The sequence below is a fragment of the Rhinatrema bivittatum genome, chromosome 8 (genome assembly GCF_901001135.1).
Source record: "Rhinatrema bivittatum chromosome 8, aRhiBiv1.1, whole genome shotgun sequence".
In the NCBI taxonomy this organism is placed as follows: Eukaryota; Metazoa; Chordata; class Amphibia; order Gymnophiona; family Rhinatrematidae; genus Rhinatrema; species Rhinatrema bivittatum.
Window position 1 is genome coordinate 237,923,938 of NC_042622.1, and position 105,196 is coordinate 238,029,133.

A 105,196-nucleotide genomic window follows, 5' to 3' on the forward strand; every position below is an offset into this window, starting at 1 on the left:
GTACATGTGCTCATCTGTTTTAGAACATGTGGGCATATACGCATTAGAAAGAAGATGAATTGATCAGGCTCAAAAACCAAATAAGAATGTTGATATGCATTTACAAGGCGATTTCAGAATAAACAAAGCACCTACTTGAAGTAGTTTGGGTCTTGAAAGAAACTGCTTATGCCTTTAATGCATAGCTTTTGCAACATCAGGAAAAATCCTAACTTTTAAATTTAGGAAAAGCTCTTCATGACATTTAAAAAAAAAAAAAAAAAAAGACAATCCATTTCCTATCAGATTCCAAAGCTAGGGAAACAATCAGTTTCTCATTAGAAGACTAATAATGCAATCAAATTCATACTATCTTCTCATATACATGAGCAAATCCAGCTCTCTTCCTCAAACTTTAACACACATAGGCAAATAATAAGCTCTTATAACAGAGGCCTCAGGACTGAAAGTAGTACGGATCACGGAAGAGCACACAACCACTATTTCCTACCCTCACAGCTTCCAGCAACCGCACTCACTGAGTCATTTTTCCCTCTGAAAAAGGTTTGCCTATTACACTTGATTTATACCTAGCAGGTATTTCAAAGTCTCTATCGTATCCCTGTCTCATATCATTTGGCTTTTGTTGGAGACCCTTCATCATTTTGGCAGCCTCTCGCACCGAGGACGGGTCTCCCAGGGCTACTGCCCAGGGGGGAAGGGTTAGGTCGGCTGTCATAGTTGGGAACCACTACCATTCAGGCTGTAACTGCCACTGAGTGCCGATCATCCCAGTGCAGTCGTGCCACCGCGTGCCGATCATCCCAGTGCAGTCGTGCCACCGCGTTGTAACTGCCGCCGAGTGACGATCATCCCAGTGCAGTCGTGCCACCGCGTTGTAACTGCCGCCGAGTGACGATCATCCCAGTGCAGTCGTGCCACCGCGTTGTAACTGCCGCTGAGTGCCGATCATCCCAGTGCAGTCGCGCCACCGCGTTGTAACTGCCGCCGAGTGCCGATCATCCCAGTGCAGTCGTGCCACCGCGTTGTAACTGACACTCCGTGCAGTTTACGTCAGTGTTTCATTACCATCGTTTTTGCCATTAGGGATCCTCCGGACTTAGCCCATGCTTTGCTGAATTCACCTACCATTTTTGTCTCCACCATTTCCTCCAGGAGTCCATTCCGTACATCCACCACCCTTTCTATGAAGAAATATTTTCACATGGTGCTTCGGAGTCTGCCTCCGCAGAACCTCAAATTCTAAAGCATTTTTCCCTCTGAAAAAGGTTTGCCTATTACCTGATAGGTATAAATCAAGCGTATTCCAAAGTCATATCATTTGGCTTGCCTCTCTCTGGACTGGACAGATTTACATTTTTAAACCATTCTTTAAGAGTTAGAATACCATTAAAATAAAACATCTGTCTAAACATACTTCCAGTTCTTGAAGGGATAGGTATCCTTATACAAAAAGTAAGAGACCCAGCATCACTCTAGGAGGGCTTGGTTCTTCTGCATTGTGTACATGTACCAGAGATCTCGGTTCAAAACCGGAACTAAGGTCTACAATTGTTCTTTCCCCGGGCCTCTCCAATTAGCTCATCCTCCACCTGATTGCTCGAACTTTGTGAGCTACCCCCCAGCCTGGGCACCCTGGAGCAAAGCACCTAGCCCCAGTGCCGATTCTGAGAGTGCTATAGACTAGTACTATGAACCTGGCAGAGAGCATCACAATGCTGAAAAGATGTGGGAGGTAATTAGCCAAATTTCTATTACTTGCACGAAGCCAATGGTAGGGGGTGGCAAAGTCAGGTAAAGTACAGATCGTATTGCTTTTTCCAAAACCAAAAAGCTGTAACATTAGATGAAAATAACCAAGCAATTTTGAAGCTCTTAATTATATCAGTTTCTTGAGAAAGCCACAAAGTCGTTATCTAGAGAAGCCAGAGTTAGTAGCTCTCTTTTAAGTCCTAGCATGCTAACAAGGCAAAATGAAAGATGAGGGATGGCAGAGTGACAGGTCCTCTTCTTTAAAAATCTCAATCCCTGTCAGAATCTGGAAACACTTTGTGCTAAACAGAAGTTTCCCCATTTCTGCTTTAAAATTCAAAACGTTTAGTCAGGTTGATTTATTCAGGAGAACATCACTCTATCTTTACTCCAGGATAAGAGCTTCCTCTTCTTTAAAAACAAACACCAGGCTGGAAAATACAAAGCCACGTGGAAAACAGATACTGATCAACACAGATCGATCCTCTGCAGACAGGGCTGGTATTTTTGATAAACTGTAAGAACAATTACTGTACTGCCGCCTCTTTTTTTTTTAAGAGAATGTTTTTCCCAACAACCAAAACACAGTAGAAACTGTCAATCTCACATTCTGTCGCAGGCCCCTGTCCCCATCTAAAAAAGCCATGCTCGCTCTGGCAATCTAAACCTTTAAAATTGACACACCCCTGAACTTAAATGCCAAATTGGGCAGATACACACACACACATCCCATCCCCTTCAAGCTCTCATTAACACACACACACCTCAGTGAGGTTCCCATTCACATATACACCCATCAGGTTCCCATACCAGTGGTTCCCAAGTGGTGTGCCGTGGCTGATCTGCAAGTGTGCCACGAGAAGAACTGGGTTTGTAAAATTGAGCTGCTGGCAGTCTTTGTTGTTTCTTTACTTCCTGCCTGTAGCATGTCCTCCTGCCAGCAGAGGGGGTCAGAGATCAGTGCCTAGCTGCTCCTGCTGCTTTCCTCTCTGTTAGCTCTCACTTAAGAACATAAGAAAATGCCATACTGGGTCAGACCAAGGGTCCATCAAGCCCAGCATCCTGTTTCCAACAGTAGCCAATCCAGGCCATAAGAACCTGGCAAGTACCCAAAAACTAAGTCTATTCCATGTAACCATTGCTAATGGCAGTGGCTATTCTCTAAGTGAACTTAATAGCAGGTAATGGACTTCTCCTCCAAGAACTTATCCAATCCTTTTTTAAACACAGCTATACTAACTGCACTAACCACATCCTTTGGCAACAAATTCCAGAGTTTAATTGTGCGTTGAGTAAAAAAGAACTTTCTCTGATTAGTTTTAAATGTGCCCCATGCTAACTTCATGGAATACCCCTAGTCTATTATCTGAAAGAGTAAATAACCGATTCACATCTACCCGTTCTAGACCTCTCATGATTTTAAACACCTCTATCATATCCCCTCTATTCAAACACCTCTATCATATCCCGGCCGACATGGTGGCCTTGTGCTGTTATCATTGCAGAGGCAATCTCACGCGCACCCCCCCCTCCCCGCCACTCCTGCTCCCATTCACACATACAGACCCCTCTTCACCCCAGTCAGGCTCCCATTCACACATACAGACCCCTCTTCACCCCAGTCAGGCTCCCATTCACACATACACACCCCAGTCAGGCTCCCCATTCACACACATACCCCTCTTCACCCCAGTCAGGCTCCCCATTCACACACATACCCCTCTTCACCCCAGTCAGGCTCCCATTCACATACGTACACACACGCACTTCCACCCGTCAGGCTCCCATTCCCACACCCCCCAGTTAGGCTCTTATGTGCACACACACCTCACTCAGGTTCCCATTCATACACATACCATCGGTAGCAAATAGGGGAGCCAATTCTGCTGCTCCAGTTTGTGCGCTGGCCCCTCGCTACTCTTGGAAGGCTAGAACTTTCTGTATGCTGATCTTGTGATACCATACACCGGCACAGAGAAGGGGCTCCCTCTTCATTCTTCGATCGTCGGTAGGAGGGGGGTCCACCGGCAGCCTCACAGGCCTCTTCTTTCGACCTTCATCTTCCTCGTCACCCCTCCTTCCCGGGCGTGCTGCCCTGTGCAATAGTACAGCGTGCAAACCTGGTAGACTACAGGCGACATATTTGCTTACAGCACCTTCTCCCTTCCTTGACCAAAGAGCCGTATTCTTATGTACGGTATGGATACACGAAAGGACGCGCCCTATTGCCTATACCGCAACATCTAAGGAGAGGAAATAATGTGTGAGAAATTGCGTTTTATCAGCTGGAGCCGGAGCGCAAAAGCAAGCAGTGCTTGAAACGACTTGCTCCGCCAGCGGGAAGAGTTGCTCTAGGTAAGGAAGGCTCTATTAGAACCACTGAGCTTGCGCCTCGGGTGACAGTCGATGTTTCCGATGGAACGTGGACCCGTAGGACGGAAGTGATGCACAAAGTGGGCTAGCAGTGTTGCGATGAGACGTGTCTCTGCAGGGCGGAAGTGACGTGTGTGAGTGTGTTGTACCCTGTCGGCGGTGCCGCGCTGGCCGTTCCCCGGTTTTCCACATCCCGCTCGTGCTCTGCTCGGTGTGCACTCGGCCGGGTGGAGGCGGCGGGAGGATGGCGGTCGGGGGCCGGGCGGCCTTCCGTGACGGCGCCCGCATCGCGCTGCTTTGTTTCCTCTGGTATTCCATCAGCTCCGGGGGCAACGTGGTGAACAAAATCATCTTGAGCTCCTTTCCGTACCCGGTCACCGTCTCTCTCTTCCACATCCTAGCCATCTGCGGCCTGCTGCCGCCCCTCTTGAGGGCTTGGAGCATCCCCAGCACCGAGCTGCCTCCAGTTTACTATCGCTGGTACATCCTGCCGCTCGCGTTCGGCAAGTACTTCGCCTCCGTGTCGGCGCATTTCAGTATCTGGAAGGTACCCGTGTCCTATGCACATACAGGTAGGAGTCATCGGGGGGGAGGAGAGGCCCGGAAGGAGGGTGCGAATTGGTCGGATCTGCGGTGCCGGGGCTAACCTCCCTTTACCATCCTTTCCACTTATCTGCATCTTGTTTGCCGCCGCTTGCTCGGAAACTCTAGAGGGATTCTCAGATTCTAAAAAGGGAAAATGACCCCATACGCCTAGTGAATAATGGGGTCTCTAGGGTCCCCGACAGCATTTATTGCGCAAAACGTGGAGAAACGGTTTCTGATATCACCGAGTTAGTGGGATGGCAAACTGAGTGGGGGGCCTCTCTCTCGGATCTGGTAGAATTGAGTGGGGCTCTCTCTCTCTCTCTGACTCTGGTGGGTGGGGTGTGGGAATGGATTTCTCTCTGGCCCTTTAAAATATCTGTTTACAAATGCCAGAAGTCTGAATTGTAAGATTGGTGAGATAGAGCATGGTATTATGGGAAGCTAAATAGATATAATAGGCATCTCGGAGATGTGGCGGAATGAGGATATACAATGGGAAATGATACCAGGATATAAATTATTCGACGTGACAGGGCAAATCCAGTTGGTGGAAGAGTGATAATATATGTAATTTATGGCAGAGTCGAGCAGAATTAAAATCCAGTAGGAGACGCATTACCCTTTGGAATCTTTATATCTAGACATTCTATATGTTGACGTGTAAGAATACAGCAGTGGATGTATACTAATGATTTCCTGGCCAAGAAGAAAAAACAGATTGTGAAATGCTGGCAGAAATTAGGCACATGAAGGCACCACAATAATAATGGGATATTTCAATAATTCCAGTATTGATTGAATTGATGTCTCATCAGGACATGCTGGAGAGATTATGTTTCTTGATGCTATAAATGACTGTTTCATGGAGCATCTGATCCGAAAACTGGCAAGAGGAGCACTTTAGATTTAGTCTTCAGTGGAATGAATGGCCTAGTGCAAGCATTCCCGGACACTGATTAACCCTTGCAGCCTGTTGAACTACCTCCCATTGTAAAAATGTTAATTTAATGTAAATATCTTTATCTAATGTTATCCTCTCCCTTTCTTCTCTACTCCCAGTTCTAGTACCTTGTTATTTGTAACTGCTTCCTCCTCACTAATAGGTTACTCATTTGTTCTTTGTACACCCCTGTTCTATGTAAACCGGCATGATGTGATTGTATCATGAATGCCGGTATATAAAAATTTTAAATAAATAAAATAAATAAATAAATTATTGTAGGGATGCTTAGCAATAGTGATCATAATGCAATCAAATTTGACTGGAGAAAGGACACTGAGTAAAACTACAGCGGTAATATATAATTTAAAAACGGGAGACTTTGATAGAAGGTGGAAATTAGGAAAACTAAAAGGAGTGGATGCAAAGGTTAAAACGTTTGAATGAAGTGTGTACATTGTTTAAAGATAGCATCTTGGAAGACTAGATAAAATGTATTCTATTTATTTATTAAAAACATTTATATAGCGAAAAAAGCCCAAGCAGCTGCCTGGATAGTTTAATAGTGAGATGAAAGAGGCAGTAAATGCTAAAAACATCTTTCAAAAAATGAATAGCAGATCCAAATGAAGCAAATAGGCAGGAGCATAAGTACTGGCAAGTTAGATTTAAAGCTAGTAAGACAGGCCAGGAGAGAATATGTGAAGAAGCTTGTCATAGAGCCAAACATTAATAACAATGTTTTAAAGTACATTCGCAGTAAAAAGCCTGTGAGGGTGTTGACTGGACTGCTAGATCAGTGCTTCTCAATCTTTATTTTGTGGTACACTTTCAAGTTTCTTCTATCCTCGTGGCACACCAGATCAAATTTTGCACCATTCTTGCACCATTCTCACCCTCCCTCTTCCACTGGCGCTTTTTACCTGTGTGTGGCTTATTCTGCTGGCTTCGGCTGACATGAATGTGCGGAGTAAACAAAAATACTTAAAGTTTCACCAGTATATAATTAAACACAATAGAAAAAATGGCTGGTGTGGTGTAATGTATGTTATAAACCGCAGTCTATACTTTAATATGAATTTTTTTAGAATAATTTTTATTTTAAGAGGAAAAGACCTCAGCACTTGTGATTTTCTGAACGACTTAGAGTTTCCGCCAGTTGTTGCATTCACAGGTCAAAAACCTCTCATCAGCATTTTTCTTCTTTTTTTTTTTTTAATTCTTTATTTATTAAATTTTAATTACAATACAAGCAGAAACTTGCAATTGAAATTACAGATATATGTAAGAAAATAGTTTAGGAAATACTATAATATTGCAATTTTTCCCTATGACATATTCTGTGTTATTAGCAAGCAAAAAAGAGAAGTGTATCAAATTAAGAGCATTTTACATGAATTAACTCAAAGAAAATTTGTAGACTAATTCCCCTTTTCTTTTTATTTGCCATCCTTCTGAACCCCCAAAAGTGCTCTAAGGTGTTCCGGGTCAGTATATTGATATTTTTGCCCATTCAATTTTATGGCGCATTTACAAGGATAACGGAGTATGAATTGACCACCTTTTTCAAGAACATACTTTCTAAGAGCTAAGAAGCTCTTCCTCCTAAGTTGAGTGGCCTTTACAAGATCCGGATAAATCCAGACCTTGTAACCATAGAATGTTTTTGACATATTCCGAAAGAAATATTTCAATATATTATCTCTGTCTGATACAAATGCTAATGTAACCAATATATTCCCCCTTTTCTCTATCACCAACTCCTCCTGAGTTTTTTCTATAAGAGCGGTTAGATCTATTGATGACCCAGCATCTATTTTCTGGACTTCAACTTCCTTAGTTTGTTCTTTTGATTTTAAGGAGGTATTAATATAGAAAACCTTTACTATAGTTGGCATAATCTGATCCGGCATATTTAATATTTGAGTAATATAAGATCTAAATAATTCTAATGCATTCATTTTTCCAATAACAGGAAAATTAATTACTCGAAGATTTAATATGCGGGAGTCATTTTCTATATTCTCAATTTTTCTCTGTATCTCATTCTCACTTTTTATCTGCTGCACTTGTATTTTTTCAACCTTCAGTAAACGTTGTTCTGCATCCTTAATTTGTTTTTGTTGGGCCATCAATATATCTGAATTGCCTTTAACTACTTTGTTAGTTTCTTTTACTACCTCAGTTAGTTTCTTAATAGAGGAGTCCATTTTTATTAAAAAGTTCCATAAAGTTTTCAAGGTAATAATTGGTGGTCTCACAATTACTTCCTGAATGATCTTTTCCGTTTTTTGAATATTGTCCTGTACAGAAGAGGAAATATCGTTTCGTTCTCTCCTTTGCTCAGGAGTCTCAGATGGAGAAGCTTCATCATTAGATGTTATTTCCGATCCTTCAGTTACTATACTGATTCCCTCCCTCCTCTCTGAGTCACCCTGAGGGGTATCTGGTAAATTATGGGGTGGACCCCCTTCTTTACCAGGTGGTATTGGTGTGTCTGGCGCTCCTGGACTAAGCGAGAGATCCTCGGCCAATAGGCTTCGATTTTGCTCTAGATCGATTTCTATAGAGGCCCCCTCAACAGGAGTTATCTGGGGGGAATTTAGCCACTCTGCAACAGTCCTTTGCCCATGTTCCATATTTGGTGTACTAGAGGGAAGCTTTACCTTGGCCTTTCTCTTAGTATGTGGCATCTTTACTTCAATAGATGTTGGAAATGGAACTAAGAACTGAAATAGCAGAGAGGACCTTACAAATCTGTTTGCACTTCTCTAATTTTTCTTCTTTTATTGAAAATCAAATTTTCTTTGTTTTTTTAAATTTTGTTTAAAATAACTTTAATATGTTCTTAAGTATCAAGACTTACTCCTGGAGAACAAATGTTTTTTAGATTTCAATTTTCCTTTGAAAAATTTGTTGGTTCAATTTTGACCATTACTGGTCTTTGCTGTTTCAAATACACAGCCCGGTCATCGGTATTTCAATTCAAATGAGAAACTCAGTAGCGCTTAATAAAGCTGCTGGAAAGTTAACCGCATTTTTTAATCTCTTTGATGCTTAACAAAGTTACGGTGGGGACAATTCAGAACAAGGAATGGATAGCGCAAAACTTTTAACTGTTACTTATCTTATGGTATATATTGATCTTGTGCACCAGGAAGACGCCAAGAAACGCCGACGTATGTTTTACAGAATTGCTGCTTCAGAGAACTGTCGCGTCTTTAGACAGATTATCCTTGAAAACAGGAAACCTGATGTTTAATATCAGCAGATATATACTTCATTAATTTTCAAACAGTTTTTGTTACTTACGAGTTCTGTCCCAGTCAGACTAAAGTCATCGGGCTTCAAATAATGGCGGCTACGTGCATATTCACCAATTGTTTTTTATAGGTTATTCACAAGAGACGTAATGACATCATAGTATTGCCCAGGTGTATTGATTACCAAGGTGAATCGTACTGAATTAAAGACCCGACCAATCTATCTTGCTATTCAAACCTGCTGGTTCTTCGCTCTGCAGTTTAAAAATCCATTGTTGTTCGGCTCGATCTCCTCCTCTGATAAGCGGTTTAACCATGTCTATTACGAACCAATTGAGCTGTTCAAAAGTATGGTTATATTGGACACAGTGTGAGACAAGAGGATCATTTTCTCTATGATTTTTAACACAACTTCTATGCTCGCAGATCCGCTGCCTGAATGTTCTTGTTGTTTGACCCACATAAAATCGAGAGCAAGGACAAACAATGATATAAACAACAAGAGTAGTCTCACAAGTACTGAAGTTCTTGATTGTGTACTGTCGTTTTGTGATCATATTAGTAAATTCTTTTAATTGCAGAGTTTGAGGACAAATAGAATAGCGTCCGCATTTAAAGTGACCATAGCATTTCTGTTTATCTAATGAGATTTGATATCTCTCTTCTTCTGGTAAAAATGCTGGGCACAAAATTTCTTTTAAGATTTTGATTGCGTGAAAAGGCCATTCTGAAATCAAGATCTTGAAAACCTTCAATATTCTGAATAAGAGACCAATGTGAGTGGATACTTTTGATGATCTGTCTGCTTAATGGAGAATATTTTGTAACACATGTGGCCAAAGTGTTGTCGTGTTCACCATTCTTTTTCCTAGTATTTAGAAGATCTTCTCTGTCACTATATAATGCTCTTTTGTATCCTGTCTTGATACTTTTTGTAGGGTAACCCCTGGCTTTGAATTGCTGCATTAATTCTCACCCTCCCTCTTCCACTGGCGCTTTTTACCTGTGTGTGTCTCATTCTGCTGGCTTCAGTCTGACATATGAATGTGCGGAACCAGCCGGTCCTACGAGATTATAGGTCCCCACACATTCCAACATCAGAGTGAAGCTGGCAGAGGCGGCACACATGCATAAGAAGTGCTGCTCTCCTGCCAGTGGGAAGGAAAGAGGGAGGGTGAGGGTACAAGATTTATGGTGGGTAAATCTGGGATGCTTGTACTCTGTAGTGCTAATAGTGAGTGAGCAGTTCATGTTAGTGGGATGGGGTATGTCTGGTGGAAGATTGTAGTAATCAGCTCTCAAATATACCTAAAAGCACATTGTCTATCACAAAATATTTTTAGGCCCAATACAAAAGCCACCATGCTTGTTTACAAGAGAATTATGTATCAGAAAAAAATCAAAATTTAGCCAACAAAATCCAGCTATGTGGGAGAATGTCTCAGTTAGAGACTTTGAACTGTGTCCCAGGATAGTTTATTAATATTTTCTATCAGGCAATACGTTTCTAATCATTGAATTCCCTGGCTTGCTTTTCTGGCTCAGTGTCTTTCTTTTTCTCATTCAGTGGTCATCTCTCTGTTCATTTTCCTTCTCTCTCTCTGGTGTCTTCTTGCCTCCAGAGTGGATATTCTCATTCTTTCTCTTCCTTCAGTCATTCTGCTTTTCCTTATTCTTCCTCCTCTTTCTCCATCTCTCTCTCCTCCAATCTTCTCTCTGTCCCCGGCATCCTATGCCTCCTTCCCCAATCATTCACCTCTTCTCCCCTCGCCCCCTTTTTTCTTTCAACCCTCTTCTCTTCCCTTCCCCCAAATCATTCTCATGTGGCTGGAGCTCTGGATGATTTTGAATTTGAAGTCCTTGCAGCAAAAACATGCAAGCCCTGGGGCAGTGAGTGCCCAAGCAGAGTATAGCAGAGAACAGCCCTTACACCAGGTTTCAGATGGGCAGGGGCAGGAGCAGGGAACTGAGAATCTGCCATTCTTTTCTTCGGGGTATAGTCCCTGCTCCTGCCCCTCTTCTCCAGTTTTCCTTGGTGCTTTCTGGTTACCTTGGGGACAGGAGATTTGGGGCACTGTCCAATAGTCAGAGTATGAGGCCAAGGAGGAGGAGCATCTTGGGGCTGCCAACACCGTGGCATAGGAAGTCCTTTCCAAAGGAGACAGTGGGTAATGGTAAATGGAACGTACTCTGAAGAGGGAGCCTGTTAAGTGGAGTGCCTCAGGGATTGGAGTTGGGACCGGCTCTGTTCAATATCTTTGTGAACACACTGCGGAAGGGATAGAAGGTAAAGTTTGTCTGTTTGCAGATGATATAAAGATCTGCAACAGCTTTGGATGCACCTGAAGGACTAGAGAAAAGTGATTTAAGAGAGCCTGAAGACTGGTCGACGATTTGGCAGCTGGGATTCAGTGCTAGGAAGTGCAGAGCCATGCATCTGGGGTGTGGAAATCCAAAAAAGCTGTGTGTGATGGGTGGTGAGTCTAATGTGCACGGACTGGGAGAGGTGGAATTTTTTCAAGGATTGCACTTCTTCCTTTAGGCGCAGTCCCCGGCCCTGGCCAATCTTAACAACTCAGGATCGCAAGCGGTGAAATCCCACACACCTGGTGCTACAGGTAAGCGCCAGAGTACACCTGGTTCTGGCCTTCCCAATAGGGGCCCAGATGACACAGATGATGAGACTGATCCTTACTCCCTGGAGGTTGGAGAAATTCCTCCAGAATTGGAGCCATGTTGAGGTTCTTTAATAGAGATGAGTTACCGGCTCTGATTTCCAAGACATTGAAGATGCTGGGAGTACCTGGGGCTGACTCCATGTCTGAGCCAAAGAAGGATCCTATTTTGATCTCCTTGCGTAAAGCTTCCTGCTTCTTCCCTATTATGGGAGCCATTCAATAATTTAATAGATCTTGAATGGGGCGCCCCAGAAGCTAATTTTAAAGGGGGATGAATCTTGGATGGACTCTACCCCTTGGATCCAGCTGTGAGGGAGCTTTTTTGTTTTTTGAAGATGGATGCGCTTGTGGGTGCTGTTGCCAAGCAGACAAATTCCTGTAGAAGGGGGAGCGGCCTTAAAGGATGCTCAGGATAGGAGAATTGAGGCTATCCTTAAGCAGGCCTTTGAAGTAATGGCAATGAATTTGCAGATAACTTCCTATTGTTCCCTGGTGGCTCACTCTTGTTTACTACTCTCTTAGGAGGTCAGTTAATCTGGTGTGAATTCCAGGGCAATGATGGAACCAGCAGCTGCTTTTTTGGCAGATATGGCTGTGATTTGGTCTGCACTTCGGCCAGAGGGGTGGCGTCAACTATGGTTGAGAAATTGGTTGGCCAATTTCTCGAAGTCAAACCTTACGAAGTTGCCCTTTAAAGGCTCACTCTTATTTGGGAGTGAGCTGGAGAGAATGGCCAATGAGTGGGGTGAGTCCCCCAGTTCCTCATTTACCAGGAGGTAAGAAATAGGTGCCGCAGTCCTTCAACATCAGAGGTCGTAGTACAGAGTTAGATGTTTTCGATCCTACAGAGGAACGACTTATCAGAGTACTTGACCTTTGGGTAGATCTCAGTCCTTTCGTCCCAGGCCGTCCAGGCTTAGGTAGTGGACACTCTGAGCCTTACAGTGAAGGTGTGCCGACCCTCCTCCGGGATAAGGAAATAGGAGGTCGTCTATCTTTTTTTTTATCAGAGATGGATCGAGATCATAACAGACCAGTGGGTGCTGAAGGTGTTAAGAGATGGCTATGTGCTGGAGTTTCGCAGTGTTCCTCGGGACATGTTCATGGTGTCTCCCTGAAACCTTTCTCAGAAGTGACAGGCTGTAGAGGTTACGTTGTCAAGACTCCTTAGCCTGTGGGCTGTGGTTCCAGTGCCCCCGTCTCAAGTAAATATGGGCCAATATTCTGTTTATTTTGTGGTGCCCAAGAAGGAGGGCTTTTTTCGTCCCATCCTGGATCTCAAAGGAGTCAACCATCATTTGCATGTGACTTGTTTTTGCATGGAAACCTTGTGCTCCCTGACAATGGCAGTGCAGCTGGGGGAGTTCCTGATGTCTCTGAATCTCTCTGAGGCATGCCTGCATTTTCCCATCCGACTAGAGCATCAGCAATTTCTGCATTTCATAGTTATGGGACATCATTATCAGTTTCGAGTGCTACCTTTTGGTTTGGCCACTGTGCCCAGAACCTTTTCTGAGGTTGTGATGGTTGTGGCGGAGTTGAGAAATGATGGGATCCTAATACACCTATACTTGAACTACTGGCTGATTCAGGCCAAGGGTATGGAAGAGAGCCTCTGGCTCTCGCACAAGGTGATATCCTTGTTGCAGGAGCTACCTGGCCAAGAGCAATATTCAGCCATCGCAGTCACTGAAGTATCTCTGTGTTCGGTTTGACACGAAGCAGGGCAGGTTGTTCCTGCCAGAGAGCTGTGTCCAGAAGCTAAGGGCACAGGTGTGTCTATTGTCAAACACGATACACCCACCAGTGTGGTTCTATCTTCAGGTGCTCAGATTGATGGCAGTAACCCTGGAAGTGGTGCCGCGGGTGAGGGCACATAAGTGTTCATTGTGCGCTGCTGTCTCATTGGAGCCCACAGTCTCAAGACTACTCGATTCGGCTCCACCTGCCAAAGGAGGTCTGTGCTCAAGTACGGTGGTGGCTAAAAGTGGATCATCTCAGAAAGGGGGTTTACCTAAGATCAATGGACTAGCTAGTACTCACAACAGATGTGAGCCTCCAGGGTTGGGGAACTCACTGTCAGGAGCTGACAGCACAAGGATGCTAGAATGCAGAAGACTCTCTCTGATCATTAATTGACTGGAAGCCCGTGCAGTCTGGTTGGTATGCTTGCAGTTCAGTGACAGATTGCAGAGTTGAGCGGTCCGGATAATGTTGGACAATGCAATTACAGTGGCCTACATCAGTTGGCAGGGAGGCACCAAGAGCCATCATGTGTCACAGGAAATAGAGTAACTTATGGAATGGTCAGAAGTACATCTTCAGGAGATCTCAGCCTTGCACATTGCATGAAAAGACAATGTAAGAGCTCACTTTCTCAGCAGACTCTGAATCCAGGAGAATGGGATTGTCAGACTAGGCATTTCAGCTAATCGTGGCTCGTTGGGGGCCTTCCATTTCTGAACCTGCTGATGACAACTCGCAGTGCAAAGGTTCCTTGATCCTACAGTTGCAGGAGAGATCCAAAGTCATTGGGCATCGATGTTCTCATGTAGGCATGGCCGGAGGGCAAGCTGCTGTATGCTTCCCCTTTGTAGCCCATGTTGGGCAGAATGGTTTGGAGGGTCGAGAGTCACAGGGGGATGGTGCTTCTGGTGGCACCAGATTGGCCCAGGAGACCGTGGTATGCAGATCTACGAAGGCTTTTGATGGACTCTCCCCTCCAGTTTCCGGTGTACAGGAATCTGCAGGGGCCTGTTCTTCATGAAGATCCAAATCAATTTTGACTTTCAGAATGGCCCTTGAGAGGGCTCAGTTGATGAAGTGTGGATATTCTACTGCAGTGATTGCCACCTTGCTACAAGCGAGAAAGTTCTCCACTTCCTTAGCCTATGTGTGGGTTTGACGAGTGTTTGAGGCTTGGTGCTCAGATCGAGGGGTTCTTCCTTGTTCAGTTAAGATCCTACTCATTTTGGAATTTTTGCAGGATGGATTGAGTAAAGGGTTGGCTCTTAATTCCTTGAAGGTTCAGGTGGTGGCTCTTGCCTGTTTCCGAGGTCAGGTGAATGGTGGGCCCTTGTTGGCACATCCAGATATGGCGTGTTTCTTGAAAGGAGTGAAGCATCTTCAGCCTCTCTTGCAGTTATCGATGCCCATGTGGAAGCTTAATCTAGTTTTGGATTTTTTAGTGGGTCCTACCTTTTGACCGATGCATACTCTTTCCCTGAGGTTACTGACCTTGAAAATTGTGTTTCTTGTGGCAATCTGTTCTTCGTGTTGAGCATCCGAACTACAGGCCTTGCCTTTCTGGTAGCTGTTTCTACGAGTGGCTCCAGGGGCGTTACAACTGCGTACTGTTCCTTCCTTTTTGCCAAAAGTAGTCTTGGATTTTCACTTGTATTAGTCTATTTCCCTGCCGTTTTTGGACAGGGTGAAAGATATGGAGGAATATCACCTTTTACGGCCTTTGAATGGCAAAAGGCATATCTAGAGGTATTTAGAGGTTTCTGACCCTCTCAGAAAGATGGACCGGCTGTTTATTCTCCATAGTGGGAATAAACAAGGTGAGCTACAGTAGTTTGCTGGATTAAGGAGGTAGTCACGGCCACATATGTGGATGCTGATCAACCGTTGCCTAGTCAGGTTAGGGCTTATTCCACTATGGCTCAGGCAGCGTCATGGGCGGAGGTTAAAATTGTCTTCTGTTGACATTTGCGGAGCTGCGACGTGGTCTTCCTTACACACCTTTTCCAGGCATTATCGCCTGGATGTGCAAGCTCGGGAAGATGCAATCTTTGCACATTGCCTTTTTGACTGGACTGTGGGTAGCCTCCTGTCCTATTCGGTAGTAGCTTTGGTACATCCCACAGGTTTTGGAATCAGCTGTCTGTACGCTAAGAGAGGAGAAATTACTACTTACCTGATAATTTCCTTTTCCTGCTGCCGAATTTTGATCTGTGGTCCTCCTGCATGGCTGTGTATTTCAGGGAGTACTGGTAAGTGTCAATCCAGCCCCTAGATAAGTGTTATTACACTCCTTATTTGAGCTCAGTGTTTTCCTGTTTGCTGAGTGCTGGAATGGTTATTTGTTAATAATCAAGATTTGCTAGTTTGTCCACAGTTGACTTTTGCAGAGAATACTGGTGGGCTGATGTCACTGCAGGGTATATATACACTGTGATGTCACTGCTTTGCTCCGTCTCTATCTGTTGGTAGAGGTGCATAACCCACTGCTTTTGGTTTCATCTGTCTGTACTAAGGAAAAGGAAATTATCGGTAAAAAGTAATTTCTCCTTTGTCACACCAACAGGTACTTAATATTTTAGGGTTTGGGTGTTGGGGGTGCCTTGAGTGGCAGCCCTGGGTTGAGGAGGGGGTCTGGTTTGGCAACCTGCACACACTTTGTACTTTTGGCCTTTTTTTTTTTCTAATGTGAGAGCTTCGGGACCTGCTTTAGGGTCCCGATGCTTCCATGTTAAATTAATGTTTTCTCAGGAGGTGCAGTTAAATTAATGTGGCTGACAACTTTCTAAGTTGTCCATGTTAATTTATGTACTTCACATTGCCTATGCTTGAGCTGCTTTGCATGGATTTCAAAATGTATGCATGCAGCTCATTGTAATATAGCAAGGAATCTGGGCCGGGTGATGCATTATATTATGGATACCGTGTGAAATTGCTATATCGCATGATACACAGCATATATTGCGCATTATAGCCCTATTGGGGCTTGATGCATCATCCTATAAGTTTGTACCTGAGGCAATGGAGGCTGAAGGTCAAAAGGACCGGCAGTGGGATTTGATCCCACTGCTCTAAACACCAGACGACTCCTCCAGTTTGTCTGTGCCAGAGAGAAGTTTTTTCCACGTCTCATTGCTTACTGTTGCTTATCTCATATGGCTAGAGGGCTGAACTCTTTGTTAAATGCTTTCAAGTGTCCTGAGAAGAGACAAACAGGAGGGGGAACTTTGTTTTCTTGTCCCTGTACACCATAGCTGGCGCTAAGATTGTCTATTTGTCTTGCCAATTTCAGTATCTCTGGTAGTCTGAGCCATTTGATGGCTTGCAGAAGAAGTAGACTTTGGGGTAGATTTTAAAAGAAGCGCGATCAGCCTACTTTTGCTTGCGCATCAGACTCAAGCAAAAGTACGCTGGATTTTAGTAGATACGCGCGGAGCCGCGCGTATCCACTAAAATCCTGGATCGGCGCGCGCAAGGCTATCGATTTTGTATAGCCTGCGCGCGCCGAGCCGCGCTGCCTCCCCCCCGTTCCCTCCAAGGCCGCTCCGAAATCGGAGCGGCCTTGGAGGGAACTTTCCTTTGCCCTCCCCTCACCTTCCCCTCCCTTCCCCTACCTAACCCACCCGCCCGGCCCTGTCTAGACCCCCCCCTTACCTTTGTCGGGGGATTTACGCCTCCCGGAGGGAGACGTAAATCCCCGCGCGCCAGCGGGCCTGCTGCGCGCCGGGCCGCGACCTGGGGGCGGGTACGGAGGGCGCGGCCACGCCCCCGGGCCGTAGCCACGCCCCGGACCCGGCCCCAAAACGCTGCCGACACGCCCCCGGAACGCCGCGACGACCGGGCCCGCCCCCCGACACGCCCCCGACACGCCCCCCTCCGAGAACCCCGGGACTTACGCGAGTCCCGGGGCTCTGCGCGCGCCGGGAGGCCTATGTAAAATAGGCTTCCCGGCGCGCAGGGCCCTGCTCGACTAAATCCGCCCGGTTTTGGGCGGATTTAGGCGAGCAGGGCTCTGAAAATCTACCCCTTTCTGTCTTGTTTGGCAGATGCCAGCTACTGGTGTATCCCTTCCTGCTGCTGGGTACATAGGTGCCTCATGGCTCTATGCCATGCCTGATAAATCACCAGCATGTTCGTTTGTGATTTAAAGTTTCAGTCTGAGGTGATGGCAGTCTCTTGTGATTGCTATCGTTTTCTGAGTTGCTATTTTGTTTTCAGCGTGGTATGAGGTTAGTGCTTGATTTGCTGGTTTTTCTAGGAAGGCCACGTACATTCTTAACAGACCTGATATGCTAACTTCTACAGGTCTGTGCTGAGAACCGCTCCGCTTTGGGTGTCAGATTGCATGACCTATCTCGCACTGAGTTTTCAGGGTTTTGCCAGCTGGCTCTTATGGAGAGATCTAAAATCTGTGTGCCAATTACTTTTGTTGTAATCACATGTGGTCTATTAAATTATTTATATCAAAATTCAGGCAGAACTGGACCCTTATAGCATGTATTCAGCTAAGAATGCTCTCAAGCAGTGAAGCCCTAAATTATAAGTGCATTTTTTTTAAATTGAAAAGAAAGTTCTTAAAAAAAAAAAAAAAAAGCAGGATAGCAGTCCACACACATAGGTGACATCAAATGGAGCCCAGCACGGAAAACTTATGTCAGATTTTCTAGAACTTTGACTGACCCTCATTGAACATGCTTACGCATGCAATTTACCATGCATCCATGTGAAGTCCCCCTCAGTCTCTTCTTTTCCGTGGAGCCTCACATATCACATTCAGGTGAACCCTCAACATTTTTACAAAGATTTGCACAATTTTTAAAGTGCTTTTTCAGTGATTCCTTTCTCATGTTCCTCATGTGGTTGACGCAGGGTTCCCTTGGTTCTCCTGTTAGCATCCTAGATAAGTTTCTTGATGTTTTTGGGTAAGTTTATTTTAGTTGTTGATCCTCTGGGCGGTGGTGTATTTGGTGTTCACTGGCCATTGACGACAGCCACAATTGATTTCGATGTCCTGTCTCTTTTGTTTCACGACATGTCCACTCTGGTTTTAAGTGATGACCCAGGTGTACAAAGATCATGTCTATCATGGATCCCCATAATAGATGTGTCGTCTGCCTTGGGGCATCGCATGATATCCGGGGTTGCAGCAGGTATGCCAAGATGATCCAGAAGGGACGTAAGATCCGGTTCGACAAGATGGGAGCACCTTTTCGGGCTGGAGAAAAATAATCCATGGGCATCAAGGGATCTCTGACCTGCACCAATGGACACCAAGCCATAGACATTGGTGGGGGCCACTGGTTCCATCGAGGTTGTTGGCTGACAGGGATACTGGTGACCAGCCATCATCAGGCTCTTCCAGGTCAAGGATGTCTGGTTCATTGTCCTCGACCTTTGCACCGGGGAAGGACCAATTTGAGCATCGAGGGGAAGCCAAAGTAGCATTGGCATCAGTCCCTGTCAATGTACAGTGCCAGGCACAGGGATGCACCAGCTTCTGCTGTGATGACCCTGTGGCGAGGAGAGCCAGTCCTCGCATCGATGCCAGGGGAATGCCATGGTCTCCACCATTCCCTGTACCTACCATTAATCCTCCTCTGTACCTTCTCCTTGCGATGGAGAAGGTACAGAGAAGGGCTACCAGAATGATAAGGGGAATGGAACAACTCCCCTATGAGGAAAGACTAAAGAGGTTAGGTCTTTTCAGCTTGGAGAAGCGATGACTGAGGGGGGATATGATAGAGGTGTTTAAATTCATGAGAGGTCTAGAACGGGTAGATGTGAATCGGTTATTTACTCTTTCGGATGGTAGAAAGACTAGGGGGCACTCCATGGGGCACATTTAAAACTAATCGGAGAAAGTTCTTTTTTACGCAACGCACAATTAAACTCTGGAATTTGTTGCCAGAGGATGTGGTTAGTGCAGTTAGTATAGCTGTGTTTAAAAAAGGATTGGATAAGTTATTGGAGGAGAAGTCCATTACCTGCTATTAAGTTCACTTAGAGAATAGCCACTGCCATTAGCAATGGTAACATGGAATAGACTTAGTTTTTGGGTACTTGCCAGGTTCTTATGGCCTGGATTGGCCACTGTTGGAAACAGAATGCTGGGCTTGATGGACCCTTGGTCTGACCCAGTATGGCATTTTCTTATGTTCTGTATTCTGAATAAGATCTGGTTACACCTCCTGGGTCCCAGCCTATGCTGGCATCGACTATTTTCGAGGAGAAATTAGAGAGAGACATGCAGCTGCTCATGGAGAAGGTTGTAAAAAGGGGACTGGCTATGCTCCTGGATCTCAAAGACGCCTGTGCTCATGTCTGTATCTTCCTAGGCCACCGGAAGTATCTCAGATTTGTGGTGGGAAAGCAGCACTCTCCAGTTGTTGGGTTCGCAACAGCCCCATGTGTCTTCATGAAATGCTTAGCCGTTGTTTAGTGCTATAGCAATTTTAAGAAGTAGTAGTAGTGGTGGCGGTGGCGCATCTTCGCAGACTGGGGGTTCATGTTTTCCTGTATCTGGATGATTGGCTGGTCAGGAGCACCTCTTGGGTGGGGGTCGATGAGTCCATGCCCTCGACCATCCAGGTGCTGGAGCCAGTATGGTTTGTTGTCAACTACCCTGTCACATCTCAGTCCGTCACCATAATTGGACTTCACTGGAGCTGTACTAGACACGGCTCAGGCTTTCCTGCCCCAACAACCTGATGACCATTGTGGTGGGGATTCAACAGAGCCAGCAGGTATCAGTGTAGCATATGTTGAGGCTGTTGGGCCATATAGCCGCTACAGAATGTGTCACTCCCTTGGAATGTTTGCACATGTGAAAGGCCCAATGGACCTTGAGGTCGCAGTGGCAACAAGCCACTCAGGATCTCCAGGATCGCATCCAATGCACGTCATTCCTCTGAGACTCTTTATCCTGGTAGTTGGAAATTTCAAATCTGGAAAAGGGTTCTTCCAAAGTCCTCCCACCGAAATTGTCCTTATCACAGGTGCTCCACCCTGGCCTGGGGAGCTTATGTAGATGGACTCAGCACCCAGGAACATCTCTGTCAAATCAATTTTCTGGAGCTCTGGGTGATCAGGTATGGGCGGTGGGCTTTCAGGAATTGGCTGTTCAACAAAATTGTTCTGATACAGACTGACAACCAAGTTGTATCCCTTCACCTCGACTAGCAAGATTAGACATTACAAGGAAAAGGGCTTTTTTTCAGTAGCAGGTCCCTCCCTTTGAAACCAGATTCACTGCGATTACTATCTAACCCAATACACTTCAAGAAATACCTGTTTCAAATTGCTTTCAAAATTACACCAATCAAACACTAATTACTTCATATCAATAATTTCAATTCTGAAATTTCTCTTCCCATTAGTCTTTATATACATTTGGAAAATTACCCCTTTTCCTCAAATTCCCCTTTCCCATACATATGCAGTGGCTACAAGATGGCACTTGATTTTTGATATGTTTGATTTAATTAGATTTTGATAATGTATTAACCTTTATTTTACTATTATGAGATTTATGTAATTTTTTAGTTACCATATTTTTCACTCCATAAGACACACTTTTTTCCCCCCAAAAGTGTGGGAAAAATGTCTGTCTGTGCGTCTTATGGAGCAAATATAAAAAAAACCCAAAAAACTAACTACAACCCCCCCCCCCCCCCACCCTCATGACTCCACCAAGTCTTGCCAAAAGTCCCTGGTGATCCAGCGGGGGTCCGGGAGCGATCTCCTGCACTTGGGCCGACAGCTGCCAGTAATCAAAATGGCGCCGATAGCCCTTTGCCCTTACTATATCACTGGGGCTACTGGTGCCATTAGTCGGACCCTGTCACATGGTAGGAGCAATGGATGGCCGGCACCATCTTGGTGTGGGCTGAGCCAATGACACCTGTAGCCCCTGTGACATAGTAAGGGCAAAGGCTATTGGCGCCATTTTGAATACTGGCAGCCGACGGCCCAAGTGCAGGAGATCACTCCTGCACCCCCACTGGACCCCCAGGAACCTTTGGCAAGACTTGGGGGGTCAGGAGGGTGGGGGGTTGTAGTTAGTTAAATTTAAAAGGTTGGGATGGGGGGTTTTTTTGTTTGTTTGTTTTTTTTCCAATAAAGAGAACGATAAAAGTTTTCTGATCTGAGAAATGGACAGAAATGGACTTTCCAGACCCGAAAATGAAATGGGGGCAAAAAAAAGTTATGCCCTCCTCTAATTTGTTCCATAAGATGCACAGACGCCCGGGAACAGAGCCGGTTTAGCACACCATTTTTTTTTTTTTTTACATTTTCCTGCTCTGAATCCTAGGTGCGTCTTATGAAGCGAAAAATATGTTTTTATGATTTTATATTTATGTAAACCGTTTTGACTAAACTTTCTTTGTAGAAGCGGTATAGAAACACTTTTAAATAAATAAATAAATGTCAGCAAGCAGAGAGGTACAGGCTCGTACCTCCTGTGTCAGGAAGTGGTCCAGATCTGTTTGTGGGCTCTCTCTCATGGGATGGTGCTCAGGGCCATGTACCTGGTCAGAACAGGAATGTAATAGTGGATGGACTGAGTCTCGTCTTAGACCTCATGTATGGTCTCTGGACCAAGGGATTGCAAATCAGATCTTCTGCCTCTGGGGAATCCCAAGTGTAAATATCTTTACAGCGCCTTGGAACAGGAAGGCTCCTCAGTTCTGCTCCTTGTACAGGACATGTGGCAAACCAGCTTCAGATGTCTTCGCCCACCATTAAGGTGAGGGTTTCCTGTGTGTGTATCCTCCAGCTCCACTAGTAGTGAAGACTCTCTTGAAACTTCACGAGGACAAAAGATATATGATCCTCATAACTTCCCACTGGCCAAGACAGATCTGGTTTCCACTCCTCTGGGACATGTCCATCCGGAAACTGATCAAACTGGGGACTTCCCAAGATCTCATCACTCAATTGAGGTTTCTATTTGGAGAGGACAGAAGCTCATAGGCAGTCCAGCCAACTTTTTGTTTCTTTTGATAGGAATAAGTTGGGTATCGCTGTTGCCAAGCAGATACTTTTTTCTAATTGGCTAGCAGACTGCATTTCCTTCTGTTATGCCCAGGCAGGACTGCACTTTAAGGGATATATCGAGGCTCACTCTGTTCGAGCCATAGCAGTGTCTGTGGCCCTCTTGCGAGCAGTTCCCATGGAGGAGATCTGCAGAGCTGTGATGTGGAGTGCTCTCCACACATTCAAATCGCATTATTGTTTGGATAGGGATGGCCAATGTGACAGCAGATTTGGCCACTCTGTCCTTTGGAACTTGTTTGAGATGTAGAACCCAACTCTGTTCCTGCCTTGGCCCATTGTTTTTGTTCAAGTTGCCAACCCCACCACTCGTTAACAACAAAATGGGCTATTGTTGTGCCCATTGGCACTTGTTTGTGTTTTGTTGGTCCCCTTTTATGTTGGGGGGGGAGCCTGTAGCGATGGATTCACCCATGTCTGAGAGAGCAGCTTTGTTTACCTGTAACAGATGTTCTCGAGGACAGCAGGATGTCTGTCATCATGAAACCTGCCCACCACCTCAAAGAGTTGAGTTTCCAATGTGGATTTTTTCATTATTTTATTATTCTATGCTATAAGGCTGAGGGAACCCTGTGTGGGTGAGCATGCTCAATGTAGCTCAGTCAAAATTCTAGATACTTTGAAATAAGTTTTCTGTGCCAGGCTCCATCTGATGATGTCACTCATGTGAGGACGGGATAGCAGAATTGTTTAAAATTATGAGAGGTCCTAGAACGGGTAGATGTGAATCGGTTATTTACTCTTTTGGATAATAGAAAGACTAGGGGGCACTCCATGAAGTTAGCATGTGGCACATTTAAAACTAATCGGAGAAAGTTCTTTTTCACTCAATGCACAATTAAGCTCTGGAATTTGTTGCCAGAGGATGTGGTTAGTGCAGTTAGTATAACTGTGTTTAAAAAAGGATTGGATAAGTTCTTGGAGGAGAAGTCCATTACCTGCTATTAAGTTCACTTAGAGAATAGCCACTGCCATTAGCAATGGTAACATGGAATAGACTTAGTTTTTGGGTACTTGCCAGGTTCTTATGGCCTGGATTGGCCGCTGTTGGAAACAGGATGCTGGGCTTGATGGACCCTTGGTCTGACCCAGTATGGCATTTTCTTATGTTCTTATGTTGCTTTTGGAATTATTTAAATGGCTCCTGTAGGCTTCTAGGAGCAGTCATACTTGCCAGAGGATCGCTCTTGTGTGATCTCATTGGTTTATATTGGTTGTGCTTTCATAGATAGCATGACACACATGGCAGGAACCAATCTGATCTCGTTTCACGTAAGCTAATGTTGAATGCCGCCTCAGACACAACTCCCACGTATTTTGCAGGGAACCAACCTGACGACTTGTGAACCAAAATCCTTAATAAACACAGGGGTGAGTATTACCTGCTGGATGTGCTTCTGTTTATAATTGTAGTATACATTTGCAATGCTGCCTAAATGTCTTTATTTTCATTTTTGTGTGGTACAACTTTACTTGCTTTGGATACAGTGAATACAGTAAAAACTGCTTTACAAAGTATGCCTTTCCAAACTTGGCATTACTCTAGTAAGTCAACCAACAGAAGCTTTATATCCTCACCAGCCAATTCAATCGATACAAAAAAGGAGGATATGTCTAATCTTTTTTAATTCTTTTTATAAAATATTAATTAATTACCCTCATAGACCAATTAATAGGAACATACATCATCAGTAATAGTGCAAATAGGATTTAATCCATCGCCTCTCGCCACCCAATGGGCCGCAGGCAAATTCAGCGATTAGTCAAGCACTAGGTCTATAATCATTTGGTGCAGTTCCTTGTTTATTCAAAAAAATTTTTTTATTATTTTCTAATCAACTTTAAAAAAATCTTATTTTTGTTTTACCCCGAAACCCAAAATTATTTGAATGATTCCTAAGATCAACGCAATTGATTTACCACTATCCCTCTCACCATTCTATTTTAATTGTCCACCGTCATTGCTGTTCCATTTAACCATTGAAATCCTAAAATAAATTATACTTAGCCCCACTGTAAATGTTTATTTCACAACTGTCCCGACATGGGCCATGTTTCGACTGTTTCCAGTCTTCCTCAGGGGATGCCTTGTGTTTATAATTTCAACTCCAAAAACCGTTTTGCCTTTCCAGCGCTAGTTATTCAATTTGACCTAGGACATATAAAAAGTGTTGTTAAAAAGTTTTAAAAACATCCTTCACCACAAGCTCATGTCCACACACACTTCCCAAAAGGTCTCACATCTTTGAACCAATTTCTTTCCCACTTCACAATTTCCGTTTATAACCAGATCTTACAGGATTATTGTTGCTAGTTTCCTTCCATGCAGTAATGGCGCCTCGGTGTTCAATTTTGTATCTTCACTTCCTGCCCACGTATTTGTACCTCCCCTCCCGGAACTTAATGCTGTCAATCACCTTTAAAGAGCTTCTTCAATGAAACTTCTTTTAGAATACCGACCAGTCAATTTCTTTGTTCAACCCACTAGGGGTCACTGTTTTAAAGTAATGAATCCATTTCTGCTCCTTTTGTAAAAGAATTAAATCAAAATTCCCGCCCCTTTGTGGATATTTTGGACGTTCTATAACCGCAAATTTGAAATCAGAAAAATCATGTCCTTCTGACACAGTGTTGGACCAAAGGTGCTTCAATTTTTTGTCTTACTATAGAACTTCTATGTTCGATCATTCTTGTCCTCAGGCATCTTTTAGTTTTGCCGATATAAAGTAAAGGACACGAGCACCATATACCATAAACTACCCCCACTGTAGAGCAATCTGTACGTGTCTTGAATTTAAACAAACCACCTTTGAAAAAGGGTAATGTTTGACCACTATAAGATTGTTCGCAAACCGAGCACTTATTACACGGATAGTGTCCGGACTCTCTCAAGCCTTCATCTTTCTTAGTTCCAGTCACATCATCCGTGAAATTTGAATGTACAATAGTGTCCCGGATATTTTTGCCCCTTTTAAGGGCAAATCGAGGGCCATTCTTAAATATGGGATGTAAGTTCAGGACATGCCAATGACGCTTAATACTGCGTTGTATCTGGTAAACTTGAGGGGAATGCGGTAAGACACAGATCATCCGATCCATATTGTCTTGTCTTTGTGATGGCTTCAAAAGTAATTCACGATTAGCCCACCGGGCCCTTTTATAAGCCTTTTTCACCACATAAGGAGGGATACCCTCTTGAACAGAAACTCTGTGTCATTTCCTTTGCTCATATTTTATACTCTTCTACAGTAGAACAGACTCTTCTGATGGTGTATGTTCCTATAAATTGGTCTATGAGGGTAATTAATTAATATTTTATAAAAAGAATTAAAAAAGATTAGACATATCCTCCTTTTTTGTATCGATAATATTACTCTAGTAAGTACATAATAGCAGGTAAAGACCAAAATGGCTCATCTAACCTGACCAGTTGAGGTTTGTCCATTCTGAGTAAAAGCATATGTAAATTCCCAAATGCAACCCAATACCAACTCCTCCTTGCGCATGTCTTCTACCTGACCTCTTGTCCTCTTCCCATATCTGTTCCAAGCATGCCCAAAATCTGTTAGTGATGGCCTACCTCAGTACTTGGTTGGAAGCCTGATACACTCAAGCTACTTCTGTTGAGGGTTATAACTGCCGTTCTGTGCAGGTTACTCCAGTGCCCCTTTTAGAAGCACAATTCAGTGATACCAGTGCTGTTTGGGGCTGAACTGCTGTTCCATGCAGTTTACCTCAGTGCTTCACTGCCGTTCTCTTGCCAGTAGGCATCCTTTTTGTCCATCCCACACCTTGAATTCCATCACCGATTTTTGTCATCACCATCCTTTCTGTGCAAAAATTGTTTTCCTTATGTTGCGATCAAAAACCAATTCATAAGAACTGGCAGGGTGGATGCATCTTGCTCGGTGTCCTGTCTGATGGAGGGGTGAAAGAGGGGGCTAGGAGGAAGGGTATAAGTAATGGGGATTGCGTAGCACGATCCCCTCCAGTTTCTAAAGGTCATGTTTTAATGGGTGCACCGAATCTAGGGTGATGTCCCCCAATCTTTCTTCTCTAACTTTGTTCAGTCCCTTTATTTTGCCTTTACTATATCCTGTGGCATCTTGTTCAGTTGGATATCAAGTTACCATCGTAAGAAGCTTTTCTCAATAGTTTTGATACTTTATATCCACCAACGATTTCTCTTGTTTGAGCCTAGTATTCAATTTCTATTTTTCTTCAGGATATTGGGTTTTTTTATGTACCTGCAACCCAAAAAAATAGTAATTTCTTCTATTTATTTTAGTCTGTTGTTGTTTACTAAGGATGGCTGGAGAATTGGAAAGTCAGATTTCTTACATGTGGAGAGTCACCTCCCAAATACTGGAAGGAGGGAGGCGGGATAGAGAAGGAAGATGACCCAAACTTTCCCATCTAATCTTTATTTTTATTATTTAGCAAGACTCACAGAATAACAATTATAACATGATATTGTACAGAAAAGAGAGTAATAGGTTATATTGTCACAATACTCCGACATCAGATTACTTTTCCACAGAGACAAGCAACGTTTCAACCATTCATCAATGAAATAGGTCTTCGCCATTTCCACACAAACACTCCTCAGACCTGGGTAATTTTCACATTACCCCCTCAGATCAAGAACGAGACTTAGGTTTCCAGATAGATGAAAACCTTACAATGAAAAAGCACATAAATTAATTAAAGCTGGCTGTGCCAAGTTGCGCATATTACATCGGTTGAAACCACTACGAACATTCGAAGACTTCTGTACTGTTCTACAGACTCTTAATTTCCTCAAACGTAGACTACTGTATCTCCCTATTACTAGGCCTTCCTACAAGTCTACTAAAACCATTACAGTTATTACAAAATGTCTCAGCAAGACTTTTATTAGGAACAAGAATTTGGTCACATGACACCCTCACTGATACTGCACTGGCTGCCAGTACAATACCAAATCTATATTTAAAATCAGCCACACTGATAACCTTGGTCTGATAGGCGTGACAGTACAACCATACACACTGCAACGAACATTAAGATCTCAAAAACAAAGGACTATTGACTGTGCCCACAATACAGAGTACACACCTGACTCAAATAAGGGATCGTGTGTTTTCCATAGCAGGCCCAAAATTGTGGAATTCCCTACCTGAGACTACGATTGATACCAGAAAGAAAGAGATTCAAACGTGAGCTGAAAACTTGGCTATTCAAAAATGGATATAATCTTACCTTAAAAAAAATCATCAGAACGCAGAGACTAGAATAACAAGGACAAAGATAATAATAAGTAACGAGAGATTATAAGTATCCTAAGACAACTTACTGACGAGTATGTAAAAATAATTGAAATAGAATTTCTGTAACACTAGCCTGATGCTCTAGCCCTTAGTTAATTTGTATCAGAACATCAAACTAGACTTATATAATTCCCTGTTGTGTTGATCTATAATATGAATTTTACTTTTGTAAACCGTTGTGATCTGCATTTGAAACGGTATATAAAATGTCTAAATAAATAACTGATTTCCCTTTAATCATTATGTAATCTGCCCCATTGTAGAAATCTCTATATGTTATACCAATATTATAGCTTAGGTGAGGTGTTCTAAAAATATGCAATAGTTAAGTGCCCTGCATGAAACAGATGAGACATCATCAGTTGAGATTTTTGAACATGGTTTGCTCTTTCCTTCTATCTAGCAGGCAAACCTGAGGAGTCTGCTCTACTCTTGTATGTGTAACTGCTTCATTATCCCTACATATTTCTGTCCAAAATTTTTCAACTTCTCTACAGCTTCGCCAGCTATATAAGTACCATTGCCTCCTCATCGCATCCTGCACAGGAGGCTCGAGTTGCTGAATCTCGGGGGGAAAGAAAAAGGGGGAATATTGATAGCTGTGATGTAATAATCTGTACATAGGTTCTTGGTTTTCTTTATTTACGGATAACTTTGGTATTGAGCACTATATTTCCTACAAGGCTATTTCATCCAGATTCAGCTGGAGATCTTGATTCCAGCATTCTATTATAACAATTTTTATTTAATGTATGTACTTTATTTTTTAGATTTATTTTCTGTCTTTCAGGCTCTTCAGGTATTTTAATATTTCACTGTCCCTAGAGGGCTTACAATCTTTGTCCCTGAGACTTTGTGACTTGCCCGAGGTCACAAGGAGTGGGATTCAGATCCTGGCTTTACTGTTTTGCAGCCCACCCCTGTAACCATTAGGCTTCTTCTCTACTTGTAGAGAGTTCTTTATTCCCAGAATGTAAAATTCTGTATATTTTTGTGATTTATCTTATCCCACTGTCTGAGGCTACCAGGTCATCCCATCCTCTGTCAGTATAATTTCTTTACTGCTTTTACATATATTGAATTTACTGTGGGGACGCCCATTTGTATTTTTTCTAGTTTTTACATGAGATAGTGAATATTGATTCTCTTGTCCATCCATGCAAACAAGTGAGTCTTGCTGCTATATAATAATTGTATAAATTGGGAAGCTCAAGACCCTCTGCAGCCTTTTATCAAATGCAATGTTATGTGTTTAATACATAGTACCTTTTTATTCCAAGTGACAAAATCTGTCCCCTCAGTGCAGTGAACACATTTTGTAGGATGTTTAGGCAACACCATGATTTTAATCAGATTAATCTGGCTTGGCAACAAAGATGGGTTACTTTGCCTCTTTTCGAGATTACTTTTACTCCTTTTGTGAATATTGGAGGGTAATTAGCCTTATATAAATTCATAATATTAGCAGAGATATTAATCCCCAAATATTTAAAACCCAATAAGCTCCCTTCTTTAAAAAAAAAAAAGGAAACGGACATTCAGTGTATGAGACAGACGTTTCGTTCCCATGTCTTTGGTTCTTGGGAGGGAACAGTGGGTTTTCTATGTTTCGTTAGGTTTATCTCACCAGGCTTTGATTTCCTCCCACTTGGGTGCCTAGGTCGTCTACAGACTTTTGGCATAAGGTGCCTCTGTTTTTCCTGGTCCATGTTTTGGGCCCTAAGTTCTAGAGTAGAGCAGTAGCAGATGGGCAGGGATAATTTTGGTCAGTGAGTTGACAACTGAGGGTTGAGGGGTAGAGGCTTTGTAGCCATTCCTGGACTGTTCCATGGAAATGGGGCGTTATTTATTATGCTAGAAAACATTTGGGCATTTAATTTACAAACCAGTGTTTAAAAGATGACGATGATAGTAATCTTTCTTTTTCCCAAGTGCATGAAACCGTCCCCCTCTCCCCGCACCCAAGCCTCAGGGCTACAGTCTAGGCGAAGAGAATGGTAATGAAAGGAGGTATTGACAGAGAGCGTCAGTAGTCATAGAGCTGGGGGGAGGGGCGATAAAATAGATGGGGAAGTGGGTTTGGGATGCAATCTGAAGACTGAAGAACTGCCTTAGATAGAAGGACAGTAAGAGAAATGTCAGGAAGCAGAAGGTGCTGACAGGATAAAGGGGGGAAACTCAAGAATTGGCACAAAGGTTGGGGCCTATTTAATTACTTATAAAAATGTATAATTCGCCTATCAAACATGCTTAGGTGACGTACAACACAATAATCGTATAAAAATACAGCAATAAAGGAGGAAGATTCCTTACTATTGACGTCTGCAGTTACTTTTTATGGCGAGGTAAAAGAGTGAGGCTGAGAATGACAAAGGTGATGATCCCCAAAAGATGAAGGCGGCCTAGGATTCCCCAACTTAATGCTTTATAATGCATGTTTAGCAAGATACCTGGGAGGCTTTCTGTTCTCAGATCTTTGGTTTCCTAGGCAGTGGTATTCTACATGCCCGTAGGGCTGAGCTCCCGAGAGAGTGGCATGTTCTAGGGCCATTAGATATTCGTGGAAAGTTATTCAGGGAAAGGAGGCTTGCCTTGGGATGTATCATTTAATGTTACCTTAATTGGGGAACCCTGATTTCCACCTGGTAGAAGACTATGCTATCTATAAGAAATGACATCCAGCAGGACGCAGTGTATTTTATGATTTTATTAATCTTAAAGATAAAATGTATTTTTGCCTATTGTATTGCGAAACTGGGGCTAACTCCAGCACATTTTTTAGTTTGCTGCCACATATAAGGTTTTGTGCACGTTACATGTAACTTGGAATCCTTTCAGTATACAACTGGAGCTTTCCAAATGTTATTTACACATATTCTCTGTCAGTATTATATAAATATTTGCATTCACAACACCATAGGTAAATTTACAGTCCTTGTCCAGTGTATGGAGTCTGATATAGATCTGGAAATTTCTGAAGTTCTTATATGTGAAGTATGTTTAAAAGTACTGAAAATGTCTTATTGCTTGAAATGCAATTGAAACGGCTTCATAGAACAATTGTTTCTTCCTACAGAGCTTTGAAAGCTTGAGTGTTTGAAATGTGGTCCTGCAAATGCTGCTTTTTGCCGTGGGTTGCGGGAGTGCTTGCTGTTCAGTCTGTTTGGGGATAAAAATAATGCGTGAGGCAGCAGCGTCGTTGGATATCGGAATGGATATCTCTCCTGCGCTATGCTTGTTGGGGCTGGAGTCTGTGGACTTGGACAACCTTTCCCTTTTATTCCTGCTCAAGTGCCGTCTCATTGCTAAGAAACGTATTTTGTGTAACTGGCTGCACTTGGACCCTCCAGGTCTGTTGACATGGAAGTCTAGGATGGTTGCTCATCTATGTATCGAGTATAAATCTATCACATTAAAGCCCCCTTCCTTCATATCTGGAAGGTGTTTGTGACTTCACTACCTCCTGCAATACAAAAGAACTTTTTACCTTCTGATAAATGTGGATGATTGGCAAAGGTGGTGTAGGAAGTGGTCGATGCCAGGTCTTTAAATTTAGATTTAGACTAAGTGATGGACACAAGGGATGGGGCATTTTTTATAGGAGGGGGAGGGAGTTGTGGGCTTAGGTATGGTTACTTGAATCAGTTATTGTATAATGATGTAATTATCTTTTTATGTTTTGTTGTCAAAATGGTTACATAAGAGATTAGATATAAAAAAAAATACTGCAAGAAAAATAACACAAATGCTTCAAAGCAGGGCTATGGCATTTCAATGGGGACCTGTGCCAAGAGGGGAGAGAGTGCTGGTGCTGGAGTTTTGCCCCTCTCCCTCCCATTTACCACTGGAGTGTTGACGACATCTCAGAGCTCGTCCTGTGCACGGTGGTCGTGTGGAGATATATTTTATATTCTGGCAAGGAACATGCAAAAACCAACTATGAAACAAAACTTAGTTTACTAAATGTTGTGAATATATGGCTAATAGATCAGCAAAAGTATCTCAACATTAAATGCAGTATCACAGTAAGCTGTACATAAAGCAATACAGGTAAATATGCACCTCTGCTGGGAGTATCCGGCGCTCCTTCACTTTTCAGAGGCTGTGGGGGAGGTAGTGCAGCCCCTGAAGAAGCCTCCCCAATTGCCCCCCTAGCCGGGTAGACACTAGAACAGGCCAGACACGATGGTCCATTGGACCTGGGGGGTGCAGAGTAGCATACATCTTGCCTTGACCTCTTTCTCCTCATTCATTAGATGTAGAAAAAGGGGGGGGGGGAAAAGTTTTCCAAGAGCCCTACTGTATGGTTCTGGACGTGTACAAGGATAATTTTAGGCACGCTAGTTAGATCTCTGGAAGACTTTGTTAACGCGAATAGACAGCTATGGATCAGAACAGACTCCAATGATTGATAAGTATGAAATCACTATATTGCATATGATTTGAGTGCAGGGATGGTACAAAGGCATGAGACTATTACCATTTCTTCCCTCATTCCTGAGACTTCCTGGCACCAATGTGCTGATAAAGAGTAGGGATGGCCCCAAGGATCATTTGGTGGTCCTTGGGAACATCAAGGCCATGATGCTTGGTAATTCTTATCACTCTGGAAGATCAAATACTAAACACTAGTATCCATAACCAATGAACTAATAATAAGTTTAAACAATTGAGGTCTTTACCAAATGGGAGATCAAAGGACTGGAAGAGAAATGCCTTGCTGGGTAAAGTGCAAACTGAAGCACCTAACTTGCAGAGAGGGCTATATTAAGCATAGCATTTGCTTATTTTAGTTGGATGAGCTGAACAGACCAGAGGTGTCTTCTTCAGAGTCCCCGGATCCGAGCCCTCCAGATTTCCTATGAACACTGGGCATATATATATATATAATTATATATATATATATATAGCATATAAGGGAGGTGTTCAGGTCTTCTGTTCTTTATTCATGTTCTTATCTTTATTTCTCTGTCGGAAGAATCTGCCCCTCGTGGCATGGGCCCTCTGCTTGTTTCTAATATGGCTGCTCCTCGGGGAAGCTATCTCATAATAATCCACTCCAGCTTGGGGAGGAGATTGGTTTAGTTGTGATATCTAGTTCTCCCAGGGTGAGTGGTTACATCTTCTGCATCAGACGTTTTGAAGATAATATTAATGCAAGGGTTCCACTATCATCCGTTTTACTTCCACATGGCAAGACTGAGTTGGGTGAAGAACCCTGAGGTAACTCCTTGATATACAGAGGTTAATCAAGGAAGTAAGTTGCAAGAACATGAAGCGAGATTGAATTCTTTGATTACTATGGGTTCCCAGGTTTCTACATTGCAGGTTACTGCAGCAGCTCACATTAAAGTTTAGGGGGAAGAATCTTCAGTTATTGAATTTTCCTTCGTACGATTACTATCTGCATATGAATTATTTAAAAAATATTTAATTGATTTATGCTATTTCCTGATGGTAAAATTCCTGCTTTGTCAAAGATGTTTCTGTGCTTCATATAGGAAGACTGGTGCGCCTGAAAAAGGTGGGATGGACCCTTTCCTTAGGGAGAATCCCCCCCACTTTCTGAATTCCTGGAGGCTTCTATAGACGATGTTACCCGTGAGAGTTGCTTTCTCGGTTTCCCTTTGCTCTCCAGGAGAAGACTTGCAAGGAGGAGGATATTTGTTTCTGTGGGCATAAGGTCCAGGCTTTTCCTGATGTGTCTCAGGTCACTCTATGCTGCAAAACGTAGCTCCTGCAGCTGAAACACAAGGTTTTACCCTTAGGGGCTACCTTTCCCCTCAAATATCCATGCAAGGGCTTAGTTAATTATTAAAAGAATTTTGTGTTTCTGGACCCTCTTCATCTTGAGACCTTTTATTAGAGAGAAAGCTGTAGGATAACGAGTTTACAACTAGATAAATGTTTTGTGACATTTCCTTTCTTTTTGAATTTTTTCCTGTTTTTTGTGGGTCTTCCATAATGTAATGTGGACTAGTTCATGTTAGCGTAATAATGTGTAGTTACCCTTGAACTGGATATGTATTTTCTTTGATTCTCTCTTTCAGTTATTATAAATGTAAATGGATAAAATTTAATAGAAAAAATATTAACCAGAATAAAAATTAAGTAAAACAGAATAAAAGCGAGGATTGCAACTCTTCCCCCCCCCTCCCCCCCCCAACAACCTAGTTAATGTGATCCAAGGGGGAGGGAGAGTGAGTCCAATCGTGACATCCAGGGTGGGAAGGAGGGACAGTGCTATTTTTTGAGGTGGGGGTAGTACAATCCTGTGTTGCCCAGAGAAGAGTGGGGAGGGGAGGATAGTGCAATCCCGTGTCACCTGGGAGGGAGTAGGGGTAGTGTGATCCTGTTTTGCTCTACGCGGAGTGTGTGTCTGGGGGTTTGTGTGATCCTGTGTCACCGGGGAGAATGGGGGTAGTGTGAACCTGTGTTGCCCAGGGTTCTGAGGTGGAAGGGGTGGTGCGATCAGGGATTCTGGGAGTGGGGTAGTGCAACTTCAAGGTTCTGGGTGGAGGGGCTTGTGCAATCCTGTATCATGCAGGGGTGGGGAGTGAATTCCTGTATTTTCTTGGCATTGGGGGAGGATAGTGTGATCCTGTGTCGCCCGGGGTTTCAGGATTGGGGTAGGGATAGTGTGAGCTGCTGTTGTCCAGGGTTTCAAGGAAAAGATGTGTGATGTTGGTGGGTTCTAGTCTAGGTCATGAGCTGACAGTTCCCTGGCCTGTTGCCTGAGACTGAGAACCTGTACGATACAGGGGTTAGAACTCTTGCTGATTTTCTGCCAACCTGGGACCTTTTTGAACTGCCACCTAATTATTTTTTTCTCTCCACGGCAGCCAGAGTGGAGAATGGAGGCCGATGTTGGTTCCTATCTGGTACCTTTCTACGAAACTTTTTTTTTTTTTTTTGTAGAAAATCACAGTTAGTTACAGCTGACCTTATGGGGGATACAAAACTGGGCTAATTCCAGACTGGGAGAATTAAACATCTATTTATAGAAAAGAAATGAAGAGGGCTCAGGTGAATAGCTGGAATAAACCTTGAACATGGGCATCCTGTGTCTGTTCCTCTTATTGCTGGGAAGCCTCATGTTCCTGTATAGTTTTCTTCTCTTATGGGCTCCGGGGAAGCAACAACATAGTGGTAAATACACTTAGAGTCCTACAGATTGCATTACCTTAGTAATTCATTAAATAAAATGCTTAAAGATGGCAGTCACAATTCTTTCAGATAATGCCACAGCGCTGGCATACGTGAACAAGCAGGGGGGCACTCACAGCCTCATGATGGCAGAGGAAGCAGCCCCTCTTTTCCGATGAGCAGAGAGAAATCTCCTCCTGTCCGTGCCCTACATTGTGGGATGAGAAAATACCCAAGACGTTTCTCAACAGAAAAAGGTTAGATCCCTGGGGAGTGGGAAGCCATCAGGTAGCCTTTCAGCTGATAGTGGAACGATGTGGTCCCACGTTCATGGATCTATTGGCAACCTGAGTGAATGCCAAGGCCAGCAGTTATTTCCTCCAGTGGAGGGAAGCAGAATAGATGCCTTGATCAGGCATTGGCCGTAGGACAGTATCCTATATGTCTTCCCGTCCTAGCCCCTTATAGGAAAAATGCTAAGAGGATAGAGGGACACCCTTTAACAGTAATCCTGATAGCCCTGGGTTGGCTGAGAAGACCATGGAATGCGGCCTAATAAAGCTGCTGTCCAGGACCCCTCTGCATCTCCCCAAGGAGCACCGATTGTTGTGGCAGGGCTCAGTACTGATGGAAGATCTGGCTCCATTTTGCCTGGTTCTTGAAAGGGCGTTCCTGTGCAGGAAGGGATACTCCCCATTAGTTACTGCAGTCATGCTAAGAGCACATAAGAATTCTACTTCTTTGGCTTATATTTGAATTTGGCGCTGTTTGAGGGATTCTGCGTTGATTTCAGTCTCCCCCTGGAGGGCAAACATCTCATATATCTTGGATTTTCTTTAAAAGCCTAGCAGCTAATTCTCTGAAAGTGCAGGTGGCAGTTATATCCTGCTACAGTGACCCCAATTAAGGCGCTTCAGGTGGCTGCGCATCCAGATATAGTCCACTTTTTTATGAGGGGTAAAACATATTTGGCCTCCCTTTAGGCCAGTAGTCCCTCAGGGCAATCTCAATCTGGTTCTCAGAGCCCTAGTGGATCCTCCCTTTGACCCAGTGAGACAGGCCTTCCTAGATGATCTCTCCTTAAAGGTGGCCTTTCATATGACATTTTGGAGCTACAGGTCTTTTCATGTAGAGACTCCTATTTACTTTTTCCACCTGACTTGGTCACCTCTTGACTGGTCCCATCCTTTCTGCCCAAGGTTACGTCTCCTTTTCACTCGAATCAAGCTGTATCTCTCCCAGCCTTTAGAAGCAGCAAATATCGAAACAAGCTCCATCTCCTAGATGTTCGTCGCATGCTCCTAAGATATCTAAAATGACGACTTCCGGAAGATGGACAAGCTTTTGTGCTGTACGGTGTCACTTGGAAGGAAAAATAGCCTCCAAGGCCAAGTTGACCAGGTGGATTAAGGAAGCAATCATATCAGCCTTTCTGCTCAGGAGTAGTCAAGCACCTGGAATGTTCCATGCACATTCCATGAGGGGGCAAGCTTCGCCATGGGTCGTCCTTGCATCGTTTCACTAAATATTACAGGCCAGACCTACAAACCAAGGTAGATGTGGCCTTTGGATCGGGAGTCCTTAAGGCAGCCTTGGCTTCCTTCCATCCGGTCTAGTTGCAGCTTGGGTAACTTCTATTTGTAAGGATTGCTTTAGCAGGAAGATACAGCAGGTGAAATTTGGTCTTAGCTGTTAATGTCCTTTCCTTGAGTCCTTCTAGACCAGTCCAGCAGCCTCCCGAGAATACAGTGACTGCCTGTACATGTTTTGCTTTGTATGTATACTCTTTATTACTTCTTTATGAACTCACTATGCCTGTTCTGTGGTGAGTGATTCACATTCCCTCTGTTTTCTTTAAAAAAAAAAAAAAAAGAGAGAGAAAAGAATGAAATGTGTTGGATGTTTCCCCCCTTTCTCCTTAAGAGTTTGGGTTCATTTTGTCCCATTGCTCTGCCAGAAGGTTCCTGTTAACTGGCCTTCGGCCACACCTCCTTATAGACAGGGGTGAGCTCAGAGGAAAAAGTTGTCTTCTGTCTCCACTTGTAAGAAGTGGGCTAACAGTGCTAAAGGAAAGGGAATTTAACAGGGAAGACCAATTTTCTCCATTTTATTTAGCTCCTGAATAGTTCTGTTCAGCCTTAAATTGGCAGCACCAATAAGGAGTTATGCATGTGTCCCAAGTAATCTGTGTGTTAGACATGACTTGCCTGTGTTTTTCCGTTAGACACAGAGAAAGGAAGGCGAGCAAGGACGGTGTAGCCTGGCCATACAAAGCACAGTTTACAGGATTTCCCCCCCCCCCCTTCCCTATGGACACAGTAATGTAAGGACTTCATTTTTCCTAGTTCTGAAGTACTGTAGTTTGCTTAAATGTATAAAGTCAGCCTACAAAGCTGCAGGTGGTAACTTTCTCAAGAGGTTTATGTTCGCTTGTGTGGAGTGGTACATTTCCCTTCAGAAGGTCAGTGCATTGTGAAATTAGCATAAACTGTCACCTCTACTTTGGTAAAACTGGTTTTACTGTTTGCTCTTGGTATGGCAGGAGCTGCTGCAGACTTTATTTCCTGGCGAAGAGATGGGGTGACAAAAATCACACACAGGTGCCTGAAGTAGTAAGGGTTTTCTCCCATTTTGCGTCTATGGTAAAAATGCTCAGTGCACCTTCCCCACAGGGATCCTCTGTGCACTGCCTCTGCCCCTCATGGTCGCTGGTTGTCTCTTGGGAAGGGAAAACTCCCCGCATTCTAGATCAGAGCCTTCCAGACTTGTGCTGGGGCACCCCCCAACTACTTGGGTTTTCAGGATCTTGGCAATGGCTTTGCCCGAGATTGCATGCGTTGACTCCATTGCCTGCAAATCTTTCTCATACGTGTTCATTGTGGATATTCTGAAAACCTGACTGGCTGTGGGGTTTCCCAGGACAGGTTTAGAAATCACGGTTTTAGATGAAAGAGCTGCAAAGCTTCACAATTTCCCTTTCTTTTTTTTTTTTACCCTTATCATGAAGGGAAGGAGGAAATGGCATGAGCAATCTGGCATGTGCTAGGTCTAAAGGAGATGTGGACTCCGTACAAAAGGATCGGTGTTCACCAAGAGCCTCTAATTGTACTTAATAATTAGCTTTTATGTGGGCAACGTTTCACCCTCTTGCTACTGGTAATCTTCCTACTGGTGGGAACGTGTTGCCGAGTTGATGGTGCTGGTCGAGGACCAGGAGCTGGTTTTGGTGCATCCACCTATGGTAAGTGGGTTCTGATGCTGCACAGTCACATTCCTGGGCCTAGACGACGCAAGCTGGCCTCACTGGCTGCCTTGGCTTGTGCTGTGATCCCTCTGGGTTGGTGTGACCTACATAGTTGACCTCTAGGTCAGCCCGCACCTAATTGCTGTTCCACAGTATCGCCCATCTGAGGAGGCATAAGGTGTTGTGAATTCAGAGCTCCTCCTGTAGCCTGGAGACGCTCTGAGCAAGGAAGGGGAGGGGCTGCGGGCTGCATCTGTATCACAGCCCAACACTGTACTAGTCCCCCCCCTTTTTTTTTCTTTTCAGTAAAAGCCACTATGCCAATCTGGGTGGTCCTGCTGTCCCGGCTGATCATGAAAGAGAAGCAGACAACAAAGGTAAGCTCTGCAGTTGGAACAGTGAATCCAGAAAGCTGCCTGAGCGTGTGGGCATCAGTTGCACTAAAGCAGCTTTTCTAGCTGAGCATGTTCTTTTGCGCCATTCTGCCTGGCAGTTAAAAAATGTAAATGAAGGAGGAATAGCTTTTTAATTTTTGGTCTTCCCGGCTCCTCTCCCCATTTAATTCCTTAGGTCTATGAAAGCTTCCCTGTAGCTGCCCCCACCTCTGTGACTCTTAAGGAAAGTGCAGAACTCGTTAGACTGAGCCTCGTGCAGCACGTAAAGCATGAAGAAAAGCACAGCCGAAGAGCGGCTCTGCATCGGAGCCCCAGACATGCCTTGCGCTGGTACATGCAAAGCTGAGCGCAGGCATAAAGAGTGACCTTGCAGGAGAGTTTCAGAAGGAGTGTCCCTACCGTCAGGCGTAGCTGGACGGTACGGGGTGCAGAGAGGTTAGAGAGGAAATCTAAGAAATAAGGGAGTGGTAAGGCAGCGTTGTTCTGATGTAGGAGAAAGCTCATAAACGTTTCTGTACTCTGATAGATAACGCTTTTAGAAGATTTTATAAATGAAAAGACCAATTCCTTCTTTGGAAGCATTTGTAATCACAGAATCCGTTGTTAAAAAACTTTCATAAAATTTTACATAATCCTACCAGCTTGTGCACACTTTCCTCTGGGGTTTTCCTCCCCTTTCAGGACTAGTGCAAGCAATCCCAGCCAAGAGTCATAACCATGTAGAAATACTCAAATAGTTGTGATTAATTTTGGTAGCAGCTCCTAGAGACCCACCCACCCACCCCGCCGGGTTTAAGAACAGACTACTGCATCATCAGGTCTCTTCCGAACCATCCCTTGTTCTCAGCGGTGACTGGCAGATTTAGTGACATGTTGCTGAGGAGTTAGAGATGCAGTGGTGTGTGTGGGGGGGGGGGGGGTCAGGGGATGCAGGGAGGGACTTCTGCTCTAGGAATCAGAGCAGAGTGGAGATACAGTAGGGGTGTGATGACATCATCAAGATGGGCCACCTGGCCAAGCAGTCACGGCAGGCATATGGATATGAAAAATGTGTTTCTGGACATCGAGTATTGGTTTGCTGTGATTTTTGTGGAAGCCTTGAGAAGTTGTTCAGATTGTGGGAAGATGTCAAGAAGAAACAGTAGGATCAACAATTCCACGAGGCAGTGGAATAAAAGCAGTCCTGGCTCAGCCTGTACCCTTGGATGGGGAGCTTGTTGGTCACCCTAGATGTGACTGGCAGAGTTATAACTGAGCCGCACGCTGTGAGATTTCAGGGTTCCTTGTGTATTAAGTGCTGGCATTGCAAAAGGGTGACTCCTTGCCTGCTAGTTTTTTCCTTTATTTTTTTCTTTTTTCCTCTCAGGTTTATCTCTCTCTTATCCCCATTATCAGCGGGGTCCTTCTGGCCACAGTCACGGAGCTCTCATTTGATGTGTGGGGGCTTATCAGTGCTCTGGCCGCCACACTCTGCTTCTCACTGCAAAACATTTTCTCCAAAAAGGTAAAGGACTCGCTCACCACCAGGCACACAGCCTGTCTTCAAAAGCCAGCGTGCCCCCTTTAACCAAGTAAAGTTACTGCGTAAAGCAGTCCTCTGTTTGGATTGAAGCTTAATGGTGTTTCTTTTTAAATGCAGAAAGCTTATTTCAGAAATGCAGATGGGGACCTGCTATTCTGCTGTACTGGGCTTGGCTTGGTGCTTTAGTTTATCCTCCCTGCCCCACCTGGTATCAGCCTCTCAGTGCAGGGGGGGTGCCAGTGCCATAAGCAGAGAGGTCCATAACATTGCCTGCCCAATGCAACCCTTTAAAACTGGCATGACTTGGGTGGGGGAGTGAAGGGGACTTAATGACTTCTTTACCATTGTCATTATATTTTTCAAGCAGAAGGATAAATCCCCCAGCTAAAACCCTGTGTAAATATACGGCAGGGCCTTGTAATGCAACATTTCCAAGAGGTCCAATTTTTATTTGTCCTGCAGTCAGAGGTGTTGAAGAACCCGGGTAGCATGTGAGAGCAGAGATGGGGAGAGGCAAGGTGGTGGGTTGAGGGGGGAGGGAGACTGCTCCTGCCCCATGATCTCAACTGGTTACTGAAATGTATTTTGTAGAAAGATCATTCAGTTTCCTCCCTTTAATCCCATCCCTGAGAAGTGACATTGTCACTTCACACCCAAGTGTCTCCTGATTTTCATAGTCTGTGGAAGTAACTGGCCACCCTGACCAGCTATGAGGAATATCACTGAAACAGTTGTGGGTGCAGGCAGATTTAGTGCTGTGCCGGCACAGCTCTGCCATCCCCTGCTAAGAGAGACCTTGGAGCTGTGGGAGAGTTTTGTCGGGGTCTGTTTCTCTTTTACCCGGCTATTTCAAAGCGTTTTGGGATTGGTATTTGTAGCTCTTCCACTGGAACAGTAAGACTGCAAAATCCAGAATGCTTTAGGGGTGGGAAACTATAGAAGAACAAGGCTTGATGAAAATGTTCCAGTGCTCAGAGGCATCTGGTCTTGAGCCTTTAGTGTACAGTTTAGACAAAGCCTGTGAAAAAAAATGTATTTACTTCCATATCGCAATAAAAAAGTAAATTAAACCTGACAGGATTTCTGTATTTCAGGTGCTGAGGGATTCACGGATCCATCATCTTCGATTGTTGAACCTGCCTTGGTTGTCATGCTATCTTTTTCATGATTCCAACTGGGTGTTATTGGATCTCTCCTCATTCTTAGTAGAGAGTGACTTGGTAAGTTTGAAGTAAAGACACTGATTTTGTTTAATATTCTGCTGAGATAGGACTGATGGGATGGTTGGGACCACACTGCTTTGCTTGTACGAAACCTATGCGTTCCATGCATGTGTTTTAACATGTCTAGGTTTCAGTGGGAGATTTAATTTTACCCCAGGGTAACTCTAGCTACCCTAAAAACATAAAGGACCAGATTTTTAAAAGGGTTACGCGCATAAGATACGCGTGTAACCCTTTTAAAACCCTGCTGCGCGCGCCGAGCCTATTTTGCATAGGCTCGGCGGCGCACACAAGTCCCGGGGCTTCGCAAGGGGGGGTGTCGGGGGCGTGTGGGTGGGAGGCATGATTTTTGGGGCATTCCAGGAGGCGTGTTCTGCATGGCGCGGCCCAGGGGCATGGTCGAGGCCTCTGGACCAGCCCCGGGTTGGGTGGTGGTGCGCCAGCAGCCTGCTGGTGCGCGCAGAGTTACGCCGGCCAGAGGCCGGCATAACTTTAGCAACAAAGGTAGGGGGAAGGGTTAGATAGGGCCGGGGGGGGGGGGGGTTAGAAGGAAAGTTCCCTCGAGGCCACTCCGGTTTCAGAGCGGCCTCGGAGGGAACGGGCCGCCTGCGCAGGGCTCGGTGCGCGCAAGTCGCACAAATGTGCACCCCCTTGCGCGCACCGACCCCGGATTTTATAAAATCCGGCATACTTTTGTTCGCGCGCGTGTAGATTTATAAAATCTACCCAATAGTCTGTAATCAACAGAGCAATTACTGGCCATAGGTACCCTATCCAGGCAGTAAAATGCAATTTTTTTGTTTTTGTTTGAGGAGACCAACATTCCCAGCACTAGAATCAGTGACAGGGAGTATTTCTGGGAAATTAATGTGCTTCAACTGCAGTGAATTGTAGAGTTTTCAAAACTGGATGTTTTAAAAGAGGAGCAGAGGTCTGGCAAGTCAAACCTTCCAACTGCTTGATTGATACCATTCTGTGGTAATCCATTGGGTTGGGATGCTTTAACTTCCCAATTAACACACACACACACACACCCTTTCTTCTGGATTAATTACTCCTGCATTCAGTTCTGGATTAGTTAATCTTATTTTATTCCCTATTCCATTCATACTGGGGAACTCCTTCAGGAATGAATGTGGTATGGCTTCCACTCGTGTGAATTCCTCCTAGAACAGATAATCCAGGAGTGAAATCACCTGCCTGGGTGGAATTAGTTGCTCCAGGGTTACTGTGAACCTTGCTGTCCAAGCTCCTTCAGTGTGGCCACAAGGAGCAGTAAATCTAGAGTAAATAGGCATTCACCCCCCCCCCCCCCCCGCAGTTTAGGCCTATACATAATTGCACTTGAAACCATGGGAGGCCTCCTTTTCCAAATATAGGAGAACATTTTCTGTTGCCATTTCTTTAATAATGCTGTGGGAATATGTATTGGGACAGACTGAAATAAATAGCCGAGCCTAGGCAATATATTCATTTTCACCGAAGATATCTTGCCAAACCATGATAAATAAAGGTCTGCCCATCTATCTAAATCTTGGAAGATAGCTTGAATCAACAGATGATAATTGAGCTAATACAACTCACCAGGGTCATTACTTAAGTATACCCCCAAATATTTAATCTTCCTTAGAGCCCATCAGAAATGAAAAGAGGATTTCAGGGCTGGTAGATCAGCAACTGGCACGGAAATGTTCAGCAGTTCCGATTTCTCCACATTGAGTTTAAAGCTGGACACGTTACTGAACATTTGTAACTCAGCTAATGCACCCGCCAGTGAATGTTCAGGGCGAGTCAAAGTGAAGAGGATGTCGTCAGCAAACATAGACATCTTGTATTCCCCCCTTCCCAATGATAACTCCCCTAATCGCCAGGGATCTGCATATCCTAATGGCCATGGGTTCTAAAAATAACGCAAACAGTAATGGCGATAGGGGGCAGCCCTGCCGAGTTCCCCTATGTATGGTAAAAGCTTCTGAGTAAATCCCATTGACCTTCACTCTCGCCATAGGAGAGTTATACAACTGTTGTAGCCAATTAAGGAAATAGGGACCAAAGTTCATCGCCTTCAAAGTGCTAAACAGAAAAGGCCAGTGCACCATATCGAAGGCCTTTTCTGCATCCACTGATAACAAGACAGTGGGGATAGTCTTTTTTAGCCCACCAAATCAAATCCACTATTTTTTGGATGTTGCCTGCTGCCATGCTACCGGGTATAAATCTCTCTTGGTCTGTATGTACAAGTTTAGTCATGACCCTAGTCATTCGGTTTGCCATGATTTTTGTACACAACTTCAGGTCGACATTGATCAAAGAAATGGGCCGGTACGACCCACAATATGTGAGGTCTCGCCCTGGCTTCTCCAGGATTGTTATTCCAGCCACATTAGCCCTCATTCCCAGGGGTTGACCCTTCTTGAGTGCATTAAAAACCGCTCTCAGGGGATCCAGTAAAGAGAGAGAAAATATTTTGTAGAACTGTGTTGTGTACCCATCTAGGCCTGGGGCTTTATTGGTTTTAAGTTCTTTAATGACTAGCTGGATTTCTGTGGCTGTAATTTCCCTATCCAGTTAAGCAGTCTCCTCGTCTGAGAGGACAGGCAACTTAATGTCCTTAAGATAAGTGGCAATTTGCTCTGGGGCTATATGCCCGTTCGCCTCATATAGAGCCCCATAAAACTGCTGGAAACGCTGACGGATATCAGGGGACGAGGTCCTTAAGCTACCATCGGCATGTCTGATTTCTGAGATCTGATTCTGCTGTATCCTGTGTTTAAGATATCTAGCTAACAATCTCCCTGACCTGTTACCTCACTCAGGATTTTCTTTCTGAATCAACGAGAGACGAGCCTGTAACTCGGCCTCAGCTATCACCTGTAGCTCATTTCTGGCATTCTGTAACCTTGTATAGATGTATTTATTTTATTTAAAGTTTGGATAGTGTCTTTTTATGGGTCGCTGCCAGTTCTGCTGTCTCATCAAGCAGCTTTTGTTTTGCGCTTTGTTTTTGCTTTTTTAACAAGGACCCCCCTCGCTATTAGCCTACCTCTTACCACCGCTTTCAAGCATTTCTACACCACTGTAGGATCCCCTACATTAAGGGCCAAATACTCAGAGAGATTTCTGTGAAGTTGCTGGCAAAAAGTCTCGTCTGTTATAAGTGAGTCATTTAGTTTCCATGAACGAAACCCTGATTTATCTATATGATTGCGTAGCTCCATGCTGAGCGGGGTGTGGTCAGACCAAGTAATAGGGTCTACGCTCGTCTGTGTGACTCTCCCCTTTAACATTTTGTCTACCAGAAAAAAATCGATGCAGGAATAAGATTGATGTGGGGTAGAGAAAAATGTGTAATTTCTGGTATGTGAGTGGTGCTGGCGCCAAATACCAGTAAGATCCCATTTGGCCAATATATTTATTTATTTATTTATTTAACACTTTTTTATACCGACCTTCATAGTGATAACCATATCGGATCGGTTTACATATAACAAGGATAACTGAAGCAATAAATAAAGTGATTAACAATAGAGGAGAAAAAGGTAAAGTTACATTCAACAGGGTGTAGAACTTGGAAGCTAAATAGCTGGAAAAAAAATAAAGGCAGGAAGTATTGTAACATAATAGTATAGGATGTGGGTTAAAGCTTAAGGTGCTTTAACCTGGAAGTCCATCTTTCGAGAGGATAGCAAACCATTCGTCTGGGAGGGGATAAATTTGTCCAGGAGAGAATAATGGTGACTAGAGATTGTCTGGAGGGTCAGCAAAGGCTTGATGAAATAGCCACGTTTTGAGTTTTTTTCTGAACGTTAAGAGGCAGGGTTCTAATCTGAGGCCTGAGGGAATGTTATTCCAGATATATCCAGATGTTATATCCAGATATATCCAGATGTTATATCCAGATAGATATAGCCTTCAGCCTCTTCCTTGCGGAACCAGTTCCCAAATTACCCCCTCCAGAGTTATCAAGATGTGGTTGTAGGGTCATGTTGAAGTCTCCCGTAATAATAAGAAGACCCTTCCCTTCTCTCTTTAGTAACTGGTCAACTTGATAAAAAAAAATTCTGTGTTCGGTGCATATATATTCAATAAAGAATACATTTCCCCCTGATATTCGAACCTTACCAACAGAAATCTACCATTAGTATCAGCCACATGGCTGTGTATTGTGCAATCAAAGCCCTGCTTGAACAATATACTTACTCTAGCATATTTATTCATTTTACCCGCTGCTGAATAGAATCTATAAGCAAATAAAGGCCAGGCGAGGAGGTGCTCATACCGCCGCTTTAAATGGGTTTCCTGTAGGAAAATATAGCCCCATGATCCATAATTTCCTGCTTTAAGAGATGCCGTTTACACGGGGCACTAAGACCCTTTACATTAAGGGAAAGAAAATGTAAAGACATAAGTAACGGTCGCAGGTCCCCATCAGCTATAGTTCATCCAACCCATAGTACTTGGAGTCCAATATACCCGATTTTAGCGCTGCTTGAGTGGCAGAAGAGATCCCTGTTCAGCCCATTGCCACATACCTTTACCGGCTACCCCATGATTCCTATCTATGTGCCCCCCCCCCCCCGCCTATACTTACCCATCCCACCCCCTGAGTTTTCAGTTCCCCCCTCCCCTCTACTCATGCCATGTCGCCATGAGGGTGATCTCCCCTTGACTCAATGATAGCATGTGGAATCCCTCACCATTCCCCCACCAGCATTCAGTCTATTCTGTACATTCTTAGAAAGTCAAAAATATACTATGCTCTCGCAGGACATCCGAGAATTGCAGCTCCTCACTTGATGTAGGCTTGCATTAAGGAGTTTGACAAATATATCTTCCCCAGGGATGTAACAATCGCTGGTCAGCCGTGGCCCTCTGCCGCTGGCAACGAGTTTGCTCCTGTCTTCCGGCGTAGTCTTTGCCCCCCCCTTCTCTACCCGCTGCCAGCAAGGTGTCTCAATGCTGTCGCGCACTGGTTTGGGCACGGGTGCCTTAATCTGTAAGTCTGTTGCTGTTAAAATGGCCGCTGCCTCTATAGGGGTGTTGGCTCTTGAAGTACTGCCTCGAATGGTGATAGCAATCCAGTGTGGGAACAACCATTGATACCTTAGGTTCTCTTTCTGGAGCACCGAAGTAATTGGTTGAAATTCCTGATGATGTTTAAAAGTCAGCGGGACAAATCAGAAAACACCAAAATAGATTGGGATTCCCACTGCCGTGACTGCTGTTTCCTCGCTGCGGTGAGCACTCTTTCCTTGATCGGGCACCGTAAAAAACATGCGATAATGTCTCATGGTTGGTTCTCTGAACGTGGGCCCAGAGTCCGATGCGCCCGTTCAGTTTCTTTCGGTGAGTTAAGTTCTGGCTGTTCCCCTTCTGTCATTTGCGCTAGAAAAAAGGCGCTCAGTTTCTGCACTACTTCGTGGCAGTCCACATAGGCCTCTATTTCGGGGACCCCCTGAAATCACAGGTTGCATCTTTGACTCCTGTTCTCTAGATCTTCCAATTTGGAGAGTAGTAGTAATTTGAGTGAAGGTGTCACATTGTGCCTGTATTTTGTCCAACTTGTCTGCCTGCGCGTCTATGCAGGTGTCGCAATCATCCACTCGACAGCCTATCTCCGCCATTTCTTCTCGGAGCTCCGTCATTTTCTCAAGCATTTCCTTTTTGTTGTCCTTCATGTCTCTACGAAGATCGCTAAACCATTGTCTAAATTCATCCCTGGAGGGCGGCAAAGACTGGTCATTGTTTTGCATTCCATCATTTCCGCTCTGTGATCCAGCTGACTCGGGATCCATTTGCTCTGTTAGCCCGTTCCCCCTTTAGAATAGGAGTATTGCTTCAAATCAGTGCCTTTTCGCTTCGATGTCATGAAGGTACAATGCGTGGGGTGCCCTGCTCAAAGAGATTTCCTCTGCTAGTGAGGGATGGTGAGCGATTCAATCAGATTCAGGCTCGAGGTGCTCGGGAGCTCTTTTTCAGGCTGCCATCTTGTCCGGTGACATCACCGCCCTCTGCCCGTTATATTTTAAGAGTTATGTAGAATTTGAGATTTATGCATAATTTTCAGAGGATTTATGCTTGAGGTACTGAAAGAACTCTAGGGGTGCTACAAGGTCACTTAGGGAAACTTAACTAAAGAAGGAAGCACACATGCCACATTTTAGATAAACAAATGTTTCTGATTCTGTCTCTTATCTCATAGGAGCATCACAGCATGCATATATAGTATGAGGACTGAGAAATGAGGGAAGGAGTGGAGAGACGAGGCACATTGGCCAACCAAGCAATGGGTTTGGCTGAGCACCTCCTCGCACTCTATATTGCCACATTACTTTGGCTTATTTTATCCACAAATAGGGACAAAATCTAACTATGGTTAGGAAAAGGGTTTTCAAAATGTTTACAGTTCGTACGATGGAGGTAAAATTGAGGGGAGAGATATGGATGGGTCTCAGGGCAACTTGTTGTGACCTCCTTTGTTGCTTCTTCCTTGCTCATTTCCTAGGGTGTGCTGTCCCAATGGCCGTGGACCTTAATGATGCTGATAATCAGTGGATCCTGCAACTTTGCCCAGAACCTCATCGCCTTTAGCATCCTGAATCTGATTAGTCCGCTGAGTTACTCTGTTGCCAATGCCACAAAAAGGATTATGGTCATCACAGTGTCACTCCTAATGCTGCAGAATCCGGTTACTGGTAGTAATGTCCTGGGTATGATGACAGCTATCCTAGGAGTGTTTTTATATAACAAGGTAAGTGTGTTTATAGAGCACTGCCGGCAGTTAATGAAATGGGTTGCTTTGTTATGTGAAACTTGCTCGTATATGGTTAGGTTGAAAGAGGAGCAGAGATCCATACAGCCGCACTACCTTCTTGCCATGTGATAATCCAAGGGAAGGTGAGAAATGCTGGTCATCTGTAGTTGGTTGTACTTCACAGTGTAGTTCCAGATATTACTGTCTGTTGGTCCCAGGCATAGCACTTTTTTTTTTTTTAACCTAGAGTACAAAGTGAATGGTTCATTACTGCAGAGTACCATTAGCAAACATGGTTGTGCACATGATAGATTCGTGTCCCTGCAGCAAAGAGCTTAGAAATACAATATGGAGCATGTAAAGGCCAAGTAACATAATGGAGGAGGGAACTGAGCCATGATATGCAAGATTTATAGCTCTTGCCACGCTATCATTTCTTTGAGATCAATCTACTTTATTTCTCTGAGGACAAGCAGGATGTTGGTCCTCACACATGGGTGACATTATCAGATGGAGCCCCAACATGGAAAACTTATGTCAAAGTTTCTAGAACTTTGGACTTGGCACACTAAGCATGCTCTATACCACGTGTCTTCGCGGGGTCCCTCTCCATCGGTACTGTGGCACTGATGGCACCAGAGCCTGTCCTGGAACCGCTGCTGGAGAAGCTCAATGTGCTCATCGGTGCGTTACCGACCCAGCTGGCGTCTGCTCCCTGGCCGGTATTGATGCCTGTAGGGACACCGCAGCCTCCCCCTAGCGATACTGTGACCATAGCTGGTTCCTTGGATAAGGAAGCTCCACTCAGGGTGACAGACGCCGAAGCCTGTAGAAACCTCCCTCTCTCCCCCCCCCCCCCCCCCCCCCCCCCCCCCCCGTCCAGCTTTGCTGGTCCCTGCACCTCTGGACGAAGATGAGGGTCCCTATGACCTCTGGGGGGATGACACCACAGAGTCCTCCAAAGGCTGTGAGGATCTCCCATCAGACCCTTCTCCTCCAGAAGAGCGAAGTAAGTCTCCACCTGAGGACTTAACATTTGCAGGGTTCGTTAGGGGATGGCAGAAGCCACCCCATTTCAGTTACTGATAGAGGAGGATGCCAGGCACAAAATGCTTGAGATGCTTGAGATCCTCCAGTTCGTGGAGCCCTCTAAGGAGATCGTGGTAGTCCTGAGCTGCTGCTGAGGATATGGGAACACACCCCCTCACAGTGTCTCCCAAAAACAAGAAGGCTGACGGGGTCTACCTCGTCCAGAAAGGTGTTGGATTCGATAAGCGTCACCTGCCCCACCAGTCGGTGGTGGTCGAATCCACTCTCAAAAGGGCCAAGTGTTCTCTGACCCATTCCTCTGTGCCCCCGGGGAAGGACGATAGATGCTTTTTGGAGAAATGTGTTTCAGGGAAGCATGCTCATTGCCTGCATAGCTTCCTATCAGCTCTATATGATCCAGTACTTGTAGGACATTCTGAAGCAAGTGCAGGAGGTGGCCGACAGCTGTCTCTGCAGCAGCAGGACACCCTCATGTCGCTGGTGCATAAGGGCCTGGAGTGCAGAAAACAAGAGGTCCGAGTGATCTACAATGTTTTTGAGATGGCATCAAGGGAGTCTGCAGTGGGAATTGGCGCCCGCAGAATGGCATGGCTGTGGGCCTCGGATCTCCGACCGGAGGTGCAGGAACGAGTCGCTGACGGGCTGTGTACTGGGGAGAATCTCTTCAGAAATAGGGTGTGGGATGTGGTGGCCCAACTCTTTGAGCACCTTAAAACCCTCCAACAACTCTCCACCAGTACTCCGGACCCATCCTCCTCCTCTTCAAGATCGGCGCAGAGGACATCTTTCTATCACTAGGGGAAGTACTATCCTCCACCCCCTCGCTCCCATCAACAGCATCAGGGCTCCTGTTGCTGTCCCAGGCAGCAGAGAGCCCCCAAGTCCCAGCCAGCGCTGCAGTCAATTCCAGGGACGGGGTTTTGACTAGATTTTAGGGAGTGTGGGCCAGTCGCCCATGCATGCACATTGAGATCTTCCCCAGTCACCAGAAGTATCTCTGATTTGTAGTGGGAAACCAGTACTTCCAGTACCGGGTTTTGCCATTTGGGTTATCATCAGCCCCACAAGTTTTCACAAAATGACTGGCTGTAGAGATGGTGCACCTTCACAGGCTAGGGGTGCATGTTTTCCATTATTTGGATGATTGACTGGTCAAGAACATGTCTCAGGCAGGGATGCTCGATCATCCGGATATTGGGAGTTGCTAGGATTCATCATTAACTACCCGAAGTCCCATCTCGGCCCGTCACCTCCGTTGGACTTCATAGGAGCCCTGCTAGACGTGGCTTAGGCCAGGGCCTTCTGCCTTGTCAAAGAGCTTTCACTTTGATGACCATCTTTGCAGAGATTTAGTAGAGCCAGCAGGTGTCAGCCTGGCACATGTTGAGGCTGTTGGCACGATTACACATGCACAGAACCCAGTGGACCCTGATGTAGCAGTGGTGCAGGCCATGCAGAACCTCTATGATTAAGTCACCTCACCCCTCTGGGACTCATCCTGTTGGCAGGTACTTTAAAATCTGGAATGGGGGATCTCTTTTCAAAGTCCTCCTACCCAAATTGTCCTAAACACGGATGCATCCACCCTGGACTGGGTTGCTCATGTAGATGGGCTCAGCACCAGGGTCTCTGGTCTGCTCAGGAAAGCTGTGATTAAATCAACTTCCTGGAACTCCGGGCAATCAGATAAGCGCTATGGGTTTGGGCCTTGTACCTGGCCTGGATGAAGAACGTGATAGTGGACAGACTGAGTTGTGCTTTCAGACCTCTCGCGTGGTCCCTGGACCTAGGGGGTTGTGAATTGGATATTCTGCCTCTGTGGGAGATGGACGAAGTTCTCTTTGCATCCCCTTGCAATTGGAAGGTGCCTCTGTTCTGCTCCCTCTACAGGTTAGATGGCAAACCAGTCTCAGACGCCCTTCACTGTCACTGGGGCAAGGGTCTTCTGTATGTGTATCCTCCGATTCCCTAAGTGGTGAAGCTCTCTTGAAGCTTTGCGAGGACAAAAGACTATGATCCTCATAGCCCCTTATTGGCCAAGACAGGTCTGGTTTCCACTCCTACGGGAGTTTTCTATCTGGAGATCAATCAGTCTGGGGACTTCCCCAGATGTCATCATGCAAGGTCAAAGCAGATTGTGACATCCTAATCTGCAGACTCTGTTGCTCACAACTTGGATGTTGAGAGGTTAATCCTGCAACCACTTGATCTCTCAGAGGATGTCTCTCAAGTTCTGGTGCCTTCTACTCAGTCCTATGAACTAAAGTGAAGGATGTTTTCTGTGTGGTATGAGCAGAAGGCCCTAGATCTATTCTCCTACCTCACACAAAAACTGCTTCATTACCTTCTATACCTATCGGAAGCTGGCTTAAAAACCAACTCCGTTAGAGTTCATCTTGGTGCAGTTGGCAAATACCACCATGGTGTAGATGGTATGCCCATCTCTGTACAGCCTATAGATGTACAATTCATGCAGGGCCTGCGTCTATTGAAGCCTCTCCTAAGGCCTCATACTGTGTCTTAGGAACTCAACGTGATATTAGCTCAGCTGATGGAAGCTCCTTTGAGTCGCTACGCTCCGGTGACCTGAAGTACCTGACCTGGAAGGTCATATTTTTGGTGGCGGTCACCTCCGCGCACAAGGTCAGCGAGCTCCAGGACTTAGTGACGTATTCACCTTATACTAAGTTTTTTACTATGACAGGGTGGTCTTGCGCATGCACCCTAAGTTCCTACCTAAGGTGGTGACGGACTTCCATCTTAATCAGTCCATCGTCCTGCAACATTCTTTCCCAGGACCAATTCACACCAAAGCAAACAAGCCCTGCACTGTTTGGACTGCAAGCAAGCAAGCCTTAGCCTTCTGTCTGGAGTGGACAGAAGCCCATAGACTGTCCACCCAACTTTTTGTTTCTTTTGATAGGAATAGGTTGGGCATTGCTGTTGCTTAACAGACACTATTCAGTTGGCTAGCAGATTGCATCTCCTTCTGTTATGCCCAGATGGGATTGCTTGTTGGGGATCATGTCAAGGCTTATTTGGTCAGAGCTATACAGTGTCGGTGGCCACCTTGTAAGCAGGTCCCTTGGTGGAGATCTGCAAGGCTGTAATGAGGAGTTCTCGCCACACATTCCCATCTCACTATTGCTTGGATAGGGATGGCTGACATGACAGTAGGTTTGGCCAGTCTGTCCTTTGGAATCTGTTTGAGGTGTAGAACCCAACTCACACCTGCCTAAGGCCCGTTGTTTGGGTTCAGGCTGTCTCCCTCTCTGTTACCAACAGCACCATTGTTGTTGTGCTTGTTGGCACCTGGTTTGGGTGTCTGTTGCTCCCCTTTTGTGTTGGGGAGCAGCTTATAGCTAGGGATTCACCTGTGTATGAAGACTACCATCCTCTTGTTTTCAGAGAAAGCCAAGTTGCTTACCTGTATCAGGTGTTCTCCGAGGACAGCAGGATATTAGTCCTCATGAAACCTGCCCACCACCCTGCAGAACTGGATTTCTCCTATTTTTGTTTTTATGTAATTATGTGTTATCAGATTTGAGAGGGATCCCATGTGGATGCATGATATAGGGCATGCTGGGCATGCTCAGTGTTGGTGCTCCATCTGATGATGTCACCCATGTGTGAGGACTAATATCCTGCTGTCTTCTTAGAACACCTGTTACAGGTAAGCAGCTCTGCTTAATAGTTATTTCTGAAAACACTGAAACATGAAATATGATAAAGATCACAAGGACCATCTCATCTGCCTATTCTCCTTAGCTGCTACAATACCGCAAAGGAAAAATTGGTTCTTACCTTCTAATTTCTTTCCTTGAATCCCCCAGACAAATCCAGACGCATGAGTGTTCTCTCCTACTAGCAGATGGAGACAGAACAAAAGATTCACTGAACTCTTGGTACCTAAGCTACTGTGCCACCTGCAGTCTCAGTAAATCTAACAAAGCTACAAAGCTAAGGAGTGGAGGAGTAGCCTAGTGGTTAGAGCAGTACAAACTTAGGGGGGTCATTTATCAAAGTGCTATATGGCATTTTTGTATGCGAAAAGCACCTTTAACGCATGTGAAAATGCCTTTAATGCATGCGAAAACACCATAACACATGGTGCGATGCAAATTAGGAAAAGGGGAGGAGTTTGGGTGGGATTTCTGGCCAAGTGGGCTGGCTTCGCAAATTGTAAAGCCATATTGCACAGTTTTAATGCAGATTTTAACTACACCTTTTTCATTTGCGTTAAGCCATGCGATGTGGCTTTATCGCACTTTGCGATGTTTTCGCAAATAGCGTTTTCAGTATTTTAAGCTGCTGGGGGGGGTGGGGGAGAGAGAGACTGACTAGCTATAAGGCCCTCATACTAGGTAGGTATTTATACCTCTGTAGGAGGCCCCACCTAGCTACTCGAGGTGAGGTTTAGGTATTAGTGCAGGGGTTAGGGGCCACTTTGATATGCAGAGTGCGACATATGAACAGGACAATGCTCTCTTGCGAGAATTTCTCCTGCTTCCCCAAAAGGACTGTGATTTGCCTGAGTACTAATGTGAGGAAGAGGGATTTTTTTTCCCCTAGATGATAGCACCTGGCCTCTTGAAATGTCTGCCTGCTAGGGAAAAACTTTCTACTCTCCTTAGGCTTCTCCTCAGGCATTCTATTAAACTCTCCTAAGTACTTAACTGACTTCTCCAAAGAGCAATTTTCCATGAAAGAGAAGGTTACCAAGCTGCAGCTTGGACTACCTGTCCACAGCTCAGTTGTCAAACCATAGGAGACACTTTGCCGACACTGCTGTCATATTCCTAGATGATGTATGAATCGTATCATACAATGCATCTGTGATGAAGGCTAAACCTGATTCCAGATGTTCCACCTCTTTCTTGGAAAGAGAATTTTCCTCATCCATTTCCAGAATCTGCTACTCCCAGCCCAAGCACCCCAAAGCCATAAAACTGCTTCGTGCCGCTGCTCTGAGCGCTAAGGCAGACACCTTGAACACTTGGCCACTGTTGGAAACAGGAACCTGGGCTTGATCGACCCTCAGTCTGACCCAGCATGGCAATTTCTTATCTTCCTATCCTGAACATCCTTCAGAGTTCCACATCCCTCAACCAGGAGAGTGGTCTTCAACAGCTGAAACTAATGCATCTAACATGGGTAGCTTGAGCAGATCTAAGGCATCGTCTGGAAGGAAAAATAACTTGGCCATGGCTCTGCCTAACTTCAAGTCAGCCTCTGGAGCATCCCATTCCTTCAATGCCAGTGCTTTTACTGACTGATGAAAAGGGAAGGCTCTGGTAGGAGCCATAGGGTCTTCCCCGCCTCCTGCTCAAGTTCCATCTTGCTTTCCTTGATCCTTAGTTCAGCCAGAACCTGAGAAATCACGTACGGCAATTCTTTTTTAAAGATGCGAACCACCTTTAGATCATCCCCTTTCACTGCTTGAATTTTGCCCTCCTCTATAGGGTTCTCATCAATGGTGTCATCCCCGGAAGCTCCATAGGGACTTGGTTTGCAAATCTCCCTTGGAACCCCCTGAATCCATCCCCCGTTGAAACTGACCCTCTGGAGGAAGCTCCTTTTTTTTTTAAGTTAAAAATTCCTTGTATATAAGAAGCACAAATTCAATAGAAAAGGGTTCTTCTGAATCTGCTTCCTGGCAGTGTAGCACCGAAGCACCTCCTGACTCAGAATGAGAAATTTCCACCCGCCACTACCGGAACCAGCCTCTGAGAGTCCCCAGAATCCATAGCACAATTTCTCTTCCATGCGGGAGAGCCATCAAAAATGGCCGCAGTTCCTGTTCTCCTCATCTGTGACTGAGAGCTTGGAACAAACGCTCAGGACTGCGGTTTTGCCTTTGCAGCAGATGGTGCCTTTCCTGAAGGGCCCTCCCTGCCTCCCTCACACACATCTCAGAGCCCTGATAGAAGTAGGGATAGCTCCGTGATCCCCATAGGCAGAGCGCTGCTTCCCATGCTGCCCAGGAGCGGCTATCGTACATAAAACGCTGCATGGGAAGCTTATCTGCCGCTCCTGAGCGCTCCCTCCGGGCAGTGAAAAGCAGCCCACTGAAGTCCCCTGCACCATGGGAGAAACAATGCAAAACCTCTGCCCTGCCTGGCTTCAGCAGCTACCTGCCTGCTGCTGGTTCCTTTTCTTAAAAGTATCTTGCATCTTAAAATTGAAAGCACAGAAACACATTTTAAAGTCTCTGCTTTTTTACTTAGATTTTTATATTCTGCTTTTCACACTTTTTTCAGCACTTCAAAGCAGATTACATTCAGGTACTGTAGGTATTTCCCTATCCCCAGAGGGCTTACAGTCTGAGGCAATGGAAGGTAAAGTGATTTACCCAAGGTTACAAGAAGCAACAGTGGGACTTGAACCCTGATCTCCTGGTTCATAACTCATTGCTCTAACCACTAGGCTACTCCACTGCTTTGCTTTACCAGGGGGATAGCCCAAGTGCTGTACTGGGAACAATTTTCTCCACCAGACTGACCCCTGTCATCTGCTGGAGACGGAGAATATTGAGAGATTGCAGGTTGCACAGTAGTTTAAATACCAAGCGTGCAGTGAAGCTTTTGTTCTGTCTTCATCTGCTGGTAGGGGAGAAAACCCCATGCATCTGGACTGGTTTGGGGAACGATAAGGAAATCCTAATTCATCTCTGGCTTTACCTTCTTTCCCATTCTTAAGGATCCTCTGTGCTTGTCCCAGACTGTATTGAATTCTGTTACTATTTTGACTTCCATCACCTCTCTTAGGAGGCTGTTCCCATACATACCCACCCCTCACCCTATCTATGAAAAAATGCCTCTGTGTTACTCCAAAGAAAGACGAATCCCAACTCCAGTTTTTTTTTGTTTTCCAAAAGGCAAAGTACGATGCAAACCAAGAGGCAAAGAAGCAGCTTCTACCTCTGATATCCAGTGACCCTGCCATTGCCGATCCCCACCGGATGCCGTCCGAGAAGCTGCAGAATGGGACCATAGCATTTCCACAGCACGGGGACTACCAGTATGGCAGGACAAACGTGCTGACGGACCACTTCCAGTACAGCAGGCAGAACTACCCAGTTGCATATGGCCTGAACCGATACGATATATGAGTTCCCTCCGCATGGCATGGGCATGGGCTGCCCAGAAACTTGTACTGCTGCCAGCCGGGAGAAGAGACGGAGGTGGGAATGCTCACTGAGGCCGACAAGGTTACGGGCTCTGCTGAACACTGGAGCAGCACGAATAATCAAGCCAAGGGGAGTCCAAGTTTCACATTGGGGGGGGCGGGGGGGGGGGGGGGGCTCTGTGGCGGCTGCGGCTGTTGCTGTCAGTTCATTTACTTCAGATACAGATTTGAGTGATTTTTTTCTTAACGGGGAAACCATTTGGCAGATGAGTCCTGGGCACTGACCAGTAAGTGGGCAGGATAAACAGATGCAGCTTTTCCCATCCACCCCCTCGCCTTTGGACAAGTTGTTAATACTTGCCTTGCTTCACCTGCTCCCCTTTTAATTTTGTTTTTAAACTTTTTAACGGCTCTTTGCCGCACTGCTTTCCATGCTTTGGAGCAGCCATGTTAATAGCAGTGAAATGAGATCCTTATGCTCTGGCCATCTGATTGGATAATGCTGCTCAGCAGCTCTGGGCTCATGAGATTCAGGGTGTGAGGTAATGCGGCTGCTTCGTGTGCTTTCCTTCTGTACACTTGGAAGCTGAGCGTCACGAGGCCTAAAGCAGCAATACTAGGGCAAAAAAAAAAAAGACAATCCAGCTTACAGTGAAAACGAACAATCGTTAAAACTCCCTTTTTCACTACCAATTTTGACTTTATTCTCAAGGAAAAAGCATGTTATGTACCCTGCCTTGCCATCTGGCAGCTTTATCTGTTATTACTGCCCAGTAATAACTTGTAATCTAAGTATCACTGTGCAGGGTAGGGCTGTGAATTGGGCCATAGCCACAGCAGACTTTTGCAGGGCTGTGAGGGACATCTGTCCCAGGTTCTGGGGATCTGTTGTCTGCTGTATATTAGATTTCCTAACCCCCCAAAAAAGGTACTTCTAACTCAAATTTCAATCTGTTCTGGGCAGCACCCGACTGTCCAAGATGCTGACAGCCTGCAGTAGGCCCATTAACATGAACTATGTGCCCCTCTCAATAATCCGAAAGCGCCTATTTAGCCCCTGGACATTATAAATCTAAGATAAACTGAGAGGGTGATAGTTGCATGCATAGCTGGAAAGTGAAGCCAGGGAAGATTGTTTAAATCAGACATTCTGGGCCAGTTTGGGGGCAGTGCTGTGCACTGCCATGTGGAGAGGACCTGGGTTCTGTTCCCAGATCAGGTCTCCTGCTCGCTGCTGATGATGCTGCAGGAGAGAGGGGGTCATCCTGCAGTGGTGTCAGCTAATAGCTGGAGTTAGGTCCCATGTTTGCAGGGCTTTGGAAAGAGCTCTGGTGCATGGCCCCTCCCTCCCAATCAGGGACTCTTGCTGCAGTGACTGGACTATAGGGGATATAATATAGGGGAATCCCCCGCCCCCCCCCCGGGCAGTTATGAATGGAGGGGCATAGTGCCAGATCCCAGGCCTGCTTCTAAAGGAGCAGAAGAAAACTACTATATTGAAACAGGAACTGTAACTGCAATAAAATGGATACACCTTTTATTGCAAAAGGACTGGAAACTAAAGACATTGTGAGCGAAAAAAGAAGGCAAGCAGGAAGCGAAGGTGCTAAGAAACGGGCAGGTTGATATTGTATAGGGCTCTAGCTAGTGCTTCTGCTTTAAAAGGCCCAGAAAGGTGCTGAACTATTAATTATGTCCCATGGTCTAGTCCAGGGGTGGCCAACTCCAGTCCTTGAGAGCCACAAACAGGCCAGGTTTTCAGGATATCCACAATGAATATGTATGAGACAGATTTGCATGCATATCTATCTCATGCATTTGCATCACGGATATCTTGAAAACCCGGCCTGTTTGTGGCTCTCAAGGACTGAAGTTGGCCATCTAGGCTCTAGTCCATGTCATGTGGTAGTGAGGATGCTTTTAAATTAAAAATGAAAAAAAAGTTTCTCTAAATCATACTATAGTTACCCCATGCTCCTGTTAAAATGAAATCTAGTGAAAGCTCACTAAAGCCTTTTGCTCCTTTCCTGCACCGATGCTTCTGCTCTAGGATGCCCTGTATCCTTGATCAGGCCAGCAGTGACAAGGTAGGATAGGTTTAAGGCTGCTAAGGTCTGGTCGGTCCTTGGTGGACTGGAAACCTGCTTAATATACAGGGGGGGAAGACTAGACAAATGCCCTGCCTCCCAGCCTACAATTTAAAACCAAAACTCCCCAACAGCCTGCTTTATTTTATGCTCAGTAAGCTATATTTGCACACTCCTGGTAGGTTGTACCAGTATTCTATCCGTGGCAGCTGCCCTAAATCAGAGGAGTCGGGAATTGTGCTCAGTGAGGCAGCGCGTAGGATGTCCACACCACACTTCCGGAAGTTCAGAACATTTACATGTTTAATACTCACCGATGGTTATGGGTTGGGACCTCAGATGCCACAGGCCATGTCTAGCGGGTAGCAAGGCTAAACAATGGCTTTTAATTTTTTAGATATTTTTAAAATAAGTGAAAAATGTCTGTACTTTTTAGAGTTACAGAAGCAGACCTTGTCTGTCCTCTGAATATAAATGAGTGGAAGAAATCCCCGGGTAATTGCAGATGAAGGCTTATGATCCCAGCCCTGGTACAGGCTGAGCTGAAAGAGAAATTAGGAAAATGCCAGGCCAAACCGCCCCCACCTCTGAAATTTGGGCGACCTGTTAGCTTGGGAGAAATATGTTAATCATAGATTGTTATCAGGGTATAAAAACAAAAATGACCTCGAGTCCAGAATGGATACTTGTATGCATTCCGGTCAATGAAGTTTCATTCTGTAGCAGTTTAGGGGCAGATGGGAGGGTGGGGCTTTGGGGTTTGTTTGTTTTTTTTAAATGAAATTTTACAAGATTTTCGGTTGGCTTGGTGAAGCTGCTGTGCCAGTTTGTAAATGTGGAAAATAAGACTGGGCAAGAGGGGCCTATTGAATTGAAAACCTGAGCATGCAGGGAGCTGGTTTAATGCACACCGGAGAACATTGGAAGGAATTGTGAAGATGCAGACAATCATGTGCGAAGACTCGTTTCTTTAGAAGGGAATGTGCTTGTTTTGAAACTGCTATTCACATGCAGTGCATTAGGGGACGTCAGAAAAGCCATGGAAGGACAGGATACAGTGGGACTCCTGCTGTAGCAGATTTCCTGTTTTAGTGCTAACGTCTTAAAATTCTTTGTGTTCAAGGATGCAAAAAAAAAAACAAAACTGAATTATGGCAAGGATGTTTCCTATAATGGGAGATCGTGTTGCACTATATGCATACGTACTCACTACTTTTTAAGGCAATCATCGCTTCTCTTCCAGCATCTAAATTAGAAATTCCAAATGGGCTTATAATTAAGATTACCGTTGCCTTCCTTGTACCCGGCATTGTACAGGATAATTCAGGTAGGTACTCTGTGCTTACCTCCAAGAGCTTACAAAAATTCTAGATGTCAGCATGGAGAGCTTAGGGAGTGGTGCATAGGTGGTCTGAGAGGGGATGTGTCTTTGGATGTCTTGCTTTTGTTAGGACCATGCTCGAATGCCTTTACCGCGCCACGCATGCTGTATGGAGTATCGCCGTCTTGGCCGGACATGACATTTTCTGTTAGGTTGGCCCTATTTCATTATACCGTAGCAGAGTGAGCCAGACAGGCCTATTGGAAATCTCTTTGCATTCTTCACCTTCCATGTGTCTCCAGGGTTTACTGCACAGACTTTTGGTAGCTTGTAGCAAAAACAAAAGGGTCCACTGTATAACGCTGTTTTATTTTTCCCTGTATGTGATTCACTTCAACATCCCTTAAAGATTCTGTATAGAAAATAAGGCTGAATGTACCTTGAAAACAGCGGATGTTTTGGAATGTCGTTATTAGAAGATTCAGGTCCAGATTTAAGAGTTTTGGCACCCATGGGCAGTGTTGGAGGGCAAGGTGTGATGGGCGCCCCTCTCCCTCCTGCAAGAGTGCTACAGCAGCTCCTTGGCACAGTTGCCCTCCTCTTTGGCCCCTGGGTATTTGGTGCCTTCAAAATTTGGCGCCCTAGGCGATTGCTTATGTTGCCTATGCCTAAATCTGGGTCTGAGAACATGTATATAAAAACTACAGTGTGTATCTTTACAGTGTGTGTATATATGTAATTAGGATTTAAAACTAAGGAAATAATTTACAAAAAATTATTTGTATTTACAGAAGGCAGCTTGGATGTTAAATACATCATGTCTAAGTTGAAATACCTGTACTGTATAGCTGGAGAAAAAAAAAATAATGTAACTTATTTGACTTTCTCACCAAGGATAAAATGATTGCAGAGAGAGGTGATAAAATTGTGTGAATCCTCCTTGTAAGGCATTGCAGAGTTCTGTCAGCTCAAGATTATGTCGATCTCTTCTTCGTGTGCCATCTGAGGAGGGGGGGGGGGGGTCCTCTGTGACGCATTGCATACTGCAGGGGTGGCCAACCCCGCTTCTCAAGCGCCACAAACAGGCCTGGTTTTCAGGATATCCTCAATGAATATGCATGAGAAAGATTTGCATGCACTGCCTCCATTGTGGGGAAACAAATTATACACTACACTCCTCCAGCCTTGAAAGAAACAAGAGGATATATTCTGCTTTGGTGCTGTTAAAGTAAGAGATGACCAACTTCATTCCATTAAGTTGCTGATTCAATGTATTTGGTATGTATATCTTCTGGAAAAAGTAACAGCACTCCACAGGGGTAACATTAAACAGTGTAAATCAATCTGGAATCCTTTTTTAGGTTTGGTCTGTTAATGTGACTTAAATTTACCTAGGGATTATTTTTGAAATTTAGGATGAAGTTGAGTTGGGGGAGGGGGGTTGATTGGGGTAGTTATAGAAAAACAATTGTCGTTGTTGGTAATTAAATCTGTATTGAACTTCTCAAAATTCAAGTAAAATAAAGATTGAAAAGTTCAATAAAAGTGTAATTACCAAGTAACATGGGGCCTCTGTTCTAAAGGACAGGCTGAGCCAGTCTGGACATTGTTCTATTCCATCTAAGCCCTCTTAGACTGACTTTTCTCAGAGGAGTGGGAACTACACATCCCAGCATGCAGTGGGGTAAAACCATGGATTGGTTCAGCCTGGCTAGAGGTCATGGAACCAATTGGTAGCCCAAATGTGCTGGGTCTACTGGGGGAGGCCTGCAGTCCAGGAAGCAGCAATCTGATGAGTTCCAGCATGGGTCAAGGGGAAGCCTCAGCACTTCTTTCTTTTATGTTGTCATCTTCTGCTGAACATTGTATCCAGAGCTTGACTTCAAGACTGTGCATCCATTCAGGAGCAGTGTGGTATAGCTGTCGCTTTAATGTATGCAAGTGAGCTACTCTGAAGATTTTCACTAAAAGCATTTACAATGCAGGAATGCAGGCATTCATTTTACATATTTATTCAGATACAAACGTAACCTGCTGGGATAGTGCAACAAGTCTCTCACATCCAGAAACCTGGGTTCAACTCCCAGTGCTGATACCCAGAAAAAATGACCTTAGCTGTTTCCATATATAAGCTGGTAATGGTTTTGACCCCATCCCCCAGACTACCACAAACTCTGCTGGGATTACCAGTCTCTGTCCAGTGTAGGCCGCCTCAGGAATGAAATGTCTCTTCCCCCCCTCTCCCCCCACTCCAATAACCTCACATAGCATCTGCCCCAAAGCCAGGTCTGTTAGTCTCCCTCCACCCTTTTCATCAACAAAGGCCGTGTGAGTGGGGAAAACTCCGTCCACTGTTCAGCTCTCCCAAATCCTGGGAGTGAATGCTGTAGTTCAGAGGGTCTCGCTCCTGTGCTTGTGAAGAAGACAGAAATAAAAATAATTTTCTTCCATGTTGCTCTCAGAACAGCACAGAAGTCTTTATGGTGGAGGGATTTTTGAAAATGATTTGAGCATTGTGTTATGCCTTTTTATTTTGTGTTTTGTTTTTTTTTAGCAAAAGTCTTATTTTATGTACATTTAATCTGGATATTTGAAAAGAAAATAGTAGATGTAGCATTTTCTCTTGGTTCTGCCTACTATGGTGTGTCAAAGGGTGTAAGAGTTGTACAGTATTCTGAATTGCAGCCTACCTCCTGGGAACCAGGATCCTGTGTATGGGTTAAATGTAGATCAATCAGTGGCAATTGTGATACTTTAATAAAAATGATGACAATAAGATCCATCAAAATGTCTATTGCACTTATAACACATGCTTTGTTGCAACTTAGTTTACACCTCTTGTGACCTAAAATTTGCATTCGTTTCTTTAAAGTGGAAGTATATCCTGCATATTTGTTTTTATCTCTAGGAAATTAATTGTTTTGATTAAGAGACAATGGTGACATTTGCAAAATAGGTTCCCTGTGTCTCTTAATCGCATGCCAGTAATAACTTTATTGCAGGTTTTGGCAGCTCTGGGCTCAGGTTACCAATTGCAGGGATTGTTTTCATGGCTAGTGCATGGCAGAAATGGACGTGAAAGTTCTCTCCTGGGTCAACCTGGGAGAACACCACATCCTGAGCTCTGCATGCTGCTGCAGGAGCTGAAATGTATCAAGACAAAGTGAATCTAAAGGGACAACTCATTGACAAAAATGGGGATGGCCAGTCACATGCTGATGTTTTAATGTCTCGTGGAGTGTCAATGCTTTACTTTGAAGAAGGCTCAGTGCTCATCCTTGAGGCAATCCCTATCTTGCTAGAGGATGGGATTCGCATGTCTGAGAGCTATTGCTGCAAAACGAATAAACGTTCTTCAGAGTAAGCAAATATATACTGTTGACCTGCGTGTAAACCATTGATGTTCTGCCCAAGGACTTACTGTCATCTGGCCAGACCTGGCCACCACAGTTTAGTGCTGTACTTTTGTTTAACCCTTCGTTGTGCCAGTCTTGGCACACAAAGTGGTGTGTGATGTGCTTTCTGAGGATCATGTGAGTACATTGTGTGTCAATCAGGAGATAGTGAAATTAACACCATAAACAAAAAGTTTCACACTGATTATAGTTTTGCAAATTTTGGGTTTTCACAGCTCAAAGCCTGACTACTTTTCTGTTAAGGACCTGATGTAATATGGTAGACATGCTAGAATGCATAGACTAATCCTGATGCAGCAAGGGGTTTTAACACCCAAAACATGTGCATGTAGAACTGTGTGTGCCATTTAGCACCCTTGCATGGAAATCCCCATGCAAAGTAGTGTGCTCGCTTAACTCCTACTGTCTTAATGCCTGAAATTTTAATCCTGGTCAGAGGTGAATTAGTTTCTGGTACTACTGTTATCATATGGGCAGAAGCAGGCGTTTTGGTGCCTGGGACCTGTAGTTGGGATTTATACACAGAAAACATTCTTTGTGCATGCAAAACATGTTTACTGCACATAAAAATCTTATGTGCACAAAGCATTTTATTGCACATAAAATCCTGTTTGAGAGACTCCGCCTACCACTGGAGTTAAAATATGTGATCAGCGTATGCTGAGTACACATTTTTAACTCCTGATGTATTAGCATGCCATTTGCTTAATGCATTGGGGGGGAATAAGTGCTTGTGTTAAGAAACTGTGTGCTGAATTTCAGTGCCGTCTTAATGCAGGCCTAACTACATTGACCGCTAACCCTGGCTGCAGAGAAGAGATGCCTAGAAAATCACGACCTCAAACTCCATTAATTTTCTTGGTGTTTATCGGATGGTGTTTTTGCTCGATTGTGGTCTAAGGTCTGATTGAAACACTCCGGGGAAACCTCTCAGTAAAAGAATTTTGAAGGGGTACAATCTAGTTCTACATCTGAGACCTACTTATTACCCTTTCAAAAACTTACCAGTGTGGGGATTCAAACCCTTAAACTTATAAGGGATTGATCAGAGAGATCCCAGGTCAGCTGACCATGGCATTTAGCTAGTGATCTGTTTTGATAGAAGATCATGCTAAAATTGACCATGCTGATGGTCAAAGGGTTAGACTCGCCAAAGAAACTGGAAAAGTGTTGCCAAATTATCCCTAATTGTTACTCATCTGATATAAAATGTAAATCTTAAATTAAAAAAAAAATCATCTCATTACAACCATGAACAATGCCAGACTCTACAAGTGGCATGAGTTGAATTGTTTGTTGTATATAATGTGTGTGGTTTTTTTTCCATATGTGGTGGGAGTATAGCAGAGGTTTTCCTGCTGGTAGGGAATCTATTCACTGTATGAAAAAGATGCTCTCGAATGCCAGTCCACATAGCCACCTCATCATAAGGCTACTTCTGCTAAAGAGCTGTAGTGTTTCTCCCACCCCAATTCCAGTGGGCTGCTTTGGGTCCTTTCTACAGTAGATGAGTTCTGTTTCTCAGCTTATAGGAACAACTGCCTTAAAAAAGGGGGGGGGAGGGAGGGGGTGGTGTGCATCTTAACTGAGGCCCTTGCATCAGGGAAGCAAATGATGATGTCTGTAACAGCTGTCGGGCTTCAGTTCTGTAAATATTCCCCCCCCCCCCCTTTGGGTGCGATATTACAAATGTGAATGTTTGATTTTTGCACACGCTAGAATTTGGTCCTTGTAATTTCCCCATAGGAACATACCTCTGTATTGTGAACTTTTTTTTCTTTGTTGGAATGTAAATTAGACCTTTTTTTTTTTTTGCCAGGAAATGTTTTAACTGTGAATTGTAATTTTTCATGCCTCGTGTCTTTATTTCTTTGCCCGACTCTTTGGAAAAGTAAAGAAAAAAATAAGTTTTTGTCCAAAGTTTTGCTCAGTTGTATTGCTTAGTGATTATTTTTAGCTTGTAAAGTCCAAAAGTGAAGCAAATCATTAATTATGTGTTTGTAAATAAAGATGAATCATATGTGATGGAAACCTGCTGTGATTGCGTGTGGTTACAATGGGTTTTGGTTAGGGTTTACCGTATGGGTGTTAATTTTCAGCTTAAGTAGGCATAGCCACTTCTGGGGTGCAAGGCCAGTCTGGCCAGGTCTAGCACTTGGGCTACGTGAAAATTGCAGTAGCGATGAGTGAACAATTTACAGGCGCTAAAATGAGACCCTGGCTGATAAAGTGACTTGCACAGGGACTGTGCTGTAATTTATTTTCACCTTATTAATTACTGGGTAGTTAATTTGTTGGAGGTGGGCTCATTTTCTCCTGCCTTTCAGTTTGTTCATATTTATTTTAAATAATTGATATCTTGCCTGTATTTGTGGTAGGGGGCATGCTGTTCCTCATTGGCTTCCTGTGATAGTTTCTAATTTGGCCAAAATATCCTTAAACAAGACCTAAAATCTGAAATCAGAGACTCATTAAGCAGACCACCAGAAGCGGGATACAGACCTTAATAAAAAGCTTTTATAGATTTTTTTGTGACTGAACCAAGAAAAGACCCTGCCGACTTTCATTGTGGTCCCATTATATGATAAAAGTACCTCCTTACATGGTGCTTGTTGACACAATGCTGTGTACGCTGTTGGATTTATGATGAATTATCTGAGATTTTCTCCTAGAGCACTTCTGATCCTCCTAGTGCTCTAGCAAAAAATCTCATAGGAAGATATGAAATTGCCTTTGCACTACTTTCCCTGAAATTTTCTGCACTGTTTCACCCCACCAGTAACTTTCCTGCAGTGCCCCAGTCTCATGTACTGCTTGGGCAGGCATTAGTCACAGCATTAAAGAACCATTTAGCTCTAGGACAGAGGTTCCCAGCACAGGTGACCTATCTGAAATAAGATGGTGGTCTTGAGGGCCCATAGCAGAAGTGTTCACACCATAGCTCCTTGTCAGATTCCTCTGAATATGAATTCTGCTGCACATCCAAGCGCTGATTTGTGACAAGGACATGATTTGAGCAACAGATGTTCTGCTGCTAGTGCCAAATCGCCTTGCCACATTATCTATGGGAAGGTGGTCCTGATGCTGCAGTCTGTTTACAGCCTAAAGAATTTCCTTCCTATACACCTACATTCAACCATCAAGTCACCCAGCATTGTAGTGCTTCTCTTTGCCTGGGAGAGTTGTATACCATTTCAGCAAATGCCATCTTGAAGCCTGAACAGCAGCTAGTGCTGTTTGAATGGCACTTATGTAATCCAACCCTCTTCCCACTCCTTCCACCAACCCCACCTCAAAAGCGTTGTCAAAAAAAAAAAAAAAAAGCGCTGTCGTTGTTGCTGCCCGTCCTTCCAGACCTGGTAGACAATAGATTAGAAACAGGGACCTGTTATGATTTGAGCCAGTGGGTTGAAGCTGTAGAATTTTTGTAACATTAATTCTTCCTGTTTTTCAGTTTGATTTTCATTAGAGTTGGAGGAAGAGTGGACGATGTTTGTTTATTCTTGTCCATTATAACATTCTTAGACTTGGGTTCGCAGATGCTAAGTATGGAAGAGACTGGCGTGTGCATAGTGTGCAAGAGGGGTAGAGTATTGTTTAGCAGCACATGAAAATACTCCCCTTGGATGTTTTAAATGGAATGGTGGAAAAAGAATAATCAATGGGATTCAGAGGTCCACAATATATCAAAATAGAGCAAACAGAAGTGATGGTGGTGTGGCACTATATGTCAAGAACTCAACGGAATCGAGCAAGATACAGATTCTGCAAGAAACGAGCTGTACTCTGCAATCCTTGTGGATAGAAATTCCATGCAGGACAGGCACCAGTATAGCATTGACGGTTTACTATTGTCCACCTGATCAGGATGGTGAAACAAGCTGTAAAATGCTAACAGATTAGACAGGCTACTAAATGTGAGAACACAATAAGGTTTCAATTATTTTAATATTGTTTGAATAAATCTCATGCAGGCAAGTCAGAAAGGTTAAGTTCATGGCCACCATAAATGACTGCCTCATGGTGCAACTGGTTATAGAACCAAGGGAGGAGGGGGGGCTACTTTAGATCTAGTTCTCATTGGAATGCAGGATCTCATGCAAGAGTTAACTGTGGTAGAGGCAATAGGCAATGGTGTTCATAATGCAATCAAACTTCAAACAATCAGTGGAGGAAAATAAATAAAATTACTGCAATAACATAACTAAAAGGGGACACTATGATAAGATAGGAAACTAGTTAAAAGAAAACTAAAAAGAACAGTTTCAAGGGTTAATAAGTCTGCATGGAGATGGAAGCCTGGATTAAAATATATTCCACAAATTAAAGGGCAATCGAGGAAGCACCTACCAGCGTGGCCAAATGGTAGTATGAAAGAGACTATCGAATCTAAAAAGGCATTGTTTAAAAAAAAATGGAGAGCGGGACCTAATGAGGAAAATAGGGAGCCACATAAGCACTGCCAAATTAGATGTCAAATAATAAAGCAGGCCCAGAGCAGATTTGAGGAGAGAGACTTGGCAAAGAGGCAAAAAACTGATTAAAAAAAAAAAGTTTCAAGTACATTAAAAACAAGAAACTTATGAAGGAGTCAGTTGGACAATTAGATGACTGGGAAGGGAAGGGTAAGGCCATAGTGGCCAACTCTGGTCCTCGAGAGCCACAAACAGGCCAGATTTTCAAGAAATCCATAACGAATATGCATGAGACATTTGCATGCACTGTCTCCATTGTATGCAAATCTATCTCATGAATGAAGAGTTAGACCTGGTGGAAGGAGGATAACCAATGGGGCACTGATTTCAGGGTACAAATTATATTGAAATGATAAGATAAATTACTGGAGGGATGGTACTATATGTTAGAGCATTGAGTCAAACAGGATACAAATTCTGCTGAAAACAAAATGCAATGTTCAGTCTTTATGGATAGAAATTCCAGATGAAAAGGGGAATAAAATAGTAGTGGGGGCGTAGTATGTATGTATTTATTTGAAGAATTTTTTTTATACCGATAATAGGGACATCATATCGGTTTATATCATAACTAAAGAGTGGAAAATACAAAGAACAGATATTGGGGAGAGGGCTCACATAGGAACAAGTAAAAGTAAAGATTAGAGAAAACCAAAATGAAGGGCTGCTCAAAGGACAATTGAGAGCCGTTAAACAATAACATTACCATTCACCTGGCCAGAATGAACAGACAGACAATGAAATGCTAAAAGAAATTAGGAAACTAACAAAATCAATTACCACAGTATTGACTGGGTGAATGTTACATCATCTACAGCTCGATACTGTAAGGCCGCGGTAGAAACAGTGCGGCAGTGTCAGGCGCACCCTTCCTCCCCGCACGCACAGTTCTCTTCACTTAGCGCCCTATACTCTCTTCTAATTGCATGCAAATGCATGCCGCGGCTGCGAAGCCTTAGGCAAGCGTTAGGACCGCGCAACCCATTTTACTGTATAGAGCGCCTATACAGTATCCTGGGTTCGCGGGCCTAACGCTTCACGGCCGCGCTGGTATCTGTTATTTCAAATGTCATTTCAAATGACATTTGAAATGACAGGTACCAGATGTTCCCCGATGCTCAGCAAACTTTCCCCCAGCCCCCGCTTACCTGCCCTGGCCCCGTCCGGTCTCCGGTCCAGCCCGTCCAGTCTCCTGCAGCCCCGTCCGGTCCCCTCCTCCCGAAGCAAAAAAAAACAAAAAAAAAACCGAAAAAGTAGCAAGGCTCGGGCCTGCTACGGTAGTCCCTTCTCCCTTCTCCTCTCCGTGCGATTCTCCTCCGTGCGATCCTCTCCTCCCCTCCTCTCCGTGCGATCCTCCCCTCCCCTCCTCTCCATGCGATTCTCCTTTCCGTGCGATTCTCCCCTTCGTCCCTTCTCCCCTCTCCTCTCCGTGCGATTTCAGCGCTCAAGGCAGTCACATGCCGTGACTGCCTTGAGCGCTGAAATCGCACAGCCATTCATCCAGGCAGAGGGAGCCGGCCTGCCTGGATGAATGCACGGCAGTGAAGGAATGGCCGTGCGATTTCAGCGCTCAAGGCAGTGAGCGCTGAAATCGCACGGCCATTCATCCAGGCAGAGGGAGCCTCTGCCTGGTTGAATGCACGGCCCCCGCCGGAATGGATGCCCGTGCGATTTCGGTAGTCACGTGACCTACAGTCACAGACTGCCTTGAGCGCTGAAATCGCACGGCCATTCCTTCACTGCCGTGCATTCATCCAGGCAGAGGGAGCCGGAGGCCGTTTTCGCCGCTGGCTCCCTCTGCCCGGATCCCGCCGTCCGTCTGAGACTATCGCGCGTCCACCCGCCCCCGCCGCCGCTTGGAACAGGTGCCCACCCGCCCGCGGCCTAGATTTTACATGCGACCACTCGCTCCCCGGCTCCCGCCGCCGCCCGCCTGGACCCACCGACAGGTATTTAAAAATTTTTATTTTTTTTTCTGACACGTTTTTATGTGTCCCACAGCATTACATTTTCTTGATCATCTCTGTATCGCTTTTTTTTTTAATTGTTTAATTGTGTTTCAGTATTTTAACTGGTGTCGATGGGTTTGCTACAAGACTCACAGTCCTAACACCTACTAGGGGGAGGCGGTAAACTAACACGTTAAGGCCGCAGCAAAACAGCGGGTTACTAAGGAGATAATATCAGCGCCCGTTACAGTATCGGAGGGGAATAGCTAATTCCTTCATTATACAGCTAATTCGTTCATTTACACATCATCTACATGCTGGGTGCGGAAAGGGTTATGTGTCTATTTTAGGAAGCGCTAAGGACGCGTGAAACTGGAGACTGTATCGCTGGATGGCCTTACTCGTCTGTATTGTGCGCTCCCAGCACGTTACAGACGGGGAATCTTCAACCGCACATTACTGTATCGACCTGCTAGAGAGGTAAAGTTCCTAGATGAAATAAATGACTGCTACATGGAGCAGTTGGTACAAGAACCAACAAGAGGGGAAACTATTTTAGACCTAGTCCTTAGTGGAACACAGGATTTGGTACAAGAGGAAACAGTATTGGAGCCACTTGGCGATAATGATCACAACATGATCAATTTTGACTAACTGGAGGAAGTACAATAAAGAAATCTACTGTGACAGCATTTAACTTTCAAAAACGTGACTGATAAAATGAGGAAAATGGTTAGGAAAAAACAAAGGAGCAACTACAAAGGTTAAGAGTTTAGCTCAGGCATGAACTTTTTTTTTTTTGTTTTTTAATCTAACATGAGAGGGATTCAATTCAAAAGCGCTTGATTTTACAATATGCATAACTTTCAAAATACAATTTGATGGTGCTTGATTATACATTGACTGCAAACTTTTGATTAACAATTGTTTATGAATAGGATGCTGGTTTTTAATAAATGCTTATATTATCCCGTTCCTGTGTGTATTTTTTAGTTTTATACCATTCACACCCTAATCCACACATCCACACTTCTATCATTCAACCAGCTGTGCCTTGATGTCCTCTCCAGATATTGTGTACACTTCATCATTCATTCACTTACTGGTTAGGGTGGAGTCAGTGGAGAGTAGCGGTTTGAATTTACACTAGTTACCAATCTTTGGTATAGATGCTAATCAACAGTGACTGTCTGAGTGTTTCCGGCAATTGGGCAGAGGTCAATTTCCCAACGCTTCAAGTATTCACGGGATATCCTTCGGCTGGTAAATTTGACATCTAGTCTCTCCGCTTGCATCCAATCCGCAAGTTTCCGGAACCACTTAAGAGGCGTAGGGCCAAGATGCTTAATCCAATTAAATAGGATACATGCTCTGGCTAAACAGGTCACAATATATACATATTTCACGATGGCTTTAGTATTGACCGCTAACCACTGTGTGGAGCCCAACAATATAAAATCTTCAGTGAGGGGTGGTTTCTGCTGGATAGAACCTTCAATAACTTGAAAAACTGAATTCCAAAAAGAGAATATAGAAGGGCAGAATACAAAAGTGTGTACCAAAGTGCCTCTGTCCCTATGACACTTCAAACAAGTATCTCTAGCGGAGATATGCATCTTGCAGGCATATACATTATCTCTATACATTTTGTGCAGCGGCTTAAATTGCATTTCCTGAATTTTGACATCCACTGTTGTGGAAAAGGCATATCCAAAATAATTTAACACTTCTTTTTGTGATAGAGTGTCCCAGCAATTTTGTCCATGATTTAGCTATTGGTGCACAGAGCTGTTCAGACTCTTTACTAAATCATAATTTATACCAAAATGATAATGAATTTTAATTCTTTTTCACCTTGGTGAACAGAGTAATTTCTGATTCTGGATGAAAGAGATTAGGGTTACAGGACAGCATTTGCATCAGGTAATGTCTCGCTTGTAAAAACATACAATTGCTTAGATGGACCTTGAAATTGAGATCTCAGTTGATCAAAAGAAAGCGCTGTACGGCTGATTGCACAATATAAGTTCTCCAGAGATGTTATACCATTTGATTCCCATTTTGTAAACATCTGATTGTTCAGTCCTGGCAGAAATGCCGGATTATCAATAATGTAGTGTTAAAGGGATTTACCTTAAACTCACGGCAAAAATATTGCCAAGCCATTCTGACTGGTTTTATTAATATGTGATTCCTGATGGGTGCAGTGAGGTCTGTTCTTCGACAATGTAACATATTGATGGGTTTCAGGGGACTCAGAATATCTGTTATTAATTCTGGGACTTCAAATTTATATTGTGCATGATACCATTCCCAGCAGAATCGCATTTGACTTGCCATATTATAAAAGTAGAAATGCGGTAATTTCAGACCACCATATTTTTTTGACAACATAAGTACTTGATAGTTTAATCTTGCTTTCTTTCCCCTCCAAAGAAAAAGTATTAGCCCTTTACATAGTTGCAGGAAATCTTGGTGCCTAATCCAAACTGGGAGCATTTGCAGCTTATAGAGTAATTTTGGCAAGCAGGCCAGCTTGAACCGGACACTTCTACCAAACAGTAACAGGGGTAGGTCTTTCCATACTGCCAATTGTTCCCGAAAGTTTTCTTTTTTTTTTATTTAATGTTTTATGCAAGACACAATAATACAAATATAACATGGCGTAGAAAAGGCATGAAATAGAAACTATTATACTATTCCATATTAATGCAATTTATATATCGTAGTACATAGAAAATTCGTGTTGAAAGTACACTAATAACATAGGATTGCTGAATAAGAAAATAAAATATAAACATGGTCATTTCCCATCACATCTGCATTGTGTCAGTTATTGTCTTTATAATCCCCCATCCCAACCCCCCTCCCTTCCCCTAGTCACTTGGTGATGATGTCAAAGAGTTCACAGTACCAGAAAACATACAAGAATTAAGAGTAAAAAGTAAAAAGTCAGTGGTTGTCCGCAGTACTATCTGTTCCCTGTGGCGAATTTGAAAGGGTCTCTTGCCAAATTCGATATGATTGCCAGGTCTTCCAAAACTGTCCAAGCTGCTTATGCTTCCGTGCCATAATTTCTGCCAAGACGTAAATTTTTGCCAGCTTATTTTGAACTACTCCCACGGTGGGTATAATATTGGATTTCCAAGTCCTGGCAATTTCAACTCTAGTGGCAGTTAGTATATAGGAAAGCACCTTGTCATCGTGAACCAAGGAGGTAAGATGTACACCCAGTAAGGCATGTTGAGGGTGAATCTCCAGCTGTATACGAAACAGCTGACTGATCCAGATCTTGTGCCACAATTTACGAATTAGTGGGCATTCCCACTAAACATGTAGATAGCTGCCCATTTCAAGACATCCTCTCCGACATTTATCAGAAACTGTAGGTATCATTCTATGTAACCGAGCTGGACAGTAGTGCCATTGATGTAACAGTTTATAAGCATTTTCTATCATTGAGGTAGCTATTAACCCTTTACTTATTCGGGTAAATATCCTTTCCCATTCCCATTGAGTAAAGGTTTTCTGGAGATCCCTTTCCCAAGCTATGAGATGTAGTAAACATGGCCCGTCCTAGCAAAGTATATATTGTGGATAACAGTTTGGTTGCATGATCAGCCTTCTGACATAGGACTTCAAAGTCAGACTTATCTTGTTGTAGTTGACCCTGAAGCCCATATTTCTGCGCAAAATGTCGCAGTTGCAGGTACGGATAAACATCCATAGCAGGTAAGTCATATTTAATTTGCAAGTCTCGAAAGGGAAGCAAATCCTTACCAGATCATAATTGTTCCCAGTTTCGAATATTCTTGGATTTCCAAGCCCTGAACACCGGGCTATCATACCCTGGAGTAAAAGTATTGTTCGCATACAAATATGTGCTTCGATGGTAAATCCTATCCCCCACCAGTATGTTACTGAATTTAATCCAGATATCTATTGTGAGCATCATAGATGGCGGGAGTAAATTCACAGGGTCTGCCTTCCAGGTTCTTTTCGGCTGCCATAATATACTAGAGATGGGAATGTCCCCCCATTAGTTGCTGGCTAAAAAAGACCCATGGTTTTATGTTATGCGTTCTGTGCCAATCCACTAAAGTTTTAAATTGTGCAGCTAGATAGTAGCGTTCTAAATTAGGAACCCCTAGGTCTCCCTGTACACGATGTTGATACAAAGCAGACCTTGCAATTCTGGATCGTCTTCCTCCCCAAATATAAAGCATGAGTCTCTTCTGCCATTTTCTAAGATGTTGTTTCAGGACTGGGATGGGTAATGTTTGAAAGAGATAAAATAATTTGGGCAGAACCGTCATTTTAATGGCCTCTATCCTTCCTAACCATGATATTCGATATCTGTTCCATTCTTCCAGATCCCGTACTATTTTTTGCCATAGTGCATCATAATTTAGTTGAAATAATTCATGGATGACACTCAGATATATCTCCAGATATTTAATCTGTTTGGAAGCCCATTTAAATTTGAATTTGGTGCGAAGGACATTTGCCAAAATGGATGATGTGTTAATATTTAAAATTTCAGATTTTTCCCAGTTGATTCTAAACCCTGAAATCTTACTAAGCCCTCCATTTCGGAAGTCAAACTAGGCAAGGATGTCTCCGGATCTGTAATGGTAAGCAGGACATCATCGGCAAAGAGTGACAATTTAGAAACAAATTGTCCCACTTTTATATCTCTGATGTCCGGATTACAAAAGTTTAACAACCTTTGTAGCAAAAGGCTCCAGAAAAATAGAGAATAGGAGTGGCGACAGAGGGCAACCCTGCCACGTGCCTTTTTGCACTGGAAAAGTGGAGGAATACCCACCGTTGACTTTTATACAAGCCAGCGGTTCATTATAGAGCTGTTGTAACCATTGCAGGAAAGAGCATCCAAAGTTCTTTTTCCGCAATAATGTAAATAAATATAGCCAGTGTACCATATCAAAAGCTTTCTCGGCGTCAACCGAGAGAGCTAGTGTAGGAATTTTGTGTTTCACTCGCCAAATCAGGTCTAGAATTTTATGGACATTATCGCTTGCCTGTCTCCCTGGAATAAATCCAGCTTGGTCGGAGTGATTAATGGAAGCAATAAAACTATTCTATCTTGTCGCTAATATTTTAGCTAACAGTTTTAAATCAATGTTTATCAAAGAAATTGGTCTGTAGGATCCACAAAGGGTCGGATCCCTTCCTGGTTTGGGTAAAACTGTTATTCCCGCTGTATTAGCTATAGAGGAGAGTGGAATGCCATCCTTTAAGGCTCGAAAATATTTGGCTAAAATGAATCAGCCCATATAGCCGTTGAGTCCTGGGGATTTCCTGGATTTCAGCGATTTTATAGCTATTGAAATTTTGGCCTCAGTAATATCCTTATCTAGTACTGTTTGCTGTACTTCCGTAAGATTGGGAAGGCTTAATGAAGACAGATATCGATCAATGTCCTCCATACTGATGTCACCATCCTCGGAGTACAAGTCCGAGAAAAATTGGTGAAACCATTGACACATGGAAGTGTTATCCGTTAACATAGTGCCATTTTGGTATTTCACCTTTACAATGATTGGGCCTATCGTCATTTTAAAGTACGGGCCAGCAGCTTCCCTGCTTTGCTGCCCTCCTCGAAATATTTTTGATTCGTCAGCTCCAATTGGAGGGCTATATTTGCAGTGTCTAATGAATCTATATGACCTCGCCATTCATTCAATTGGGTTTTATTAGCTGTTTTGGCTAGTGTGGTCTTATGGAGTTTCTCTAAAGCTTTAAGTCGGGACGGAATGTGTGCTCGCTCTGCTTCTCGTTGCTTTTTAATAAATGCCACCCTGGCAATAAATTTGCCCCGGAGAACTGCTTTTAAACAGTTCCACAGTATCATATGATTTATCTCCCCCGTGTCATTTGTATCTAAATAGTCTTTGTTATCAACTGCTACTTGGGTGAGAAAGGTATCATCATTGAGGAGAGAACCATTGAGTCTCCAAAACCTAAGACCCTTATCATAGTCTTGGTTTCTCAATGTGAACCAGATGGGGGAGTGATCTGACCAGAGAATAGATTCAATATCTACCCCCACCACCCTTGGAAGTAAAGCTGCACTACCCAAAAACATTTCGAGGTGGGAATAGCTCTCGTGTGGGTGTGAGAAAAATGTATAATTTCGAGATTTGGGAAATCTAGATCTCCAAATATCGATGACCCCTTGGCCCTTCATGAGTGCTTTCAATGCTAACCGAGAGGCCTTGGAATTGGGACTCTGTCCTTTAGAATTATCCAAAGACGGATTGAGAGTCATGTTGAAGTCTCCTCCCAGTATCGAATAGCCCTCTACTTTAGTTGATAATATTGATAAAAAATATATTTGTGAACTGTGGGACCATATACTGACAGCAATGAATAGACATCTCTTCCAATAGATTACTTTACCAATACATAACGACCAGCAGAGTCAGAATAAGTGTCCTTCAACTCAAAATGCAAGTCTTTATGGATCAAGATGCCCACTCCCGTGTACTTAGAGGAGGGCGATGCTGCTGCCCAGAACTGATGAGAATAATTGTCTGATTTCATAAGTCCCAAAAAATGTTTCCTTAAATGTGTTTCTTGGAGAAACACTACCTCTGCTCCCAACCTCTCAATTTCCTTAAAGAGTAATCTTCGTTTTCTAGGGTTATTGAGGCCCTTAACATTGAGAGATAGGAATTTAAGCATCGCCATTCATGTAGAGTACTCCCCCCTGTCACATATTACCCTCCATCCTCTATAGAACTATTTGTCGCCTGCTATGCGGGCATTCATCCCACCAAAAATTTGTGGATGCCAAAGCTGATGTAAAAAATTATTAGTGTGAAAAACCACCCCATTACATAGTAAATCATCTACACAGGAATATTATAGTGGTGACTAATAGAAACATATAGAAACATAGAAATGTCGTCAGAAGAAGACCGAAGAAGACCAAACGGCCCATCCAGTCTGCCCAGCAAGCTTTGCACTTTTATTTTTCCTCATACTTATCTGTTACTCTTGGCTCTTAGTAACCTTTGATTCTATTTCCCTTCCACCCCCCACCATTAATGCAGAGAGCAGTGTTAGAGCTGCATCTAAGTGAAATATCTAGCTTAATTAGTTAGGGGTAGTAACCGCCGCAAAAAGCAAGCTACACCCATGCTTATTTGTTTACCCAGACTATGTAATTCAGTCCTTGTTGGTTGTTGTCTGTATATAGATCCACTTTTCTTCATCCCCCCTGCCGTTGAAGCAGAGAGTTATGCTGGATATGCATTGAAAGTGAAGTATCAGACTTTCTCCCCTGCCGTTGAAGTAGAGAGATATAATCCCATGCAGAGAGCATATAATCCCATACCCCACCCCCCACCCCTCTTGCCCTTTATCCCGGGATATCTTTCCTTTATCCCAGAGGTGTAAGGAGGAAGTCATATCACACTCCTGTCTCCCATTACCAGGGGAAATTAACCTAGCTTTATAATATGCCATTTAAACACTGATAATATTAACTTAGAGCTCATAGTGAAATAGCCCCTTGGTATAATAGAACATAACCAACAAACTTAGCCTGAGCCAGCACATATTAAGACTTGCACTGTCTTACTGATTTGTATGCTGGTAATATCCAGCTAGTTTACCAATTTTCACACTGGATCACTGTCCTTGCTAGTCCTGGCTGAGTGTCGCTGTAGCCGTCTTCTGCCTTTCGAAGCTCTTTGCCATCTAGACTGATTTAAGAGTGTGTCACTGGAGTTGGTTGCTGTATACCTTTCTGGCAATATGATCTCTACAGTCATACCCGCCTCCCTCAGCACGGCAGCCGCTTCTTCAACACTGATGACTCGGTGGGTGATCCCCTGCATCGTGAATACCAAGCCTCTGGGGAAGAGCCAGCGATATCGAACATTGGCCGCTGTCAGTTTTGTTGTAATACATCGAAATTCTTGTCGCTTTCTTAGGGTGGCAGCAGAAAGATCTGTGTAGATAGCAATGTCACAGCCTTCCCACTTCCAGGAGCATTGTTTTCTGGCAGCTGTAAGGATCCTTTCCTTCTGGGCATACGAGTGGTAACACACCACAAGGTCTCGAGGTTTGTTCACCATTTTAGGCCCCAAAGTTCTGTGGGCCCTGTCAATATTAATAGTCACATCTGTTTGCCCCAGAGGAGTTTCTCCACTTTCCAAGAGAAATTTAGATATTTTGCTGACCACCTCTGAGCAGTCTGCAAACTCCTCGGTATCTGGGACACCGTGGATTCTTATATTACTCCTGCACCTGCGATTTTCAATGTCCTCTAGTTTATCAGCTAGAGATTGGCAGGTTTCCTGTAAAGCCTTGTGGTCTCTGCAGAGATCCTTCCCACTCTCTCTTTGTGCATCTAAGCAATTCTCTGCTTCATCCATCCTGCATCCTAGCTCAGCCGTTTCTTCCCGGATCTCCTCTATGAGGGCATACATTTCTGATTTGTAATTTTTAAGATCCTGTCTTAGTTCAATGAACCATCCCTGCATCTCTGCCCTGGTAGGGACATCGCCACTTGATTCACCGGGTCCAACTGACTCTTCCTCCATTTCGGCGATTACCTCCTCCGTCGTCATCTTGGATCCTGAGTCCTCCGATCAGTGTCTGATTTTCGAGTAGGAATATTTGCGTAAGTTCGCAGATTTTCATTTCGCAGCCATCAGGGGGGGATGTGCCAAGACAGCCCAGCAATGCAGCCAGATATTTTGAGCTCCTTCGTGTTAGTATGGCGTGCTGAAAGCCCAGTACGAGCGGGAGACAGAGAATTAGCCTGCTCGCATGAGGAGTGACGTCACTTCCTCCGTTCCCGAATGTTTTCTATTAGAGTTGAAATATTCATGTCATATAATTGAGATAGATCTCACAGTATCTGTAAGCCAAATATTTAAAGGACCTTTTAGACCAAGATAGGGGAAAAACACCTTGCCATGCCGCATGTAAGGAAGATGATAGAGGTAGGCTTTGGATTTGGAAAAATTTATTTTCAAGCCAGCGAACTGCCCAAATTGCTCAATAAGACTCATTAGTGCTGGTAAAGCAATATGGGGATTTCTTAAAAATAACAGCTTGTCAACAGCGAATAGACAAATGTTATACTCTTTCGACCCCAGGTGAAAGCCATGAATTTCCAGAGTGGTCTTTATTTTGGTAACCAATGGTTCCACTGTCAAGATGTACAGCAGGGGGGACAATGGGCAACCTTGTCTTGTGCCACCTTCAAGGGTAAAAGGTTCAGATAGCTTTCCATTTATGTTTATGTGGGAGGTTGGCATTGTGTACAAGAGTTTAATCGATGCTATAAAGGGTTGTGGGAACCCATATTTTTCTAACAGCCAGAACATATAGTCCCATTGAACATTATCAACCGCTTTTTCAGCATCTAAATTAGCAATGAGCCCATTGGGATTTTCTAAGTTTCCAGACCAGAGGGCTTCTATTAATTTGCATATATTAGTAACTCCATTCCTGTTCTTTACAAAGCCGGTCTGATCTGGAGCAATGAGGTCAGGAATAATTCCGCTCAATCTGTTGGCCAAGATTGAGGCTAATATTTTAACATCTATATTAATCAGCGAAATGGGCCTATACAAGCCTGCCTGAGTTAAGTCTTTGCCTGGCTTAGGAAAAATGACTATTAGGGCTTTATTCATATCTAGAGACCAATTGCCTTTTTTTTTTTTTTTTTTTGTAATACAATATTTATTGAGTGATCCTCAGACACAATATGAAACTTTGCCGATAACAGACAAGCAAACATAATACAGCAAACGATATTGATGACACAAATCACAGAACCATGAGGAAACACTCCTCAATTTTCCCCCTTCTAGATATCTATAACTGTGTCTAAGACATCTCTAGAGCCACCCTAGAGAATACTCATGTCGCCAACAAACTAGGAGAGGCTGCACTCTGATACCTCCCCCAGTCTGACATATTGAACAACTATAGCGGGCTAGCTCTGCTTAAACAAGAAGGAACAGGAGTCCAGTATGCTTATCCCCAAACCCTCACCCTCTCCAAACCTCCCCGTCCCGCTTCTCTCCCCCTTTACCCCCCTTCCCCCCCCCCCCCCCTACCCAAGGCCTGGCTGACAAACCAGTTGAGACATCCATGTATACTAGAGTCCAATCATAACATTGAAGGCATGGGTCTATCACTAACCCAAAAAACAAAAAAAGAAGAACAAACAAACATCAGGCATTGAGGATCAAGCTGCGAGCCAGATGTGGCAAAGTCTGCACATATACCTCCCAGGTCTCCAAGAAAAGTCTTCGGTACGTTGGAGACAACTTAGAAGTAAAACTGTCCATATACATCATTCGATGAAAACGATTACGCCAAGTCCAATAACGATGGTGCAGATATCTCCAACCAATTAAGTAGAATAACTTTTTTCCCCACCAGCCAGGCCTTTTTAATCAGAGTTCTCAATCCCGCTTTTCTTATAACCGACTGGGGAATGCAATCAAAAAGAATCAGCTGCGGGGTAACTTGAAAACGTATTTTCAGGAGGCGTTGTAAGTAATTTACAATTTTCTGCCAGAACTGTTGAACAAGGGGACAAGCCCAGAATGCATGAGACAAAGTGCCAATTGCAAGGTGACAACGAGGGCATGTCGAATCTGTTATGAGCCGCACTCTCCACGCAACCTGTGGAGAGACAAAGGCCCTCCGCAGAAACTTGTATTGCATTTCCCGGTAATACATATTTTCACTGGACCTTTTTAAATTCCCCATACATGCAGAGAAGATTGCCACTGTAACCGTGAATACTCCATCTTTGGTCCAACGCTCTACTGAAGTCTCATAGGTACGCTGTGACATACCTCGTTGAAGAGCCCTATAATATGTCGAGAGAGATAATGGCCGCTCCCTTCCCAACTGAAAAAAGGATTCTAACGCCACTAAATGTGTGGAAGTCTGAGTACCAATCTGCAATGATAATATGTAATGTCGGATTTGTAGATACCCAAAGAACTGGACCCGGGTCAAACCATATATACGTTGTACTGTGGGGAACGGCATTAGTATCCCTTCCGGGTTCACCAAGTGCCCCAAATGAGTGATACCCTTTGAGGCCCATCCCCGCAGACTAACATCTTGGGATCCTGGTAAAAACTCTGGGTTGCCCTGAACTGGGAGAAGGTAAGGGTTACATCGAGGCAGTCCCAACTTCTTTGTAAGGTATTGCCAGGATTTTCGAAACGGGACAACCAGTGGATTCCGAGAGATTGCAGACGGTAGCTCCTTCCCTGGCCCCATCAGTACATAGGTCAACGTGAAGGGTGCCACCAATGTGGATTCAGCCACCAAGTCAATACAAAAGGGGATTCCCAATATCCATTCCCTAACAATCCGGAGGTTGGCCGCCACACAATAAGACTGAAGGTCGGGAACTCCCATTCCCCCTGCTCCCCAACGCAACATAAGCCAGGACAATGGTATGCGCGCCTTTTTCCCCTGCCAAAGAAATGCCCGCATCATCTGTTGAAGGGCGGCCAAATCGTTACGTTTTAGAATAAGAGGTAGGTTCTGCAACACATACAACCATTTAGGTAGTATGATCATCTTAAACAAATTAACTCGCCCCCCTACGGAAAGAGGGAGGCTTTTCCAAAGTTTGAGCTTATCTCTCGTGAGTCTCAGTAATTTTTGGATGTTTAAGTCGTATAACTTAAGTAAATCTAAGGCTATATCAATCCCCAAATATTTTATTACACCGTTCGCCCAGTGCAGTGGGAAAGGGCCCTCCCACTGCTCCTGTATAGACATCGGGAATCCCATGGCCTCTGATTTCTCCCAATTAATGCGAAAACCCGAAATACCACCATAGTCCCTAACCACCTCCAAAAGGGCCGGCAAGGAGTCTCTTGGATTAGTAAGGAATACCAAGAGATCGTCCGCAAACGCGGCATATTCCAATTGCCTTTTTTAACACATCTGATATAGATTTTGTAGGGGGGTTACCACTTCTTTTAAGAGTTTATAAAATTCAGCTCCAAAGCCATCCAGCCCTGGTGCTTTTGCCAAAGATAACCGGTTAATTGCATATGATATTTCCGATGTAGTGATAGGGTTAGATAGTCTCTGGGACCAAACCTCTGATATTTGAGAAAGCTGTAAGTTCTCAAAAAATTTTTTTTGGGGCTTTTTCATCTTTTCCTTTTTTTGAATATAGTGTTTGGTAAAACGAGCATTATTTCAGTGATGTTTGCTTAGAAGGTTTGAATATTTCCGTTAGAGTCTATCATATTTGTAATGAAGTGCTTGGGTTTGATATTTTTAATCAATCTTGCTATAAGTTTGCAGGCTTTATTACCTTGTCTAAAAGATTGGGTTTTAAATTGGAGAATATGCTGCACTTCTCTTTGATATAACAAGTGATTAAGAGTTTTTGTAACCAAAGTTATTTCAACTTGTAATGAGTTGGCCAAGTTAGAGATATGCTTTTTTTTTTTTTTTTTAAGGCTCTAAGTTGATTTTGTAACAGGAGTATCTCTTAAGAATATAAGAACATAACAAACTGCCATGCTGGGTCAGACCAAGGGTCCATCAAGCCCAGCATCCTATTTCCAACAGAAGCCAAACCAGGCCACAAGAACCTGGCAATTATCCAAACACTATGAAGATCCCATGCTACTGATGCAATTAATAGCAGAGGCTATTCCCTAAGTAAACTTGATTAATAGCCGTTAATGGACTTCTCCTCCAAGAACTTACCCAAACCTTTTTTGAACCCAGCTATACTAACTGCACTAACCACATCCTCTCGCAACAAATTCCAGAGCTTTATTGTGCATTGAGTGAAAAAGAATTTTCTCCGATTAGTCTTAAATGTGCTACTTGCTAACTTCATGGAATACCCCCTAGTCCTTCTATTATTCGAAAGTGTAAAAACCGAGTCACATCTACTCATTCAAGACCTCTCATGATCTTAAAGACCTCTATCATATCCCCCCTCAGCCTTCTCTTCTCCAAGCTGAACAGCCCTAACCTCTTCAGCCTTTCCTCATAGGGGAGCTGTTCCACCCCCTTTATCATTTTGGTTGCCCTTCTCTGTACCTTCTCCATCGCAACTATATCTTTTTTGAGATGTGGCGACCAGAATTGTATACAGTATTCAAGGTGTGGTCTTACCATGGAGCGATAGAGGCATTATGACATTTTCCATTTTATTAACCATTCCTTTTCTAATAATTCCCAACATTCTGTTTGCTTTTTTGACTGCTGCAGCACACTGAGCTGATGATTTTAAAGTATTATCCACTATGATGCCTAGATCTTTTTCCTGGGTGGTAGCTCCTAATATAGAACCTAACATCGTGTAACTACAGCAAGGGTTATTTTTCCCTATATGCATCACCTTGCACTTGTCTACATTAAATTTCATCTGCCATTTGGATGCCCAATTATTTTTATAAGCTACATATGCTATTATCTGCCCCCACAATACAGCCTTAGCAGCGTTCCAGTAGGTATCACTTGAAACATCTTCTACATTATTGAATTGGGCATATTCTTCCCATTTATTTTTTAAGTATGTGACAAACTCTGCATCATGGTAAAGTGTAGGGGAAAGCCTCCATTGGAATGGAGTTTTTGGACATGTAATTATGGCTAAGTCTATAGATATATGTGCATGATCAGAAACCACAATAAGATCAATGCTGGCATCTCTAAGCTTAGGAAACATATCAATGGAGATCAGAAAAAAATCTATTCTTGAATAAGAGTTATCTAGATTCGAATAATATGTGAAGTCTAATTCCGTTAGATACTTGGCGAGTACTACATCCATCACTTGGAGCTCTTTTATCAAAAAGTGGATCCCCTCTGAATCTCTGCTAGTTTAGTATCCATTTTCAGATCAATGGGCAGATTAATGTCCCCTCCTAATATTAATTTATGCTGGAGATGCTGTCCTATTTCAGAGGTCAGACCCACAAAAAATTAATGGCTATATATATTGGGGGCATATATATTGCACAATAGAATTTTTTGCTGATCAATAGTGTCACATATGATTAGGAATCTGCCATCTTTATCTTTACTCTGCTTGTCCATGACAAAGGGACAGTCATTATGTATCAGGATGGCAACTCCCCTACTTTTTGTGGAGTAAGATGCATAATAGCATTGGCCCACCCAATTTTGTTTTAAGTTTCTGTGTTCCTTGTCAGACAAATGGGTCACTTGTTAGAACCCTATTTGCGCTCTTGCCCTCTTTAGATGGTTCAAAATCGTTTTACACTTAATAGGGGAATGTAATCCCCATACATTTAAGGATACTAATTTCAGATCAGCCATAATCGGTGATGAGTATAGCGTAAATTCGCCAGTGTAATAACTAGTAATAAGGTCTTGTAATTCCGCCCAGCCTCGAGGTCCAAATTCCATGTACTTCATTAGTTGTATTTAGATTACGTTTCCTAGAGTAAGACATCACAGCCAGCAAAACAGCACATTTACCCTTCCGGGTATTTCTTGCTCCATGCTTCACACCATTCATTCCTTCAAACATCCTCACAACACTAACTATGCATATAATTATCACACAACACATCCATATCAAAACCTTGCTCCTAATGGGCACATCTTCCCCAATTTGTTTCTGCTCTTGCTTTTTCTTCTGCCCTTTGGGCTTGGCCATTGTAGTACAATTTGTAGCGGACGTGTAGATCACAGTCAGGCAAAGACAAGGGAGATTCACCATCTTAATCAGAAGTCATAACATTTCTTAAGGTAGGAAAGATAACTTTCTGGCTTTGAGTTGTTTCACAAATGTCACCTCCTAAGAGAGCAGTCCCTACGAACTCCGCTGGTGGTCTTGTCAATGTTAGCACTTAGAAGCCAAAGGGACAATAGGGAGATCTGGTGCTGTTTAGAAGGGAGAGCTATATGACCGGACAGACAGAAGATCAAAATGTTATAAGTTACTGATTTGATCAGGCCTTAATTTTCCTTAATCAATATTATCTTCCTTCTTTCCACTAGAACACTTCTCTGATGCATTCACTGAGTATCAGGGAGGGAGGTCGCTGATGCAATGATTAAGTCTTATTCCGCAGCATTCCAGTTTCTCAGTTCTTGATGGCGTAGTAGGTTTAGGAGTCCTATTGTTCTCTAAATGAAGTCATGCAATGAATTTTTGTGCTGAATCTTTAGATAAACATGTGGTCGTTTTCCCAGCATATGTAATTTTCAGTTTGGCTGGATATTGAAGAGTAAATCTATTTCCTTTTTTATATAGTTCGGCGCATATTCCTAAGAATGCACGTCGGTCCTCTGAGACCTTTGCTGAACAGGAGGATCCGGGCATCTTCATATTTTAGTGATTGTGCTGCTCTTTTTTTTTTTTTTTTTTATAAGCCATGAGAAGTTTTTGTTTGTCGGCAAAATTCAATATCCTAGCTATCACCGGTCTCGGTTTAACAGCATTTTGGTTAGTTGCACCCAGTCGATGAGCTCTTTCCACTACCACTGGCTCCATTGTCAGAGATAGGCCCAAGGTTTCTGGTAGCCACACCTGTACTACCGGCACTAAATTAGGATCTCTCACTGATTCCAGGACGCCGATAATGCATAGATTATTTTGCCACCCTCTGTTCTCTTGATCTTCAAGCTGATCTTTCAAAAAGGCATTTTCTTTCTTCAGGGCCTGTAGTTCTATCTCCACGCGGTCTGTATTTGACTCCTGCGACATCATATGGGATTTAGTTCCTCAATCCTACGGTTCTGCGATTCAAAGGATTCTTTTATTTCATCTATTGGTGATTGCAATTTAATTAATTTGTCTTCCAACAGCGCTGACCCATTTTTTTTAGATTTAATTAAATCAGCTTTAAGTTCCTACATCGACTTTTCGAACTCCAAAGCCATTTGCAATTCTCAGGTCTACACCTTATCCCGTATTTGTCGTTGTGGTCTAGCCATCATTCCTTCCCACACCTCTCATTAGTCACTTATCGCTTATACTCTGTTGTAGAAGCTTTTTTTCCCCAAAGAACGACAAATTTTAGGTGTATAAGGGGCAGCCCAAGTGGAGCTCTTCGGGCACATTACTTCACAGCTGCAAGACGTCCATGGACGTTGGTTAAAAGTTTCCATCTTGGAAGCCAGACCAGATGTATTCCAAGAATTAGAAAAGGTGGAAGGAAGACTAAACTACTACCAGCATGGTTAAAAGGTGAGCTGAGAGAGGCTATAATATCTAAAAGAACATCTTTCAAGGAATGGAGAAGTGATCTGAATGAAGGAAACAGCCTAAGCACTGGCAAATGAGATGCAAAGCATTGATGAGGAAGGCAAAGAGAAATTTTAAAAAGAAGCTTGCCATGGAAGCAAAAATTTGTAATAAAAATGTTTTCAAGTACATTCGAGATAAAAAGTCTGTGAGGGAGTCAATTGGATCAGTAGATGAGCAAGGGGTAAAAGGGGCACTTAGGGATGACATAGTTATAGCAGAGAGATTAAATTAATTCTATGCTTCAGTATTCACTGAGAAAGAGGTAAGAGATATATCCATGCCAGAAATAATATTCAAAGGTGAAATCTCAGTGAACCTGGAAGATGGACAAGGGCAAATTGACAAACTAAAGAGTATCATATCACCTGGACTAGATGGTATACATCCCAGAGAGCGGAAAGAACTTAGAAATGAAATTTTGGACCTGCTATTGGAAATTTTTAAACTATCAGTAATTGTCTATGGTACCTGAAAATTGGAGGGTTGCCAATGTAACACAGAGTTTTAAAAAGGGATCAAGGAGTGATCCAGGAACCTACAGACCAGTGAGTTTGACGTCTGTGCCAGGCAAAATAATAGAAACCATAAAAGAACAAAATTGCTGAATCTTTAGGTAAACATGTGGTTGTTTTCCCAGCATATGTAATTTTTAGTTTGGCTGGATATTGAAGAGTGAATCTAATTCCTTTTTAGTATAGATAGGCATAGTTTAGAAGAGATAGGCATAGTTTAATGGGACAAAGCCAACATGGATTTAGCCAAGGGAAGTCTTGCTACATTTTTTTGAGGGCATAAATAATTGTGGATAAAGGTGAGCTTGATATAGTGTGTCTGGATTTCCAGAAAGCATTTGACAAAGTCCCTCATGAGAGACTTAGGAAATTAAGAAATAATGGGATAGGAATCAGTGTCTTACTGTGGATTTCCAACTGGTTAAAAGACAGAAAACAGAAAGGAGGGCCAAATGGAGAAAGGTGGAGTGCTCCAGGTTTCTGTTCAGGGACCTCTTCTTTTTAATATATTTATAAATGACATGGAAATGGGAACAAGTGAGGTGATCAAATTTTCCGGATATAAAATCATTCAAAAGTTGTTAAATCACAAGAAGAGTGTAAGAAATTGCAAGAGGACCTTGCAAAACTGGGAGACTGGGCATGCAAAGGGCAAATTAAATTTCATGTGGACAAGTGCAAAGTGATTCACTTAGGGAAGAGTAACCCAAATTATAGCTATACAACGCATAAGAACATAAGAAAATGCCATACTGGGTCAGACCAAGGGTCCATCAAGCCCAGCATCCTGTTTCCAACAGTGGCCAATCCAGGCCATAAGAACCTGGCAAGTACCCAAAAACTAAGTCTATTCCATGTTACCATTGCTAATGGCAGTGGCTATTCTCTAAGGGGTAGATTTTAAAAAAGAGCGCCTTAGCGTACTTTTGTTGGCGCATCAGGCGCAAACAAAAGTACGCTGGATTTTAGTAGATACGCGCGTAGCCGCGCGTATCCGCTAAAATCCTGGATCGGCGCGAGCAAGGCTGCCGATTTCGTGTAGCCGGTGCGCGCCGAGCCACGCAGCCTGCCGCCGTTCCCTCCAAGGCCGCTCCGAAATCGGAGCGGCCTCGGAGGGTACTTGCTTTCACCCTCCCCTCACCTTCCCCTCCCTTCCTCTATCTAGACCCCCCCCTACCTTTGTCGGGGGATTTACGCCTCCCGGAGGGAGAAGTAAATCCCCGCGCGCCAGCGGGCCTCTAGCGCGCCGAGACGGGACCTGGGGGCAGTTCCGGAGGGCGCGGGCACGCCCCCGGACCACCCCGTGCCGAAACCACGCCCCCGGGCCCGCCCCCGAAACGCCATGCCAATCCAACACGCCCCCCTCGAAAAACCCCGGGACTTACGCGAGTCCCGGGGCTCTGCACGCGCCGGTAGGCCTATGGAACATAGGCGCACCGGCGCGCAAGGCCCTGCTCGCATAAATCCGGGTGGATTTACGCGAGCAGGGCTCTTAAAACCCGCCCTTAAGTGAACTTAATAGTAGGTAATGGACTTCTCCTCCAAGAACTTATCCAATCCTTTTTTAAACACAGCTATACTAACTGCACTAACCACATCCTCTGACAACAAATTCCAGAGTTTAATTGTGCATTGAGTAAAAAAGAACTTTCTCCGATTAGTTTTAAATGTGCCCCATGCTAACTTCATGGAGTGCCCACTAGTCTATTATCCGAAAGAGTAAATAACCGATTCACATCTACCTGTTCTAGACCTCTCATGATTTTAAACATCTCTATCATATCACCCCTCAGCCGTCTCTTCTCCAAGCTGAACAGCCCTAACCTCTTCAGCCTTTCCTCATAGGGGAGATGTTCCATCCCCTTTATCATTTTGGTTGCCCTTCTCTGTACCTTCCCATCGCAACTATATCTTTTTTGAGATGCGGCGACCAGAATTGTACACAGTATTCAAGGTGCGGTCTCACTATGGAGTGATACAGACGCATTATGACATTTTCCGTTCTATTAACCATTCCCTTTCTAATAATTCCCAACATTCTGTTTGCTTTTTTGACTGCCACAGCACACTGAACCAATTTCAATGTGTTATCCCCTATGACGCCTAGATCTTTTTCCTGGGTGGTAGCTACTAATATGGAACCTAACATCGTGTAACTACAGCAAGGGTTATTTTTCCCTATATGCAACACCTTGCACTTGTCCACATTAAATTTCATCTGCCATTTGGATGCCCAATCTTCCAGTCTCACAAGGTCTTCCTGCAATTTATCACAATCTGCTTGTGATTTAACTACTCTGAATAATTTTGTATCACCTGCAAATTTGATTATCTCACTCGTCGTATTTCTTTCCAGATCATTTATAAATATATTGAAACGTAAGGGTCCCAATACAGATCCCTGAGGCACTCCACTGTCTACTCCCTTCCACTGAGAAAATAGACCATTTAATCCTACTCTCTGTTTCCTGTCTTTTAACCAGTTTGTAATCCACGAAAGGACATCGCCTTCTATCCCATGACTTTTTAGTTTTCGTAGAAGCCTCTCATGAGGGGTTTTGTCAAACGCCTTCTGAAAATCCAAATATACTACATCTACCGGGTTCACCTTTATCCACATGTTTATTAACCCCTTCAAAAAAATGAAGCAGATTTGTTAGGCAAGACTTCCCTTGGGTAAATCCATGTTGACTGTGTCCCATTAAATCATGTCTTTCTATATGCTCTATGATTTTGATCTTGAGAATAGTTTCTACTATATTTCCTGGCACTGAAGTCAGGCTCACTGGTCTATAGTTACCTGGATCGCCCCTGGATCCTTTTTTAAATATTGGAGTTATATTGGCCACCCTCCAGTCTTCAGGTACAATGGATGATTTTAATGATAGGTTACAAATTTTAACTAATAGATCAGAAATTTCATTTTTTAGTTCCTTCAGAACCCTAGGATGCATACCATCTAGTCCAGGTGATTTGCTACTCTTTCGTTTGTCAATCTGGCCTACTACATCTTCCAGGATCACAGTGATTTCATTCAGTTCGTCTGACTCATCGCCCCTGAAAACCATCTCCGGAACTGGTATCTCCCCAACATCCTCATTAGTAAACACGGAGGCAAATAATTCATTTAGTCTTTCTGCAATGGCCTTATCTTCCCTAAGAGCCCCTTTAACCCCTCTGTCATCTAATGGTCCAACCGACTCCCTCACAGATTTCTTGCTTTGGATATATTTTTAAAAGTTTTTATCATGAGTTTCTGCCTCTATGGCCAACTTCATTTCAAATTCTCTCTTTGCCTGTCTTATCAATGTTTTACACTTACCTTGACAATGCTTATGTTTTATCCTATTTTCTTCAGATGGATCCTTCTTCCAATTTTTGAAGGATGGTTTTTTGGCTAAAATAGCCTCTTTCACCTCACCTTTTAACCATGATGGTAATCGTTTTGCCTTCCTTCCACCTTTCTTAATGCGCGGAATACATATGGACTGCGCCTCTAGGATTGTATTTTTAAACAATGTCCAAGCCTGTTGAACACTTTTAACCTTTGCAGCTGCACCTTTCAGTTTTTTTCTATTTTCCTCATTTTATCAAAGTTTCCCTTTTTAAAATTTAGTGTTAGAGCTGCAGATTTACTTATTGTCCCCTTTCCAGTTATTAGTTTAAATTTGATCATGTTATGATCACTGTTGCCAAGTGGCCCCACCACGTTACTTCTCTCACCAAATCTTGCATTCCACTAAGAATTAAATCTAAAATAGCTCCCTCTCTTGTTGGTTCCTGAACCAATTGCTCCATGAAGCAATCATTTATTACATCCAGGAACTTTATGTCTCTAGCAAGTCCTGATGTTACATTTACCCAGTCAGTATTGGGGTAATTGAAATCTCCCATCATTATTGCACTGCCAAATTGGTTTGCTTCCCTGATTTCTCTTAGCATTTCATCATCTGTCTGACCATTTTGTCCAGCTGGACGGTAGTATACTCCTATCTCTATACTCTTACCCAACACACATGGGATTTCTACCCATATAGATTCTACTGAGCATTTACTCTCTTGTATGATCTTTATTCTGTTGGACTCTATGCCCTCCCGGACATAAATTGCCACACCCCCACCAAGTTGATCCTCCCTATCATTGCGATATAATTTGTACCCTGATATAGCACTGTCCCATTGGTTATCCTCCTTCCACCAAGTCTCTGTGATGCCAATTATCTCAATCTCATCATTTGCTGCTATACACTCTAACTCTCCCATCTTACTTCTTAGACTTCTGGCATTGGCATACAGACATTTCAAAGTGTGGTTTTTGCTTGTTTTAACAACCTGCTTTTCAGTTGTTTGGGATAATTCGGAAATCATTAGCTTTGGTGATATTTTACATATAGGCATATGAACTATGTTTGCTTTTAATGGAACCTCTCTGTTGGGATATCCTAACTCTCCTGTTTTATTAGTATCCTTCAAGGATACATTTCTCCGAACCATGCACTGCTGAGTGACTGTCGGCTTTCCCCCTTGTTCTAGTTTAAAAGCTGCTCTATCTCCTTTTTGAAAGTTAGTGCCAGCAGCTTGGTTCCACTCTGGTTAAGGTGGAGCCCATCCTTTCGGAAAAGTCTCCCCTTTCCCCAAAAGTTTCCCCAGTTCCTTACAAAGCTGAATCCCTCTTCCCTGCACCATCGTCTCATCCACACATTGAAACTCTGGAGCTCTGTCTGCCTCTGGGAACCTGCATGTGGAAAAGGAAGCATTTCAGAGAATGCCACCCTGGAGGTTCTGGATTTCAGCTTCTTACCTAAAATCCTAAATTTGGCTTCCAGAACCTCTCTCCCACATTTTCCTATGACGTTGGTGCCCACATGTACCACGACAGCCAGCTCCTCCCCAGCACTGTCTATAATCCTATTTAGGTGACACGTGAGATCTGCCACCTTCGCACCAGGCAGGCAAGTTACCAGGCGGTCTTCGTGTCCACCAGCCACCCTGCTATCTACATGTCTAATAATCGAATCACCAACTATGACGGCCGGCCTAACACTTCCCTCCTGGGCAGTAGCCCTGGGAGATTTGTCCTCAGTGCGAGAGGACAATACATCACCTGGAGAGCAGGTCCTTATTACAGGATCACTTCCTGCTACACCGGGGTGATGTTTTCCTACCGGGAGACCTTTCTGATCCAAGGCAGTACTGGGGCTGCCAGAATGGATTTGGGACTTGGCTACTATGTCCCTGAAGGTCTCATCAATGTACCTCTCTGTCTCCCTCAGCTCCTCCAAGTCTGCTACTCTAGCCTCCAGAGATCGGACTTGTTCCCTGAGAGCCAGGAGCTCTTTGCACCGAGGGCACACATACAATCTCTCACCGGTGGGTAAAAAATCATACATATGACACTCAATGCAAAAGACTGGAAAGCCCCCCTCTTGCTGCTGGACTGCTGCCTTCATCTTAGTTTTATTGAGTTCCTAGTTAAGTTTAGGATACTAAGGGAGTTGGAATGAGAGTACTTTAAATTTACAGGTGAATTTAGTAATTAATCAGCTAGTGACCTACAAGGGGATGATTAAACTTTCAATAAGGGCTGGTACAATATTATGTTTTAGATAAGACCCTGATTGATTTTTAATGAGAAAGTGTCTTGTGCCTAAAAATCAGGGGTTGAGTGGGGGGGAAAGACAGACACTAGAATTAACTATCTCTGGCTTGCTTATTACCTCAGACACACACAAACTCTAAAGAATATATCCCTTAATTTCACCTTTCACCAAACTTTTATAAGCCCAAAAATTTCTGAAAACTATACTTACCAATCCTCTTAAACCACGGTTAAATTAATCTTCACTCAGTTAATGGAAGGATTTGAATTCGCTCGCCTAACGGCGCACGCTTCTGGTCCTCCTCTACTACAAACCGTGCAGGGCCTCTGGAAGCTGGGGCTGTGGAAGTCAATCCCTGGATCGCTTGCGGTGACCTCTGGACTCCTCTCCCGGGGGATGCTGGGAGCAGTATGCAGATGAGCCTTCCGGTCCTCCTCTACTGCAAACCGTGCAGGGCCTCTGGAAGCTGGGGCTGTGGAAGTCAATCCCTGGATCGCTTGCGGTGACCTCTGGACTCCTCTCTCGGGGGATGCTGGGAGCAGTATGCAGATGAGCCTTCCGGTCCTCCTCTACTGCAAACCGTGCAGGGCCTCTGGAAGCTGGGGCTGTGGAAGTCAATCCCTGGATCGCTTGCGGTGACCTCTGGACTCCTCTCCCGGGGGATGCTGGGAGCAGTATGCAGATGAGCCTTCCGGTCCTCCTCTACTGCAAACCGTGCAGGGCCTTTGGAAGCTGGGGCTGTGGAAGTCAATCCCTGGATCGCTTGCGGTGACCTCTGGACTCCTCTCCCGGGGGATGCTGGGAGCAGTATGCAGATGAGCCTTCCGGTCCTCCTCTACTGCAAACGTGCTTCAATAGTGAGACGTGGAATGCATTGTAGATCTTTAAAGTAGATGGTAGCTTAAATGGTCCAATGAAATGTGGAGCGAAGCAAGCTGAAGGAAGTTTAAGTCTTAAGTGCTTCATGGAAAGCCAGACATTATCAGCAGGCTTGAAGTCTGGAGCCTTACAGTGATGAGCATCTTATCCTTTCTTTGCTCGAAATCCTGCTTTAACAAGCATCTCTTTTGTCTGAGTCCAAAGTTGCTGGATATCTTTGACAGTAGATTGAGCTGCCGGGGATGACACTGATAACGGAAGTGGCAGTGGTGGCAGTGGTAGTCGTCCGTAAACCACTTCAAATGGTATTAATCCAGTGGATGTTGCTGGATGAGAATTAATGGCAAATTCTGCCCAGGGCAACAGTTCACTCTAATCATTCTGGCGAGTGTTCACGTAGGCACAAATGAACTGCTTGAGTGTCCTGTTCATCCTCTCTGTTTGCCCATTGGATTGAGGATGATATGCCAATCCGAAGTCGAGGGAAATATCGAACTTCTTACATAGTGCCTTCCAGAAGTTAGCTGTGAATTGGGCTCCTCAATCAGAGACTATGTGCTTAGGCAAGCCATGCAGGCGGAAGATGTGCGTAATGAATAGCTTGGCGAGCTCCATGGCGGTGGGTGAGCCTGGGAGAGTCACAAAATGAGCCATCTTCGAGAACCGATCAACGGTTACCCAAATGGTGTTGTTTCCTCCGGAAGATGGTAAATCGACCACGAAGTCTGTGACAATATGTGTCCATGGTTCTTCTGGCACTGGCAAGGGTTGGAGTCCACTAGGGCAAGAGTTTGGTACTCTAAGGGTCCGCAGATCAAAGATACAGGAAGAGAGAGCGGAGGAGAAGAAGGAGTGGTGAGACCTAAGAAGAGTCCTCCCGCAGGACTTAGGTCTTCCAGTTTCCCGGACATATAGGGCGGCATCTTCTGTTTAGGGCAGTAAACAACGTAGGAGAATGTGTCTTCCTTCATGGTGGGCCACCAGTAATAGGTCTGAAGTTTAGACAGGGTTCTATGTTGGCCAGGGTGTCCTGAAAGTTTAGAGTCGTGGGCCCAAGCCAATAACCTCTTTCTGAGGTTCTTGGGTACGATGGTCTTTCATGCAGGTACTGAGTGGGTACCTGCCAATATGACCTTCTCTGGGTCTATGATGTGTTGTGATTCCTCTGGAATGTCCTCAGAGGAATGAGTGAGATAGAGCGTCAGCTCTGATATTCTTATCTCCAAGGCGGTACTTGAGCACAAAGTTGAATCTGTTGAAAAACAGAGACCATCTTGCTTGTCTATAATTCAGGCGCTGTGCTGGCGGAGGTACTCTAGATTCTTATGGTCTGTGAAGACCGATACTTGATGTTGCGCTCCTTCGAGCCAAGGTCACCATTCTTTGAATGCCATCTTAATAGCCAGAAGCTCCTTATCTCCTATTCTGTAATTTTTCTCTGCAGGAGAGAAGTGACGGGAGAAAAATGAGCAAGGTTGTGGAACCTTTGAATCACCAGCCTGGCTTAATATGGCCCCTACGCCAACGTCTGAGGCATCGACCTCCACGATGAAAGGCTTGGAGGGATCTGGGTGTCGAAGACACGGCTTGCTCGAAAAGGCATGTTTTAGTTTCTGGAATGTGGCTATAGCCTCTGGAGACCAATTTGCAACATTGGCACCTTTCTTCGTCATAGCTGTAAGCGGCACTGAAAGTGAAGAGTAATACTTGATGAAGGTCCTGTAATAGTTGATAAAACCTAAGAAGCGTCTGAGAGCTTTTAACCTGGTGGGTTGCGCCCATTTCTGGATAGTCTCCAGCTTCTGTGGATCCATTTGAAAGCCTTGATTGGAGACGATGTAGCCGAAGAAAGGCACTGAGACTCTTTGTGAAATTCACATTTGGATAGCTTGGTGTAGAGATGGTTCTCACAGAGCCTCTGTAGTACTCTCTTAACATCCTCCAGGTGAGTGGTCATGTCTTGAGAGAAAATCAAGATGTCGTCCAAGTAAATCACAACACACTTATAGAGGAGATCCCGGAAAATGTTGTTCATTAAATTTTGAAAGACAGCCAGGGTGTTGCACAGGCCGAAGAGCATCACTAGATATTCAAAGTGGCCGTCCCGTGTGTTGAAGGCCATCTTCCACTCATCACCAGCTCGAATGCGAAGTAAATTGTAGGCTCTTTTCAGATCTAGTTTGAAAAAGATTTGAGCTCCTTGTAGTCTGTCAAATAGCTCTGAAATCAGAGGCAGAGGGTAGCGATCCTTTATTGATATTTCGTTGAGGCCTCTGTAATCTATACATGGACATAGTGTACCGTCCTTTTTGCCCACAAAGAAAAAGCCTATACCAGCAGGGGAATTGGATGGTCTTATGAAACCTTTTTGGAGGTTTTCCTGAATATATTCGGACATGGCTTTATTTTCTGCCACGGACAGGGGGTACACTCTACCCTTGGGTGGCTCCATATTAGGCTTCAGATTAATAGCGCAGTCATAAGGTCTGTGAGGCGGAAGTACATCTGCAGCTTCTTTTGAAAAGACATCTTGGAAAGATGCATATTGAGGCAACAACCCCGGCATTACTGGGGTGGTAGGCATACAGGGTAACGGAGCTACCTCCAATCAGGCATTAATCATGGCATTCTGGACCCCATCTTGACAGTTCCAGTGTAGCCCAATTGAATTGAGGCATATGCTGCTGCAGCCAAGGTAATCCCAGTACTATAGGTTGCATGGTCTTCTCTAAAACAAAGAAGGAGATGGTCTCAGAATGGAGGGCACCGGTCCGTAGACATACTAGTTCGGTGCATAGTGTTACTTCACCTGGTAAGGGCTCTCCATGGATGGATGAAAGAAGTAGTGGAGGCTTCAAAGTGGAAGTGGGGATCCGTAGGTGCTCCACTAATCGTTGTAGAATGAAATTGCCTCCAGCCCCGGAATCCACTAGGGCAAGAATCTGGTACTCTAAGGGTCCGCAGATCAAAGATACAGGAAGAGAGAACGGAGGAGAAGGAGTGGTGAGACCTAAGAAGAGTCCTCCCGCAGGACTTAGGTCTGTCAGTTTTCCGGACATATAGGGCAAGTTTGGACAGCAAGACCAGCTTGTCCACAGTACATACACAGCCCTAATTTCTTCCGCGTTCTTCTCTCTTTTGATGTCAGGTGGCTGCGGCCTAACTGCATAGATTCTTCTTCGCTGGCTGCTGGGACCGAAGAAACAGGCCTGGGTGTGGACTTGACTCAAACTTCACCCAGAAAGGGTCTCCTAGAAGTCTTGGTCTCTTGAACCTTATCGCGAAGTCGGCGATCGATCCTTATTGCCAATTTCACTAGTTCAGCCAAGGACTCAGGCATTTCATGAGCAGCGAGTTTGTCTTTCGACGGGAGTTCAGTCCTTCAAAGAAGAGGGTCTTCAGGCATCTCGGGTCCCAGGATAATTCAGATGCCAGTGTCTTGAATTCAATAGCGAAGTCAGCTAGTGGTTTGTTCCCTTGTTTCAGGTGAACCAAAGAAGATCCTGCAATGGTATACCGGGCAGGATCATCAAAAACTGACTTCAAGAGTTCGAGAAATCCTTCAAAGTCATGAAGAATCGGATCCTCGCATTCCCAAAGCAAAGAGGCCCAAGACAATGCTCGTATGTCTAGATATGACAGGATATAGGTGGTCTTGGCATAGGCTGTGGGAAAGTGGCCAGGTTGTAATGCAAAGTGCATGCAGCACTGGTTAATGAAGTCTCTGCATTTCCAGACTTCTCCCGAGAAGTGGGTGGGAGCTGCAAGAGGCACAGTAGTCTTGACCCTAACCTCAGACTGTTTAGCTTCTTTACCTGAGGTGGAAGGCGAGTTAATCTGTGTGTGCAGTAGATTAAATGCAGCGGTCGGTCCCTCCAGCGCAGTCTGCTGTTCGGAGATCCACTGGAATGGCCTGTAACACAGTGAGCTGAGCCGGATCCATGGAGTTAGCGATCTGTTGTAGTTATGTGTGTTTATGGATCCTTGGGTGCTGTGGAGGTGACCATGTCCACGGGGAAGAGCTCCGTGAGGAGCCACAGCACTGGGCTAGACTCGTACTACACAAACACAAGAGTTCTTTTATTAAACAGCTTGAAGAGAACCACCAGAGGTGGCAGTAGTGAGGCAGTCTAGTAGTTGCAGTCTCAGGGATCTCAGCAGAGGGAGCCCTTCTCTCCTTGATGACGTCAGGAGGTTCCGCAGCAGGTCTCCCAGCGAGGAGATACTGTGGATGAGATACACAGAGTTAGAGTACTCACTAGGTGTTTGCTGTTGATATGCGATTCCACCAGGTCTGTTGTAGAAGGTACAGGCACCGAGGCAAGGAGAACAGGCCCTTGAGGAGCGAGTACCTGTTCCCTGTAAGGCACCTGAAATAAAGCAGAGGGCCCCCGAGGAGCGGGTACCCAAGTTAGCATATACCCTGAAGGGCATAGAGAGAGAGCTTCCTGCGGCAGCACGGAAGCGGCAGAGTAGCATTGACAAGAACGGATTTGAGTCCTTGCTAACTCGGGGAGCTAGCAAATGAGTGAAGGTAATATACCCAAATGGCGTGACGTCAGCAGGAGGAAACGCCCTCGAGGTTCGCACCAAGGGTGGTACAAAGACGTGGGTTTCACGCGCGCACCCTAGTAGTTTCCTGGGAAGAGCAATGGTGGGAGGCTGCACCATAGCCGTTCCGGGGACGCCAAAGAGGTCAGCTTGTAGACGCGGCGGTAGCCATCTTGCCCAGGTAAGCAGGAGGAGCCATGAATAAGGTGAGGCAAACGGGGCGAAGCCGTCGAGGACCGACGGACGCAACACCTGCAGGTGCTCCATCTCAGCTAATTTGCAGGAACACTGTTTGAAGATCTTGTATTGATGGCACTATGTCCCTGTTCGTTTGCATAAAATGTTTCCTACTATCTCTGATAGGTGCTGGTGCAACTGCAGTCAGGTGGGCACCTTCCTCCACATTTGGTGGCACTGTCCAGTGGTTATCTTATATTGGAATACATTGTCAAATTGGATGGTTCAGATGCTGGGAGTAGGGATTTCTCTGGAACCTCTTTTGGCTCTTCTAGGAGTACCATTAGAAGGATTAATGGCCTCCCAGCAACGGCTGTGCCAGCAAGTTTGTGTTGCTGCTAGACTAGAGTTGGCATGCAAATGGAAGAGCCCAGACTCTCCATCTATGCAGGCAATTTTATGTCGTTTGCATAGAACACGTGAATTAGAACATATCGCTGCCCTCCGTTATAACAGAATATCTGACTATCAGAAGGTGAGGGGGACCCTTGATAACTTGGTGTAATGCCCATAGCCACCAATAGACTGTACACTATTACTATAGTTCTAAGACCTCCTCCTTTGCAATGTCGCTACTGTGTCCTTGTCACACTTACAAGCCTATATGTCAAAATCTTGCTACAATGGTATAAGGGCTTAGTTTTTATAGAGTGACCTCAATTAGTGCTTAGGCTTATTAAAGCTTTCTTTGAAAAATAAGCCCGGGACAGCACTAGGGCTTTATAATCAGCAGTCACTCTATGAACGATTTATGTATGCTTTCATTTAAAGCTATAAGAACATAAGAACATGCTATACTCTGTCAGACCAAGGGTCCATCAAGCCCAGCATCCTGTTTCCAAAAGTGGCCAATCCAGACCATAAGAACCTGGCAAATACCCAAAAACTAAGTCTATTCCATGTTACCGTTGCTAGTAATAGCAGTGGCTATTTTCTATGTCAGCTTAATTAATAGCAGGTAATGGACTTCTCCTCCAAGAACTTATCCAATCCTTTTTTAAACACAGCTATACTAACTGAACTAACCACGTCCTCTGGCAACAAATTCCAGAGTTTAATTGTGCGTTGAGTGAAGAACTTTCTCCGATTAGTTTTAAATGTGCCACATACTGACTTCATGGAGTGCCCCCTAGTCTTTCTATTATCTGAAAGACTAAATAACCGATTCACATCTACCCGTTCTAGACCTCTCATGATTTTAGACCCCTCTATCATATCAATGTTCTTTAAAGATGCTTATACAAAAAGCTATCTCAACACTTATCTGCAATGAGTCCACTATATTGGCGAGCCTCTTATTATCCATTGTTCATTGTCCAACATTATAATGTTTCGGAGAGTGTGTGCTCCTTGTTCAGGAAAAACGAATCGCTGGACATAGGACGCCAAGATTTCAGCGATTTGCTTTTCCTGAACAAGGAACACACACTCTCCGAAACATTATAATGTTGGACAATGAACAATGGATAATAAGAGGCTCGCCAATATAGTGGACTCACTGCAGATAAGTGTTGAGATAGCTTTTTCTATAAGCATCTTTAAAGAACATTGATATAGCTTTAAATAAAAACATACATAAATCGTTCATAGAGTGACTGCTGATTATAAAGCCCTAGCGCTGTCCCAGGCTTATTTTTCAAAGAAAGCTTTAATAAGCCTAAGCACTAATTGAGGTCACTCTATAAAAACTAAGCCCTTATGCCATTGTAGCAAGATTTTGACATATTGGTTATTTGTGATTTTCATGCTACTGGGGTTTCTTTTTATTTTGTTGAACACTTACAAGCCTAGCATACATGCGTTGTATTCAAATGCTGAATACACACACCTTTCATCGCCTATCACAGGTATATTTGATGGGATGCATCACAAAGTGGAATGTGACACTTTTATTCTTTTGTCAGGGAATATATGAGTTTTCATAAGAACATGCCATACTGGGTCAGACCAAGGGTCCATCAAGCCCAGCGTCCTGTTTCCAACAGTGGCCAATCCAGGCCATAAGAACCTGGCAAGTACCCAAAAACTAAGTCTATTCCATGTTACCGTTGCTAGTAATAGCGGTGGTTATTATCTAAGTCAACTTAATTAATAGCAGGTAATGGACTTCTCATCCAAGAACTTATCCAATCCTTTTTTAAACACAGCTATACTAACTGCACTAACCACATCCTCTGGCAACAAATTCCAGAGTTTAATTGTGCGTTGAGTGAAAAAGAACTTTCTCCGATTAGTTTTAAATGTGCCACATGCTAATTTCATGGAGTGCCCCCTAGACTTTCTATTATCCGAAAGAGTAAATAACCGATTCACATCTACCCATTCTAGACCTCTCATGATTTTAAACACCTCTATCATATCCCCCCTCAGCCGTCTCTTCTCCAAGCTGAAAAAGTCCTAACCTCTTTAGTATTTCCTCATAGGGGAACTGTTCCATTCCCTTTATCATTTTGGTAGCCCTTCTCTGTACCTTCTCCATCGCAATTATATCTTTTTTGAGATGCGGCGACCAGAATTGTACACAATATTCAAGGTGCGGTCTCACCATGGAGCGATACAGAGGCATTATGACATTTTCCGTTTTATTCACCATTCCTTTTCTAATAATTCCCAACATTGTTTGCTTTTTTGACTGCCGCAGCACACTGAACCAATGATTTCAATGTATTATCCATTATGACGCCTAGATCTCTTTCTTGGGTAGTAGCACCTAATATGGAACCTAACACTGTAACTATAGCCTGGGTTATTTTTCCCTATATGCATCACCTTGCACTTGTCCACATTAAATTTCATCTGCCATTTAGATGCCCAATTTTCCAGCCTCACAAGGTCTTCCTGCAATTTATCACAATCTGCTTGTGATTTAACTACTCTGAACAATTTTGTATCATCTGCAAATTTGATTACCTCACTCATATTATTTCTTTCCAGATCATTTATAAATATATTGAAAAGTAAGAGTCCCAGTACAGATCCCTGAGGCACTCCACTGCCCACTCCCTTCCACTGAGAAAATTTTCCATTTAATCCTACTCTGTTTCCTGTCCTTTAGCCAGTTTGTAATCCACGAAAGGACATCGCCACCTATCCCATGACTTTTTACTTTTCCTAGAAGCCTCTCATGAGGAACTTTGTCAATTGCCTTCTGAAAATCCAAGTACACTACATCTACTGGTTCACCATTATCCACATGTTTATTAACTCCTTTCATTGCAATGCTTGGTGTTGGGGGGGGGGGGGGGGGTTTGATAATTATATAAACATTACTTTATGTCATTGTTTGCACATGTACTTTGGAAGCTTACGAGTCGGCAAATGTTTATTGCACTTACCTTTGTTGCATGTATTTGATATGTTGCCAATAAAAGTATTAAGAACATAAGAAATTGCCATACTGGGTCAGACCAAGGATCCATCAAGCCCAGCATCCTGTATCCAACAGAGGCCAAACCAGGCCACAAGAACCTGGCAATTACCCAAACACTAAGAAGATCCCATGCTACTGATGCAATTAATAGCAGTGGCTATTCCCTAAGTAAACTTGATTCATAGCCGTTAATGGACTTCTCCTCCAAGAACTTATCCAAACCTTTTTTGAACCCAGCTACACTAACTGCACTAACCACATCCTCTGGCAACAAATTCCAGAGCTTTATTGTATGTTGAGTGAAAACGAATTTTCTCCGATTAGTCTTAAATGTGTTACTTGCTAACTTCATGGAATGCCCCCTAGTCCTTCTATTATTCGAAAGTGTAAATAACCGATTCACATCTACTTGTTCAAGACCTCTCATGATCTTAAAGACCTCTATCATATCCCCCCTTCAGCCGTCTCTTCTCCAAGCTGAACAGCCGTAACCTCTTCAAGCCTTTCCTCATAGGGGAGCTGTTCCCTATGGAGCGGAAGGATGGAGGGCTGCTATCTCCAAAAAAAAAAAATAAAAACAAACAAACAAAAAATAATAACAGGGGTGGGTAAGAGTATGGGGCAAGGGTGTGGCCTGCTTGTTGCAGCGGTTGCTACCCCTAATTGAGCTGGATGTCACTCGGATGCAGATACAGCGCTGCTCTCTAAATTGGTGGTGGGGTGGAGGGGAATTAGGGCTGGAGGGTATTGGAAGCCAATAGTAACAGGTGGGAGAGAGAAAAAGGGAAATAAAAATGGATAAAGTGCGTAGCTTGCTGGGCAGACTAGATGGGCCATTTGGTCTTCTTCTGCCGTCATTTCTATGTTTCTATGTTCCATCCCCTTTATCATTTTGGTTGCCCTTCTCTGTACCTTCTCCATTACAACTATATCTTTTTTGAGATGTGGCGACCAGAATTGTACACAGTATTCAAGGTGCGGTCTCACTATGGAGCGATACAGAGGCATTATGACATTTTCCGTTTTATTCACCATTCCCTTTCTAATAGTTCCCAACATTGTTTGCTTTTTTGACTGCCCCAGCACACTGAACTGACGATTTCAATGTGTTATCCACTATGACGCCAATCTCTTTCTTGGGTAGTAGCATCTAATATGGAACCTAACATTGTGTAACTATAGCATGGGTTATTTTTTCCTATATGCATCACCTTGCACTTGTCCACATTAAATTTCATCTGCCATTTAAATGCCCAATTTTCCAGCCTCACAAGTTCTTCCTGCAATTTATCACAATCTGCTTGTGATTTAACTACTCTGAACAATTTTGTATCTGCAAATTTGATTACCTCACTCGTCGTATTTCTTTCCAGATCATTTATAAATATATTGAAAAGTAAGGGTCCCAGTACAGATCCCTGAGGCACTCCACTGCCCATTCCCTTCCACTGAGAAAATTGTCCATTTAATCCTACTCTCTGTTTCCTGTCTTTTAGCCAGTTTGTAATCCACGAAAGGACATCACCACCTATTCCATGACTTTTTACTTTTCCTAGAAGCCTCTCATGAGGAACTTTGTCAAATGCCTTCTGAAAATCCAAGTACACTAGATCTACTGGTTCACCTTTATCCACATGTTTATTAACTCCTTCAAAAAAGTGAAGCAGATTTGTGAGGCAAGACTTGCCTTGGGTAAAGCCATGCTGACTTTGTTCCATTAAACCATGTCTTTCTATATGTTCTGTGATTTTGATGTTTAGAACACTCATTTATTTTTCCTGGCACTGAAGTCAGGCTAACCGGTCTGTAATTTCCCGGATCTCCCCTGGAGCCCTTTTTAAATATGGGGGTTACATTAGCTATCCTCCAGTCTTCAGGTACAATGACTGTTTAAGGATGGATTCCAGACATGTCTTGGGCATCCTTGAGTGCCGCTCCTCCTTCGCCTGGAATGGTAGTGCGCTTCGGGAGAGCCCAGACCATGGCGTCCACTTTGGAGAACCCTAGGAGTTCTTTAGCTGAGGGTTCCAGGGGGTATAGGGCTTCTAGAGCTCGCCCTCCTTTGAAGCTGGCCTCCGGAGCTTTCCATTCCAGGTCAATCAGTTGTTGTACGGCCTGCAGCATTGGGAAATAGCATGAGGCCTGACTGAGCCAGAGCAAAACAGGGTTCGTCTTTGGCTTCGCTGCGGTGCTTGTGCCTGGGATGGCCAGCGTCTCCAGGCTCAGAGACACGAGGTCTGAGAGCTTGTCTTTGGAGAAGAAACGCATCATGGTTCGGTATGGTTCCGTTCCTGGAGGGATTTCCCCTTCCTCCATGGAATCTGGCTCTTTCTCCGAGGAGTCCGTGTCCCCTAAAGGGAGGCTTTTGTCCGGAGGAGGCACGTCTCGGGGAGGCCGAGAGGGGCCTGGAATTTGGTCCTCTGGTGGAGCCTGTGGCTGTAGAAGTCCACCCAGGAAAAAGCTTCCTTGGTCTATATTGAACCCAGCGGCATTCCCCAAGGGGCCCTACTGAGGAGGGGCCGAGCCAGGGATAGATATTTCCGGGGTACTATCGTTGGTGGAGCCGGGTTCCTCCACTGGCAGAGGAGCACGAGGAATCGGAGGAGCAGGAGGGCCCGATCCTGAAAATAGGTCTCAGTAATGCAGCATTTCCTAGCGTGTAGCAGATGGACTCAGGACCAATGGGTAGAGTGTGCTCCTGATAGCAGTTGGAGACTGAGTCAGATTTCATAGCTCTCTGCTTCAACGGCAGGGGAGAAAGACCGATACTTCACGCATACCCAGCATAGCTCTCTGCTTCAACGGCAGGGGGAATGAAGAAAAGTGGATCTATATACAGACAACAACCAACAAGGACTGAATTACATAGTCTGGGTAAACAAATAAGCATGGGTGTAGCTTGCTTACTGCGGCGGTTACTACCCCTAACTAATTAATCTAGATATTCACTTAGATGCAGTTCCAACACTGCTCTCTACATTAATGGTAGGGGTGGAAGGGAAATAGAACCAAAAGGTTACTAAGAGCCAAGACTAACAGAAGTATGAGAAAAAAAAAAATAAAAAGTGCAAAGCTTACTGGGCAGACTGGATGGACCGTTTGGTCTTCTGCAGTCATTTCTATGTTTCTATATGGTCTCGAGCCGGTTTATGGACCAGGATCTTTCCATCGCCGCCCTTGGGTGGACCTGTCTGCACATACTGCCCCCCAACCTGAAAGGCTGGCATCGGTGGAGATTATCAGCCAATTCAGAGTGTCCAAATCCACCCCCCGTTCCAGATTGTCCAGTGACAGCCACCATGACAGACTGGCTCTGGATTCAGGAAGTAGAGGCATTGGTAGATGGAATTGCTCTGACACCGGGCTCCAGCGAGACAAAAGCGAACACTGTAAAGGGCTTCAGTGAGCGAACGCCCAAGGAACCAAGTCCAAGTTTGAAGCCATGGAACCCAGGACCTGAAGATGATGCCACACTGTGGGATTGTTCCTTCAAAGTAGGGAATGTATTTGTTCCTGCAACTTCCCTATTCGGTCCGCTGCTAGAAACACTTTGCCCAGCAAGATATCGAATTGTGCTCCAAGATAAATCAACTTCTGAGTGGGTTCCAAGTGACTCTTCTGCACATTGATTACCCAACCTAGGGATCGCAATGTGAACATCACCATGTGCACTGATCTCTCGCAGTCCACCCGAATCTTCGCACGAATCAACCAGTCGTCCAGGTACGGGTGGACCAAGATTCCCTCCTGATGAAGGAAGGCCGCCACCACCACCATCACCTTGGTGAACGTGCGAGGAGCTGTTGCGAGACCAAATGGAAGGGCTCGAAACTGGAAGTGTTGTCCCAAGACCTTGAACCGCAGAAACCTCTGGTGATTCAGCCAGATCGGAATATGTAAATACGCCTCCGTGAGGTCCAGAGAAGCGAGAAACTCCCCTTTTTGAACCGTGGCCATCACTGTCCTCAGGGTTTCCATACAAAAGCGAGGATCCCGAAGGCAACGGTTCACCTTCTGCAGATCGAGGATGGCACGAAACGTACCCTCCTTCTTGGGGACCACAAAATACACAGAGTACCAACCTCATCCCTGTTGAGCCTCCGGAACTGGGACAATAGCTTTGAGCTCGAGAAGTCATTGTAGATTCACCCGGACCGCCTCTCGCTTGACACTTGAGGCCACTCGGGACTCCACAAAAACCTCCCGGACCGGGCGTGAGAACTCCAGTGCATACCCGTCTTTGATCACTCCTAAGACCCAGCGGTCTGATGTAATTCTTGCCCATTCCGTGTAAAAGTTGGATAATCTGCCTCCGACAGCTTCGACGACGGAATGGGTGCTCGTGGCTTCATTGGGGTTTT

The 105,196-nt window shown here is 44.1% G+C and overlaps 1 protein-coding gene across 1 annotated transcript; it reads left to right on the forward strand.

Annotated features, from left to right (window-relative positions):
* Positions 1-4,269: 4,269 nt before the first annotated feature.
* Positions 4,270-56,840, forward strand: SLC35E1 (solute carrier family 35 member E1). The gene is given in 8 exon segments (XM_029614206.1): positions 4,270-4,697; positions 38,397-38,467; positions 39,852-39,989; positions 41,102-41,146; positions 41,148-41,178; positions 41,181-41,227; positions 47,736-47,981; positions 55,912-56,840. Coding segments are annotated over 8 exon segments (1,140 nt in total). The 5' UTR covers positions 4,270-4,369; the 3' UTR covers positions 56,146-56,840.
* Positions 56,841-105,196: the final 48,356 nt, after the last annotated feature.